Genomic DNA, 144179 nt, shown 5'->3' with positions numbered 1-144179 from the left:
GATGTTGCAGAAAGGCTCCAGGTTAAAACTAGGTGCATTAAGATGAGAGGTAGTCAGCCCCAGGACTAAATGAATAAGATTTTGTGAACTTGTTAACGAATGAGAGCCAGTCTGGGAGTGATTGACATTTTAAATCCTGAACCAAGGACTGCCTCAGCAACATTCCGAACCAATCATAACAACCCAATGAACTTTTTTGCTGTATAAACTCTTTGTGAAGGAGGGCTCTGGGCTCTTTCTGGCTCTTTGGTTGCAGCAACAGCTTGGCTCAAAGCCAGGATGACTCTGATTTCTGACCCCAGATAGAGTCCTTGGCCAAGAAGAATGTTCTTTGTTTTTTTTTAAGTAAACTTGGTCGACTTTAAGAAGTAGTCTGGTTTTCCTTCAGTAAAGAACACGACAATAGCATCAGAGCTGGTGGAGTTGTCTTATGCAAAAGATGCGATGTTAAATGTATCCCCTCCTTTAGCCTTGGAAACAATGGACAGTTAAGAAAGAAAAGAAGACATAGCCAGCAGACAGGAATATTCTCCAGGAGACAGGAAAATTCTCCAGGAATCGTCAATTCAGATTGCAAATGTTTACGTCCAAAAGATTTCAACTCAATTTGAGCTAAATTATTAATATTAAAAGGCTAAATCCATGATGAACATTGTGCTTTTATAGACATGAATGGTTACATTGGGCAATCTGCTAGGGAAGACATTATGGAAAGTATTCATCTTCTAATGAATTACTTTTTAAGCAGCCGAGCAAGCTAGGATACTGACAGCTAATGTTGTTAGTAGGGCTGTCAAAGTTAACGCAATAATAACACGTTAACACCAATTCCTCTTACAGCAACACATTCTTTTGACCATGCCAATAACAGAGCTCTACATCCAAATGCTTTGTAGCGCTGTCTGTGGGTTTTGTTTCTGTGACAATTTTAACATTAGCTAGACGGCTAGCTTAAAGATACACCAACAGAGGTTTTACTACACGGCTAACAGCAAGCTAACAACAAGCTAACAATGCTTATGGTGCAATGGAGACACATGGACAACTCAACAAGCAACAAACTTACAAAGCTGGTTAACAAGTGTTAAGTTGAACACTACATTGTGGTAGTATTACTAAGTCATTTGAGATTCAAACCTTTTGAGGTTATTCTTGAGAACATTCTGGGCAGTATTTGTCATTGTTTTACATTTAGAACAGATACAAAAGGTGTGATTAATCACGTGTTAACTATGGACCCTCATGCGACTGTCTATGATTTAATATTTTATTCGATTGACAGCCCTAGTTGTTAACTAGTGTTAATGTTAACCTATGTAGTCATTAAGAGAATAGCTGTGCGTAACAGTGAGTGTGTGTATGTGTATGTGTGTTTGTGTGTGTGTGTGTGTGTGTGCGTGTGTCTGTGTGTGTGTGTGTGTGTGTGTGTGTGTGTGTGTGTGTGTGTGTGTGGTTTGTTCTCATAATTACTACATCTCCTCAAGACCAACAGCTGTTTCCAAGCTACTGAGCAGAGTGAAGGGGTTTCCGGCGTCTCCCCTGTGGTTTTCGACCACGTTGGGAGTGAGAGATGCTTTGCTGAAACAACAGCGCAAAATACAACATTATAGATCTTTTATGTTATTATGACATGTGTAAACATTTCTTCCGTTCATTATGTAACTGCAGCGGTGACTATGGTGGGCTTCCACATGTGGCCTAGGTAATTAATGGCAAACATACACAACCATTTTTTTTCATTGGATTCATACTTCAGGGTTCTTCTGGGCCATATAACATGAAATGGCACAAAAATATTTTTACTCAATTGCTCATTTTTGTCATATATAAAATCGCTAAAAGTGACCAGCCTGCTCACTCAGTAGGAATCTATGAACTAAACTAAACAATTCACTAACCGATTTGTTATTTACACCTATAGAGACAGCATTAAATGACATGCAATTCCAAGAAGTGACAATGCTACGTTTAGCAAAGCTATCTTACCAATGTTGCATTGTGTCTCCTAATATCAGCTCAGTTAGATTGTATTTCTGACTTCTTTTGAAGGTTTTCAATTACATGGCGTTGAGATGGAAAACAGCAGTGTTTGAAGAACAGACTCACAGTGGTTCATAATACAGTGAGACAGGATTGTAATAACTCAGTGATAACTCATAAAGTTATTACAGTGACAATGATTTTCTCATTCAATGTGACAGTTTAAACAATGGAATTACACCGGTCACACCAGGACTGTACACTTGCAGGTATTTGACTGGCCAAAGTAGTGTGTTGCCAGGTAAACATGTATTGCTGTGTGATTTAACACAGTGCTGATGCTGGTCTGAGAATGACCTAAAGGTAAAAGAAAAGAGTTAGAAGACGAGAAAAGGTTATGTCTGGTCTGTCACCATCATGTGAGCATGTCTGTTATACCACAGATACTGTGACCATGGTAGATGACTGTTAGTGAGAGCTGTTTAGTCTGGGCTCTGTGGTGTCAGTTGTCCTTCATGTTTCAGAGCCCAGGGCTGTAGAGCAGGTGATAGAGATCAGAGAGCATGGCTATCACAGACCAGTCCACACTTATCATAATTAACTATCTCTCATTGCTCCTCTACCGCTTCACAGGCCAGCATCAATTCCTCTATGTTTCTGGGGCGAAGGTTGCAGCTAATATTGAAGGACGCTACTGGTGCACAGTAGACAGGTTGTTGATAATACTCCAATATTCCAGAATCTGATTGGAATTTGACAGTTTAAAAAAACTGAAATGCTTAGTGTCACACTTTCTAGATCACGCCGGTTTCCTTTAATTTCTTAAGAATGAATATTATTATTAGGGCTTTTACATTCAGCAACACTTACAGACAGCTATTCAGTGACAGGATTTATCTTTTTGAAATTTACATACCACCTTTTGCACATTTATGAAAGTTCACCCTGAAACATCAACGGGTAGAGCTCTCTCAGTTGGCATGTAACCGCAGAGATTGATCAACATCCATTTCATCTGAATTGATGTTGAATGTTCATTCTTCATCTTGTCAACAGCAGTTTTCAAATGTTTTTGTGTGTAAATGACCGGCATTCACACAGCATTTGGGGATTGTTTCTGTAGAGACATCTGCCCTCAGTGAAATACCTGGACAATGAAAAATCAACTCTTCTTCATCCTCATTTTAGTAACTCAAAAAAGCAGAGGAGTGGGGACAGAAAGGGCCTGTGACCTAGCGTCATTCTCTGGCAGAGCTCTTCATCCAAGTGCTTTGAAGTGCTGTCTGTGGGTTTTGTTTCTATGACAACTTTAACATTAGCTAGGTGGCTAGCTTAAAGAGGACCTACTATGCTTTCCATCTTTTCTGACCTTTAAATGTAGTTATAATGTTTTATAGTCATGTTAAATAAAACCAAAGCGTCAAATAATGAAGTCCTTGCATTTAGACATGAGCCCTGCTGACCGTCTGGGTTGACTGTGCTCAGCCCTAAACTCTAGGGTTTCCGTCGCTATTAGAGATTTATTAGAATTTCCAGAATTTGTCTCTGTAGAAGAATCCTGACCTCAGAATTCTTCTACGTCAGGATTCTTCTACGGAGTCATGCTGCTGCACACAGGCTCAAACTGTAAGTTCAGACACTTTTATGCTTTTTTGGTGTTTATTTTGAAAGTTGACCTGTTAAAGCTAACATTGGCATGTTGCGCAGCTAACGTGGCTAGCCTCCATATAGACGTGTTTTCAGCTGCATGGGTGCTGCAATGGACAATATGAGAAATATATTGTGTTTTTTAAAGATATAACCCTGAAAACAAGCATAATAGGGCATCTTTAACAATACACCAGCAGAGGTTTTACTATACAGCTATACTATACGTTGATAAAAACACAACATTCACCTGCAACATTCAGTGTGCAGCCGATCTGCTCCAACAAATGGGCTTTTCTGTCTTTGTTGGGATAGTTTCTTAGGACTGAGCTACTGCCACCCCTGAGCAGTAGCTCAGGGGCGGCAGTCCATAGGTGACTTGGCTGGGAACCGTAGGGTCGCTGGTTCAAGTCCCTGTGTGGACCATGTATGGAGCGTGGACTGGTGGCTGGAGAGGTGCCAGTTCATCTCCTGGGCACTGCCGAGGTGCTGTTGAGCAAGGCACCGAACTCCCAACTGCTCGGGCACTGGTCACTGGCAGCCCCCTCGCTCTAACATCTCTCCTTAATTGCATGTATAGGTCCTGGTTGTGCATGTGTGTAAAATGTATAATAATAAGAGTGAAAAAATTCAATTTCCCCGTGAAGGATAAATAAAGTAATTTTTCTTCAACTGAACTATGAGATAGTGGTTTAATCTCATAAATACTATGTTAACTAGCAGTCATTTCTAATCTGCAACTGGTATGTTAAAATTCATGTTTTAGGATTGTTACTTAGTCTGACAAAATCAGACAGAAAAGCTGTTTTGAAAAAGCTCTGTTAAAGAAAAGAAAAACAGCATTTTTGTAGGGACAGAGGTCTGAACAGTGATAAAAAGATGCATTCACAAATGTAACCGGCTTAGGGTCGGGGTATTCTCAATCAGAACTAGTTCTTATTTGTTGTTCTAGTTAATCTGATGTCTGTCACGCCGCGGTGAGGTTTGTCCTGTCTTTGGGTTTTTTGTCTTGTGAATTTCCTGTTGTATTTTGAAAGATAACTCTCCTCTGGTTCCAGGTCACTTGCCCTTCCTCTTGTGTCACCGGTCTGACATTATTCCCTGATTCCCGATTGTTTCCACCTGTGGTTCCCCTTCCCTTATGTGTATAAAGTCCGTGTCTTCCCCCCTGTTCCGTGCCAGATTATTTCGTACTTTGTGTCGAATGTATCCAGCGGTGTTTCCCCACAGTCTTGTTCATGCCTTCGAGTTCTTTGTTTCTACGTTCAGGTGTTTGTATCCCTTGTTTAGTCAAAGTAAGTTTTACGTTTTTCTCTTGTGTCCTTTGTTTTTCCTCCTGGTTGGAGAATCCTTGTTTAATTAATTATTTTGTTCACTTTGTTTTTTGTTATTCCTCCCGTGGGGAGCGACTTTATTTCGAGATTTATTTGTTAACTTTGCCTTTTGTTTTTTCCTCCTGGACGGAGCGACTTTATTTTGTACTTTGCTTTATTATTGGCAACTTTCATTTTGTTCTTCCTGTGCGGAGTGATTTTTTGTTTGTGGCTTTTGCTCTGTGCCACGTTCCTGTCGTCAAGCTAATAAATTCAGTGTTGATCCGCGAACCTCTGCATCTGAGTCCTCATTCCTGCCTGGGCCTGACAATGTCGGGCAGGTGTGGGGGAGGAGGTTTGCTCAGCTATTCAACCATGTGACAAGCATTCACTGATTAAGACCATGTTGTATTGTTGAATGCTCTGGGAGATGTTAGTTAATGGACCTCGAGTCGAGATGGTTTTATAGAAATAAGTTTATTTTAAGGGTTCAAAAGACAATCGTGCAAATGACAACAGTTGAGGTTTCAGTGAATATGTTAAGTCAGTAGGTTAAATAAAAGCCATTGAAATTCTTTTGAAGCTAGAACTGTAAATGGTTAGTGGCTGCACCAAGAAACAGAAACATATTAATAGAAGGTTGAATAAGCAGAACACCGCCATCTAGTGTCTCAAGATCATAGTTGCAACAACAACAAAAAACTCCAGCAGTCGGGTTGCCAGGTTGGTCAGACCTGGCCCAGTAGCCTACAGGAGACCATAGTCTGTTTGAACCCGTCCCCTCCAGAAAATCTCACCATTAAAAACAAGGATTAGAGGATTTGACTAACAGTTAGCGTTAGCCGTTAGCATTAGCCATTCCAGCTAAGTAAAGATGAAAGTGATCTTAGCAATCAAGGAGAAACGTAGCCATTTATGCGTGTGTTTTAATTGGCGTTTCTCTCCTTTCTCTGTCCATGGAGTGAATGCTTGTCCTATAATGACTTTGGTTTTTGCCCGTCTCCGCTCACTCAGCTGCTGGGACAAATAACACACCCTTCACTGAGGCTCCGAAGCAGCTGCAGGATTGGCAAACTCCATTTCACCCAGTGCCAGCCTACAGTAGCTGCACCCAACAACAGACAGCCCTGGCAACCAGCAACGCCCAACGCTATGGGCTGCCACCATGGAAAAAGAAAGGGACAGAAAGTCATGGTCAAACATGTCAAAAAAAATGTCAAATGTTTTATGGAAAAGCAATACTTTCATTCTGTACCCCTCAAAACACTGCATGGGTGTATTATTAAAATAAAATATAGCTTATAATTCACATTCTGTTCTACAAGTAAAGCTGTCACAACGCTGATCATTTCTATTTTGCTGATGTATAATATTTTAACATTCAGGGGTAGGGAGGGTTAATAGAGGATATTGTTTTTTGAGGGGAGTAAAGATTTTTTTGTTTAGTTCCCTATTTTTTTGTTCTCTTGATGACAAAGCAGTACTGAATATGAGACACTCTGTCCTTTGGGAGTTGCTTTGTATCTCATGTCAGGGTAGTTTCAGATCCTAATGTCTCATGTAGTAAAATTAGAGGTTCCTTCTTTGTATTTGTTTGTATATATGTTTCTTTATATTGTAAAGTTTCTTTAGACAATACAATGCAGTAATACTGTGTGACCTAATTTCTAAAAATACGAGGAACAAAACAAAATGTTGTCTGGTTTTAACCTAGAAGACTAAAATACCATGTGTTTCCAGACTGTTTCAGGAAGAAACCTCCATTATTATCAGACCTGGAAGATACTGACCCATCCACCATGGAAAATAAAAGGCCAAATATCAGCCTTATACAGTATAATGTTCTAACCTTGTTCAAGAAAACAACTTCTTGTAAGTGTGTGTGTGTGTGTATTATATTTCACAAACAGTATTGGCGCCTTTCCTCCTTATGTCAAAGTCCAAAATAGCTCCAAACCAAAGTGCACAGCAGCCAGATCCTGGCATTGGAGAGGAGGTGTAGGTGTCTCTGGCGTGAAAAGCAGCCCGGTTGGATCCCACTACAGTCCAATCAATACATCGTTATAGATCGTAATCACGTGAAGCGTATAATCGCCTAAAACCTATCAATTATATAGAGAGAGATAGCCGGGGCCTCCAAATCCTGGCCTGCAGCCCCCTTCCTCCTTGGATTAGGATCTGAGATTGGGTCAGGATCATAGGGGCTGTGCCCAGGCCGGCCAGATATCAGATTAATGACCACTCCAGGGGCACACATCTCAGGCAGCAGTTAGAGAGAGAGATCAGCAAGTTACTGCAAAATAAATAATACATCATTTGGTCTGGGAGCTGACATAATTAAAATAGCTCCAAATAGCTCACCTAAGACACAGGCTCTCTGGCCAGTGCATGGAATATCTCATAGAGTGATATCATTCTGCTGGAAAACACAGTTTAGATACATGTGACATAGAAATTTTTACGAGGCCATACGAGGAAAACAGAATGAAATAAGACAAGGTGTATTAAACATACCAGTAACTATCCCCAAAAGTGGACATGAGATATAATAATCAAGGGAATTGTAGTCTTATGGTTTGTACAGACTAAAAAATTAACACTGAATGACAGAATGTACTGTATGTCAAAGTGAAGTAAGACAAAACTATTTATATATATATATTTTTTTATTTTTTTATTTCTTATTTCTGGAAAACGCACATTAATGAACATATATAACAGTACATTTAATGTGGGGCTAATTTCTATCTGTAGTCCATTAGTCAGGTTGATGTTACAAAAGAAGAAAAAAAAAGACAAAAAATATACAATATTAAAATGTGCGAAAGGGAAAGGGAGAAGGGGTGGCACAGTGGTTAATGCAGCCATCCCATGTTAAGAGGCTGAAGGTCCTCGAGGCAGCGGCCGCGGGTTTGCAGCCCTTTGCTGCATGTCTCCCCCTCTCTCTCTCACCCCATTTCCTGTCTGTCCTGTATAATAAAGGCTTGGAAAACTGCCAAAATAATGATCTTTAAAAACAAAAAAGCAGGGAGAGAGAAAAAACAGAGCAGAACAAGTCATTAGTAAATGTTAAAACAAAGACACAATTCATTAATACGCTCCACTGGGCTAGTATGGTAGCATACAATTAGAGGTGATTGCACGTTTGGTTAGCTTTCAGCCACACTTTTACTTTGCTCTTAAAGCTGTCCAGAGTGGGACATTCCCTTATAGTTGGGGGGACACAACCTTGGAACACAACCTCGCTCAGCAGATGCGTTGTTCTCTCCATAATCAAGAATAGTGTATCTTAATAAAAATGAGCAGTGTCAGTGACATCTTTCCAATTGCATTTTCACACAATCCAGATTAATTATGGACTTCTTTCAAATCACGTTTGGGTCCTGCCACTGAGCAGGCGGATACCCAATTGTGGTTTAGGATAATGGGGTGGCCAATCAGATCTCAGGGGCCTGTGCCACTCCCTGGACCCACCCCTGTTGACACACTCTCCCTGGCAAAGCTGGTAAGCAATTGGCATTCCCCTCCTGAAACACCTTGTTGCCAACAGCAAGGCAATTAAAGTCACAGGAAGTAATTTCACATGCGTGTCTGTGCAGCTAAAATCTCCAATCAAGAGACTGCCTGTGAGGTGAGGCTCTCTTATTTCCTGCTCCTGCTATGTGTGTATGGGGAGGCCTCCTGTTTCCAGCTCCCCTCCACCCTCTGCTTTCACTAAAAAAATGAAAAACAGTCTGATGGTTATGGGAAATCCAACTACAAAAACAAATATGTATATTTTCAATTTATCTCACCTCCCATACCTGTCTGTTCTCCCCACAAGCCTTGGCATCTTTCCTAGCTGCCCCTCCAACTCACTATTTAAATTCAGAATTCCTAAGCGGATTTTCTCAATTTAGCCATACTTTTAATCTTTGGCAAAATGAGTGATGACTTCTTTCAATAAAAAAAAAAAAACCCTGACAGGCTTACAGCGCACACCGGCGGATTAGTTTCCCGTGGAGATGAGGTTTTCCTTTGTGCCGCCGTGTGTCTGTTTGATGGGGTTTAACAGGAAGCGTCGGTGCTGAAATTGGATGCAGCAGGGATCGTGGGTAGATGGCCTGGGTTCGATACAGACCCCCACGCTGCATCTTTGCCCTGTGCCTTTTCCACTATTTTTCTTTCCCTAGGGTCCATTGACTGAGCCTTTAAACACTCATAGACAGACTGACAAACACACACACACACACACACACACACACACACACACACACACACACACACACACACACACACACACACACACACACACACACACACACACACACACACACCTCAAAGCACCTGCTTTGAAATGTCCAGTCGAGTATTAAATCCCACCTGCTCCATAATGGTCCACACTTTGTTGTCCTGGATGCTAACCACCTTTTATTACACCAAAGTGGAGCACTAGTCTGTTCATCATCCATCCTGTTAAAACAATGTACATACTGCTGCTGCTATCACTGCCAAATAACAGTTTTTAACATCACATGCATGTTGAATAGTAACTGTGAAGGCAGTGGGATGAAGGTAGGAGCATTTCTTTCTTTAAATGAAAAAAAGGCAGGCTGATATCATTGATTGGATCTATAGATGACAGGATCCATGCCTGATTGGTTAGTCTGGAAAACATCCTCTGATAACTGACTGAGGCCAGTAGCTGGTCCAATGAGAGAATAGCGTGGAGAAATTAGAGGAGCTGAAGTGTTTTTCACCACAGTGAATTCCCATTTGAATGTTTTCTTAGAAAGGAACAGTTCTAAGAAATATTTTGGGAAATACTACTGACTTTTGTCTCAATAAGTATCTGAAGGATTGTTATGAAAAGCATATTCAAAGTGGCAAAAGGACAAATCCTTCTTACTTTGATGATCACCAGATTTATCACCATCATTGGCTAAACATATTTTTCAAAGCTTCAGTTGCTTAGTGCTGCTCAGCAGGTGTTAGCATGGTACGGGAGCATATCTATGTTCTCCACTTTGTATGTGACCGGGGAACATTAGACCCTTTTTATTTTTAAAAAAAGGTCAGATGTCGCCCACCTTTCCCAAAAAAGGTCCTGTGTTCCATGTCTGTTATTTCTTCCACAATCAGTTCTGAATTCCAAGGCAAATAGGTTGATGTAGACAAAATGCTAAATTAAATCAGTGGAAGGAGAGGCTTATGCGACCGGGGAACATGGGGAAGACCCCCATGCTAAAATGCTAAACTAAGGTGGTGATCAAAGAAAACATTATACCTGCTAAACATATAGCATGTCATAACATAACAATTGTATCGTCAGCCTTAAGCACATTAGTATTTAGCTTAGAGCACTGTTGTTTTTAAGCACAGTCTTACACAGCTACTAGCATGATCCGAGTGTAAAATGGGAAAAAATATATCCATATTATATTTGGAAATTAAAGTGCAACTTGCAGGTTAGAGACCCCTGTTAATCAATGTGTAGGAAAATTATGTAGAAACTATATTTTTAATTATATATATATATACATAAATAAACACTATATCGACATCTGGAGTCATTTTTGTAAAGATGTTTTACTTCTGCATCAAAAAATCTGGATGTGACGTAGGAGAAGGGAGTCCTTACATGGATCACAATGCTTATTTTTGATTTATTTTGACACTTAAGGGGCTGAAAATGAATAATCATAGGCATATCACGGATCACAGCCATATAAGTATGATCATGATTATGTATGATGATGGGCCAGTGACCACTGGTAGCTGACGATCGCTAACAGCAGCAGCTAACAGTCACGTCACAACACTTTAAAGTAAGGCTTTAACTAAACTAGTATTGGAAATAATAATATAGCACAGGCACGGGTATTAATACTTACCACTAACAGACACAAATGTGCATGTTATAAGTCATATCTGGAATTATATAACTCCACACTACGTTTATGTGCTGTAACAAACCACAGGAGAGCGAGCAGGGACCAAGAGAGCACAGACTGAGAGAAATCATTTATACTCTATTTACTTTCTTCATTTTCCACATGTTCAAGAACAAGTTTCCAGCAGCTTTTAAAACCCAGAACCTGATGTTTTATATGTAAGGTTGACTTAGTATCTCTTTGAACTTGCAAATACTGCAGCTAAATAGATAAATAGTACAATTTCAACCAGAGGTGACTGAGCCTTTGCAGCAGCTGTTCCTAGGCTTTGGAATAGCCTGCCCTTGCATATTAAATCTGCACAGACCTTAGAGGTTTCTAGTCCTTATTGAAGACTCAACCTTTTCCCCTGGCCTTCAATTCAGTCTGAGCAAGACACCCTTTTATTCTATTTCTATTGTACTTTTCTTATTGTATTGTATTGTTTATTGACCCTCGGCTCAGGGTGGGGTTACACCTTGATGATGTGCTGGTCCATTATCCCCTGGGTTCATGTCCAGCAGCCTCTTATGGTATTGCGTACTGTTGAGCTGCCATCACTCCCTATTGACAGAGGAGAGAGGTGAAGAACGGGGTCTGAGGCGAACAGGAGAGAGAGAGCGTAAGCCATATGTTTGTACTGCACAGGTGATTGTGTTGATGAGATTCAGGTTGTTTTCTTTCTGAGGCGTGGGTGGTAGAAGGGGGATGTGGCCCTTTTCCTGAACCTCAGTTATAATCGCTACATTTATAAATGAAGTTTTAGTTGAGTTGAGTTGAGGGTCGAATAGGCCGTTAACTGCGAATAGGACACTAGGTGAATGTGTCTGTGTTTTTTTCTGTGCATCCCTTAAACCCAAGCCCTCACCACAGCGACTTCCTGGTTGATCCAATCAGGAAGTGCCAAAAACTGCAGTTCTCTTAGTGTCCACTAGGTGCAGGTTTCATAATAAATCAATTTCTCATTTTATTGGAGGTTAAAGTTTATGAATAATTAGGGGCGTGGCCTCTTGAGTGACAGCTAGCCACTGGCCCTCCCTTCTCCTCGGAGGTATGTCAGCCGGATGGACGTATCTCCCTCCCCCCAACGTCACATACATGCCCTTTTTTGGTAAGAGGCAATGAGGTGGAGTCAAAGTCTGATGGAGACTCCCATAGGACCAAGTTAAGAGAACAGACCTCGATGGGGGGTGCAGCAGACTTTTTATAGGCCTATGGTTTAGGGCCTTTAAAAATTAAAATTAAAAATCTGAGAATATTATAATACTAATAACATTAGTGTAGCATCTTTATTTGCAAATGTGCCGAAATTCTGGTTTTAAACGTCAACTAGTGATATACTAATCAGTTAATTGGGCGGGTTGGTTAATAAAAACAGCACCGTCTCATGCACTAGATGTTAGGCCCCTTCAGCTGTCTCTGCTATTTATTTTGCAAGGGCACAATTGTCTTGAGGATGAGTGTGATTGGTTAAAAGGAATGCATATCCGGCTGTTAAGACATGACATAACGTGCTTTCAAAATATGATTTCAAGGTCCAAGCTGTTCCGAGACTTATTTCTACAACGTGCAGTGCTGCGTTCCTTGTAGTCTGAAACTGATCTGGGTTTTTAAAAAACAACGTCATTGTCATTTTACGTCTGTCTGAAAACTGACTGAACAGAGCATTTGGACCCGGAAATCATATTTTGAAAGGGTGTTACGTCAGACTGAACAGCCGGACAAGCCAGAACATTTTCCCCTATCCCAGAATGATAAGCCGGTTTAGCAATGCAAGACTATAGAAAAGTTGACATTTTTTACTAGGGACAGAGACAGGTCAGTGAGTGCGCTCATCCATTCAGGTGTAGGAAGAGTCCCTGTTAATATCAGTGTCTATCTGTCATTCGCTGTAAGGCCTTCTTGAAATTATGTCTGTCTCAAGTTGATACCTATGGACAAGACTGATGATGGTCAAAGTAACCACTGCATGTTGCCAAAGGTACAGGACCGTCATGACAGATGGGCTCAGCTAGGCTGGGCTCAGACAGTCTGAGATACTTGGCCCTGGTGTTGCTGGGTGCCTGGGGTTAGCCAACAGCAGCCATGCTCACTGAGTATCTATGACCATTATTCCTATAGCTCCTTAATCCAGTATATAGGGCTTAAGCTTCTTTGTTTGCTCATTTGACTGTGTGGGTGCCATATCCCAAAGCTGGGCGTAGGATTAGTCAGGCATTGTGTCAGTAGCTTGTGATGATGCTGGGGAGGGGGATAGGGTTGCTTGATTAAACAGAGGCAGCAGAAACAACAACATGAGCTTTCATTTGATGAGGGACTGCACTAAGGTAGGAGGGAACCACAAGGACACAGAGTCTAATTCTATAAAATCCATAAGATACTTTGGAGTTTCTATAAGATTTGTTGACTCATTTTGCTTTGACACAGTCCTGCTCACCAGTAGGAGAGGCATTTAAGTAATCTAACAATGCAGAGAGTGCTTTTGAAATAGCCGTTCTCATCATTTCCTTTGATGTGTACATACATTTAACGTGAGCCAGAGCTGGCTGAGAAGCATGACATATTGCTGGAGAGAGTTCCTCCTCTGCACGTACTTTCACGGGGTCGGGCTGGCAGTAGGGGTAGTGCAGGGGTGGGAGATCTTGGCATTCCTTTTGGAACTCTGCACTTGACCTACTTTTCATTAATGGGGATTCTGGGTGAATAAGATAGCTGTTTGGTCTGTGATGAAAAGCATAATGACATTTTGTTAATGGCAATGGACAGAGTGGATGCAGTCACATGCGCTGACCCCCGCGGGTAAATGCCTATTGTGATTGGGGGAGTCTGCGGGTTGGATGAACTGGCTGAGTGGAGAGCTAGATGAGCTCGGTGACACAAACACCTTTTGAAAAATGTTTGGTGAAAGCACTGCTGGGAGGTTTTCAATGCCCTCGCTCATGAATCCAAAAAAGGCAATTTCCAAGATGCTTGGAACTTAGAGTCTAAAGGGGATATATTGTATGAAGAGCATTCACATCCATCATACTGAGTGGAGATGAGCTAGCCTTAGGTGAGGAAACCTCCGAAGTTTGCCTCAGACTGAGTAGAGTGACAGCAGGTGAAAGAGAGACATGTGAACACTGTCCAGAGTGGAGTGGAGAGAGGAGAGAAACGCTACTGAGCCGTGGCAATTAGAGAGTCTCATTTCTGAGGTCCAACTGACATCAAAGAGAATAATTCAGGTCCCACCCTTTTTTCTTGATTTTATTTTGGCCATGCTGACCTCTCATTTCTACAGCCACAATGTGTTTCACCAATTAGCCTTGCTATGTGGATGCTGCTGCTATGTTGTCAGAGCATGAAAGGTGGCACAGCATACCTAACGTTGTGTCTCAATCTGCAAATTATTCAATCCAGCACATAAATATATGATGACTGTATCTCACAGCAATATATTGGATTTATCTCAACCCAAAGTCATGAGTCTATATATATATATACTGTATATATATCGTGGGACACGATTAAAACAAATCTAATTAATTAGAGGCTTTGTAATTAATTAATCGCAATAAATCGTATGTCAATATTTGACACAAGAAGCAACATTTTTCAATTTAAATGGATTTTAGGGTAACAACAAAATGTTTGGTTTTTTTTTGGCAGTGAGCACTAACCTTTTGTAAACTTTTACATTGAATATGGAGAATGAGCAGAACAGTGCCATCTAGTGTCTCAAGATCGTATTCGCAAGAACAAAAAATAACTCCAGCCGTCGGGTTGCCAGGTTGATCAGACCCAGCCCAGTAGCCTACAGGAGACCAGAATCTGTTTGAGTCTGTTTGAACCCATCCCCTCCAGCAAATCACACCATAAAAACAAGGATTAGAGGAGTCTGACTGACAGTTAGCGTTTTTTTTTTTTAAAAATAGCGAAGATTTAAAATGTAGCGAAGATTTTACATATTCAACCTTTAAACACATTTGTTTTTGTTTTTAAAAAATAAAACTGTACGGTATACTCAAGAAAAGTGGAAACCTAACATTGTAAAAATATTTAGAATAATATCCTTGGCATAAAATTGACAGTTAATCATAGAGTGCTTTTTCTCCATGTTTTCAAAAACACAGAAACAAAAATGATCCATCAACTAATGACAGTCCCTCCTGGGAGCGTTGTCTGTGCTAACGTTCGCTGCAACATGTTTGGCATTAAGTTGGTAGCGGAGGCTGGAAGTGCTTCGGTGGTAGGCAAATTCTTTCTTGTAATTTTTTGGAACTCAAATGTCCGCCCACTGAACCCAGCAACAGCTCATCTGCTTCTCATCGGTTTCAGTGTTGTGTCCTGTGCATCATTATTACGGGCCGGGCGGGCACTCGTGCAGTGAGCAATGTTCCGCACTTAGTACAAAAATAAATTGCGATTAATTGCGTTATTGTTTCTATAATTAATTAATTAATTAATCGTAATTAATGCATTAAAGTCCCAGCCCTAATATATATATAAATATATATATATATATAATGTTCAAATTGAAAATATAGATGTTTCCCAATAATATTTTTTGACCATCTTAACCATCTTCTCCTTTCCTTGCATCTCGTTTCCCTCCCTTTCTTATTCCCGTGCTCATGTTCCTTCGCTCTCATTTGCTATTTGAAGCCACTATTAGTGTTTTAACACCACAGGAAAGCGGCTTCATTGAAATGCAATGAAAACTGCACAGAGAAGGCAAAGTTAACTAATGGGCTCAAATTTTCAAACGAATGCAAGATTAAAGTCAATTGAATCTCCCATTGGGTTTTGACTGAAACCCTTTGAAAAGAAGCCCCACAGTGGGTTTGAGAAATGAAAAATAGGCCTTGTTCTAAAATATTAATAACATTTTATACCCTCATTACAGCAAGCAATAACATTTGTTCAAAAACTTACTTCTATCTTTACCTCAAGGTGGTTCATGTGCTGCAGATGGGATAGGAAGGTGGAGGCTGGGGTGAGCAGACACCACCTTCCTACGTGGCACTGCAGATGTTAATCATTGACACATCACAGGGCAGGATATCATGGCGGGGATGCTATATTCATATTTGATCTCTTAACTCTGCTGCCTTTTCTGATACTATTTCATTTGTGAGCTGTTTTTGAGCCATGATCCAGTTAAAATGAATAAGAGGGAAGACATTCCCAGACAATATTATGGTGTCTTGGCTGCCAAAAAAAGAAAAAAAAAAGAATCAGGGAGTGGAACTACAGAATAACCAAACAGAAGAAAGAGAGCTGAAGCAAAGGAGGGGGAAGAAAGGGAAAAGAAGGTGTTGTCTTACTCAAAACCTTAGAGAGAGAACTACACAGCGTCCTTGGAGGGCGTTTTTTTCCCTTCCTTTGCACTATTATTTAAGGAGCACACACAGCAGATCCTGCATCAACTATGATGGCCTAGTTTTTTAAACTTTATATACCATGAATTAAATATATTTTCCAATACGTGCCCACGTTCCAATAAATGAAGTGGGCATGATAAACGAACAACATAGAACACATTAGGGAAAGTTGCTCTTTTCCCCGTGACAACAGATTCAACAACTCTTTGTCTCCAGCTCTCATTTTTGCGTGCCTACACACACACACACAGACACAGACACAGACACACACACACACACACACACACACACACACACACACACACACACACACACACACACACACACACACACACACACACACACACAACACACACACACACACACACACACACACACACACACACACACACACACACACACACACACACACACACACACACACACAGTGCGTGTTCTCTCTCCCTGACTGTCTTCGGGGGATTTAAATGTGTCAAAACTCACATTCAAGCCTGAGACAAAGAGCAGCAGGCCCACAGGAGTGACAGGAGGAAGATCTGAAAACTCTTCCGTTGCCTGTAATGGGCTAGAAGTCATTAAAAACATCACTGCCGGCCTAATTAAGACGGGACATCTGGTCTTTCCTCACAGAATGGATCGCAGCAGAGTACAAATAACTCCTCTATGACAAGTTGAGAGGTGTCATACATCTCAGTGATCGTCAGTCAACATGGGAGTTATGGAGCTCTTTCATCATTAACGAGCAAATGCTTTGTTTTTTGCCGTATGAAAGAAAACAGTTAGATGAATTAAAAAATAGATTTGGAGGTTTTTCTGTGTCTTCCGATGTCTCTCAATCTCCCTTTTATGTTGCTGCCAATTAGTTGGAATAAACTTTACTGTGTCTTTGATGATACCAGTCTTTGCATGGAGAAAAAGTTGGCTTGAACATAATGATAAAAAAAAACACAATCCAAGTGTACAACATGTAATTCCACAAACTGTATAAAAAATGGACGTAGCCTCTCCGTCGAGGTCCATTCTCTCAACTAGATCCAATCGTCCTTGCCTACGGGAGTCTCCATCTTGTCAGACTTTGACTCCGCCTCATTTCCACTTACCAAAAAAGGGCATGTATGTGACGGTGGGACACACACACACACACACACACACACACATACACACACACACACACACACACACACACACACACACACACACACACACACACACACACCTCTTCCCCTCTTCGTCAATCCCCCTATCCATAACTCTGCACTTTGCAGAAGTGTGCTTGCTTCTGCTTCGCTGGCTTTTAAAAATGACGCGGGTTGTGTCATGAGTACGACCTCACATGCTGCTTTGCGTTATCCAATCGGCAATAGGGTAAGTCTCTCTATTCTCCGGCAGAGCCATTTTCTACCCGATCAAACGGCCTCCTGAGTGACTCACATGCAAATTAGGGGTGTTTTTGGCGAGATAGACCAGCCTCATTCAGGGTAGTCGACCATAATGGAAACGCATTTATTATGAAACCTGTCCCTACTGGACACTTGTGATACTGCAGTTATTGCCACTTCTTTATTGTGATCAACCAGGAAGTCGCTGTGTTGGGGCTTGTATAATACAAGATGAAAAAAGCTAATAGATTGTAAAAAAAAGGTGATTTATCTTAAGTTGGTAGGCCTTTGAAACCTAACCTAACTTTTCTGTTGCATATACATACATGATACAAGCATAGACTGTATGAAATATGGAGGTAGCCAGTCTCCGTGACCATGGGTTTCTGAAAAGCCAAAAGAAAAGCTGACAGTTGCCATCTTGGCAGATGAGGTGGAGATGAGGTGGGTTGAAATATGCCTGTCTCAAAGTTACCAAGCTCAAAATAACACCAGATCTGCAGTAGCATGATACGATTCCTTACATATAAAACCAAGTACCAACACCTTAGTTAGTGAATCCAGAGTTTATTAAGAGTGATTTGAAAGACTTACCTACTGGACCCTGTACCAGTGTAGGGAGTTCTGTTCTGTTTCTGTGTAGGGACTCTTCTCATGCTGCTGCAGAGGTTTGGTGTTATTTTGAGAAGTATTAGTGGTTAAAAAAGATGTTTTGATGTAGTGCCGAAGAAGACCATGGGAAGTTTTTACGCTGGAATTACACCTCAAGACTACTTTACTGGGAGGGGAGGAAAGCTGAGGGTGGCAGTCTGGAGACAGAGTAACTTACGGCCCGTCCACACAAAGACGCATTTTCCTGTAACTGCAAGGAAAATATAATAATAGCGGTTTGGCCAACCATCCACACTCAGCTTTTGTATCTTTTGTAACCAGGTCCCAGAGTGGGAAGATTTGAGAACGCCCCCCAATGGTGAAACCAAATACTTTGTTAACGATGCAGTAACTCAGTCCATAGGTGACTCAGCTGGGAACTGGAGGGTCGCTGGTCCGAGTCCCTGTATGGAGCGTGGACTGGTGGCTGGAGAAGTGCTGTTGAGCAAGGCACCGAACCCCTAACTGCTTGGGGCGCTGAGTTATTGGCAGCCCCCTCGCTCTGACATCTCTTTATTAATTGCATGTATATAGGTCCTGTTTGTGCATGTGTGTATTTCGGGCCTGTGTGTGTGTACCTGTATAATAATAACAGAGTGAAAAAATTGAATTTCCCTTGCGGGATAAATAAAAGGAATTCTTCTTCTTCTATACAGACCAAACATATATTAGAAAGGCTCAATTTTGAATTTACAGAATTTATTAAGAGGGGGTAACAGACTCTTTAAGGGATGCATTGTACAGTTTAATTACCACAGGCAGGAAAGATTTCCTGTGGCGCTATGTGGTACATATGGAAGCTCCTCTGCTGGGCCAGTGTTGTAGAGAAGGAGGGAGACATTGTCCAGGATAGACCAGAGCCTGGACAGCATCCTCCTCTCTTCCACGGTCGTCAGGGTGTCCATCTCCTTCCCCACGACATCACCGGCCCTCTTGATCTGTTTGTTCAGTCTGTTGGTGTCTGCGACCTTCAGCCCACTGCCCCAGCATGTGACAATGATGAAGATCACACTGGCCAAAACAGACTCATAAAACATCCTCAGCTTTGTCCGGCAGATGTTAAAGGACCTCAGCCTCTTACTTATACTCCTCTACAGTGTCCACAGGGACCCCCTGGTTGGACAGGGTTCACAAGTGTTTTCACCCTCCTCAGATCTACTACGAGCTCCTTTGTTTTAGACGCGATGAGCTGTAGATGATTCAGCTCACTCCAAGTGACAAAGTTGCCTACAACAGTCCTATTAGCTTTTTATAAATGAAGTTGCCAAGAAGGTCGCAAAAAGTAGCGAGACAGTGCCTGCCTGTAAGTGCTTTGGTACGGGGAAGGGGCTCAAAGCAGCACCCTCTGCTTGTTGAGGACACAAATGCAGAGTGATTGGGGCATCAGAGTGAAAAACAGCACAAAAGTCTCCACTAATACCAGAAACAGTGGACAGATTTCTCTCTAGGATGGAGAAGGATTTGGGAAGTCTCCAGATTTGGAGAGAAACTCTCCGGTGTCTGTATTCTCCACAGTGTCTCCCCGTCTCTTCTTCTCTCTCTCTTCTTGTTGTTGGTGTATTTCTGTGGCAGTTACAGCGCCACATTCAGGGCAGCACAGCCAGGATTGGTTTAGCATGTGCAGTATCCTTCCAGTCCAGTCAAACTAATTTACTTCACTTCCTGTCTTGCTTCATGTGGATGAAGTCATAAAGTCAGATACAGTGAGTACAGTAGGTATATCATGTCCATATCTTCAGGACCTAGCCTCATAATGTGTCATATAGCAGCTCGATTCTTATACAGAGGGTGGAAGAAAAACATTATTTTTTACCATTAAAAAAGAATCTAGTCAGACACTGAAGGAGCAAATGCATGAAAATAATTGGAGCCCTAGGGGTAATATTTGTTCTCCTGAAATGATAATTATTCTTATGGTCTTTGTGTGAAAATGCTGAGCCACAGAGGGAGAGCACAACCCACCTTTTTATTTTCATCAATAACCGTTTGTGGGTGTCTGTGGAGACAGCTGTATTTCATGCATGTTGTAAGCCTCACTTTTTACACAGATAACAAGATATTGTAACCCTAGTTCTGAATATGTACGGACCACACAGTATATAAGGCAGTACACACCACTGTCTGCTATCCAGCTGCCAGAATGACCGACAACTGCTCCGGTCTCCCCCTCTCCGATAGAGGAGGGATGAGATGAAGCGGTGGAAAGGTGTAAAGCAGGTTCTTTTGCCATGGTGTGTGTAGAAACACGTCCACTCCCAGAGGTGGATCGTCTCATGAAGCCAGGGAGAACCATAGAGGGCAGCAAACAGATCCTTATCCGCTTTCCCAAACCGGGTCCAAATCTACTCGTCAGATAGGGGTCTGCCTCTCTACGTGAGGTCGTCACCTTTGTTCTTCAGACCCGGAATGTGGAGAGCCTTCAGAGACAACAGGTGCTCTGAAGTCCATAACCACAGGCTCTCCACCATTTTCAACAGGGCAGCAAGTCCATCCTGCCTGTTAATGTAGGCCTCCGTGGTGCAGTTGTTGGACCAACAAATGCCTGCCCTGTTTTAGAGGTTGGACACGTTGGGGGACAAATATTGCCTGTAACTCGAAGAGGTTGACGTGACTGACTCCATCAGACGCCACACAAAACCAGCTGCACTCCCCAGGCAAGTCCCTACCCACCCATGCAAGGAGGTCACTCCTCATCCCGGTTCCCTTCAACAGGTGTTGTCAGGTCCCTCAGTATCGCAGGTCGTCCAGTACTGAAGTGGGAATGGTAACCACCGCTGCTTGTGCTTCTTGGCATCCAAGCAAAGGTTTGCATAACACCTCTGTAGGCGCCGTATGTGCAGTAGCCTCAGTGGTACCACCGGATGGAATGAATGCAATGAATCCTAGCACCTGCATTACAGTCAACGCTGCCACCGTTGCAGTTTGAAAACTGCTTGCTGTAGGTATGTCCATCCGTGTTCCGACAGAGTGGCATGCGGCCTGTATATGTCAAGCACAATCACCAAATACTCCACCTGTTGGTGTGGCAGTTCTTCTTCAAGTTGATTGCAAACCCCAACTTGGTTTAAGTGACATTCTGGCGTAAAATCATCACAGGGTCTTTTTCGGCAAATACACTAATCAAATAAGCCATTGAGACAATTTTTTTCGTGTAACAACTTTTGACAGAGAAATCCCCGACAGCTGAATGCAGCTAACATTGATTAACTCAAGCAGCAAGGTGAATGCATTAAAATTACTTTTTTAACCACTAATACTGCTCAAAATAACACCAAACCTCTGCAGTAGCATAGTTACCGAACCCGGAGTTTATTAAAAGAGTGTTTTGAAAGACTTACCAACTGGCCCCAATACCAGCTTCGCAGTCAATTACCAAAGGCAATCCAAAAGGAGCCCATTGATGCTTTGGTTAATGTGTAGGGACCTTTTTAATGCCTTCACTGTGCTGCCCCGAGCTAATCAGTATTAGCCACATTTGACTGTTAGCGCCAGTTAGCTACTGTTAGCCTCTGTCTGGGATATCTCCGTTAATAGTTGTTACATGAAAATAATTTTCTCGATGGCTTATTTGATGATTGAATTTGCCGAAAAATACCCTGGGAAGATTTTACGCTGGAATTACACTTTAAGTTGAAACAAATATAAACAAGGAAGTAGGGCTACCCCCCACCAAAGATTTTCTTGGTCAACGAGTGGTCATTTAGAGTTATTATTCCTACTATAAACTATAACGGCTGCATTCATGTTTCTGCGTGGGTCTAGTTCACTCTGCGTGATGTAAATGTCATCATTCGCCCAACTGTATGCATAGCAAGTGTGCCTACTGTGCATGCTCCAGTTGTTCCACACTCTAGTTTAATCGATGGTGTGTGCACTGGTACAGTTTACACCTCCAGTTGTTTTTTTGCCCATATAAATTTCAAAAGACATAAAAGAGGAAATCCGCCGTCTGTTAAGAAATACTAAGACCATGAGTACAATTACCACTATCTGGAATAGATTGTAAAATATGCATGGAACCCAGGATCGAGGGGACCTGTCTTGATGTGTCCGCAAGACCGATACAAGTCTGCACACTTAGGGTATAAATCATAGACAGTATCAATAAAACAGACGTAGCATAACCATCGAGGTCTGCTCTCACTTGATCCAATCTCCATCTTGTCAGACTTGACTCTGCCTCATTTTCTCTTACCAAAAAAGGGCATGTATGTGACGTTGGGGGGAGGGAGATAAGTCCATCTGGCTGACGTATACCTCAGGGGAGCTGTCACTCAAGAGGCCACGCCCCTAATTAGTTGTAAGCTTTAACCTCCAATAAAATAAAAACTAGCCTAGTACAAAAGAAATTCACCCCCTAGTCTAAACATACAGACTAGAATGTTTTTTGTCCCAGGCCATAAATAGGTTTAATTATGCTGTGAAAACGGCCTGTTTAACATGGGGGTCAATAAGAAACTGCTCTATTCTGCAACCTGCCCCTTGAGGCCACTCAGGGAACTGCATTTTTTTTCGCACTTCCTTATTGGATCAACTGGGAAGTTGTTGTGGTGGGGGCTTAAAGTATATATTACCCCAGGTCTACACACAACACATGTGATGACGTGGTTAGGAGGAGCTGGGTATTGAACCACCATACTTCCACCTCAGATACAGCTGCTCAACATATTTTTAAGGCCAACATACCTGGATTTAAAGTCCCACGCCAGACAAAGCCACTACCACAGCATATTCTGGGTTCATCCAATGCTTAAGTGTCCAAAAATGCAGTTCAGTTTCATAATAGAGCTGTTTCTCATTGACCCCCATGTTAAACATGCCGTTTTCACAGCATAATGAAACCTATTTAAGGCCTGGTACAAAAAAACATTCTAGTCTGTATGTTTAGGTCATATCTCCATGACAACACTGAGGGGGGTGAATTTTTTTTGTACCAGGCTAGTTTATTGAAGGTTAAAGTTTATAATGATTAAGGGGAGTGGCCTCATGTGTGACAGCTAACTACTAGCCCTCATTTCGCCTCAGAGGCCAGTTGTCAGGATTAGCATGCTAACTCGGTCATCTTGATCTGGACTGCAGTCATTCGTGGTGTTAACATAAGTGACAAGATCGCTTGTTCTTCTTGACATCCATTTTTTATACTATTTATGCCCCTGACACATGTTAAAGTATTTAAAAACTCATAAGATGGAGCTGGAAAGCACTTCAACTGTTTCTCCCCATTGAAGAATTCTGGATCTGGCCTCCCCCGCCCCCTGCTGCTTGTGCCCGTGTGTGCTTGTTAGCTTGAGATCTTCAGTAGCTTCTACCGGAGGTTTACAAAGAGGCCCCAAGGTATTGAACTGAGTGGTGTAAATGACTCATCTTGTTTGAGCCGGCTTCAGATAGGAGGCGATGGGGCAACGTAGACTCTTGGGTGAATCGTTCACTCGCGCTGTGGCGGGTTCAACTCCTAGAGCCGCACAGGTGGATGGATGAACACAGAGCCCAAGCTGCTCGCTCATAGAGCTAACGTTAGCGATCTGCAATTAAGTTTTAGTTTGTGCGTCTTTAGCCTGGCATCATTCAGACCCAGACTCAGCTGAGAAATATGTTGTTACTAAAAGGGTTTCAGAATATAAGTACAGTTAGCCTCTTTTATTAGTGTCTGTTATTTGTTAGCTTGGAACTGTCAGTGGAGGTTTCAGGTTTCTTTGCCGGTGATGCGTTGAAGTTTGTCCCCCGTTGAATAGTGTTTCACATATTACACAGTGATTGTTTTATTTACTAGTGACGTTCCAACTAAAGCTTCCTGAATATATTTGAATCTCACAACTCAGAGAAGTGCACACTTTTCAACTCTAGAACTGGACATACATACAATTTTCAAAATGTCGCTGTTTAGTAATTCCCATTCATACTGTACAAGTAAATCATCTCTGATGTAAAGCCAAAGTTCCCGATTTATGTATGGTCTGATCATCAAGCGACAACCTGCCCACACTGTACACGTAAAATAGAAAATAAAATGGCCCATCAGCCTCTGCAAAACCACTCTGGCTATTGACATTTGTCGGTAAAGATTTGTTTTAAAGGATAGCAAGGTCTGTGATGTGATGTTATACTAGTACAGTTCAGAACGATAATCACCTCTAACACCATGTATTATGAGACATTACTGCACCATAAAGATCTAACAGATGGGAGACACCAGTATTGGCTCTCAGCAATTTATTTTACTCTCTGTCCCTCTCCTATATCTTCCCCAGATTGTCACCTAGCATTGGTTCCCAGGTGTATACTATAGCTACAAGTAATACTTGTAGCTATACCGTTGTTCATCACTAATGACCAACATACCCCCCCCCCCCTCACACACACACACACATGATGAAAAAGTGTTTGTATGTCTAATCTGCAGATTAGTAACTCCAAGTAGTCAGAAAGATAGAGTCTGATAAACTGTACTGCTGTACTGTTCTTTAGTCTAGTAGTTGAGTACTGATGTTTCTTACTCCCTCCGATAAGCAACAATAATGGGAAGGCCATTGTTAAGTGTTGGAAATTGCTCAATCAGTGCAGTGCACTAGCTCAGGAACTCTCTCAATCAATACCATACCCCATCCCAGACCTCGGATAAAGAGCTATAATAAGAGAATGAAAGAAGTCCTTATTTAGTCTAAAATAAGGCAATTTCTATGTAAATCGGCAATAAAGCAGAACTTTTACAAATGCATAAGCTTTCCTATTATTGACATGTTGTAGTCGAAAATCGTTTAGCTGCTTGATAGCAGTCATCTTATCTCCACAAGTATTTGCTTATCCTCCTCTTATATTAATGTTTCCTACGATATTAAGCCATCCTCCCAGGAGATAAATATCTGCTGTGCAGCAGCTACTCACACTATAGCCTTTGATTATTTAGCCAGGTAATTCCTTCACAGACACAGAGCTGTAGCTGAGTAGCCACATTATATTAACTGCAAGAAGAATATCAATTTCAAATTGAACCTTGGATGCATTATTGATTGACCGCTGATATTGTTCTCTGAAAATAAGTGCCATTGGGTTATTGTTTAATATGAATGATAATACCAAGCCTCTATCTGGAAATAAGGTCCCTGTGTCCTACCCAAGCCTTTAGAATAAGCTCTGATTGACTCAATTGATACTGTTGGATTGCTAGTGAGGCAATACCAGTGGAGGCTAAGGTTCCTTCATTATTATAACCACAGAGACAGTGCAGCGGCACATATATGTTTGGACATTTTTACTTTGCTCTCTCTCTTTCATATGACTTTGATTGCATTTTGTTGTTTGTGTAAAACTTTTGTGCTTATCTTGCTGAGATCTTTTCAGCAGCATCAAGATAAACATAGTAGGGCCGGGCAATATGGCTGGAAACTGTATTACAATATAAGTGTTTCATGTCGGATGATATCGATAGTTATTGATATATTTTATTGCCTATTTAAAATAAGGCCCAGGAGAAAAATCTATTGAATTTAAACATTTTTATTTTTAAACTTAACCTTCCTCTGATTTTAATCACCTCAGTTATCAAGGCAGAGAAGAAGAAATGTCAACATGTGGAAAGCACTAAAATAAATAAATGGAAAAATAAATTAAAATTAAAATCATAATGAACACTTTTCCTGTTTTATCAAGTTCCTCACTCACTGCAGCACTCATTTTCCTCTTCTCACTCCACACCTGTTCTTTTATTCAAGAATTAAAATGAGACAACAAGAGAGTGCAACCAAACTTGATACTGTTACATGATTGGCTGTTAGCGCGTTAAGTTGCTAGGTTACCAGAGAGTGTGGGCCTTTGTTCATGCAACCAACCTATGGTTTCTTCCAATGAAGAAAACAAATTAACGAACATTCTATCAAATGCATTTTGTATTTATTAACTGTCTATCATAATAAATATAGTTAATCGCTCTATATCGTTTTATTGCTGGATGATGTTGTGTTGTCCTCCAGGACCACAGTAAGGAATCTGGGTGTTATTTTTGATCAGGATATGTCCTTCAATTCTCACATAAAACTAACGACAAGGACTGCATATTTTTTCACCTGCGTAATATTGCAAAAATTAGGAACATTGGGCATCATTTATCAATCTTGCGTGGAAACGGGCGCAAATCTGAGCGCAGAATTGGTCGTATGACAGGACCCACGTGTGATTTATAAAACATTCGTATCTGACCAATCTCAGCGTACGAATGAGCTGGCCTTGATAAATGCAGCGGCTGAATTAGATCGTCATTAACATGTTACGCCCTTAAATATTCCTGGTTCAGAGGCCTCGCCCACTGAGGTCAAACATATGGAGGAGAAACGCTGGTACGAAAAGAAACTTTTCCGACACACAGATCGGCATCCTGACATCCGAGATGGAGCAAAATAAAGATGTGCTTTTTGGCAGTCTTAAGAGCGGAATAAAAGGGGCCCATAAAAACGCTGTATGGAAAAAAATAATGGAGGCAGTCAACCCGAAGCAACGCTCCACTGACCCGTGTGCGCGTGTGCGCACTGTTGGACAGGTGTTGTGCCGTATTCAGCACCCTTGCCGTCAAATGCACCCCCTCGCATTATAGGTGATATTCTGGATCAGAAGGCTGTTGTTTCCACCTAGAGGAGTAGTTTATATACAGCTAACCCACAACGGTCAGAACATTGGTAACTTACAGTCTTTAAACTATTTTAAAGAGTTTAAAATCACAAACTCGGATAATAGCGAACACAAAACAACACCTTTTTGTATGTTCTGTGGAAATGTACTGCAGCCATAATTACAAAATGAATTAAATGGATCTTTTGAGCAAGTTGAATGTATTTGACTTAGCGTTTCCTAAATATAATCCCAGTTTTTCTTGCAATTAATAGGTTCAAAAGTGTGTGCCTTCTGATCCAGAATATCACCTATAATGCGAGGGGGTGCATTTCACGGCAGGGGTGCTAAATACGGCACAACACCGGCGCTCTTTCAGCCAGATTTTGCTGTGCTGCACCGCAAATACACAGGCTGAAATTTGTGTACACGATCTCAGACTAGATGTGGGATTTGATCGTAGCTCCCGCTCACGTCCAAATTGATAAATGCCGAAGTTTGCCAGGAAATGGTCGTACGCACGTTTTTCTGCCATACGTTCGTTTGATAAATGAGGGCCATTGTGTCTCAGAAAGATGCAGAAAAACTAGTTCATGCATTTGTTACTTCTAGGCTGGACTACTGCAACTCCTTATTATCAGGCTGCTCCAATAAGTTTAAGAGTCTTCAGTTGGTCCAAAATGCTGCAGCTCAAGTACTAACTAAAACAAATCGAAGAGAACATATTTCTCCTGTATTAGCTTCTTTGCACTGGCTACCTGTAAAATCTAGAATAGAATTTAAAATCCTTCTCCTTATCTTAAAGAGTTCATAGTACCGTAACACCGGACTAGATCGCTGCGCTCTGAGAATGCAGGGCTACTCGTCGTTCCTAGAGTCTCCAAAAGTAGAATGGGAGGCAGAGCCTTCAGCTACCAAGCTCCTCCCCTGTGGAACCGACTCCCAAGTGTTATTCGAGAGGCAGACACTGTCCCCATATTTAAGAGTAAACTTAAAACTTTCCTCTTTGATAAAGCTTACAGCTTGGGCTTACAAGCCCTTAGTCATTCTGCTTTAGGCCTAGTCTGTGGGGGGACACTATTGCATACAAATATTATCATTACTATTATTAAAGAAAAAGACTTGTTGTTGCTAATGGAGGAATATTTGGGTCTTTTAATCATAAATAAGTCATAGAGTGTGGTCTTGACCGTCTCAATTTGTAAAGTGTCTTGAGATTACTTTTGTTAAGATTTGGCACTATATATAAAATTTAATTGAATTGATTTGAATTGAAAAAAATGAACAACAAGGCAGCTCTGCAGATACTAAAGCATGTGTGATGTTTTCATTCCTAAAAAGTCCAGGCTCAGCATACACTGAAAGTATAGCAGCCATAATTAAATGCTAATAAAACAACTTATAAACTTATTATATCCGTTCCATAAGGTCAGGATTTCTGAAGAATATACAGTTTTTGAATCCCACTGTTATAAATCTAAACCAGAGGCTGTTTAGTCTGGCTCAGTTGTCTTTCACAAGCGTCAGCTACTGATAAGTATCTCCAGTTGTAGGGCATTGATTTATTCATGCTGTTTCCTTTAAATATTCACATTATGGCAATCTATGCAGACATGCATTCTGTTTCCAGAGCAATAGACGAGATGATGCAACAGCCAAAGGACGGAGGGCGGTTAATTATTAAGTAAGTCAAAAAATAACTAACAATATGTCTACACACAAGCATCCGCTCTTTATACCAGATCAATGATATGATATGTGTATAAGAGCATGTGCCAGTGTTTACACTGGGGGCAAGCATATATACATCTTCTGTAACTCAAAGGTATTGGAAACTCAAACCTGAGTTGTTGGTTATGAATGTTGTCTTACCATGAGCTCTTTGAAATGTCCAGCTGAGTTAGCCTTAGCCACTTGACTAAATAAAGGACATGAAAATGGTGTCCTTTGATTAGATTAGAAAACCCTTACTTTCCTAGTATATAAACTGCCATAACTATTGTTAGTCACATCCATATTATTACTAACAATATTATTATAAATAATGTTAATTCTGCAGCTCTATTTGTTTTTTATTTTTTATTTTACCTTTATTTTACCAGGCTATAATTGCTTGAGATCAAATGACCTCTATTTTGAACAAGGCCTGACCAAAATGGCAGCATTAACAAAATATAACAAATATAAGACAAACCTAAAAATAAAAAAATAAAAAAAGCACAGACATGAGAAAAGGAGACAAATACAGTCCAGAACTGTGGCTCCTGAAGAAGGAGCAGGCTGAGATCATGTTAAACAAAAACAAAACATAACACAGTAATGAATTCCTGGCAATTTTAGTGTTTTTTGAAGTCCGCTCAGGGCGGAGGGCTCAGAGTACATGGATAGAATAGAATAGAATAGAAATACTTTATTGATCCACAGCTGGGAAATTGTTAAAGGCCTTCTTCCCAAACTCAGTATGAGTTCTGTGGACTGAGAAAGATAGAAAGTCCAGAGAGCGCAAACTGTATGATGGATTTGATTCAAAAGTGAGGTAGGTGCAGAGGTATGAAGGGAGTAGTCCAGTAATTGCTTTATAAATCAAGTTGTGTGTTGTCTGTCTGTCTGTCTGTCTGTCTGTCTATCTGTCTGTCTGTCTGTCTGTCTGTCTGTCTGTTTGTCATTCTGTCTGTCTGTCTGCCCTTGTGTCTGTTCTCCTCCATCCAGTTGCTCATGGGGAAATTGTTGGGTCTCTGTAAATCATAAATAAATCATAGAGTGTGGTCTTGACCTACTCTATGTAAAAAGTCTTGAGATAACTTTTGTTATGATCAGGGATTTAAAGTTGTAATTTAAAGGTTGAATATGTTGAATCTTTATTAAAAGATAAATTGTTAAAAAAAAAAAATACAACCATGGGGTGTTTTGAAGGGTACAGAATGAAAGTATTGCTTTTCCATAAAAATATATTTAGTCTGAATGAATTTTTCAATTTTTTTTGACAATGACTTTCTTTCCCGTTTTGTTTCCATGGTAGCAGCCAATAGCGTTGGGCATTGCTGGTTGCCAGGGTTGACTATTGTTGGGTGCAGCTATGGTAGGCTGGCACTGGGTGAAATGGAGTTTGCCAATCCTGCAGCTGCTTCGGAGCCTCAGTGATAGGGGCGTTATTTGTCCCAGCAGTTGAGTGAGCGGAGACGGGCAAAAACCAGAGTCAATAAAGGCCGAGCATTCACTCCATGGACTGAGAGAAAGGAGAGAAACGCCATTCAAATGCACACCCAAATGGCTACGTTTCTCCTTGATCGCTAAGATCACTTCCAGTTGAAGACTGGCTAACGTTACATACTGCTGTAAAATGCATTGATTAGTAAAAATTAGTCGTATTAGACCCTGTATGATCCATCACTTGACAAGAACCAGGCTGATTGCTTGACAGACTCGGCACCGAACCTGGCAACCTGACTGCTGTAATTATTTTTTGTTGTTGAGACTACGATCTTAAGCGGGACAGTGGTGTGATTAGCACTGTTGCCTCACAGCAAGAGGGTCCTGGGGCCCTTCTGTGTGGAGTTTGCATGTTCTCCCTATGTTTGTGTGGGTTCTCTCCGGGTTCTCCGGCTTCCTCCCACAGTCCAAAAGACATGCACGTGTTCACGGGTTCAGTGATGACTCTAAATTGCCGGTAGGTGTGAGTGTGAATGGTTGTCTGTCTCTGTTTGTCTCTATGTGCCCTGTGATAGACTGGCATCCTGTCCAGGGTTAATCCCGCCTCATACCCGAGGTCAGCTGGGATCGGCTCTAGCCGATGACCCCCTGCCCCCCCACCACTACCACACACACACACGTGCAACCCTGTGGGGACAAGCGGTTCGAGATGGATGGACTACGATCTTGAAACACTCGATGGCGGTGTTCTGCTCATTCTACATATAAACCGTTAGGTCACTGAGTGAGTTGAAACAATGGTGATTGATCATGACCCACTAATGAAAGCTTCTTCCCTTTTATCCCCTATCCCATCAATACAAACAGTGACATGAACGTGACGATTGAGATGGAGGCTCTGAAAGAACAGACTCACCTGCACTTACATCTTACTGCCACAGAGGCCGCTAGAAACAATATATCTCAATTCTTAAGGATTATGACTTTAGTATATAAGAAAAATATATGATATTTACTAGGTCACATTTTCTTTACACACATTTTTATGTAGTTTCTGTTTTAGTCAGCGTGTACCACTGTAACATGCATTTGTGAATCATTATGTATATATCATAATGTCATTTGGGCAGATCTCATGTATAAATCTTAAATATATGATCAAATGACGGCAGACATTTCAGAATGTAGAAATTGTTGACTCTGTATATTCTTCAAAGAACAGAATGAAACCCAGAGATAGTCATCAGATTGTTGTTTCTAACTCAATGTCTGGTTTTAGTGCATCAATCTGAAGGCAAAACTAATGGAATTCGGTGGAGCAGACTGTCTGGCATATTCCGATCACTAGAAGATTGCAGTATTGACAAAATGTCAGCTATAGAGCAATGCAATAATTGATTAAAAGAGGATACATAATCAAAGCTGAGGCGTCTGCCAGGGCCAACCTTCTAACAGCATCCTCGGAAAATTTTCAGAACCTTCTCCAACCAACACAAACATCACCGGCCATTAGTAGAGCGTTTGTTTTTTCTTAAATTATCTTAAATTAAATTAATGTAGAGCAGTCATTCACTTGGCTGGACATATTTATTCTCTTACTATGAATGATCTGATAAAAAAAAAAATTTGGTGTCAGTCAGTTCAATACAAGGGCAGCCCCACCGTTCTGTGAAAGCTCAATGGTTGAACTGACAACACATAGAGTAAATGCTGCGATTGGCTGATGGACAGCAATATTTTATTGGCTGGAGTACAAAAAGATAAGAAATATTTCCAGAAACTATAAACCATACCATTTTAAGCAGGGGGTCTGTAGCCGCCATTGTATTTAACTCACATATCAGTCTGGTAACGTGCAACGAAGGAAATTTGGAGAAGTTTGCAGAGCGACCAAACCAATCAGCGTTAGATTGAGGCAGATTTATGTGTGACGAAACGAGAAGCGACGAAGCTTTGCCTCAACGCTGTTAGTACGTCATACGCTTTGTTGATCTGATAGGCTGATTTAGCCCGTATGTCGGTTTATCCAATCAGCAACCAGTATTTACGCCACTTTCCAAAAGATCTCCAAACCAGAGTTCCCAGATGGATATGCTGAGCAAATGAGAATCAATCCATCGGGCTGAGTCAGGTTAGGGGGACTGAGAGTCCTCCCCAAGAAATTTTGAGTGTCAAACACTTTATGTCCTCCACTCTGATAATTTTATATGCACCAATGTGTGCCGTTCTTGCATCGATTTATGTTGGAAAATGTCATTGTACCTCTTGGTTCCACCCTAATTTTATCTTAATCTCTTTATCTATCTCTTTCCATTCTACCTGACGACAATTTTTCCTGGTATGACGGCTAATATTTTGTGCTTTCCAGTGTAGCCAGTGGATATCAAGTCCGATTAGCAACTTGAGACATGAGAATTATGTTGAAGCTGAGAGACGGCATCTCTATAAACAAATATCTACAAATGAAATTCAGATAAATAATAACAAATGCTAATTAAAAGCTAAATCGTCCTCAGATAATGGCCGATGCATTCCGTGTTTGCATTTTGGCCATTCGTTCTACCTTGTTTGCTTTCCACAATGACGCACATTAACCTGCATTCAACCAAAGCCCATTCAAACATGATAAGTAAATACTTCTCAGACTACAAATGGAAACCAGACCTCTTCTACTACCCAAATATTGTCCTGTTGCCAACAGATTCTACATTCACTTGCAGAATCTGTTTATAAAGATTACTTATGGCAGATTGCAACTGTTGCATTAAGGTTACATAGTGCCACCACCTTCTTCACCAGAAAAATTCCTTGTTTTCTAGCAGTTTGTCGAAATAAACAGTCGTCTGCTACTTTCATGTTTTTATCAGGCCATTAGCTGAAATCAAAGAACTAGCGTGGAGAAAAGCCAACTGATGCCTCACCTCACCTCGTTTCACAGAAATAGTGGCATATAGTCGTAAAAAAGGTAAACTGAAAGACTGACAGGGCGGATTCAAGATGCCAGTTTACCAGCTAGCACAATAACAAAAAAAAACAAACGATATTATATGTGATATTTACTGTGCACGAGCAAAAAATAACAATTTTGGTTTTAACAATTTTGGCTCTTTTGGTCAAAGAGCTCAATGGCGGCAGCATTATTTAGCCCCCTTCTTGAAAAGCAAGCATGACATGGTGGTATCAATGGATTCTTTAGTTCATCTAGTTTCATCTCTACTCTGGTCTTAAAATGCTTGAGCCTCTGAAAGACAGCATGTCAGCCAAGATTGCCTGAACTTCCACGTTTTTGTTAGGGTTAAATATTTTGACAGTAAAAAACATACAAACAAATACAAACATTTGGGAAATTAAGAGAATTAATAAAATAAAGTATAATATAGAATAAAAGCCAGTTTGTATATCAAATACATTACCCATTATCTGCATCATACTGTAAATCGAAGAAGGGCTAATCTAACTAATTACTGTTTCCGCCATTACAACGCCATTAATGTTACTGAACGTTAAATGCGATGCGTAACTATAAAATTATTCAATCAAGTGCATTATCCAAAAGCAACCCTGGCTCCATGCTCCACACATAAACTGCTAGTGAGGAGACCGGATGGGTTAACAACCAGATAAGCGATTGGCTAAAGAAGGTCATGTTTCATGGTATCCAATCAGCAAGGGTAGGACAGTAGATGCTTGACGGCTACATGAATAGATTAGAGTTTTGGAAGGAGTGTATGGATGGGTAGATGCATATCTTGAAGCTAAAGTTCAATCTTTAAAAGCACTCCATGTTGTTTAACTATTTATTTTTTTAATGAAGATAATCCTTGAAATACAGTAGCCTATGTCTTCCAGACTATTTGTTTCAGGTTGTGAGAGCTTGATTTATTTAATTTTCTACAGTTACTGTTAACACACTTTATATTGTTTAACTGTTTACTTTTGTAGACTGGTCTACCAGACCAGTCGTCTGAGATTGGGAGTTTGATTTATTTAATTAAGACTCATCACACTCACTCATCTTCAACCGCTTATCAGGGGTCAGGTCGCGGGGGCAGCAGCTCTAGCAGGGGACCACAAACTTGCCTTTCCCGGGCCACATTAACCAGCTCTAACTGGGGGATCCTGAGGCGTTCCCAGGCCAGTGTGGAGATATAATCTCTCCACCTAGTCCTTGGTCTTCCCTGAGGCCTCCCAGCTGGACGTGCCTGGAACACCTCCCTAGGGAGGCGCCCAGGGGGCATACTTACTAGATGATGCTGAACACCCTCAACTGGCTCCTTTCAACGCAAAGACTACAGAGTGAAATGCACTTTTTTGGTTTAAATGTTGACTTTTGTTGTGAACAAAATACTTGGAAGTACAGGTTGTTTACTTGACCAGTTGTCTCTGGTTGTGAGAGTTTGATTTAATTTGCTATAGAGTTGAACACACTATATTGATTAATTATATTGTTTACATTTGTTTCAAAGATAATACTTTTACTTTTTAGTGCAGGATAAACCACTTAATATTGTTATGTACAAGTACCTGCCTGTTCTACTGATTTCAACTTTCTTGTGAATACTGCTCAGAAAAAAACAAATTCTTTGACATGTAGCAAAAGCATGATAACAGTCCATACACAGAAAATGAAGCACCAATGGGCTCCTTCCTTTTGGATTGACTTTGGTAATCCACTTGAATGGACTTTACTATGAGAGGAGCTGGTACAGGGACCAGTAGGTAAGTCTTTAAAACACTATTTTAATAAACTCTAGGTTCACTAACTATGTTTTTGGTGCTTTGTTTTCTGTGTAGGGACTCATCTCATGATACTGCAGAGGTTTGGTTTTATTTTGAGCAGTATTAGTGGTTAAAAAAGACGTTTGAATGCCTTCCCCATGCTGCCCCCAGTTAATCAGTGTTAGCTGCACTGGGCTGTTAGCGACTCTCTGGGTTTTCTCCATTAATAGTTGTTACTCGAAAAAAAACTGTCTTGATGGCTTACTTGATGAAAAATTGGCCGAAAAAGACCCTGGGACGATTTACATAAACAGTCATTTCCCTCGCAGAACACGGGAGCTGCTGGTCTACTGTTGCCTCAATCGATGTACGAACTGCCTTGGTATGTGCAGGCAGCCAGTGGAATAAAAAAGCCATAAGATTACCTAAATATTGTTCAACTATGACTTTTTCCATAATCCCAGTCATATATCTCTTGACAATCCAGCAGAAGATCCAGGACCCGTACATGAGACTGGAACAAATACTGATGTGTGTCTTTAAATTGAGGTAATCATACAGGCCTTGAATAGTGTTTGAAATCTCATTTGAAACGTGGACAACATGGCCACATCTGTTTCAAACAGGCCGTCTGAGCAACCCTCAGTATCACACACAGTTTGATGGGAACACTACTTGCCTAATGGCCCTTCAAAAGCTAATTTGTTTGAAGCAATTATTCCAATACGACTATTTCTGTGAGGTTTCCCCCTAAGACAGCAGAGATTATTTGCTCCTTGCTTTGGAGAATGACTGAAGGGCATCTGAAGACATGCCGTTTCTTTGCAGTTGTGCTGCTACCAATAAAGATAGAAAAGGTAAGACTCTGGGGACAGCCATCTGCCCACTCTGTGTACAGAGGTGGAGGGGATTGACCAATCAGCTCTCAGTGTGGGAAAACAATCTTAAAAAATGAAAGAGAAACAGGTCTGAGTCAGCAGCAGGCTTACTTTTGGTGGTCCAGGCCTTCACATCAAAAGGGAGGTTAAAAAGCTCAAAAAACCTGCAACACAAGGATCATATATTTTCCTCTTTGCAACAAGGGCATAATGACAGATGACCTAGCTCCTTTTAATACATTCTGACCACTGGCATGCATAGGGGGGGCATGCTAAAGTGCCCTCTTGAAACCAAAAACATGTGCTAAAGTGCCTTCTTGAAAGCCAAAACGTGTGCTAAAGTGCCCTCTAGGAGCCAAAATGTGCACCAAAGTGTCCTCTAGGAGCCAAAACGTAGTCTTTTCAGTGGCGATGACCAGTATATTTGCCCTTTTTTTCTTTTTTTTCCTTTTTGCCCCTGCCCTTCAAAAAGTCTGTGCACGCCTCTGATCCTGACACAGGGCTCGTCACTCAGCTTTGCCACACCCTTTTTCCATCCATATTATTCCAATTATCCTGCTTTCTCTCAGCCTTTCAACCACAGTTTCATCGGGTTTGGAGAATGAGCCAACATTTCAATGTGTACTTGAGTAGCAGCAGCAGCAACGGCGGCACAGTCAAAGCAACAATGATAGCTAAATGCCTATTAGGTGAGGCATCCACAGTATCGCGGAAATAAATTCTGATTCAAAGACAGAGAGCTACAGTGTTTGACAACTGACACCTGACGTGAGGACATTACATATCACATTCTGCTTTTTATCAACTCGACTATTTTGGATTTTCAAACCTCCCCTCGGCTTTATCCTCCCCCAGACTGATCAGTGGAGTGTATTTGAAAACAGCCCTTAGCCAATCTGAGAGAAGCCTAAGACGGGAGGAAATATCAAAATGGCTACAGAAGATGACAGGCCCAATGTGTAGTGAAGCCTGGATCTCTCAGTCTTATCCTTTGTGATTCCCTTCCTTCTTTTTTTCAGCATATCAATCCCCCCAATGGATAAGAGTGAGAAGAGACAGCTCCTCCTGTTTCTCCTGTCTCTATAACCTCCCTGGTGGATCTGCCTGATGTGAAGTGACTCCAGCTATAATCTCTCACTAAGTTTGTATGTTCTACAACTTGGTATGATTTAACTCAACTTCTCAGACTCTTTTCTTAGACTTTTTTTCCCTCCAGTTGAGCTGCGGTGCAGTGGTACTTCTGCATCAGACAATGAAGGAGCGATGCAATACTGCGGCCTAACACATACACAGGCTTGCTAATGCAGTCAACAGTGTACGAGCAGCTGCCGTTTCAAACTGCTTATCCAGGCTGAAACCAGGTGGGAAATCATTCCCTAACAGTTTCCTTTCATAAGCGCTGGTAGGGGCTTAGCTCTGCTGTGCTTATCCCAACGCACAAATCACTTTTCAGAATGGTCAAAAGAGCAAATAAATGATGGGAGTGACACCGAGGCTGGGGTCGACTTTCGAGATGGAGTTTCCTGTTATCGATATCACTTTGGGGTAAAAAAGGAAATGCTGCACTTGGTGATGTTGTGCCTGCCATGCATAAATACACTCTGCCACCTTCACTGTTTGAGTAATGTTTGGCTCCCTTCTCTCTAAGAATGAGAATAAGTCCACTTGACATAAAGAGCAGCATCCAATACCTCATGGAGAGTGATTCTGAAAAGGACTGAGGTGACTTGCTTCCTCCTGGATTCTAACTGTATATCAAGCTCGTCCTGTAGTGTATTAGGCAGTTGTTGCCAATGACGTACAGATATAAAGGAGCGGCATCCAAGTTTTGCCAGTCCCTCAGAGGCTGTGCTGGGGTGTAATGATCACAGGGGGATTGACAAACTGTTATGCAGGGTCCCCTGACACTCTGGGAGAGCAGTCAATTAAAACATGAAGGAGGAGGACGGGCGCTCTGTGAAAAGAAAAAAAGAAAAAGAAGACAACGGAGTGAGATGTAAAGACTTTGAGTTTTCTCGTACACATCCTCCACTGTGTGCTGCTTGGGAGTTAAAGCCCTCTCATCCTGAGGGGCTTTGAACCCCAAAGCAGCGTGAACTACACGCCTAATTTGTAGTTTGACGACACTATTCCTATCAAACCCTCACAGGTCTGTACATTGGAGGCCACAAAATGATGCAACCACGCTCACCATGACACTTTGTACTGTGTATTTGTCTACATGTAATTGTTATGTAATAAATTGTATTGTATTGTAATACATGAAATACATTTGTATTACATATGTATAAATATTCATATGTTGAATATGTATAATCTTTATTGAAAGTTATATTTAAAAAAATGATAATACACCTGTGTTTTGAATGGAGAGTATTGCTTTTCCATAAAAAAAAGATATTTAGTCTAAATTAATATTGACTTGACAATGACTTTCTGTGTTTCCATTGTAGCAGCCAATAGTGTTGGGCATTGCTGGTTGCCAGGGTTGTCTGTTGTTGGGTGCAGCTACTGTAGGCTGGCACTGGGTGAAATGGAGTTTGCCAATCCTGCAGCTGCTTCTGAGCCTCAGTGAAGGGGGCATTATTTGTCCAAGCAGCTGAGTGAGCGGAGACTGGCAAAAACCTGAGTCAATATAGGCCGAGCATTCACTCCATGGACTGAGAGAAAGGAGAGAAACGCCATTAAAATGCATGCCCAAATGGCTACGTTTCTCCTTGATCGCTAACATCATTTTCATCTTTACTTAGCTAGAACGGCTTACGCTAACCGCTAACGTTAACTGTCAGTCAGACTCCTCTAATACTTGTTTTTATGGTGTGATTTGCTGGAGGGGATGGGTTCAAACAGGCTCAAACAGACTCTGGTCTCCTGTAGGCTACTGGGCGGGGTCTGACCAAACTAGCAACCCGACTGCTGGAATTATTTTTTGTCGTTGTGACTACGATCTTGAGACACTAGATGGGGGTGTTCTGCTCAATCTCCATATTCAATCTTTAAATTTACTGTGGTAGGAAGCCGGAGAATGTGGTTCGATCCCCAGCTCCTCCAGTCCACATGTCGAAGTGTCCTTGGGCAAGACACTGAACCTTGAATTGCTCCCTGTGCTGCGCATGGGTGTGTAAATGTGATGTGAATGGTTAGATTAGATTGTAGATGTCCACTGCCATCAGTGTGAATGTCTGTCTGAATGGGTGAATGTGTCAAGTATCGTGAAAGCGCTTGGGTAGCTAGAAGACTAGAAAGGTGCTATATAAGTACAAGTCCATTTACCAATTATTCACCTCTTTCCCCTCACCTGGGCTTCCCCACTCTTCTCTCCACCTGCACTTCATACCTTTATCAGATTAGTTTGCAGTCCTGAGTTGCGAGGCCAGAGGCCTCAATGCAACAAGCTTTAAAAAAAGAGCTAGCTTGCCTCAGAGCCATCGTTTTAATGCAACGTCCATTAAGTATGACATGTGGCACACAAAGAAGACAACAAAGACTTTGAATTTTCTGGTACATCAACCATGTTATCCTCCACTGTGTGCTGCTCAGAAGAGGTTTTTTTCTTATCTGACACAACTGTCAGCAAGAAGACATAATTTGCTTCTATTGTCACTTATCAGCTGACACAATTTATCCTTAAGACTTGATTCTGGTGCAGTATTTTTAATTAGTTTTTTATTGTAAAGCCTCTAAATGTTCTTACTGTATAGGGGCTGCCTATAGTGACTTTGAAATTAATTAATGTTATTAATAAGTGAAATGTACTTAGGCACAGTTAGTCTTTGAGCTACACACTATTTGCTATGCTACCTGTTAGGGTTGTCAAAAAAATCCATACTTTGAAAATAATCGCCACAAAAGATTTGTATCAGATTAGAAACAAATTTGCAAAAGTATCGATATCGATCTTTTGCTGTCAGCAGTGCCATCTATGCCTCCTCCAGTTGTTCTGTAAGGTCACCCAGCAGCAATGCAGACAAAACAAGACAGCTACAGCTTGTCTCTGAGCACTTAAACACTGGTTCATCCCATTAACAACTCTAAACCCACTGAACACAGCTAGCACTGCTGCTGGAGGACCTTCAAGACCAGTTTCAGTGAAAAATGAACATTGCAAAAGTGCCATTTGGAAGTATGTAGCATATGAGGCTAACAACCAGGGAAAAGATAAGGATATAAACAAGTAGCACAACAAAGTTGGCAAAGCGTCTTAAAGACCGACACCCCTGTCTTTATGGTGGATTTAGAGAGTCATCTAGATTTCCTATTTCTACAACATTGAAGTATTAAACGGTTAAGTCTGTGAATTTATCATTAAGCTAGCTTCTAGTGTATCATAATAAACAGTAACGTTAACGGCGGACATAAGCAGCTAATGCCATCAGTCCTGTCCGTCTAACACTAAGACATGTTATTTTAAAAGGACGACACAATAACGTCTCTGAAAAGTCAACCAGAAATGAGACAGAAACAGTGACAGTCTGCTTTACCAACTCTATTTAATCAGCAACAATAACACAGAAGATAAACAGGACTGTAGCTGAATCCATTAGCATGGAGCAGATCCCTGTTTACTCTGTGGAGAAACCTGACTAACAACAACTGATTCACCAACTGAATCCCAGGTTTAACCTCCTTCATGGAATCAGTTAATGTACACACAAATCCCTGAGCTCTACTGTTTGTATTCACCATCTTATTTTAGAGTTTAAATATGCCAATCTTTGTGTATTAGTACTGAGCATGCAGTACAGCTGAGGCTGATGGGAACGCCATTATTTTTGCAGGTATTTGTATTTGTAAGTATTGAACACTTTTGAACAGTTTTTACTTCATGGTGGCGCTAAATGAAAATTTCAAGGATCACTAATGTTGTAAGGGTATATTGTCTGGTAACCATTATTGTCTGTACAAATATATTTCACAGACAAACTGAACAGGCATCTCCAGAGCCCAAAAAAAGCTAATCTCGATGGCCAACGGTCAGATTTAAACCACATGATTTGAATTCTTGCTATGACATCTAAACCTGGCAAAGCTTTGTACAAAAGGCACCACAGGTTTCATGTGAAATGAATTGTGTTTTATTTTGGCCTACCATAGCTTAGTAGGATCTGTGTCAGGTTCTAATCAGACAAGCTCTATCAGTGGCTGGATATTTTATCCCAGGACTGCAGAATTTAAAGGCTGTCTTAAGCCTTTTACCATTCTTCCAACCCTAATTTTCTCACCATTACTGCAGATCAGTAATGTTAGAAATTTCAAGTTTCTTCTTTTATCATGTCACTGATACCAAACAACAGGTGCTGAGAAGAAGAGTGACAGAGCCTGCAGCCGTTGTGAAATGAAGTGATTAGCCATCTTAATTAGCTGTCGTCTTTGGCCCTGGCCTTCTCTGCATGATGGAAAGTTGTGCTCCGAGGATCAATAGGGAGTAAAACAACAACCACCCACAAGCCTCCTCTTAATCAACCACTCCTCTGCTGAAGCTGAAAAACAGAGGGAAAGCAAGGTGGGCAGGCTGTTTAGGGTAGAGGACACTGTTTGCCCTCTCTACATGCATCTGTTCAGCTCCTTACTCATCCAGTCAATAGATGTTGCACTTGCTTTTTACATCAACTGTTGTTGATGCCAACACCTTTGACCTCTTCTATGAATCAATATTAAAGGTAGCCATACTGCAATGTTTAATTGGATAGTAAAGCAATAACCACTGCGGTCTTTCCGTTTCTCCAAACATTGGTATTCAATTCGATTACAGTTCCCTTTTCTGTCCTCATTCCAATTGGACTGGATCAGCATTTCCTTGCATTGTCGAGCACCTTCTGGCAGGATAAAACAGCTCCTTGAAATGATGGTTGTTTTTACATTATATCTGGTGGATTTTCATTGACCCCAGAGGATGATCCCTTCCTGCTGAACCAATGCAACCAGGCCAACGTTTCCCTTATACACAGGGTAATGTCACAATCTGATGGCCAAATTGCCTTGAAATGTATTAGCACGTTCATGCTCTACAGAGGATAAACCTTTCTATTTTTATTATTATGAGCTTGCCTCAATCTATCAGCTTTGCATACGAGATATCATCATTTATTTTATTATGTCTCATTCAATCTTCATATATATACTAACAAAATGTAATGCATTTGTGTGTAATCCACATATTTATTACTGTAGAAATTACATCCGGAGCAAAGAAGGAAATCAGGTGATGTAGTAGAAGAGCGCTAAAATCCTCCTAAGACACAGGACTTTCACCTGGGATATTCAAGAATAATTCTGGCGTAAAATCATCCCAGTAGTCTTTTTCGATATGTATGAACTATTAACGGAGAAATCATTATGGTAAATACAGATACGGACCCTTTTGTCCAGTCCCGGAGGTCTTTTTGTCCATCAATGGGTCTGTCGCCTCTGTGTTTACGAATCCGGAGTGCTCCAGACTGAAAGGAGCAATACCACCTGAAATCGAGGCGGCAGTATAGAGTCAGTCCAACCATTCGCGAAAATTGACGAAGAAGAGAGTAGTTACTGAGGATTTTTAAATCCCCAGTAACTACTAGCAAATCATCGAAAGTAGTGGCAGACGGACGCCAGAAAACTCAATGAAGAAGAAGTAGTAAAATTGATTAAAGTTTTATTTCTTTCTTTACAGATAGCAGGTTGGATCTCTCTGAAGCCACATATTGAATATACTTTTTGCTTTTTTTATTTTGGCTTTGAAATTGTTTTCTTGTCGTTCCTTGAGATTTTTAGAAATATGAATCCCCAGGTATTTATTACTATTTTTAACTGGTATGTCACACATTAATTTTTCGTTCGTGTTGTACAGACATAGTTTAAACATTAAGTCTTAAGCCTGATGCCAGAGAGAAGGAGTGTATTTCTTTGATAGAGTTTTCAATTTGTTGTTTATTCTTTAAAAAGAGAACTGTGTCATCCGCTAGCTGCAAGATTCAGATTTCTCTCTAGAAAATTATTAAACCTTGTATATTAATACAGTGTAACATATGTATTGAGAGCATTTCAACAACAATGAGAAATAAAAATGGAGAACTGGGGCAACCTTGGCGGACTGATCTGTAAACTGAAAAACTTTTAGTGGTATTTGGATATAACATGACACAGCTGCTAATGTCTACTAGAAATTATAGTTTTACCAAAACCAAACATTTGAATTGAACTAAATAAGAATTGATGTCCCACTGTGTCAAATGCTTTAGAAAAATCCAGCGATAAAATCATCGCATCAGATTCCACATAGTGCATGTTTCTCAGGTGTACTGTGCAGTCGTTTAGCTCAAACTTGCACAGTACACCTAGTAGTTGGACCACCTGCACCAGGTTCTGTGGAGTTTCTATTCAACCGAACTAAACAAGGCAGGTGTGAAAACGTCCTAGATTACCTAAATATTTTAATGTCATTTTAACAAGATCTAATAACTAACACTCCCAAGAACCCATGTCATTTGATAACTGCTTCAAATAAATGTGCAGTTGTTATTACTTTGATTCCAATTGTCCCCATATATTCACCAGTTATTAATACTTTCTACACTGCTAACTGCAGTCATAGAACTAGTTTGAGGGCCATCCCTATGCTAATCACACAGTTGAGTATTGGCTGTTGGAATCACTGGGTGAGCTGTTCCTGGCATGCTCTATCTTGTTCTACGTGGCGATGTTCTGCTTGACCGTGGCTCAGCTGTGCTTCCCTCCAGGGGGGCTCATTTATAAGACTCCCTCCCTGCGCGACTCTAAAGCAAGAGCTACTTGCTTACATATGGCCCTCAATTAGTTTGGTTACCGAGGGGCTCGGAGAGACTGCACTGGAAAATGTACTACAGAAAATGACTGACACGTTATTGTTCATAGCCAGAGGAGATTGTGACTGTTGTTACTGGCCTCTCATTAGTGCTACGAACATAGAGAAAATCACTGCATGATGATCTAGTGTGCTGCAGAGCTCAAACTGCTGGAGCTAATGCCGAACACAACTGCAGTGTTAGTTTCCTTGACTTGAAACATGTAATATGTTCTAATAAATTATACTGTTTTTATTTACTTATCTATTTATTTATTTTTGCAGTGGAGGTGGCAATGCTTTTTAACTCCAAGTATCTGCAGGATCCTCTCAAGTGCCAACAGACTTCAGTAATAACCACATTTAATCTCTTGCACTTAGCTCATTTGATTCCCAGCAATTTTTCCACTTTTGGTGACAATCCATTCTTAATTTTCTGAAAGACAGTGTAAGAGACATATGAGGCGCCCTTCTGAGTCCACTCACAGAGATTCATGCTGTCCTTATTCACTGTTCATACATATAACTATGAAAATGAATTTACTGTAATTTGTGTGTAATCCATGTGTTTATTAGTGTAGAAATTACATCCGTAACAAAGAAGGAAATCATCTGACATAGTATACAAGTTCTAAACTCTGCGTAGGGAGGCGGGTCGGGTGGTGATTGGGTCCAAAAACACGGGACTTTTACACAGGGGGTCAAGTGTTGGTGTCCCAGAAGTACCAACCCGTCACTAACCTGTCAACTTTTGTTTCCGTAAAATATCATATAAATCCACTTCTTAGTGTCAAATAGAATTTTTCTACATAACTTTTCATAATATTTATCATACAAACCTGTTGATGAGAATATGTTAATAGGTTACAATCAGTGTGTATACATGCAATTTAAAAACCCGATTATATTCGGGTTCAGGGCATACTCTGGTTTCTCAAACAGCATGTAAACACCGTACCCCAGGTAAAATCAGAGTTCTCATACCCCGGTCAACAGACCTAGAGGATCCTTCAGTACCCCGATTATGCCGCCATATAAACAGCCTTCCCAGGTTACTATCGGGTTTGGTGTTGCTGTGGCAGGGACTTTTGACCCGGAAAAATAATAAACCAGGAAGCAACGGCGCCAAAAACAACGTGAAAAAAACATGGGGAAGTCGTCCCTTTAAACCGAGGGACGACTTCACCATGGTGAACCGGAGAGTAAAGCCGTATTCAGACCAGCTATATGTTGGGGGAGTGCCACCTACTATATTATTTAAGTTTCCCACGTATATAGGGGCGGCTGTGGCTTGGTGGCAGAGTTGGTCGTCCTCTGTTCGAGAGATTGGTGGTTCGATCCCCATCTCCCCCCCACATGTCGAAGTGTCCTTGGGCAAGACACTGAACCCCGAATTGCTCCCCGTGCTGTGCATGGGTGTGTAAATGAGGTGTGAAAGGTTAGATCAAATTAGATGGTATGTAGATGTCCACTGCCATCTGTGTGAATGTCTGTGTGAATGGGTGAATGTGACAGACACTGTGAAGCGCCTTGAGTAGTCAGATGACTAGAAAGGCGCTATATAAGTACAAGTCCATTTACCATTTACCATAGATTATATAGATATATATAGATTATTCCCTTAACTGGGGTAAGGCCATTTTTGGGTTACTGATGTGCATGTAAACACACTGAATGGCTTTCTATTTTCCCGCTCCTGACAGAGGTAACCCCTGCTTTGACAGATGGAGTACAACACAAGCAATCCTTTTATACAGCACATGGCTTAATGTCAGAGGTACAATCAGTATTTACAAGAGTTGTGTTCATATTGAAATATTGAATCTACAGTGGGATTTGTTAAAACGTGAAAAGATGGTCTCTTTGCACATTTTGGCATTTTGCTCTCTAATTTCTCCAAACAGAATGCAACTCTTTTTCTTCAGGCTTGTGTGATGACCTTTTTTGTATTTTTTGCTACAGTGTATTGGAGGATGGAACAGGACATAGACTATTGGAAAAGATGACAGGGACAGCAATATCCCATCATCAGGGAGGGAGAAACTCTGCTTGCAGGTATTAAATTGACTATCCATTCATGTGTATGTAAAAATGGCAACCGCAAATCCAATATAAACATCCCATTCTAAGCGGCAGAGTTTGACTGTCAACTGATGCTCTGCACCGCAATCAGGGATTGTCGGCTAGAGATTAAAAGATATTTTCCTCTTCAGGCGGAGTAAATTGGTTTTGGATTAAGGCTGATTGATTGCTGCTGAGCTATACAGCAGTCTGTTTGAAATGCTCAGTTCTGGACACACAAGTAATTTCAGCCCAAGCTACTCAAGGAAATCACACCGGATGGAATCGATAGATATGATGTAGCAGTTACCAGCATTGCATTGTTCAAGGTTATCATTAAAGGCTTGGAGAAATAATATTTTATGATAGTGAATGAGTTTGCCAGTGTGAGACACAGACAGCAAGAGATTGTGTTAAGATACTGTGTGTGTGTGTGTGTGTGTGTGGGGGGGGGGGGGGGGGGGGTGAAATGGCATCGAACATGTATATATTACACATGTAATATCAATATGTATATCAGTGTTTATGAGACAATAAGCCTTGACAACAGTAATAAAAAGGACTTAAAATGAGACAGGCCCTCAGCTTGGTGCTTCCACTGTCTCCATGTTATACTTGAACATGGCCTGTGCTCCCTGGGCTGGATGTAGGATTTCAACACTCGGTTGATTCTCATCAACCAGACCAGTGTAAGTTTAGACCAAAAGGCCTCTGGATGCAATTGGATAGACCTACAACTAATCACAGCAATGAAACGGCAGGGCTTGGTCCGTTTGAAAGCAGGAAAAAAATGGCGGGGGATCACAAACTTTCTCATATTACAGCTAAACAGTACACTAAAATGTGTCTCTGAAAACATTTTATGAGAGAAATAGGCATCTCGGGATGTGTTTATTTTTGTCACAATATAATTGAAGTTTTGTTATTTCTCACTGTGCACGTATAGAAGTTAAATGATTTAGCATGCTTTCATATTAATAATTAAATCATAGATAAATAATATTTAAATTATGTTGAAGATAAGCTCCAGATTAAAACTAGGTGCATAAAATGAGAGGTGGTTAGCCCCATGAAGTGAAGTTACAGAGTAGGAAGTGTTCTTTCTACAGGAACTGGCGGTGCATTGAAGGAACCGTATGACAACGGGGCGGAGAACTCAACTTGTTAACGAATGAGAGCCAGTCTGGGAGTGATTGACATTTTAAAGCCTGAACCAGGGACTGCCTCAGCAACATTCTGAACCAATCACAACAACCCAATGAACTTTATTGCTGTATAAATTCTTTATGAAGGAGGGCTCTGGGCTCTTTCTGGCTCATTGGTTGCTGCAACAGCTTGGCTCAAAGCCAGGATGACTGTGATTTCTGAACCCAGAGAGAGTCCTTGGCCAAGAAGAATATTCTTTACCTTTTTTTATAATAAACTTGTTAAACTTGAAAGTAGTCTGGTTTCCCTTGAGTAAGAACAGGCAATACAGAATATCAAGTCCAATCCAATCAGCTCTGCCTCATTTAACAATTTAATCTGAGTTTGCCTGGTAAATTATGGTAAATGAACCTGCAGACTGGACAGTGAGGCTGTCAGTCATAATCTTAAACCCGTCACACATGAGACAAATGGTTGTGATTGGTCCATCAGATCTCAAGCTATTGGACATCTGTCTGATGGCAGAGGGACCTGCCTGAACAAATGAAGCATTAGCTTGCCAGATTTTCTTGGTTCCCAGGCTAGTGTCCTATGTGAACATGTCACTAGTCCATGCATTTTAGTCAAACAGAGCATACTTCCAGCTCAGACAGTGAATTTTAGCGTTAAGAGGTAGGTTCAGGTGGTGGATGGGTCCTGAAACACAAGACTTTCACCGGGGAAAGTGGGGTTTCCCGGGTTGTTGCCATTCATGTTCAGGGCCATTCATGTCACAAATGTACGAAACCAAACCACAATAATCTAATCCCAACCAAGTCGTTTTGATGCCTAACCCTGGCTGTCACCTATTGTAGGCTAAAACTGCTCATGAAATGGTAGTTTTGGTGCCTTGATGTTGCGGCCCACTTCCGGTCCATCACCCTCTCGCGTCCAAACTGGTACCGTTTCGTGCGATATCATAGGAATTTGTGTTCAGAACTTTCCGTTCAATATCCTACGAACCTGTTCATGAGAATATGTTGAAAATGGATGTTATAGAAAATAGAATAGGGGAATAGAAAAGAAAAGGGGGACATCAGACTCTCTCGATGTTCACTGGTCACATACAAAGTGGGGAACATAGGACCCAGGGAACATACGTACGCTCCTATAAATGCTCAGATCTTTAAAAGTAGCAACTCCAAAATCAAAACACAACTGAATACAAGTGCTCCTTTAGACTAGTTGCTCTATGGTCTGAAAACGTCCATTGTATATTTTGCACTACATTAGGCTAGCCAGTGGTATGTGTGCAGTTAACTGATAGCAGACTGAAACAACATCCAATGTAGCATCGCAGCTACAGTATATAAAAGGCTTTGCACAATTTAATACAGTTTTTATTCAATGTTGGACAGAGATACATAAATATACTTTGCATGTTGCCTGCTAAACAACACTTTGTTATCTTTATGTGAAAATGCCAACAATATGCCTAATGCAGCTAATTTGTGTGCAGGAATGAGTCATTTGTGTGCACAGTTTATTGATTCAAGAGCATGATGTATTCATTTGCATGCACCTCGTGTATGTTTTCAGATACTAATAGAATATAATCAATTTACTTTTTTGGTTGTGTGTTTTAAACCAGCACATACATAAGCTATCCATCAAAAATGTATAGTGCAGACATCTTTCATACCATTCCAACCATTGCTCATCTTTATTCTTCATAAGTTTTTTTTTTTCCTGAGCTGATTTTCAAACAGGCCTTTGCTTTATTTCCCTCCTCCCACAGTAAAGTCTGATGCCTTGACCTTGTTGGATCTGTTTCTCTTTAACATATTCACAAGTTTTAAGATCCATCCATTTTACAGGTACTGTTTTGATGTCCATCCTAGTTCAATAGTATGTACATAACTTTAATTTGCATTTCTGACTCAGAGGGCCAAAAGGAAAAAAGTTGTTATTGTGTTGTTCGAATCATTAAATCCCTGAATTTTAAATTTGTTAGAATGAAGGGATTCAAATATATTGCTTTTCCTTTTGAGAAACATGTTCACAAGAGATTTACCCAATATAATCCGAAAGGCATTTCATCATCTATGACATTGTTCATTTTCAAGCGTGAGCAGGTGGATTACAAATCCCCACATGATAACCACATGGAAACGTGTTATTATATAGCATTGATAAAGAGAGAATAATGATTTGTTTCTATTCAGAATAACCAACAGGATGGGCTCTGGGCAGTTGCTGAAAAACTGGAAGATTCCCAGACCTGCCTGTAAAAAGTTTTCTCCTGAAGAAAAGCCCCCCTGAAAACTGTTAATAGCATATTCTGCAAATTATCCAGACTATCAGGGACGCTGTTTATCAAAATACTTCAGTTTCTGAACTGTAATTTTTCAGTACAGTGAACACCACAAACTACAGTGGCAGTTTTAAACATGTGACCATAAGACTGACTGTTCTATTTAACATTGTGAAATGGTCACAGTTTTAAACACTACAAAGATACACAAAATGGAGGAGAGGCGGTATATTCTCTTCTCAAATAATGTCCTCATTTAGCTAGGGCTGACGAGCCTGTCTCTTTTCTCACTTTCTCTTTCCTTTTCTTCCTCCCCAATGGGTGCAGACAGATGTCCGTCCTCCATAGAGCTGGGTTTGTTCGTTCCTACCTGTTAAAGGAAAGGTTTTTGTTGCCACTGTGTGCACAAGATTGCTACTCAACGGGGGAATTGTTGGGTCTCTGTAAATCATAAATAGGTCATAGAGTGTGGTCTTTACCTACTCCATATGTAAAGTGTCTTGAGATAACTTTTGTTAGGAACTGGCACTGTAAATAGAATTGAACTGAATTTAATTGAATTGAACAGAGACAGACATGTGCCCTGCGATAGACTGGCGTCCTGTCCAGAGTGTACCCCACCTCACACCCGGTGTCAGCTGGGATTGGGATTGGCTCCAGCCCCCCGACAGAGACAAGCGGTTGAAGATGAATGAATGAATGAATTGAATTGAATTGAATTGGATTGAATTGAATTTAGAATTTCATTCCAGCAACACGTTAAAAAATATTTGGGATATGGTCGTGTTTACCACTCTGTTGCATTACCTCTTCTTTCAACAACACTCTGGAAGCGTTTGGGAACTGAGGAGACCAGTTGCTGTCATTTTGGTGGATTTAAGTAGGATATTAGCCCATTCTTAATTGATATAGGATTTCAGTTGCTCAACAGTCCGGGGTCTCCTTTATCATATTTATGTTTTTTAATGCACCAAACATTGTCAATGAGTGACTAGTCAGGACTGCAAGCAGGCCAAGTGAGCACCTGGACTCGGTTACTACAGAGCCACGCTGTTGTAACACGTACAGATTGTGGTTTAGCACTGTCTTGGTGAAATAAGCAAAGTCTTCCCTAAAAAAGACGTTGTCTACTTGGCATCTATAACACCTGTATATATGGTTCAGCATTAATGGAGTCTTCACAAATGGGCAAGTTACCCATGATGCCATGTGCACTAATGCTCCCCCATACCATCACAGATGCTGGCTTTTGAACATGGCTGATATCAAGCAGGATGGTCCCTCTCCCCTTTAGCCCAGAGGATGCAGCGTCCTGGTCAAACTATAGGACAGTTTTCCACTTGGCCTCAGTCCATCTGAAATGAGCTCAGGCCCAGAGAAGGCGGCAGCGTTTCTGGATCTGGTTTCTACATTGATCTACATTGGATGTGTACAAACATTATTGTTAAATTGTGCCACTATTTTCCAGCACAGTCTTTCACAGGGTGATGCCCCCCCCCCATTCATTGTGAGATGCTCCACCAACTGTTTTTTTTAAGCATTTCTCAACCTTTACAGTCTTTTTTGCCACTATCACAACTTGTTTGAAACCTGAAATAAAAAGGGGCGTATCATTTTGAAAGAACATTGACATTTCTCAGTTTCAACATTTGCTTTGTTGTCTTTGTGCTGTGTTTAATTAAATATGGGATTTCAATGTTTTGCAGATCATCACATTCTGATTCTAATAACATTTTGCACAGTATTTATTTGGAAACAGGGTTATACAGTGAGAGGAAGTGAAGACCTGTCATCCATCTGTATATAAAGTCTAGGATTCTAATTAATACATGTCAGGTAATAACATATACAGTAAGTGGTATATACGTACATGGTGACAGAGTAAGGCATGAGACAAGATTAACATGGCAGCTGGAAGTGGATAAAGATTTATCCTTTAAATACTATAATAGTATAATAAAAGACTCATTATTATTGCAGATTTTGTTCATATGGAGAACAAAACAGTTTAGAGTTTATAAAATTGGGGGTTCTGTTCCTCTGTTCTTGTGTCGTGCACTGCGAGGAGCTGAGCCCTCGTATCTTGGTGAATGTGCCCTTATGGGAGCAGAGGTGCAGAAGAGGATGTGATGTTGCAGTCTTGCTGCCAAGAATGAACGTGCCTTGCGCAGACTGCCGCCCACCTGCTCATAGCAGATCGACAGCTCAGTGCATCTGTGGTCTGTAATATTTTATATATTAGGTGAAGTCACACTCATAATCTTCTGTAATATCACACAAACACTTCTAGTTTTGTTAATCTGAAGTGACATGCAAAAAAATACAAATGTTTTATTATGATTATGCATTAATGCCACAGAATAAAGATTAATGAGCATTAACTATCTTTCTTTTACTCTGGTGACTCTCTTACAGCCATCTGCAGGCAGCAGGTATCTGTTCCATCTGCACTCTCTAATTGGAGTGATGTTACACACTGTCGAGCCACAATTACACACAACAGATCCACTGGTTGATTTTATTTGTAACAAGCACCAAAATGTGGTAGAATAAAAGCAGTGTAAATCAAAAGGCATGATGGATACTGATTAAAACTTAAAACTCCACATTTTCAATTACAATACAGTTAGACATGGGGCTGTGATCACCAACGTGACGTTATAGAGATCATTCAGGTTAGGTAAGTGCTGTTAACCTGACTCCTCCAGATAGATTGATTCTCCTTGTCTCAGCATATCCATCTGGGAACTCTCGTTTGGAGATCTTTTGGGAAGGGGCAAAAATACTGGTTGCTGATTGGATAAACCATCTGTCTATCACCAACATACGGGCCAAATCAACCAATCAGATCAATGAAGCGTATGACGTACTAACAGGTAGAGGCAAAGCTCAGAAAGTAAACACCATGTGGGTAAAGGATATTTTCTGTTTGTGTAACGTGAATTTATGGATCAAAGGCCCAATTTCAGGAGCCCGGTCCGTATTCAAGAGAAGGATCCAGAGAAAAAAGAGTTAGTGAGCGGCTTGCTCCATTGCTGCTCATCTCAGCCGTGAATCAGAGAAATAAAACGTTACTTTCTGATTATTTATCAGTGACATTATAAAGCACAAATAAATATCCCCACATCTCCGCACATCCCTGCTGGAAGGTGCCACATTGATGGATTTTGCCCTCTGCTCTGAGTACGTGTCTCGCCGACAGGACACAGCAGGGGAGAGCAACGAGATCAGGGGGAACACTAAAGAAAATGACTGCATTGATCCTGCAGATCACGCAGGACCCAACATAAATCTCGTAGGTGCAGGGGGATTTTAACATTGCTGGTGAAAAAATAAAAAGTGGATCCTGGCATTTAGGAGCGCTGCTTTAGAGCGGAAGGGACGGAGACTCAGACTCGGGGCAGACTTCTGCCAAGGAGGTCAACGTAACCGTGACCATGACATGGGACTGCTTTATTTTGGGTTTTGAAACTGTTGCAGTTTTTGGGCACACTCCCATTTGGCCCAGATGATCCGAGCCGTGCTTTAGCATGATCGCTTCTCGCTTATACATCATCGAGTTTTTGTTTTGTCCAACTGTTTCTGAATATTTTCAGCTGACAAAATCTGCAGTGAACACTCCTCCACATCAGACCACTGTAAACCCTTTGGCGGAATTTTTTTAATTGTCCATCGTGGGGAACAATTGTATATAAATAGTCTCAGGACCGCTGTCAATGCTCGCTTGTCCTTGTGCACGTGCACATGCTCTTGCTCGTACATGTGCATCTTTGCTTCACTAAAGCCCACCTCTCCCAACTGGGCCGGGGTCCAGAAGTGTGCCGCACTTAAACACGGAACAGTTGTACTCACACTGATCAAATGAACTAGACTCGAGACTAGAGATATGACCTAAACATACAGACAAGAATGTTTTTTGTCCCAGGCCTTAAATACGTTTAATTACTGTATGCTGTGAAAACGGCCTGTTTAACATGGAGGTCAATGAGAAACTGCTCTATTATTAAACCTGCCCCCAGTGGTCACTCAGAGAACTTGCAGTTTTGGGCACTTCCTGATTGGATCAACAAGTTGCTGGGGTGAGGGCTCGGTTGAAGTCCTGGTGTTTGTGCTCTTATATTTATTCAATTCAATTCAATTTTATTTACAGTGCCAATCATAACAAAAGTTATCTCAGGACACTTTACAGAGAAGGTATAGACCACACTCTATGACTTATTTATAATTTACATAAACCCAACAATTCCCCCGTAGAGTACGGTGGCAACGAAAACCTTATATGTCACCTGACTTCCTCCTTTCTTTCGCTATAATTAGAACGGCCTTTAGAGGTTGCCACCTAACAACAAACATAAATATGGGTCGCAACCAGAGGCGCTTCTTGCCAGCAGACAATGCAGGCACCTGCTTGGGGCCCCAGGGCAATAGGGAGCCCCCAATGGTGACAACTACAGCAGTGATAATGCACAAAGTTTGCAAATGACAGTAGGACACCTGACCTCCCTAAGGGAACCCACCTGACTCCACCCACTCCAATTGTGTTTTGTTTTTTTTCTCCTCTCATTGTAGGTGACATATATTATTCAGTTTAAACAAACCTATGATGGCGATGAACGCTGGTTCAAAGGGCCCCCTGTGATTTTTTGCCTAGGGCCCCAACAGCTGGTAGAATTGGCTCTGGTTGTAATAAGTTGCTTGCACAGTCGACCTGTACAGGCCCTTTTCTGGTGAGGACTGTCTGAACAGGAACATACCTTTTTGAATAGACAGAAGTCTATATAAGACACAGGTGTGGCTCCGTGTGTGGGTGTTTTTTTCTTAATATCGTCTTTGATTCACTTTTACTGATCTGTTTCAATGAACTTCCACAAATCATGTATGAATGTCCAACATTTCCAAAAGGTAAAGTTGTAGCTTCTCTTTGATTGCTGTTTCCATCTTCCACTTGCCACCGGGCCACTGCCTTTTATGTCCTGTTCAGAGTCAGAGAGAATGAGACTGCCTATTACCAAAGTCCCAGCTCTTTGACTGCTGCATTCTCGTTTTATATTCTGACTAAATGAATAGGCGCTTGAATTAAGTAATCTCCATTAACTCTCAGTGGAGTAATAAGAAGGGTCAATACTCTTTGGCCCAGCTATTCTTTAGACTTTGAGGACTCCCTTCTGACCTATTACCGAAGATGATTCTCCAGATTTTTTTGGTGGAAAGATGGCTCTGGAACTTAGCTCTGCCAATTCTCTTTCAGCCAAGAGACAAAATTGGCCTGCGGGGGAGAGGAAAAGTTGTCATTAAAATTACGTATCCCTTGACCCCACTTGAAGGTCGTATACTGGCAGCAATTACTGAGTGTGACTTTAAGGAGAGGCTCTGCTGGTCGTTAGTGTATACAGTCCCCTGGCTTATACCCCTGGGGGCGAAGAGGGTGTGTGTGTGTGTGTGTGTGTGTGTGTGTGTGTGTGTGTGTGTGTGTGTGTGATGGGCTGGAGGACCAGAGTGCAGTATCCAATCCTTAAGCTCCTGGTCGGCCTGTGAGGGCTCCTCTATAGGAAGGAAAATGACAGCAGAGAGGGGCTTGAGTGTCCTCTGGTAAATGTCAAAACCCTCAGTGAGAAGATTCTCTTAAAAGGGACAGACATCTGAAATGTTACTGACGGGACAAATCTGTCACATCTGGTAATCATGACAGCTTGATATCACTATACTGTACTTCCTCACCCTATAGTCAGCTCATGAAAACCTTTACGTCAGATGTCTGTGAGGTGTACCTCTGGTAAATTCTGTGAGTAACATGTCTTACATTTCCAGGGTATCTGGGACAGACTGGAGAAAAAGAGGTGGGTAGACAGGCTGAACAGCCTTCAAAGCGAACAGAAACTTAAAGCCTCTCTGTGTAATGTTGAGAAAACCCTTGGTATTAGCGACACTAGTGGATATTTAGTAAACTGCAGTCAGCATCCTGGTACTCATGCACTCAGTAGGTGAGTGAATATCCGCAAAACAGTGAGACTGAACATAAATGACCGGCATCATGTTGGTATAATGATGTAAAATGGATTACAATCTCATTTAGAATAATGCCAGCATGCTGCTTGTAAATTCATGTCCATGGTTACGGCAAAGAGGTTATAATACTAAGAGGCGACACTCGTGTTTTTGTGCAACCGCCACCAGAGGGCACACTGACAGTGCGTCCGCCATTTTGGGCTGAACTCTCTCCTACGGTGCATCAGTTACCGTACTGTAACATTACGTCAACACTGAAGAATACCAAGCAGTTAACTTGCAATTAACTGCTCAAAGCATCACCGATGTGACTTTAATAGAGTCATCCCACCGGAGTCCTTCGCTCTGTCAGCGCCTGTCAAAGCGGTCCGATCTCCAGTTGCTGGGTCACACCACCATTGGTGGCGCTTAGTCGGCTGTGTGGTCAGAGTTATTCTCAATGTCCGCTGAACTTAAGTCCCCAGTGTCCGCGCTTCCATCTCCAATCTTTACTGTTAAAGGTGAAAAGACAACAAATTATAATAAAAATATTGTAAAATGTAAAGATTTATAGTAGCTGCAGGCCATCGTAATAATAATAATAATAATAATAATAATAATAATAATAATTAAAAAAAATAATAATAATAATAATAATAATAATTATAATAATAATTATAATAATAATAATAAAAATAGAGAAGAGAAATTTAAAAACGAGCTAAAATAGAATAAGAACAAGGTTTATTGCCATTCATTTTTCACATAAAAGGCATTTTCCTTGGTGTTTGGTACACATAGGTCACTAGTAGGGCCTATGGCTACAAACAGGTAAGGAAATTAAGGGGGAAACTGTTTAGAATAAATGACTGCCATGGTCGTTGTTTATAAGAACTTTTAACCAGATTAACCCCCTCTTGTGAATAGGAATGGTATTTTTTACGTATCTCCGTTATTAATGCGAGACGTTCCTTCAGTCCAAAATGGCGGAGACTCGGCTACGCGACTGCATGAAAAAGTTGCATGGGCGGGTTAATGGAGTGTTGCCTCTTAGTATTATAACCTCTTTGGTTACGGTGAGCTAATGCTTGCAAACAAGCAGGCTAATTTATTCGGACCGAATAAAATGATTTGCAGAGCTTCCTGCCTGTCTTCCGTTGCAGCGTCCCTTCCAGTTGCCAACCGCAGTCACTGCGCCTGTCTGCAGAGCGGTAGAGCGGTCTGTGAGAAATAACAAGGAAAGGTGAGGAAGTGACAATGACTGACCAAGGCAAGCTGCCATTTCCACCCACAGCTGCTCCAACAAAGAAAACTATCAACAGAAAGAAGACTATTTCACAAGGCTGCGATAAAGAAAATACTTTATGCGCAAATGCAAGTGTTCATGGACTCTGCTTTCCAGTGATGGCAGAGGCTAGTGCAGATTCATCTGGAGCTAGAAAGAGACGAGATGGTCGGGGAGTTTCTGCTTTTAGTTTGCCTTATCCTAGAACGCAACACAGCATGTGATAACACAGCATCCAGATGCCATCAGTTATTAGTTACTATAGTTCTGTAATACTATGTTATTTGTGCAAGGAAAATTAGTGTTAGCGTTAGCAGGGAGCGTACCTATGTTCCCCGCTTTTCACAGAAAAGATCTTTTATTTTTTCCACAAATAGTGCCGAATTCAACGGCACATAGGTCTATGTACTGTGGACCAACCACCCATTTCACTTTCTGCTCACTTTCTCAGCGTACGCGTCAGGAGAGGAGGGAGCGTCAGAGGTCAGGCAGGGGGAAAAGGGTGGGACTTTGGAGGGTGGCGGAGTTGTTCATGTTTATTGGCCTTTGTCACATTAAAAAGCTGTGTCAATCATGCTGTGTGACATGTCAGAAAGGTAAGAATAACTTTAAATACCAGTGCACATCCATGTACTGACCTTGAAAAAGAATTGGTACAACAGATGAGTTTGTTCCTTTTTTACCAGCACCATTTGTTTGCAGATGCTACAAAACCTATGGTCAGTTTTTTAAATATTGTACATTATTAGAAATTAGACTACCCAATAAAGTGGCCTTACTTTGATAAACTACCATGTTAAAATGCTTTAAATAAAATAGTAATAATTGGATGATATTTGACAAACAAAACACAGACATGGCTCATTCTGCATAAGTCATTTTGAAACCTTCACTGCATTTTACTGATTGTATTTCAAAATTGTATTGTAAAATTGTGAATGCAGGATTTTTACTTTAAACTGAGTCATTTTGTGGTGTTGCTATTTTGTGTAGCTGCACTAATCAATATTTTAATATTGAGTCAGTGTGTTATGCAAAAGGTGTTGACATGCCCACAGAGAAATTCAGCAATAACCCTCAGCTCCACGGAAGGTTTTAGCCTTTTTAACATCATCACTGTTTCACTGTTGGTGTTGAAGCCTCTGCTCTCATCAGCTTCATGTTCAGCAGCAGCAGGTGTTGAGAAAGCTCTGTGAATCCACTGCACACTACCTGGCCAGCACCAAAGTGCACATAATGTAGTGGAGCATTTAGCAGCTAAAGAACCAGAAATGATTTCTCATCCCATGGAGCATTATTCAATCCATGGATGTATCTACACAATAATGCATAACTGACGCACACTTATATACCGTCACCATCGCACTTGAAGATGTGTCCTCCAGTCAGGAGCTGCAGGCCTCAAGTGCTACACTTTCACATGCCGATGTGTGCTGTTGTGGAAACACACACGCACACACACACACACACACACACACAAACACACACACACACACACACACACACACACACACACACACACACACACACACACACACACACACACACACACACACACACACACACACAGGAACATTTCAATCTGGGTCATGCATCCAGCCATCCAGAAAAATGATGTGCAGTACATCTGTGACAACATAAAGATGTGAGAACATTTGATATCTGACACTGCTTGCTCAGAAAATACTTGATTACACTCCGTCACAAATAGTTTTTTATATGTCAGTTTGAAAATTGTCTTCTTTTTAACATGCAAGAGCATGACATTACCATTTCCCCAAGTGCTTTCTGTTTTAGCACTCTGGCTAATTAGATGAGTGATAGGAGTGGCACTGATTGGCGTTATAAAAGCTGCACTATCACTCCTCAGGTCTGCTCCTCTCCTCCTCTCCTTCTCTCTCTCTCTAGCTATCTCTTTGCCATCAGAGGAATTATTTAAGATAAAAACAGTATGGAAAGGATATTCTCCCTCGACAGATATTATCATTACAACTCTTTATGGAAAGTGCTAACTTACTCCTTTTCCCCTTCCTCTCTCTTTCCTTTCCCATCTGTACCACTCACTCTGACTCTCTCTCTCTCTCTCTCTCTCTCCCTCTCTGTCTCCCAATGGGAAAAAGAAAGGCAAGGAGAGAGGAAGAGAAGAGTGAGTGAGCTCTGTCAATTGGAGTGAGTGCACTGCTAAGTCTGGCTACACTACAAAGGTTAGCAGATCTGACTGTCAATAGTGTCTTGTGGGGGGGTGGGGGGTGAAGGGAGGAGACACGGAGATGAGGTGGTGGTGGTGGGGGGCAGTCGCTTTGAGAGAAAGAGATACTTTGATATTTCGGAATGTTAGAAGGGTGAATGTGGAGAACTGGAGGTTGGGGATCTAATTACCGGGCCATAATTGGGGGCTGGGGAATAGGTTGCCGTCCTCTCAACTCGCTGCAGATCAATTATGTTAAGAGAACATCTGTAAGTAGAGCTTAATGAGGTCCATTAGAGCAACATGCGCTGCCTTCCCTAACGGTGCTTGTCAGCTTCTTGGATGAGCTGGAGTGTGCTGCTGACTGGGGACCTGGTGGAGGGGCTTAAATAGGAGACGAGCCTCGACTCCCCGACGCTTTTTTTCCTAACCAGAGAACCAGAAACACACGCAGATACAGAGACGAGCGGGAGAAGGTGAGGAAGCAGCAAAGGATAGGGGGGACAGAGACGCCCTGCGAGCCGGGTCTGGGACGCGCAAAGTAGCTGGAGAATCGAGTTTTCGGGGGTGACATCCCAACAACTTTTAACAGAGAGCAACTGTTCTCAAACTGCTGTCGACCAGGTTTTCTTGAGACAATCTGGAGTTGTCTGAGAAAGTTTTCTTGTGGAAGTCAAGAGGACAGAGAAGACAAACACCGCTGCAGCAACCCTGAGGATCTGTTCCGAGCATCCCTGGCTGTACTTTAAAGGTACGTGTTCAAGTCCTCAGGGTGTTTCTGCGACTTTTACGCGGCTTTCCGTAGACTGAGCGGGAGTTGCGCGTAAAGTGTTGGCGAACTCCGCGAGAAGACGCAAACACAAGCAGCACGCGGCTGGAGAGGGCGTCAAATAGAGTTTGGCTTCTCCCCCAGCAGGCTTCAGACTACTGGTGAAATGAAGCAGCAGCGGGTGATTGATGTGGTGGATGTGGTGCAGGCCCCCGCTGTCTGTTTTTTAAATTCTCCATGAGACAGAGGGGGCGGAGGTTGGGGTCAGGCTCTGTCCGTGTGCGCATATACTGTGGGTCCATGCAGGTGCGTGTTTCGGCTGGATAAAGAGACTCGATCTGAGCCGTGCGCCGGTTCCCTCCATCCTCCACCTTCCCCACCGCCTTCTGTCTCCATCTTCCATTCATACGGAGGAGGATGAATAACCGGCGGAAAGGCACACCGGGAGAGAGGTGGCAGCCTCACACACTCTGCACACACACTCTGCACAAAATTGCATGATTACCGAGATAGGCCGCCTTGAAATAATTCAATCCATGACAAAACCTAATTACTGGCAGGTAATACCCTGTCAGCTTTAATGCATCTCATCACTCATAATGGCGCAGAGAGCATTTTATGACCCATCTCATTATCGCTGCATTTTAGACTGGAGCTGCATGCCAACTATTGACTTGTATCTCCTCCTCCTCCTCCCACTGCCCCCCCCACACACACACACACACACACAAACGCACCAGAATATTTAAAGCATAACTTGTCAGGCTGTGCGTTGGAACACTGTGAGGTGTGTGTCTGCGATAGGGAGGCGTGAAGTGGTGTTGGTGGTGATGTGGGGGCACCGTGCCCTAAACATGTGGGCCTCACCTCGGGTCTCATCCAGTCCAAAAGTGGGCCGCCCAATTGATGCAGACTGGTGCAATAACAGGGCAAAGAATAATTCCGTGGTGTAATGAGCCTGCAGGACTGATTTAAATAAAGACCGTGGAGAGGCGATAATCAGTCCGGGCTGCACCGTGGAGCCCCGGACCTCACATGACGCTTCCGTGTGTGTGCGCGTGGAGAAAAGAATGCCAGAGGAAGAAGAATCAATGACCGCGGGGAAGATTAATTAATTATCCATGTTTGATCTGCTTCCTCTTTATTCACACTCTATGTTTATTTTCTCAGACTGTTTTTATTGAATGGAGGGGAAAAGGCGGCGGATGGAGTTGTTTTAAAGTGCATTAATTATGACTCCTAATAAACATGTCAGTCCCACAGACCTTTTGAGGGGCAGGGGTGAAAAGGAAAAAAGGGCACCTATAGCACGTCCTCACCACTTTAACACATTTTGGCTCCTATAGGACATTTTAACACACGTTTTTCAACAACACACACACACACACACACACACACACACACACACACACACACACACACACACACACACACACACACACACACACACACACACACACACACACACACACACACGCCAGTAGTCAGTCCTTAGGTTTTGTGTGCTGGTCCTACTGTGTGCATGTGTCTGTACCTCAGTGTAACACTTTTTACACTGCTGTTGTCAAACTCTCCATCTTAATAATCTCTTGCTTTGTGGAGGACAGATGTCTGAAGGAACAGCTGTTTTCCCCCGGCCCAATAACGTGCCCCTGAACGCAGCCAGTCCACCTTAAATAAAAGACATGTGGATTAGTACTTGTCCACCCAGACAAACCCACCTGTTTCTGTCTCTATAATATAATGAGCGCCATGCGTCTGCGCGCACCCGTGGCTTTGATATTGGAGGACGTTGGGAAAAAATGGGCGTTCCGGGGGCGCGCACGCGATACATGCTCTCCGTCATATAGCAGAGCGGCTGGTAATACGTGAATGACCTTATCTCGGCGGTGTAATGTCTCACCGGTGAGGGATTTGGGGGTTCGGAGATAATAAAGCTTGACTCCCCCCCACCGTCTCTCGCCACTCTTGCTATTGCATTTGGGGGACGCCGGCCCGAGCCCCGCACTCTCCGCATGCTGAACACCTGTAGCTGTGTAAGTCACCTCGCCGTGGTCCACGTGGAGCTCATTATTTTCCATCCCGAAGATCAGCGCTGTGCGACGCGCGATGTCAGTTTGGTGAACTTTTTGCGCTCAGAGGGGATCTGCAGCTGGAGTTCAGGCTTCTGCTTAACTTGTTGAGAAAGGTGAGAGAGCCGGACACGGGCTGTATGTTATTATTTTTTGTTATTTGAAACAATAACGTGCGCTTGATGCTTTATATGTTCTTCATATTTCAAACCAAAGCTGAAATAAATGTCCTATCTCGCGAGTTCAGACCTGTGAAACAAAAATACATGAGAGGGGAAGGAGAGTTCTGGAAGAGCGGGTTCAGTGTTCGGCGGTGGTGCTGCTGCTGGGGGAGCGGACCGAGCTAACCGGCCCCTCTCTCTGTCGTGCTGTGTGCGCGGTGCCCGGTGGTGTACGTCAAAGCGCTGATTAGCGCAGCAGCAGGAGCCGCTGTGTTGTGTGGCCACTAGGATTAGATGGTCTCTGCGCCGCGGAGGGGAAGGGAAGCATCTCTTTGTCGTTCTGTCATTCGCTGCCTGCAACTCTCCGCGCGTACATCTCCGGTGGGCGATAAACGTGCTCACACACACACACACACACAGACACACACACACACACACACACACACACACACAGACCGCGTGACGACCGACAGCGGCGAACAGCTCGCTCCTGCTCCTCCGCCTGCCTTTTTGTTCCCCCCTTTTTCTTTCCATTCCTCGCTGGTCGCTGTTGTTGGATTGTTCCCTCTCTAACAAAGCCCGACCCCAGCCTGCCTGCAGACAGACAGCTGCTCTCCGGACCAGGCGGCTCCGGGTTGCACGGTGGTGCTTCGGCTGCTTCAGCGGGTTCAACAAATGCAGAAAAGGGAGAAAAGTTTCGGTAAGACGCTTACTTTTTGCGCCTGTATGAACGTGTGTTTAGTGTGCTCTGCGACGAGGAGTTAGCGCATCTCTCTGCGTCGATGTGACGTGTCCAGACCTGACCTGCTGCCGCTCTATAACCTGCTCTATTTCTCTGTTCCTCCGCTGCTCATCTTCCATTAACACACATGCTGTTAGGTGCCTGATCCTGGAGCTCATGTGTGCCCGCGTTCTGGAGCTGTTACTTGTCATCGCCGCGTGGCAAATGGAGGCTGTGTGTTCAACCCATTATTGGCCTTTACCGGCACTCCGCTGCCATGGCAACAATAATTAAACTGATAGGGTGAAATGTCAGCATCTCGTTCTCCGAACAGCTGGGACGGAAATAGCAGCATCCATCCCCTCCATCATCCTCCATCCGCTCCGGGCTCAGATGATGATACATTCGGCCGAGGACGCGCAGCGGCGGCAGCCTTTAAGTCCACAATGAGAGAGTGGGGAAGGGAGGATGAGTGCCAGCGCGCAAACAAAACAGATATCATTAGGGCTCCGGAGCAGCTGTGATTTCCTTTCCTTAATGGAAAATGAAGCTTTTGTTCAGCACCCCCCCTCCCCGGGCAATCGGAAGAGCGAAGTGGTCAAATTCCTGCCATGCTTCTCCCCTCTTCCCTCACAGTAAAAAAAGGGGGAGTCGAAACTCTGGTTTTCTTTTGGTTTGGAAATGAGTAGCGGGGGACTTTGTAGTGTTAACGAGGCCGGACGGATCAGTGCTGCTGAACAGAGCAGCCGGTCGAGCAGCCGTGCGCCCCGCTCTCCAAAAATCCAGCCAATTAACAAATCAACAGCCCCAGCGCACTGGAACAAACGAGCCGAGCTGCTCACACAGCAACCTGTTTGATGCTGTCTTTGCAAATGATCCCTCACTAAAACAATGTATTAGTTTGTATAGAATGTATGGCAGGTGAGGAGAAATGATGTGTGTGTGTGCGCGCGTGTGTGTGTAGGTGTTTCTCGGGTAGCGCAGGTTTCTTCTCAGTTGGTGAAACAAGTGATTTTTCTCCTTAAAGGTTGTCATAGTTTATCCACTTACAACACTAAATTATATATCCCTGTGAACTGGAGATAGTGTTGAAGTTCAGATCGCTCTGCACAGAGACAGGACAGAAGTGGCAGATGGCACCATTTCTACTGGGTTGGCATAACTTTTACTTTTACATCTTTGAAAATGCTTACATTTTAATGTGGTGTTTTCAAGGTTTGAAAAGTGCTTGAATTTTGGATCATTTCTTGAAAATGTTTGAAATTGTATCAGCATTTCGTTCACAACAAATTGCTATAGAATAGAGATACAATTGAATTTCTTATCCGTCTGGTGTTACTACAGAATGGTGTTTATAACGTAAAACCATCTCTGATAACGTGATTTTAATGGGGGCAAAAGAAATCATTTTCAATATCTATGTATTGATAGAAATATGTAAACTACTGCAACTGTAAGGGGTTGGAAAAGCTAGAAAATGGACCTTGAAAGTGCTTAGAAAGTGCTTGAATTTGACCTCTGAAAAGGTGTACGAACCCTGTTTTAACTTCTGTTTGTGAGCCGAATTGTCTCTAAAAATCTCTGGCTTCCAGGAAGAAAGAGAAACATCCAAAAAAGTAACACTTACACTACAGCATCCTGTACTAAAGGTCAGCTGGTTTTGCTTAGTAGTGAAACATTTTTAACCCTTGTATGGTCTTCACTTCTGTGACCCTCTCGTATCCCTCAGGTCAGATATAGTTGGGGTTTAAAAAGTCTGAAATTTTACTTCATAAACCATTAACATATATTGTCTTTATCTCAACATCAAACAATAGCGAGGACATATGGTATATGTTTAATGATTGCAATCAGTTTCTATTAACAAAGGGAGAGTGTGATTCGTTTTTTGTGGTGGAGTTTATGTGTGTGTGTGTATGTGGGTGGGGGGGGGGGGGGGGGCATTTTTCTGTGTTTCTCTGTGTATGCGGGTCAAACAGACCACATGAAGGATGTAAATGCGTGAGGAATAGTAGCATGTGTGCTCTAGTATTTTTTCGTTTGTACATTGTTGATCATAAAATAAGCTAAGGCCTTTGAATTTGAGGTAAAAGAACATTATACTTGTACCGTTTTTGTTCTTGCAAAAACTTGAAACTGAATGAGAATTCACGTTTGAACTAAAATGGTAAAAAGGAAGTTTCACTTCAAAATGACTGAAGTTAAAACTAAGAAATATGGTGTGTGTTTTGTGTGTGTGTGTGTGTGTGTGTGTGTGTGTGTGTGTGTGTGTGTGTGTGTGTGGTGAATGGGGGACAAAGGGGAGTGGGGGGTGTGCCTCTCCTCAGGGGAATGGTAGGAGAATACTAATTCCAGCCCGGTGCGAAGCCACATTGTCGTCCCCCCCTCCTCGCCCCCAACGGGCCAACAAAGGCTCTCCACAGTCAGCTCGGGCCAAACAATACAGGCCGCCGCAAAGCTCCTCGCCTGGAGCCACGCCCCCTTTAAACACAGAGGAGGTCAATGTAGAAAAAAAAAGAAGAAGAAAAGTGTCCTGGAAGAAATGTGAAACTGTGGCTTTGTGTCTGTGTGGGCTGCTTGTTTGTCCCAACACTTAAACAGGGCCGCGGAAGGGCCGGTCTGTGGTGAGCTCACTGCTCCGAGCATTCACACACTCTTTCAGTCTTTTACAGGGACTAGAACGTACTTTTAATCATATTTTTGTTCAGTATCGTTCGAATGATACTGAATTCAAATGGCATTTTTTGAGTGGTATCTTCCATAACTGTTTTCTTTGTGGAACAATGTAATGGCCTTCACACCTGTTTTGCCAGATCAATGCAGAGGTCTGCTCAAACTTTTGTCCATAGTAAGTAGTACTGTTTGTGTGTGTGTGTGTGTGTGTGTGTGTGTGTGTGTGTGTGTGTGTGTGTGTGTGTGTGTGTGTGTGTGTGTGTGTGTGTGTGTGTGTGTGTGTGTGTGTGTGTGTGTGTGTGTGTGTGTGTGTGTGTGAGTATGTGTGTGTGTGTGTGTGTGTCACTATTGTGCTAATCAGTGAAAGTTTTTTTTAGATTTCTTTATTTTGAAAGGGACAACACACATTAATTAACAAGAGCAACAAAGTCACACATGTAAACGTGCCAGATTTACCCATAAAGGCTCATTTTGATCTGCAGTCCCTGGCAGGTTGATGACATTTAAGAAAAGATTAAAAAACGTAAAGGAAAATGAAGCACGAAAACATAATCACAAAAACACATAAGCATAACAAATAAAACAACACAAGTGTTAGTTAAACATTTAACAATTTAACAAACATTTAAATACACGAGCATTTAAACAGAGACAAAAGCCCCTCACACAGACTACAGTAAAGACAAAGTAAAATACATTCATCCAGATTATGGCAGCATGACTGATTTTTTAATAGACATTGTTTTATAGATTTGGAAAAGGATTTCAAGGATGTGATGTTCCTTAGGATAGTATTCTATGTGCTGCTCGATAGGAAAAGTATGCTTGACTTTGACTTTTACAATCTCTTCCTCAGATGCTCTGGTAGATGTGTTTAGATTTTGTGTAATGAACTCATTGAGTGGAGGGGGAGACGTACGATGAAAGATTTTTATATATACACATATATATATATATATATAGTATATATATATATATATTATAAGTAAAATTGAATTTGGATGTGTTTAATGTGATGGAGTGAAGCTCACACTGGTGTGTGTTTTTGTCTCAAAGTTAGAAATATTCTTTGTATTTAAGGCAAATCCTCACTACACACTAACTGTCACTATATTCCTTGTGCATTGCATTGTGGGGTAACAGCACACCAAATAAAATCAACTGATTTTTCACATGCATACTGACATTTTGTTTTTACTATACTTAATTTTGGTGGACTGAGATAAGTACAAACTTCATTTACGTCCACTTTAGCACGCTTAGCCTCATTTTAAGCATACTTAGTGTGAACACTAGCTGCTTTGAATGAAGACGCAAACCAGCACTTGTGTAACTTCAATTAAAAAGAAAAGAATTCAAAGTCATTTTTAAAATTTGTTTCCACAGCTGTCTCATCACTTTCAAATGTGAATTTATCTGCAACTCAGTGTACAGGAACGCCTGCAAAATCTGCATCCTAACTTTTTGAGTATACTTCATTTTGTCCTTCAAAACCGTGTACAATTGCGTTATCTGGAACCGACCCACAACTCTTGGCCCTTCAGGTAGCGTGGCTTTAGATCCACAGCTCCAGATTTGAAGCAGTGTTTTTGTTCACACGAGTGACAAAAAGATTACATTAATTTTACTCTTATCGTGCTGAAAATGTCAACTTCTGACATCCAGTGTATGGCGCCTTATTTCCTGTATAGCATTACATTTTTTTTTACAAAGAGTGGAATGTAAAACTCTACGGCATACGTATTTTCACTTGTGTCTTATTTCATTATAGTGTTATTTGATGTTTGTTTTATACACATGAATATTATAACTTTAGTACCACTGCTGTTTAAAAATGGAGGAGCGCAATAAGACACTTTATTGACTCCCCTTATCTACCATCATGCCACTTGTCGACTATATATTTTTTAATGCCGTACATGTTACACAGTATTTATAAAGGATTACACTCCTTGCTTTCTTTTTCTTACTTTCTTTCTTTGACCGTAACAGTAACGGTGCTGGTGTTAGATGAGTGTTTGAAGCCTCTCTCTGTGCTTCTCCCAGGTATACAAATGCTCTCCGTCCAGCCGGACACCAAGCCAAAAGGCTGTGCCGGCTGCAACCGGAAGATCAAGGACCGCTACCTGCTGAAGGCCCTCGATAAGTACTGGCACGAGGACTGCCTCAAGTGTGCCTGCTGTGACTGCAGGCTGGGCGAGGTTGGCTCCACGCTCTACACCAAAGCCAACCTCATCCTGTGCCGGAGAGACTACCTACGGTAAGAGAGACAGCGTCTGCGTGAACGTTTAACAAACACTGCATATGGTCCAGAAAAAGCACATCAGTGTGTACAGAGGCGTAAGAGAGTTAACCCGCTGAAATCCCCTTTACACACATTTACAGTTCAGCTTGAGCTTCCTGTTATTTTGGGGAGTAGAGCACAGCCGAACGTTATTTACAGGAAGGTTTTTTTGTGTTTTTTGTGTTTTGTGTTTTTTGGCCCGTGACTTTGTTTTAAGTCCTCAAAATCTGTCACCAGTTTGAGCTGTTAATTATAATATGGCATATAACTTTTTATGGGATTATTTTATCAAGTTTTTAGTTTGTATCTATTGTGTTGCTATCTTTTTAAAATTTTTAATATTGTTTTTTTTTTTTTTCCTGTTCAGCAGCAAATTATAATTGTCTTAGCAGTCAAACATGACTCCAATCCCATAAGTTGCAAAAAAATGTCTCAAATTAGCATCCAATACGGTTGGTATGGCACCTTTTCTTCAAGATAAGCAGGCTGTTGGTGTGAACAGTTGCAGTTGCAATATATGTATATATATATATATACATATCATGAAGTTTAAACAGAATCATTAGTAGTAAATAACACAGGTGGAAAAGTGCAGCATTTAGGCCCTGTATAGACTAAGACGATCTAGAAAGGAAAAGCAAAAGTGCCGTTGCGTTCTCACTTTTTATTACATCAGGTGTGTAGGTGGAGCTGTGAAGCACTGCCACACAACAGCACCCAGAGCTGGTGCATGTGTAGAAACGTCCTTCTCCTTCTCTCCCTAACAGCGGAGAAGCAGGACGCCGTACAGTGTGACAGGGATCTGCAGCACGGTCTGCAGCCTCCCACCGCCTCGGCTCCACCCAGGACACTTGAATGTTTCACTAATGGAAACAGTCCCACATGTTTGTTGTTGTTGATCTGAACTCTGCACACGGATGTTACGGAAACACGTACGCGGCGTGAGCCAGCGTAAGCAGATCTGAGCACACTTTAGTGTTTTTACCCCTTTACACGCAAACACAACGCTGGAGCCTTTTTAACATTTCAACTCTGGAGGGGAGACCTTTTTTTGGCGTTTTAATAAACTAATAAACATCAGTGTACTTTTAATTAATTTAGAGTTTTATGTGACTTGTAGGTACTTTATTTCCAAATTGATTATTTGAACATGTTTTGAAGTAAAGATGGAGATTTTTCAGTGTCAGTAAGTACAAGATGAATGTTCTCCCCAGATCCGCCAGCGTTTTGGTCAGACTGAGACCAGCTGAGAGACAAACAGCCGCTGGCTTTAAAGTTGTTGCCATAAGAACGTGGAGATCATGGGGGCCTGACACATGCAGACATGGGGCACAAATACAATGATTTCTGTGTTTACCTTGAGCTGGAGAAGGTTGGAGACACTGGGAATGTAATTTCTGTCATTTCTAAGAGGAGAGATTATAGATGATTACAGTTGGCTTCTTCACTGTTTTTTTTAATGGGACTTAGTGTGCGTATCATTTTACAGCATCCACCACAGAAAAAATTTTTTTCCTTGGGCAAGACACTGAACCCCGAATTGCTCCCTGTGCTGCGCATGGGTGTGTGAATGTGGTGTGCATTGTTAGATTAGATGATACGTAGATGTCCACTGCCATCTGTGTGAATTTCTGTGTGAATGGGTGAATGTGACAAGTAGTGTGAAAGTGCCTTGAGTAGTCAGAAGACTAGAAAGGCGCATTTACCATTTATAGACGGTAGGATGGTAGGTATTTGGCTACGGTGTGGATTTTGACTCTACTGCATAACCGGCAGAGCAGCTCTGATGTAACCACACAATTTGTGCGGATCCCATGAGGGAATATTTCCTGACCTTTTGAGTAGAAGCCTATCTGAAAAAGTAATTCATGTAGTGGCCGATGTTGACTGCTGTCCTCTCTCGCATCTCAACACAAGTGTCTCAGCGCGTTAAATACTGGCGCGCTGGGAGACTTGATCCACGCACTCCTGCTACCTTCATCTTCGCGTGCTTTTGCATGGCTACTCTCTGCACCTGTTGTTGTTCTTGTAATCGTTTCAGTAAATAAAAAAACAAAACGTTGACACAGAAAACCGACAATTCACCAGTGAATGGACTGAGAAGTATATACATTTTAGTCCATACCGTATAGCCCTAGTTTCTACATATGTATAAAATATAGCTGTGACACCACAACTGTACAGACGTCCTGACGGCTTGCTTAAAGACACAGTTTGTGAATCGGGGCTTTGTGCATTTTTCGGTGGATTGAGGGAATCTCATTTCAGTGTGGGACCGAAAGTAAAGTGTGTTTTCATCTATCTGTTTTATGCACCTTTTACATTTCCACATAGAAAAACATGAAGGAAAGTAGTGAGGTGAGCAGCGACTGTAGCTCAGGTGGTAGGGTGTCGGGATATCCATTCATTGGATGGTTGTAAAGATGACCCCATCACTCCTGGTATCCTGTCCTGGTATCCTGCTTATCTGTCCATCCTGAGTGCAATCCAACATTTATTCATCCTGGCCCGCATTTATCAATCTTGCGTGAAAACGGGCACAGATCTGAGCGCAGAATTGGTCGTAGGACAGGACACACGTGTGATTTATGAAACATTCGTATCTGACCAATCTCAGCGTATAAATTAGCGGGCCTTGATAAATGCGGCAGCTGAATTCGATCGTCATTAACATGTTACGCCCTTAAATATTCCTGGTTCGGAGGCCTCGCCCACTGAGGTCAAACATGGAGAGAAGAAACACTGGTAAGAAAAGAAACTTTTCCGACACACAGATCGGCATCCTGACATCCGAGATGGAGCCAAATAAAGATGTGCTTTTTGGCAGTCTTAAGAGTTGAATAAAAGGGGCCCATCAAAACGCTGTATGGAAAAGAATAACGGAGGCAGTCAACCCGAAGCAGCGCTCCACTGTGACCCGTGTGCGTGTGTGTGCACTGCTGAACCTGCGCTCCTGCTCTGTAGCGGGGTTTGCCAGCGGGGTTATTAGGTATTCCGTCAGAGGATAACCTTTGTCCCCTAGAAGAACCATAGCAAAATGATAATCATCTGATACCTTGTTTGATTTAATGAAATTTATCGAGGGTAGCCACTAACCGAGGAGATGACTTTGGCTCTGCAGTGCGCTTTCCTGCAGCCGCGCGCCAATACATTCATTCATTCATTCATCTTCAACCGCTTGTCCCTGTCGGGGTCGCGGGGGGCTGGAGCCGAGCTGTTTTGAAATATAAAAGAATCATGTGTGTCCCCCTGGTCACCTGGCCACCACGTTTAAAAGCGATAGCTTGGCATCACAAATCACCTGTACATTTATCGAGTGGTAGTTTTTGCGATTGGTGAATGCGTAATCATTCATGGATGGTGCCTTCAGACGCACATGAGTACAATCAATTGCTCCAACCACAATTTTTTTTTTTAATTTGTTGTAAGAATCCGTTTTGAACTGTTCTTAATATGTGACTGCTTATACTTAATGACAGCTGAGGTTTGTTAATTATTTTCAGCCAGATTTTGCTGCCGGTAAATCCACAGGCTCAAAAGTACGTACACGATCTCAGACCTGACGTGAGATTTGATCGTAGCTCCCGCTCATGTCCAAATTGATAAATGCCGAAGTTTGCCAGGAAATGGTCGAACGCACGTTTTTCTGCCGTACGTTCGTTTGATAAATGAGGGCCATTATGTTTCCTGTGTAATGCAGCTTCACTGTGCATACTTTGGCTTTAGTAAGCCTGCGGAGAAATGAATCACTCTGCAATCTCCTTCAGTGAAAATATCTTGTAATAATTGTGAGTGACAGTGTGAATCTTTATGTTGAAGATTGTGTTGAGTTGTTCAGTTTCAACAAGACACTCAACAAGGTGGCTACTTGAAACGTCTTGTAAAGTACAGAAGCTTCAGTCGCCACCACAGCTCACGGTAAAGTGTAATAATGTTTATTGATACTGTATTGATTCTCAGAATCACTGTATTGATGATCAGTAAATAGTTTACATGCATAGATTCAGACAGACAGTGTGTGTTATGTGTTGTTTAAATCCCGACCTCTAAATAGCATGTAATGTATCTTTAGCAACATATGCATATGTTGGTGGGTTCTATATACTATTACAGTTTTACTGAAATCAGATTTTAAAATATCTAAGTAAATCGTATTGCTTATAGTTTTGTAAAACACTACAGTTTCTTAACTCGTAACCCCGGCACAGTGATACGCATCGTATGGACAGAACCTTTTAAAACAGCCCTACCACAGCTGCTCCAGGTGTTCAGTTTGATGAGACAGATGTTTAATGTTGTGTTCCCAGTGCTCATTGTACTGATAACTATAGACAATCTGTTCTATTGCACATTAGTCTGGTATTTTTGATCTTGTATGTATTTCTTAAAATTATTATAATATATGTTTTCGGCTGTATAATACTTGTTGTTGGTATATCTTGAGTTTCATAGCAAAAAAATAATTTTTAAAATAATTATTAAAGTATTTCTGACTCTGATTCTGATATTAAGCATCCTGCTATACAGTAAAGGAGGTGCTAGAGTACTGCTTGTTTTCCTAAAGTTGCAGTGCTGTGTTTTTGTTCTGCACACATGTTCATACCAGATCTGAACCTACACCCAGTGGCAAAGCTCACCTTGGCATGTCCATGTAGTGCATTGTAAGCAATGTTGTGTAAAGGTGTATTAATCCGCCACAAGTTCCTTACAAATGCACTCTACCTGTAACATTTGCTAAGACCTAAAGTGCCCAGCTGTTTGAGGAAGTTACTGAACTTTATGCCTTTAGTAAAGTAACAAGTTGGCTTATTAAGAGACAAACTAAAACCCAGCTGGCAGGGCTGCACAGCTGTGGACAAAATGCTAATTAAGATCATTCTGATCAATAGGGTTAGGGTGAAATATGATCACGACAATCATATTTTTTAGGGACAAATGGTTGATATCGAAGATATCCTGGAGAGTCGCTAACATGCTAAAAGCCCCTACACGTAAAACGAAGCACCAACACGTAGTTAGTGAACCCAGAGTTTATTAAAAGAGTGTTTTAAAGACTTACCTACTGGCCCCTGTACCAGCTCCTCTCATAGTAAAGTCCATTCCAGTGGATTACCAAAGTCAATCCAAAAGGAGGAAGCCCATTGGTGCTTCGTCAGAAACAAAACTGTAAATGTTAACATTGTTTTCCCAACACTGACGCCTTCAGCAGCAGTGAGGCGAGCGTCTGTGAACAGGCGTGCAGGCTAAGAGGAAGACCAATTCCAACATGTTATTCTTTCATCTTCTAACTTCAAGGTGACTGAATTGATTTGACGCTCGCTATCACGTAAGTGGCCTGCCTGTGAATGTGCCCTGACATCTCCTCACTGCTGGCTAATGAATGACAAATATAGCAAACCGTACTACTCCACATCTGATCTGCAGAGCAACAAAGAAAGCCAGGCTCCATCACTGAGGCAATCAATGGCTGCAGCATCACAAAGCAATACAATTTTACACACACACACACACACACACACACACACACACACACACACACACACACACACACACACACACACACACACACACACACACGCTCCCTTACTCAAACAGCAACCTCAAATATATTATTTGAGGTTACTACTTATGTTTATCTCCGTCAGCCCAGGTTAGCAACAGGAGAGGAGAAAATAAGGATGACTACACGTTTGGTCCATTTTTATATTCCGTGGGCATTAACATTAAATTATTTGGGACTTCGTTATACGACCCCACCCCTTCCCCAAGTCAATCCTTTTCTGCTTAGCAGGGTGGCATGTTATTAGGCCTGACATAACCAGGGTTAATAGAATTCTCCAGGGGTCTACAACCATGAGCGATGTGATTCCACCAGCAGAAAATAATAATCCTTTATCGCAACACATGCACAAATAACTGAGGAAAAAACAAATGCAGGGAGAAAAAAACTTAGTTTCAGCAGTCCCTGTGTGATCAAATATGATATACAGAAAGGAATGTGTGTGTGTGTGTGTGTGTGTGTGTGTGTGTGTGTGTGTGTGTGTGTGTGTGTGTGTGTGTGTGTGTGTGTGTGTGTGTGTGTGTGTGTGTGTAAGCAAGCCATCCCTTCGTAAACCTGCAACTGCAAACATAATTACAGGTATTATCTCCTAGAGCTTGATTTGTGCATTCCTCTCTCTGAATATGGAGAAATGCAGCGAGAACATTTTATCAACAAATGATCCCTTTGAAACCAAAGCTTCCATTGATGATACTGGTAATAGCGCGACACCACTGTTTATGCTGATGTGTGATTTTCACAGTACAGAGCGATAATATTTGAAAGCCCAGAGGAGGGAGGAGAGCAGACAGACTGACACATTTAAGCTAAAAAACGCTGAGAAAATGAAGACTGCGGCACAGCGGCCTGTCGAGTTCCCCCGCATGCGTTGCACAACACACACACACACACACACACACACACACACACACACACACACACACACACACACACACACACACACACACACACACACACACACACATACACACACACACACACACACACACACACACAAACAACCCTGGCTGGCTCCAAGGCCGGGTGCAGGCGTGAAAAAGCTGTTGGGCATCAGTTAATGGAAAACTGTAAATTCCAGGCATCCATTTTAAAGACAGCACCAGGAGAACACTTATTTATTTATCTATCTATTCATTCATTTTTTTAATCCAACTTCAATTTTCCTCTACAGTGGTTTTTACTAAGATTGTAAATGCAAGCAAACTCACAGAGCCGTCAACATGGCTGGATTTATTAACGTTTTGGAAAGCTGGCTATCAGTGAGAGATAACCAACATGTAGAGCATGGTTCAGTGTAATAACTTACATTTTTTCCTCCTTCAGAATCAACTTTGCAGTCTACAGCCACCTTGTATAACCACGTATGTAAATGTAAATGAAAAATATATCTTTTTTTCATCTCACATCGAGCTTATGACGCTTTGTCAGTTTGTATGTCGGTGTCAGGCGTGACTGTGACATCAAGTCAAGCTTTATCTCCAGGGAGCGGCGGGGAGTGAGGAGAAAAGGCTCAGGCTGTCTGAAGCTCATCTATTCTTTTCAGAAATCTCATTTAGATACATTCTTACTTATGAGTTATGTGTCACACCTTTTAATGCAAAAACTGCTCAGTCTGTGATTACTCACAAAGAAGCAAAATATAGTTTCCTTTGCTCAGACACGCACGTTCAAGTGAAGTGTTTATGTCAGATTGGGATCCTCTCTATACGTCCATCCATACCTTGTCTGCGTCTGTTTTTTTTTTTGGGACTGTGGCAACATTGACCTGGCCTAGTCTCTTTAATGTCGGCTCATACAGCTTCATACAGCGATGTTAGTCTTAAAACAGTCATCGGGTCGAGTCCTCATATCACCCAAAATCAAAATAAATAAATAAAAGACACAGCAACAGACATGAAATGCAGAATTCAGGCTAAAAACATAAAGGACGCTAAAAAACAAAACAAAAGCAAGTCTGGGTTGTTGACAAATGGGTTGTAAGCTGCTTTTTAATGTGTCCACACTGTCCACACATCTGGAGTCCAATTAGAGAGAGTTCCAAAGTTTAGCAGCTTCAAAAGCTCAGTGTCCTTTTGATTGGAGGCCGGAGTGAGGACAAACCAACAAACCCTGGTCCTCAGAGACCTGCTGTTGTCGGGCTGCAGTCTTTAATGTAGACAGGTGTTGGACCTTGCAGTGCTCTGAATGTGATTACAAGAATCTTGAACTGGATTCTAAATTTGATGGGAAGCCAGTGCATTGGAGTAACATGCAACCTTTTGGAGGACCTTTTGGACCACTTGTACGATTGAGAGGAGTCATGCTAAGGCAGGTGAAAAGAGAAAAAGAGTAGTCAAGATAATCATTTCAACTCAGCGGGGGTCACAATGAGTATCAGAGACTCACTTGTCTTGCACTGACAGACCTATCTCCGCAGATCTGTGTCAGCACAGCACAACTTCATATTCTGGTATATGGGGGAAAACGTTCTGGCTTGTTTGTATTTCTTTAAACCAACTACAATCTGGATGCAGCGACAGTGCCGGTGCAAAATAGATAGCAGAGAAAGGGGAAGGGGCGGAAAATTCTGTCAGAAACCGGCAGCCAACGGCAGACTACATCCAAAGTCGGAGCAGACACTCACTCACTGTGGACTTTAAAGACGGCTGTAAAAAGTTAGTATTTTAGCCTTCATGAAGGACATCGGTAACCTGACTCCTCCAGATGGATTGAGTCTCATGACCCTTATTTTCTCAGCATATCCATCTGGGAACTCTGGTTTGGAGATTTTTTGGGAAGGGGTGAAAATACTGGTTGCTGATTAGACAAACCATCTGTCTATCACCAACAAACTTGGCAAACTTCTCCAAATTCTCTTCATCGAATGTTACCAGACTGATCTGAGAGTAAAACACAGCGAGCTCAGAGATCAGGATGGTCTCACGAGGCTAGGACATCGGTCCAAGTCATTCAGATACAAAGTTGGTTACATGTTTTCACAGCAGAAATGTCCATAGGCACTTTTCAAACTCCTGCAGCAAGACATCAATTGCATGACATAGAAGCAGCATATGTAACTTTTTGGAAAAATACTGAGCGTATAGCCACAATTAATTGACATGAATCTAAATAGAACAAAGCCACTATCAAGGACTAAGCTACAAGTTTTATACATGTTCCTGTTAGGCCAACAGAAAGGGGTGTTGCTAAATATACACTGGCTAATGTAGCTCTGCTGATAATGATGTAAGCGGGACACATCACTGAGTAGTGATTGGTTATGAAAAATAAAATCTCCCACCACAAAAGAGATAGAGAAAGCAGCAAAAGAATAGTCATTGTCAGACTGAATAATGGAGTGGTAATTTAATGGCCGTTCAGCGTGGATATTAGGCTGAAGATACAGCTTAGTTCTACCCAAATCACACACTCTCTTTCCACTGAGCACACTGTACTCCCGGCAAGATCAGTCATTGTTATGGCAGCAATGGATGGCAAACAGCTCCAGAAAAATCTGAAAGGCCATGCTTTCAGAGTAGCCACTGCACATCATCCCGCTCACTTAACGCAAGCCGTGCTCCTGGGAGATTTGGAGGAAGCAGGGTGTAGTTTGTCATCAGCTCTCTCCTCCCTGATTCTCTGCAGGCTGAAAGATTCAGGCCAGATCCTCTTTCTCTAATGACTAGCGCAGATGTTCAGCAGTTCTCTCAACTAACACTGAAGGGCACAAGGACATCCTCAGCCAGGCCGCTGGTCAGTGACATCAGGGCTTACTTGACTTCAGCAACTCTATTCTAGCTGCAAGGTAGGGTCTGCTGAGAAAGTAGAAATATAGGAGTGTTGAATCTTTTAGTAGAGGGGTTCCCAACCTTTTTGGTCTGATGAACTCACGTACCCCTTCATTAGTTTTTAATCTATTTTCCAAATGTATAACATATACAAAAATTGTTCATTTTTCTCATACATTTGAACTGTCAATATTTAGGTTGGTTTGGTCAGCAATTGTACTACTGCTAGCACTACTACTCAGAGTAAAGCTGAAACATTCGTTTATCCATTAGTTACTTTTAGCTAACCATTTCAACTATTTGTCCATTAGCTACTTTTAGCTAACTATTCCAGTTATTTATCTATTATGTTTGGCTAATTATTTTAACTGTGTATCCATTACTTTAGGTTAAATATTTCAACCTTTCATCCATTACTTTAAGCTAATTACTTATAGCTACCTACTAATACCATTTATTACTTTATCATTTTCTTTATTAATTAGTTTAACTGTTCACTCTACTTTTAGCTAAGTACTTATGGCTTGATTTGAACTACTTCAACCGTTTATCCATTAGCCTACTTTAAGCTATTTATTTTTTACATTTCATTTAAATCAAGTTTATAATGTTTTGATGATTTTATTATAAAAAATATCCCTCATCCTCCCTTTGCGGGAAAAGGTCACAATTACAAATCGGTCTGCTTCTTCAGCATCACGGACAGCTACATGGATTTATCAATACACAGTTAGGCTACTGTTATTCCCGAGCCATTGTTGGGGCCACAGATTCTATGTCAGATCAGTCAGATAACGGATTGATATGTCAGGCAGACTAGACAACATATTAAACTAAAAAAAACTGCCCTGCACTCTCTGTTATGGGGGGAAGACAGGTTAACAAGGGGCATCACCTCCCCTTAACCCCCACTCCAACGACCTAATGAGTGTACTCGCTGGTACGCCATTAACCACTTAAAATCAGGTACATTTTAGTTGAGTAGAAGTCAAGACTGTTTTGGGATTGAGTCAATAGTCACAATACCATGTTGACAACTTGCACGCACACAAAAAAACGTGTCACATTTGTGTATAAAACTAGACATCTAAAATGTGGATGATTGGTTAATACATGGCATTTGTTAATAAACAAGTGCAATTTACAAAACTTGACTGGACTCAACATACCACAATGAGCAAGATAGCAATAAACAGGAGTAAGTATTCAGTTATTGATATTAAATCATGGGAAACCAACAGAATGACCCGTTTAGCTTGATGCATAATGTATGGTCAACTGCAGCGAGTGTGTGGGACATCAACAATAATGTTTCCTGTCTTTCTCTTCCATGTCTGCACCTGTGCTATAATTGTTTTTTAGGGGAGAATGAGGAGGGTTTGTTTTTTTGAAGGATGTGGTTCTCTAAAAGGTTACAGTGCCTGCTGTGTCAGTGAATGCCACCATCATTACTTTACTCTGTCCTTGTGCCTCACCGCATTTTAGTTTTTCTTTTGGCATGACAGCAGCAGTTAAATCTAAAAGTCAAGTCAGTCACATACGGACAGACCAACAGGCTTTAGTTCCTCCACTCATTTGATTTCTCAAATGAAGTGCATTTTCCCATTCATTGAAGTCAGTATCATCTTAAAAGACAAAAAACCCTAAGGTTACATTTTAAACTGCTATGTAGAGGTTTGTCTTTAACGCTGATAATATTCCTCTTAAGACAAAATCATTTTTGAGGCCTCAAAAGAAGCAGCCTTCAGTTTTTTTTTAATCACTTGAGCACTTCAGAAAGAGAATTTGCCCGGAATGCGTCAGTTCATTCAGGCCCCAGATTGAATCCTGTCTCCGCTGCTTGTTATTACAATAGAACACTCAGCATGCAGTAAGGGCCTCTACTGCTCGAGCTCTTAATGGGACTCATAGGTGGAGAATGCAGCACTCGGTCTGTCAGCCTTGCCCCTTTACCTTCGTATTCCTTCATCTTTCTCAAACACATACCGTACCTCTCCATCTCCCTCTTAAGTCTCAGCCCTCTTGGCCTGCTTTGATGCTGCTAATCAGGCTCTCCATCACTTTAGAGGGGCCATAGACGATTACCTGATTCTAATTACATACAAGAGGGAAACTTTGTTTGATGTCTTTTGTGTTTCTCGATCTTGCTTCCTATAGCTCCCCCCTCTACACACCCTCATCTACCCACCTCATCCCTCTTCCCCTTCTCCCCTGGAGACTCCTCTGTATGAGGCTAGACATACAAGCAGCAGCGAGGCGGCCTCAGCGCTACAAGGTGAACTATTCCCCGGCACGTGTTATTATTAATAACTGCCAGAGAGAGGGGTCACCCAAGACAACTCCTTGAAAAGAACCGCGGGCAAGGCAAGTAGGCCGCAGCTGGGTGTGTTGTAAAACAATACCCCCCTTCCCCCCGAGGAGACGCGCTGCTTAAAGCAAGAATAATGCATAGGGGAGAGAGGGGAGGGCAGCACAGGCACATTTTTCGGCCGTGAAAAATTAAGATGTCACCACCTGGCGCTTTTAAGCATACCTTTAGCACTGAGCCGAAGGTATTAGAATATGAATAGGTCGGGACTATAACTTTCAACAGCCTTTCTCCCTGTCTCTTTCTCCGCACCCCTGCTTTGTCGTTAAACTTCTGATGGCAGCGTTAATTCAAAAGGCTTGTGAGTGCAGAGCCACCGGGGGGAGAGCAGAGATGAAAGTGGGAGAAATGCTAATCACCAGTCAAATTATGGGACATCTCTGGTTAGCAGAATTCATGGGGATTTTATGGCCAATTCAGCTGTGCAGCACAACAGTGTAGTTTCAGTGAAAATACAGTGGGTGTGATTAAGGTCTGAAAGCCTTGTCTAAATGTCGCAAGTTATAAGTAAATACAGTTCAGTATTTTGCACTTTGAAATTGCTTTATTCATACCGAAATACAGTATATCAGAACCCCACATGTTTCTGTTTCTTTTAGATTTCTTTCAACTGAGGGAAATCAGTGACTGCAATTTCTTCCCTCTGACCTTTTCCTGAGGTTTCTTTAAGCCTCGCTCAGTTTGCATGCATCACAAATTCAGCTCCAACGTCCTCGACACTGCGGTGCCATTCACCCCTCCATCTCTCCAAATGAAAATGTTTTTGTTGGGGGTCAAGGTTCACAGAGTGGGCTATGTCAAAATTTGATCTGATCTGTTCTGAGGAATAGGATTGAGTGATTCTCCCCCATGCAGCTATCTAGCTTTGTATTTGCATGCCTCAACGTGAAGGTCTACAATTGTTGCATCATTTTCTCCTGTTTGTTTTGGGGATTTGAGATGAGTCCTCCTGCATTGATTCCTCCCACACGGTCAGCGAGAGTAGGGAGAGATGATCTCAACGATTGTCTGAGATGAAAACTCCTACATTATTTATTCTGTTAACGCTTAGATCCCTTACAATGACACTTCCTCTCTATGGAATCTATTTGAGCTTGTGTTTTCTACCACTGATAATGCAGCCTGGCATGTACACAGAGCAGTGATGTAACCACATACTGTAGGTCATGAATCAGTCCAGTGTGCAAGAGATGCTCCACTTATATTGGAGCATTATATACTAAGGTATAGTTTAGGATATTATATTATAATATTTTTATTATTCAATTATCTTTTCACTATTTATTTTTTTGTGCATTTATCTCACTACAGGGTTCACCTTCACATTGATAGTGGCTCTTAAAATATCACAAGCAGCTCAGAAAGTTCTAACTTCTTCAAGTTAACTCTTATTATGACTCCTCTTTTTTGACTGATTAATTTGCATGTCCACATTTTTGTTTGAACTGTTGTACTTTCACACAGAATGTGACTATTACACAGCAACAAAGTTGCATTTTTTTCAGAGTTTTCACATCATGAAATACAGGCATGAGGAAGAAAGATTTGGTACATTTCACAATAAAAGCTTTAGACTGCATAACTGTTCAATCATGACTGGAAATCAGTGAGAAAGAAGGCTGCATCTAAAGATCTGTGCACAGTCATAAGACTCAACCTGTCCTGCAGATGTTTCACAATAAAAGCTCACCAAAGGAAGGCATTGTGCCCACTGACCTTCTGGAAGGTTTTGAATGGTTTCACTGAGCAGCATCGATAGTGTCAAACACCAATCTAAAAAAAATCCAAAGTGTCATGATTTGAGAATTTATGCTCATTTTAATTTAAGTCGATCTTGTCTGTGTCTTGTACAAGCCCCCACCACAGGGACTTCCTGGTTGATTCAATCAGGAAGTGCCAAAAACTGCAGTTTCATAATAGAGCAGTTTCTCATTGACCCCATGTTAAACAGGCCGTTTTCACAGCATAATTAAACCTGTTTAAGGTCTGGGACAGAAAAAAATTCTAGTCTATGTTTAGGTCATATCTCCATGACAACACAGAGGGGGGGGGGTGTTTTGTACCAGGCTAGTTTTTATTTTATTGGAGGTTAAAGTTGAATAATTAGGGGCGTGGCCTCTTGAGTGACAGCTAGCCTCTGGCCCTCACTTCTCCTCGGAGGTAAACGTCAGCCAGATGGTCAAAGTCTGACGAGATGCAGACTCCGGTAGGCGGGTACAATTGGATAAAGTTAAGAGAACGGACCTCAACGGAGAGGCTACTTCCATTTCTTATGCAGTCTATGGTCTTCACTGTGTCATATTTTATGATGCTTTTATTGATATATAAGGTGATTGTGACAAATGTTCATGGCTTTCATCTATCATCCAACAGCACCAACAACTGACTGTAATATCAGGTGTGCATGATGTTTATCTGTCACCTGTGAGTTTGCCTCTTGATAAACCTCAGCACCTCCTATGTTTGTTTTAGACAACATTATTGTAGGTTTGGATTAGGCATCAAGGTCGATGTGACTAAAAAGTTACTCTCACATGAATCAGTTTTGGTTCTCCTGATGGTGAGTGTAAGCAGTGTAAGGATGATCACTCAGTGGTGAACAGAGTGGGCTGTGCTTATGCAGCCTTCACTTGGTGCTTGTTGTTGATTTCTCGCTGCCACAAATTCCTGCTAGAGCTATTTAATTCTCACACGACTTCTTCAGAGGTGCCACCAGGTTCTTCTTTCTTCTGAAACAGTATCAGAATGAAATGTATCGCCAAGTCGATTCTCACTTTCAAGGAATTGCCCTTGGTGTTTGGTGTGTAAAATAAACATGTAAGAAGAATACAAATAGTAAGTAAAGATGACGAGACACAGGTAATTGTCAGGACAAATCTTCCTCAAAATGTTCCTCTTATAAGAAAGCTCTCGGGCTCTCAGAGCAACTGCTCGACCACAGCACAGTGAGATGACAGTACAAACTGTGTCCACGTAGAAAGGTGGGGTGGGGGGTGTGACTTGCGCATGGAAGGGTGGTGTCCGTGTCCCAGAAGAAAACCAAAAGTCAATGTAACGTTGACTTTTTTTAAAGTTATGTAGGCTAAATAAGTCACCTTTCCTATGTAATGGTTTAAAAATATGTAGGACCTTTCAAAATTTCTGAGTAAATGGAGACAGGTCTGACTGCTGGTGTCACTGTCACAGCACCAAAACAGATTTTTGTGAGAGTACATTTTTAGTCACATCGACCTTGACAGTGCTAAAAGTGCCGAATTAGGGGTAATCCACAGAGAGATATTAGCTAAAAAGCATCAAAGCCTGCCACACAATGTTTTATTTGAAATTAATGCCGTTTATTGGGCATCGAGTAAGTCATTAATTTCAGGCTAAGAATCAGATGCTAATTTTAGCTTCTTTTGCATTGCTTCTTATGCTCTTCCTCCATTCTGACTTATTGTATGTTATATAGGGCGGTTTTATCTCTGTCCCTGATGTCGACATACTTGATTCAGTCTGGTTTCACCATGTGCAAGTCCTCATACACAATGTAGTAAGACTGTCACATCGAGGACCGTCACACAGCACGTAAAGTTCCCAGTAACGTTAGTTTCTAATGCCATGAACCTAAGTCACAAAACAAATGTAGTTATTTAACTACCCTCACTTTTTAATTGTTGTACTTAGTTACAAATTCACAGACAGAGTGACATGAGAGACTTTTACCATGTCATGGTCAGATGACAAAATTACCAGTTTAAACCAAGTCTTATCTTGGTATTTTAGTATCAGTAATAACTGTACTGTAAAGACTGTTCTGACCCAGTTTAACAGTGAAACTGGGAACAGCTGGAAGAAACACACAGTCAGACAGGTTGTTAACAAACCGCCAGTTAAGTCAAACTGTCTGTTGTAAACATCCAGCACAGTTTACAGACCCAATTCCTGCTTCAACTTTCACATACTCTACTCACTGTGGTTGTTTGTTCACAGTTTTCCTGTGCACTGAGGCATAAGTGCCGACAGTTCAGGTGTACTCACTTTCACTTTGACTCCTAAAGTGGTTTAGATCATCTGGATAAACTGTCGGTGTGATTCCATCCTGTCTGATCATCTGACTTCTTCTATCTCACACAGGCTTTACCCTCTAACGGCCTCTATGGGTTATACTCTTCTCCAATATCAAGCACACATTTTTGCATACACGCAGCTGGCCAATCAGGACATGGGAACAGCGATTTGCCCACTGATCTAGCCTTTAACTAGTCAGTGTGCTAGGGTGTTGTTTCACCGGGTTCCACCCACTGTACGCAGAGAGTGCAGTAGATAGATAGAACGAAGGTTATTGTAACCCTAGTTCTATGAGCACAGGCGGATCCTTCTATCTACGGACACTGCCGCTCCTACACTCTCACTGGAGTATAAACGGGTCTTCACATGATAAGCATTTTGCGCTGTGCTCACCACGAGGTTGGGCACAGTAAACTTCTTATTCACAAACCTGGTAATCCGATGTGACTGCTTATAAACCTCCATCATTACGTTTTCACCCGAGATTGTGAAATTACTTTAATGTCACGTTAAATAGTTCAGGAAACTTGGACAAACAAACAATACGTTTTTCCTCCATCTTTCTAGCCGGCTTAATTATGCTTTCTGGTTGCCTAGGAAACTTTCACACTCAAAGCTTCTATCTCATTGGTTGCGCTTTTGAAAGGTCAGTGGCAACTAGGTCAAAGTTCAACTGATTTCCTCCATAGGAAACAAAGTTCAACTGATTTGAACTTTGAGAGCAGCTGCAGAGAGTAAAATCTGAGCGGTGCGCTGCCGCTACCTTGGGTGCTGCCGCCTCCTCCATAGGAAATAAATGGAACGGCCAGCCCAAAGCGCTTTTACAGCGTATAACGTGTATGGGGCGTTATATACTGTGGGTTTCACACATATTCAGGTCAATGTGTCCTGATTGGCCGGCTGCGTTTATGCAAAAATTCAATGGGTGAATGCTATTACCCATTCAGTCCAGTAGTGAGCTCCACATGTGTTACAATATCGTAACCTCTGTTTCCTGACCCATCAGACTTCTTTTAATAGAAATATCCCTAAAGCATTCTGCTGCCCACCATCTTTACTTGCTGTAGAAAAATAGCCCTTATTTTTGTTGACATAAGGCTAATGGACCATTATTTCATTGTTACCATTGAGCCTTGTATCAGTCATTATATTGTAGGTCATGCTTAACCGTACACCTATACCTGATGATATTTCTGTGTGCTGAGATCCTGTGAGTGTGCTGCCTCCTGTATGGCCCTGAGGGCCGGCTGATACACAGCCTCGGCTCCGTGTTTCATCAGTGGGCTTATCTAATTCAGTGTCCCAAACACATCAACCAGGGTAATGAAAAATTCATTGAATCAGTTACTTTGTACAATGGAACACATCCATCATCTCCTGATGCTTTGTAATATTGTAAATCATGTGACCATCCCAGTCATGAACCCATATATGACCAGACAGACCTCTTTGTAATGAATATTGACTCGTATTGCGTTAGATTCATTCAAGCAAATCAAGCCTTTGAAATGTCTGAAACCCACCGTGCCCCACTCTGGTCACGGCCGCCAAAGTGTCAGCATTCAATTTTTTTCCCCAAGGTTTTCGTTTAATTTTCAAACTGTGTAGAAGTTGATGTTGGTAACTCCATTACCTGCTGACTGGACTCAGGCTAAATTAAACCTCCCTCCACAGCTGTAGCTCGTGTGGATTTCTCTCCTCTTCCCAACTATTTGATATCCTCTCTCCTTCCAGATTAACCTTTATGGCCCTAATAAATGGTCTATGTTGACATCAAAGGGATGGGAAGATGGCGCTATGCCTTATGGGAAAGAGACCACGGGCCTCCTGAAAGAGCCTGAGCCCAGCTCCCCCTCTCACCGAACAGTAATTGTGCCTGTCCTCTCCAAAATTATGCTCTTCTTTGTCTTTTTAATTAAACTCAAGTGCAGTTTGGAGGCTATTTGACCTTTGCTGGCCCCTCTTTATGGGGAGTGCCGCAGGTCATTTCCATGCATATATTAATGGCTCACCCTCCTCCCTTTTCCTCTTAGGCAATGATCCACGAGGCTTTACAGATTAAGGAGAGGTTTAGGTCTCGAGTATTGCCCGTTTTTAATCTGTTCTGCGGGAAGTTCTTTGATAGAGAAGAAGCAAAAAATGTTTTAGACTTTAGTAAAAATGGTGAAGTGAACGTGTGTTCTAAGTGATTGTGTTTTGTCTGGAGCCATAGTTAACCTCCTCAACCCTGATTTTCCCCTTGAATGTCCTCTGAAATCGCTTCAAAATTGAGATTTTTATATACAGTATATACTTTAAATAATATTATTTTGCAGAGTATAGAAACATAGTTTAATCAATTTTTAACATTTGTACAAGGAATTTCTTTTCAGTAAGTAAAGACATGTGAAAAGAGGTTTTGAGTGTCCAGTATGTGCAGAGTACATGGAATTGAAGTAATGAAGCCATACTTGGGAAAAATAGGGACATTTATTTTCATCGGTGTATTGGCCCAAGGTGTAATTTGTAATTTCTTGCTATTTTAAACCTGATAAAGGAACCTTGTTCTGAAAGTGTTGTTTCTTTGATATTCAATAAATGATTTGTAAGGACAATGAAAAACAGTTTTCAACAGTTTTAATTGTTGAAATGAGAACCAGAAGGCTTAATAATATGTTTTTTATTTAACCAGATCTTTTTTTCCACCGCTCTGAACACAAAAATCAACATTACACACCTTACTAAAGGCATGATGGGCACCTAAGCAGCTGGCTTTAGCCCAGGAAAACGTCTCGGCTTTTTTCTTCAATGTTTCTTTTCTTTTTCGATGTGTCAGGTGTCCCTTCATCCATCTCTGTCCAGTGTAGTCGGTCTGAATGCCTTCTTTTTCTTCTTCTTCTTCTTCTTCTTCTTCTTCTTCTTCTTCTTCTTCTTCTTCTTCTTTTTGAAGTTGAATTGTTTTGCCTTGAAACAAGCAAAAAACCTACCTACATATTTAGTCTATTTTAAACCAAGAGTGTAGGTTTCATATCCACATTAGTAGGGACACATATTAAGCAGGGATCGTCCCTCTGACCATTGTGAGTGTTAAAAAATGTATTTTCTGCATTCAGGTGAATCTTTTCTGCAAAACATCAAATGCAGGCCCCAGGTGATGATTCAAGCATTCTGGCATTCTTTATTGCTTTCTAATATTTATCCTTTATTTATTTCATTGTAATTAATTTAAGAACCCCATATGTGTTTCAACAACACTCATACTCAAAACTTTCTGCACATTTCCCAGCGGTGTTCTCTTAGATTTGCAAGGTAAATAGTTGTATTATTTTGCAGAAGGCTAATATTACAAGAAATAATCTGTAGGCCCTGTGTGCTGTGCATGATATTTCTCTGCTGACATGGTCTCATTCAGACAGACACAGAACCCTGTCTGGAATCATTTGAATGAGACTAAAGTTTATAAACCCAGCTTGGACAAAGATTTGCAGCGAGACGAGTTGAAACTTGCAACAACTTGCAATGTGCAGGTCTACAACATTCTGAAACCTGCCAGTTCACACCAGTGAGACGTGGGGAGACGGTGAATCATCTCCATAGCAACGACTCTCTGTCCTTCTGTTCTTACTTCTGACTTTTCAGGCTTTTTTTCGTAGCAGGATTTAATTTGTAGGAGGACAGAGACAGTGAGATACTTGCTGCATTTCTAGTTGTGATAAAACAGCAAAAATACTGTTTTATTTCCCTGATTCACTACTTTGTTCTGGATTACTGCGCTCCCTCTCCTTATTCATTGTATAGCTCGCTCGACCCTCTCTCTCTCTCACACACACTCGCTGAGCCTCCGTCCAAAACAGCCTTTTCAACTAGCTGACAGTCTGTAAGTGACCTGACCAGCTGACTTTACTAAGATTTAATTGGCTGTTGAAACAGGTGATGTGTGTCACGTTCTAAAGCCAGCTGCTGGAGATTTGACGAGCTGAGTCGCAGGCAACAGCATTGGCTGGGTTTGAGTCCAGACGAGACGGGTCAGTTCACACCACTGCAACTTTCGCCTGTAACGTTCTAAAACAGTTTTGTTGGGTTGTGAATCTTTGGTCTGAACTGGGCTTAAGAAAGTGGCCAAACAGTGCGCTGCTCTTCATCGGAGATGGAAAATCAGAACTACGACCGTGGGATACCACACAACCGTCCAAACTTTAACTTTTTCCATTCAAAATAAGTGGAGCGCATGTATCGCAATACGATAATGTGAACGAGTTTTCTCAAATATTGGTTGGGACAATTCTGTGAGATGTCCCTAGTGTCCATCTGCAAACCTAAGCCCTTTGTTTTAAACCCAGCCAAACCCCAAGGTTGGTGACCTTGGTAGCTACAGCAGTTTTGTGAGATCACACTTACTTGCCCAAAATGTATCCTGACATATTTGGTACCTTTTGAAACACAGGCATTTGGATTTGATGTTGACTTGAAAATGTTGGTGTTGCAGTGCCAGACCTGGCATTGAGGGCTGGATGTTCATAATCTGAATGTGTGGAGGGAAATGAAGGCCTTATTTTAATTTTATAGTTGCATCACTGCTGCAACTGTGATTTGTTGTCATGTCTAATGTTGTGTGTGTGTGTGTGTGTAAAAGGCCCTCTGCGGTCACTGCCTCTGCAGCCCCGGTCCCGTGCCTCGTCTGGAACACACAGCAGCCACATATTTGGCTGCCACCTCTCTTCTGCAGGCATGTGAGAGTATGATAACGCCCCTGCTGTTTGACACAGTGATATGCAGCACCCCCTCCCCTCATCAATCCCACAGGCTTTGGCATTGCTTTTGTTTTGTTTCAGGGCTATGTGTTTGGGACTCGTCCACAGTTTTCAGCCTGTATACAATCACACTCTCATAGTCAGTCCCAGAAAAACATCCACCTCACCTCCGGAAAGTTGAGTGCGGTGGAGGGAACCTGTGTGATGCCTGAAAGGGAAGACAGCTCTCTCTCCCCTGTGAACCCGCACTTCTCTCTGTTTTCAACTATTGATGCTAAATCGCTCCAAGTGACAAAAGCAGATGTGTTGTGGCGGGCTGGATCAAATGCGGCCATGCATGATTAATGTGGCCTGCAGACAAGGGTCTGGCTTTTTGCCTGCTGACGGGAGAGGATGGAGTGAGAAGACGGAGCAGAGGAGGTAGATAGATGGAGTGGTTGAGGACAGAGAGAGAGAGAGAGAGAGAGAGAGAGAGAGAGAGAGAGAGAGAGAGAGAGAGAGAGAGAGAGAGAGAGAGAGAGAGAGAGAGAGAGAGAGAGAGAGAGAGAGAGAGAGAGAGAGAGAGAGAGAGAGAGAGAGAGAGAGAGAGAGAGAGAGAGAGAGAGAGAGAGAGAGAGAGAGAGAGAGAGAGAGAGAGAGAGAGAGAGAGAGAGAGAGAGAGAGAGCACCTGTTGTGTAGCTGGGAGCAGCTCAGAGACCAGCACTCCGTTCTGGCTAAGGGTGCTGAGGGCTGCTGCAGGTTCAGGGAGCCAGTAATCATGGCTGGAGAGCTCCATGGCTTCCCTCTGTCCTCTCTGCTCAGGGCTCAGCCTCCACACACTCAAGTCCTGTGCACACCAAAAACTTATTTTTTTGTGCAATTGTATAGAATAAAAAAATAATAATACACCCACGCGTACAGAGGGGTACAGAGTGAAAGTATTGCTTTTCCATAAAAAAATCAGTTTAGTCTGAATTAATATTTTAAACATTTTTTTGACCAGTTTAACAAAGACTTTCTGTCCCGTTCTGTTTCCATTGTAGCAGCAAATAGCGTTGGGCGTTGCTGGTTGCCAGGTTTGTCTGTTGTTGGGTGCAGCTACTGTAGGCTGGCACTGGGTGAAATGGAGTTTGCCAATCAGGCAGCTGCTTCGGAGCCTCAGTGAAGGGGCCGTTATTTGTCCCAGGAGCTGAGTGATCGGAGACGGGCAACAACCAGAGTCAATATAGGCCAAGCATTCACTCCATGGACTGAGAGAAAGGAGAGAAACGCCATTCAAATGCACGCCCAAGTGGCTACGTTTCTCCTTGATCGCTAACATCACTTTCATCATTACTTAGCTGGAACAGCTAACTCTAACAGCTAACGCTAACGCTAACTGTCAGTCAAACTCCTGGAGTGCTAGAATTATTTTTTGTTGTTGCAACTACGATCTTGAGTTGTGTGTGTTCTGTGTGTGTTCTGCTCATTCTCCATATTCAACCTTTAAAATGTGCCAATCACATTTGTACACCAAGCCCGTCGGTCGTTAAAGTTTTCAAAACAAGTTCTATTAAGATTTTCGGACGTTTCTGAGCAAATGCAAACATCATCATCCAAAGCATCTGTTAAGTTCAGTCACTTCGTCCCCCAGCACAAAGCACTTCATGACAAAAAGTAGCAGAATATAAAGTACAATTTCATAACTCAGACTATAGCCTGCTTTCCACAGGTCAGATAGTATTATTCAGGTGGATGATGATGAGGAGGATGAGGATGAAAGACAGGATGAAGACAGTGTATAGAGCGAGAGACAGAGAAACAGCATTTTGTCCACATGAGCCTTTTCACCACTGTCAACACTGAAGGTCAGAACAGAGGAAAACATACCTGTTTTATTTTAACAACGCTTGACAAAACAGTGCAACATCTGCATCCTCTGATGACATATTAATAAATGTCTCTGGGACAAGAGACGAGGATCAGACTAAATGTGGGAACTTATTTGAAAAAAGACACAAACAGTTTATAGATCCACTCCCTGCTTCTACTCTGACCGACTGTACTCACTGTAGGTTTACACACTTTTCCGCTGATGGTCTGACTGCTCATATTCTTTGACCCTTTTCTTCCACCTGTGTACACTTCTACTTTCTGACTGATTTCTATTTCTAGTTTTTGAATTTTTCACATTCAAATTTTGTTGAAACAGTCTGGACACTGTCTACAGCTTCATCCACACTCCTACATTATCATTCAATAGCATTTCAACGATCTCCATGTTTTCGCTCTGTATGGGAAATAATCTGCATCCATATTACCACAACTGAAAACACTGATCACATGACCATTCACGTACACTGGGCATGTGCATGTGAGGGTGTAAACAGGAAGCAGATTGTCTAGTGTTACTCTGTGGTTGAAAAGAAAACACAACAGCGGTAACGAGTCAGAGCAGAGATTTCTTCTCTTGGACTGTTGACTCTGGTGGAAGTGTTAGTGAAAGTAACTCATGAGTATAAGGTGGTCACAGCGGTGGGAAACTTTAAATATGGGGCCATATTAGAGCAGGACAGGAGGCATTCTCCATCAGTGGAGGAAGTGATGACAAAGAGAAAGGAGCAGCCACAGAGTCAGGATGAAATCACAGTCAGGTCTGTCAGCCTACCTAATTGGTAAGAGTGACTGACATGGGAGTCTGCGTCATCCTTTACAAACATCTCTGTTTCTGCCCGTCCACACGATCAAAAGCGACCTTTTTTTTCTCTGTTGTTCTTAGAAAGTTTTCCGTCCACACGGCCTTGGCTCAAGAAATATCTGCGTCCACAGGAAACCAGTGAAACCGGCTAAAACCACTGTAATACACATCAGGCCTGAATGTGGCGCTGTAACTTTCACAGAAATAAAAATTGTCTTCAACAAGGAGAAGAAGAGGCGGGGAGACGCTGTGGAGATACCAAACACTGGAGAGATTCTCTCCAAATCTGGAGACTTCCCAAATCCTCCTCCATCCTAGAGAGAAATGTGTCCACTGTTTCTGGTGTAAGTTGAGACTTTTGTGCTGTTTTGGACTCTGATGCACCGATCACTCTGCAGTTGGTGTCCTCAACGAGCAGAGGGTGCTGATGTGAGCCCCTTCTCTGTCCCAAAGCACTCACAGGCGCCACTTTCTCACTAGATTTAGAGACTTTTCACACCTTCTTAGCAACTTTATTTATAAAGAGAGACTAGCGACCAATTGAGCGACTTATTCAGAGCATCAGGGAAAAGGGAGAAATCTGTGGTCGGCCTAATTCATTCCCATGCATGTTGCTCAGAGTCCAGATCAGTAAACAGTCTATGGGTCCGTCTCTCTCCTCTCACACAGCAGCACTGTTGTTGTTATGTGCGCCGAGGGGTTAGAGGTTGGAGGTGGGGCGATGACAGCATTCTTTAACAAATTATGAGGTTTCACTGTCCAGACGACAACGCCATGGGGGGGCATTTTCAAATATTCCCACTCTGGGACCCGGTTTCAAAAGATCCCGTTTTCAGGCTGCGATTAAGCCGTGTGGATGTTCCCTAAAACCTTGAGTTTCCAAACCAAAACCGAACAGCAGTGTTTCCGAAATGTCTCCGTTTTAGGGGAACGCCAGAGCAGTGTTGACACCAGCTGTACATAGCAAAGGTTGAGTTTTTAAAGAAGAACATGTAGGTGATGTAGCCTATGATGGTGGTGGTCCTGCAGCCCACTTGTGTTGGACGTGGTGTTTCACATTAAGGAGGTCACCTCTTATTGTTAACATAAGTATGTGAGATGGAGTCAAGCTCTGTCACGGAAGCATGGAAGCAGCACGTCTGCATGCATGAACCTGAGCTGCTCAGCTTGCTAGCAATTTGTGTGTGTGTGTGTGCGTGTGTGTGTGTGTGTGTGTGGTTGGCTTCAGCCAGGCCTTCTGTGCCACCCCTGGTTAATGAGGCCTTTATGGAGATGAAGTGGGGGTGTAGGAGAGGAGGACCTGGAGACGAGCGCTAGCCAGGGAGACTGTAGCTGGCTGCAGCTGTTAGAACAGTGACTGGTGGAGGGAGTGGGGGAGGGGGTGTAGGGGCAGCACTGTGAAAAACAGGATTTCAAAATGCTGATTGGTTGGTGTCAGCCCCACTTACAGGCGTTATTTGGATGGTATAGGCAGAGCTGTGAGGCCTGTGCTGAACCCCTGAGCGACTTCTCAATTAGTGGGCGGCCTAGCGGAACTGCCAGACACACTATTGTGCGCCCCCTACACCTCCCTCCCTCCCAACCAACCCTGATCCAGCCACTGCCTCCCAGGCCGCACAGCACCCAGATCTCTACACTGATCAGCGCTGGTCAGGTTATTCTGTGCTGACTTGGTTGGAACATGGCTACGATAGAATCCTTTTGCAAAGCAGCTTTGGGTAAAAACTTTATGTGGGAGAGCACTGTAAATAACTTCTCAGACTCTTGTTGTTTTTAGAGTGCAAAAGCTTGGCAACATAATGTTTCTGATGTGTGCTCTCCTTCATGATAACTACAGTGCTCAGAACGGAGGAGCCAGATGCTTTGTGATGCGTCGGACCTGAATCTCTGTGATAATGCTTGCCACAATGAGGAAGGAAAGAACCCGGCTTGCGTAACCAAGCTGAGCCGGTCGGAGTCACCGCGCCACGCTTGTGTAAAATGAGATGTAAATGCGGCAATTTTTAACAGCCTGAGTTATTCATGAGGAAGCCAAAAAGACAGAGAGGAATGCTAATGCTACACACTGCTTTGCCCTTGGCCAGGGCACATCAACAAACAAGTTACTCAGCAAAAGAATTAACAACTTCATTAAGTTACCGGACAGCGTTGGCACAGCCCTGCATCACTTGGTGCTGGCTGATGCAAGAGCTATCTTCTTCTACAGATGGTGCCAAACATACATTTTCACACTTAATCTGAGGACATTGTTAGCTTAAACTGTTTTAATATATCATCTCGGGTTATTTTTCCAAGACAAGACCCTGAAAACTGAAAGAAATTTGTCGAGTCAAATCCATAAAAAGACTCATTATTGTGAAGACATTCGATCCATAAGTGGTTTTCGAGGTATAAAAGAATCAATGTGTTGCTGAGGTCACACCTGCCTCTTATATATCTGATGTGTATCTGAGTACAGGTGCTGAGTGGCTGGAGGACACAGCAGTGACTGCAGAGGGGCTGCCGCTGCATTGATTGCACCTTCCACCCGTTTTCCATATGATTTTAATCTGCGAAATGCTAAAGAGGCAATCAAAGGGATTTGCAGCCGTGCTGTCAGAGCAGTGTCCATGTGTCAGTCTGGTGATTTCTCAGCCACCTCAGCTGCATTAAGAAGGCCCGATCAATGGGTGGGAGAGCCGGGCCTTCTGCTGCACACAGACAGAAGTGGTGAGCTGCAGAAATTATCCTGCCACATCACAATGGCCCAAAATAATCTTTGCTTCATTTTCTCTATGGTGTGAGGGTCTGACAATGTGCAATTTTGTCTCGTCATGTTGATCGTCATTTGATCCGATTTTGCAGCTGTATTGTTAGGTTTCTTGGAATTTTTTTTTTTTGAGGTTTTCCAATTTAATGAAGCTCTTGAAAAGATCAAGTAGTACTTACTATTTAAGAGCATGGAAATATGGACAAATCCAAAACACAACTGCATTAACCTGGAGATACAGTATACTTGTTTTTGACCACACATTCACATTTACCCAGGTAAATACTCGATACTCAATACCATTTTCAATACCACAATGAGAAAATTACAAAAAATGAAGATTAAAACATTACAAACAACATAAATAACAACACTTAGAAAAGAAGTAGGGTGTATATATTACAAATATGTTCAAATTATTATTTTTTGGTTTTCTTGTGTTGTAGAGCTCAGGGATTTCTTTGGACATTAACTGATTCCATGAAGGAGGTTAAACCTTGGATTCAGTTGGTGAAACAGTTCTTGTTAGTCAGGTTTCTCCACAGTGTAAACAGGGATCTGCTCCATGCTAAAGTATTCAGCTACAGTCCTGTTTATCTTCTGTGTTAACGTTTCTGATTAAATAGAGTTGGTAAAGCAGACTGTCACTGTTTCTGTCTCATTGCTGGTGGACTTCAGACACGTTATTGTGTCATCCTGTTAAAATAACATGTCCTAGTGTTAGATGGACAGGACTGATGACATTAGCTGCTTAGCTCCGCCGTTAACGTTACTGTTTATTATTAGACTAGCCGCTAGCTCAATGATAACTTAACAGAAGTAACTGTAAAATACATCAATGTTGTCAAAGGTTCGCCATAAAGACCAGGGTGTTGGTCTTTAAGACACTTTCCTAACTTTGTTGTGCTACTGCCACCACGTTAGCTTTATTAGCATATCGGCTTGTTTACATCATTAGCCTTTTCCTTGTCGTTAACACCTGGCTGTAGCTTTAGTCTGCAGCCTGCTGGGTGACGTTATGTGTAAACTGGAGGAGGCTGCTGCGGCACTGTTGACGGCAAAAGTATCAATACCTTTGCAAGCTATTATCTAATCCGATACTCATTTTCAGTATTGATTATTTTCTGAGTATTGATTTTTTTTTTTAAATCCTAATTCACATAGAGCAGTCTTTCCCAAAGTTAGAGGCAGGACCCATTTTTACTGGGTCACCAATCAGAAGAGTAAAATGCATAACTATGCTATGATATGTGAAATCTTTTTCCTGATTAAAATAGATGAAGAGCGTTTGTACGTTTTGTTCATGGGGAGACATCAAATTTCTCTTTTGGGTCTCGAGCTGAAAAAGCTTGGGAACCCGTCATAGAGAATCACATTAATTGCTGAGGACAACCAGTGGACCAGGATACATGAGGCAGCCGTCGTGTGTTCGCCTACAGTTAAAAGCTCAAATCGAGCAATCTGATTGGTTCATAGCCATGGTATGGTAACTGTTTACAATGATAGTATTACACAGTTAGCATTGACATCAAGAGAGATCAAGGTCACTGCTAATTTAGAAAGTGATATAATATAGTATATAGTAGTGAAAGGGCATTCTCAGCATTGAGTTGTTTTTATTATATTTCAATTTTTGATTATTACAGCTAGGGATGCACAATATATCGACAGTCATAAAGATATCTGACAAAGTTAGTCATTTTTTATACATCAGCATTGGTCCAATGCACAAATCTGGTCCGATTTATTAACATTCGATGATTATTTCCATTGTGCGTGTCAGGGCAGTGCTGGTGTGTATGTCTGTGGTTTTTTAAAAAAGAAATATCGACAATATCGGCCATAACATAGCAATGCTAATATATAAAATATGTTATCAGTATTGGCCAAAGTATCAGTTCATATCAGTTGAATAAATCAAATCACTTGATTGTCAGCATGGTGTGAATGCATGTAAATGGGATGTATTGCATACTGAGATCAGAAGTGGAGAAGCATCAAGGTAATAAGTACTTTTTCAGCCTTTGAAAACGCATTTGTTCTTAACTTGATTCACACAAAGCACAGTTGTCCTTGTGGTTTGACATGACAAGTGGTCTTACTGATGCTTTCTTGCTCATGGTGTAGCAGCTCTCCTCCAGCTGCTCCTAACACGAACTGTTAAAAGTTGCTCTACATCAGTGCTATAGAAAGCCTCTCAGACTTTAATGGTTTTCCATATTTGGCTTTGGCCAGACCTGAGGCTTTTGTAGGCTCTCATTAAATTAATTGGCTGCACTTGGTCCATTCATTATCACGATCCCCTTTGTTCTGCAGCTTGCTTGGCTTCACTTTTACACATTTTTTTGCCTCATCACCACATTTTTTGAACAATGAAGAGCCATTATACCCCAGGAAATGTCGGTGTTTCACACTTATACATTTGTAAATGATATGAATAGTTAGATTTTCTAAGATTTGGATGAAAAAATGTGTTGAGAGTTCATCTCCTTTCATCATTATTCAATGAATGACACTGACTAGCATCACTGTATCAGTGACTAAATGTATTTCAGGACATAATTTCCACTAAAAATCCTATTTTTCCCCTCCCCTTTGTAATTTTTCCCTAAATGTTCCCTAATCAGTATCCTCTTACTGTCCAGCCACCCTAATCCAGCAGCCATGTTAGTACATGGCCTTTAGTCCTCATTACTTTGAGGATCATCTGGAGTTTATTGGGACAATGACGAGTCAGAGGAGGCAAAGATGAAAAATGATCTGTGATTAGATAATTATTTGGTAATTAATAAGGAAAAAATGTCAAATGTATTTCATTTCAGATTTTTGATTTCAAAACGATTATCGATTTAATATAATTTTTTGAATTATTACATGTTTCAGGATCTACTCCAGTTCTAATTATGAATGAAAATTATAGATTATACATTATTTTTATGAAAAATGTATCAACTGATTGCTATAATGCTAACACACAAAGGCAAATCTACTGTATGATCAAATGTCATTTATTCATGCTTAACTTCCACAATTGTTAAGTATATATCAATTCTCAGTGACTTCAAAAAATAAAAGTGAAATTAACATAGATACAATTATACAAGTAGGCTAGTAGATGCCTTATTTTTCAGAATCCTGGCCATTTACAAAAGTAATTTTGTAGTTTTTTTTCAATATAATATTCTAGCAGATTATATATTTACCAGATAATATTGGCAGAATGAGACAGAATGCAAGTAAAGCGTTTACCTTCATGTCATCTCCTCTGAGCAGTTTCAATGCATTTACCATAAATGTCAGAATATAGGCGCATTACAAATATAGAGCCGACTGGTTTGATTACAGAGACGCGAATGACGGCTCACTTGACCACAGTGGGCGTTCGTAGTGTTGCCAAAGTACTTGACTTTCATTTTGCAATCCTTGCATGTTGAATGAGTCATGTCCAGCTCCACCTTCCCTTGAGGTTGTCAAATCCAAAGTGCGCCCAAAAACTTTCCTTCAATGACGTTCAGCCTTGGAAGTTATGAATCGATCATGAATCGATTTTTTTGCCCACCCCTATTGAACTCGCAGTGTTCTTATATATATACGGTATATATATATATATATACACACACACACACACACACTTTTCCTTTTTGTACTTTCCATGAAAGACAGAAAAAGCCACAGCATTTTTTTTATTCTTTCCAAGAATGTCTGTTGGGAGAAAATGTTGACCTTTTTTTGATGGTTGATGATTTTTCAATTGTTCAGATATTTCCTCTGATACATAGTAAAAGGGAAAATAATAAAATACAATAAATATGAAAATGTATTGCTGACGACATGTTTTCACAGTTTGGGGATGGGGGGTGCTGTTAATTCAACAATGTGTCAATCAGGCAGATTTAACCCGATGGGCCATGTGCCATGCCCACATCTTCCAGATGCTGATTTGGAGGTGTAACAACATGCTTCAGCGCTGGCTGTGTGGGTTCTCTGTTGTTCAGCAGCACTCCATTCCATTTTCTCTTATTAAACTCTTGAAAGGGAACCAGTTCTTCAGCTGAAGTGGAGTACATGTAATGTTTGTGAACATGTCCCTCGTTTCTAAATTTTCAATCATTTGTTGTGTATTTATGTATCTCTTAAAGATTCAAATGGCAGAAAAATATTACAAACTGCAGCCTCCACCTTAGTTTGTAGTTTAATGAAATGACACATTGATGTTAAAAGCTCTGAAAGCACCCTATAATTGTCATGTTGTGCTTCGGAAAGCTTGGCAGCCATTAACCTCCCCAACACCACAATTCACTTCACACGTCAAGCAATTACCTTGGCAATAATGCCCGAGCTCGCAAATGCATGTGTTCTGAAGTTCCTGTAATTAAATTGGGCTTTTCACATGTAATGTGAAAATGCTAGGGGGTCAAACTAGACACTGCTAATCACAAGCGATTGAGTCTGAAGGAGGGTCACACCTACTGGAGGGTCTGTTTCCATCCCTTGCCTAATTGTCCTGATGAGAGGGGTCACATTTCCTTAAGGAGAGGTCAAGAGTGTGTGTGTGTGTGTGTGTGTGTGTGTGGGGGGGGGGGGGGGGTCTTTGTTTTGTTTCCCAAAAGCACAGAAGGAATGTAATTTGATGGAATAAATCACAGGCCTTCAATGACAATATAATTTAGCCTTCATTTTAAATATGACGTGGGGAGAAAGCTATTAACCAAAGCTCTTAGCAGTCTCGTCATTTTCAATTTCCAAATAAAGCAGCTCTAACATTGATAAACAGAATGAAATCCACTCAAGGCGATGGACATGGCCAACTTATCCCAAACAAGAGTTTTTACATGACCTTTACTAAAACCTCACACGGGAAAAATATAATTAGTATCAAGTTGCTGTAATTGAGTCCTTTAAGGTTCACCCTGTTTCAAGTCTTAAATAACAGCCATATTTCCAATTAAATCACTTTTATGTCCTGTATTTAAGTGCAAGTGTGTTTGTGTGTGTGTGTGTGTTTGTGTGTGTGTGTGTGTGTGTGGGGGGGGGGTGTCAGTTGTTCACTCTGCCACTGCCCATAAATGTACACGGAGAGCGCATGTTGCACTAAAACAGCACAATTTTTAATTATTACCTTGTTTTAGTGAGTTTACACACAGGACAGACAGTCCACAGACAGGTTTTTCTTTTAATTTTATCCACAGGGAGTGACATTTGTTTTGAAACACGCTGAAAACATCAGGTTTAAACATGAACCCATCATTTTTCATTAGACCAATTTAAAAATACAAAGGAACGACACCGTAGTTTCACTTTTTTCCGTGTTAACATAGGATGAGACCAATACAGATTTTAGATGGAAAACTTCACTCATAACCGATATGGCGCCCGATATAGTGTATTTCTGAGTTAGACTGAAAATAGACCATTTCTGTGTAGATTTAACACTGATATGATATGATAGGTACTCTTTTAAATAATATTTACCATTATTATACATTATATATACAATGAATTACATTGTCAACTAATTCTAGAAATGAACAGAAAAAATACAGAATAAATAAGAATTAAATAAATAAATAAATGTTGAGGATCAGTCAATTGCTGACCATTTAAATAAAAAATGGCTTTATGACACCAATTATAAATCACCCCATGCATTGTTTTCTGCACTACATATATTGTTTAAAAAAGTTTTCATATTGGCGCATATCACAGATATAGCGAGATACAGATATGTCTGTGATAGGCCATTATGAGTAATATTGGCTGACTGATATAACGGTCTGGCTCTACTTTTAACTATCATGTTTTGCCAACTGGCAAATACTGCACCGGTTCTGTTCTATTCTATTATTTTCAAAATAGTATACACATTGTTAGGGAACACTTTATACTTGTTTCTCACTTTCCCTGTAAAATAAGGCCACCAATTTTTCTCCATGCAGGACACAACACTGGTATTTTCATTTGAACTAAAATGCTTCAGTTCAGTTGCCCGGACACATCGTTTTTTTGGACCGTCCCCTCCAGTTGAGATTAGCTAAATTAGCTGTGAAGAGCAATGACTCATGGGACTGTGCATGTTTGGTGCAGATAATTGCAGGGCTGGTGTGCCACAGCCTGGCACCCAGCTTGGGATTGCAGGTGGGTTGGTGCAGGGAAGTGCCAATCAAACTGCACATCTGGCCCCTGCAGGGCTCAAAATCATTACACCCTCTTCAAAATGGACCCAAACACAGCACTGCCAACAACTGTGCTGAAAGCCTTTTCATGGTTACTTAGTTTGAAGCACACTTTTTAAAAAGAGTTGTTTCTTGTTTAAGGACAGAGAAACTTAAAAACTAACTTTAACTTTCGGTAAATGTTGTTAAAGATGTCATATTATGCTAGTTTTCAGGGTCATATTTGTATTTTTCGGTTCATCTACAATACTTTTACATGCTTTTATCTTTAAAAAACACATTCTATTTCTCAATTTGTCCATTGCTGCAGCAAGTTTGAGTGTGTGTGTAGCAGCATGACCAATAGGGAAGTCAGGATTCTTCTACGGAGACAAATTCTGGAAATTCTAATAAATCTGACATCGACCGACACCCTAGAGTTCAGAGCTGAGCACAGCCAACCCAGACGGTCGGCAGGGCTCGCGTCTAAATGCAACGACTTCATTATTTGACGCTTTCGTTTTATTTAACATGACTATAAAACATTATAACTACATTTATAGGTCAGAAAAGATGGAAAGGCATAATAGATCCTGTCTAAGGGTTAAATGTAAGGGATGATCTCTTAATGGGTTAGGGTTTGCTTTTGAAAAAAATAAATCTGATGATAGTAACTTAGGACAGGACTGCCACCAGTAGTTTATCTCCTCACGGTTCCAGAGAAGCATGGAATGGTTGATTGTGGGTTGGTTAGTGCTTCAACCTTTTCGAGGAGTTTCTATAGGAGCTAATTGGGTAGCACTCTGCAGTTGCTCTTCAGGCTGACAGTTCAGGGGAACATTCCTCTGTATGGTCGGCAGTCTCTCAGAAAGCAGGCCATAATTCATCATTAGGATATCAGAGTCCAGGTGCAGATGAGAACTGATAGAGCCAGCAGCCCGGCAAGTCGGGGCACTCAAGGAGGAAAATCTTATCCCATGAACAATTCCCAGGTCATGCCCATGGTAATTGAAATAATTTTGCCCCCAGAGTTGTTTAATCACTGACAATCACACGCGCAGGGTGGACAAAATTGAGTAACGCACAAGTGTGATTACATCTGCCACCCTTAACTGTCTCCCCTCCCCGACCGCCACAGTTCACATATCACGCCCCTCAGAGTTTCTGTTTGGGTTCTCCCTATTTGCTCAGGTCAAGAATGTCTGGAGATGAAGCATTGATGGAGAAACCATATCAATTATTTCTTGCCTCTCGTCTCTTTCTTTGGACAAACTTAAGCACCTCACTGTGATTAAATTCAAAGTGGGGCACCAGCGTGGCTCCAGCCAGTGTGGATCATCAAATGGACAAAGCATGGTCCCATTAAAAAAGCCTGTGTTGAGATGCAACCAATCATTTGTCTGTTATTAACCCTGAGCCTGTGATTATGCAGATTGCCATAGATTTTCCCTGGTTGCCTGGAAGTGAGATCCAGGGGTTGTTCTCAGCGTGGCAGGCGGACGAGGGAACGGCCGTGCATTACTGAACTTGCCACATTCATCATGTTGACTGATGGCACAGGGAATCGGTCCCCGGGTCCCGGTGGTTAATGTAGTGGGTAATTAACTGTCATTTGCCTAGTAATAGGCCGATGATCAATGGTTTGTGAGGAAACAAATTCTAATCCCGCAGCTGATGAATGCATGCCGAGGCTGGAGCAATTGAAGTGGTGGGAGGGATGGAAGAGGTGGGGGTTGGGGGGAGGTTGGAGGAGAGCAAAGCCGCCACCGGAATTTGAAAACGGCGACTGGATGTGCTAGGGCTATCCGCTGCTCAGAAAAATGGATTAACCCAAAAAAAGGTGAATGATGGAGGAGTCGATTGATCTTCCTTCCAGACTAGAGTTTGTTCAGTGCCCAGCGTTCAACAACTACTGTAGTTCTGAAAGGTTCAGTTCACCCAAATAAAAAAAACAAACAAACACATTTACTCTCTTCTCTCATATCTATCCATGCAGACTGTTTTGGTTTTGTCTGTTCAGGTTTTGAGATATCTATCTCTAAGATTTCTGCCTCCACCCCAGTTCAAAAGGGGTTTAGGAAATGTATTTTGCGGTGCTCACAGCATTGAAAAATCACATTTAAAACATTCAACAGTAACATTTCTCTCCAGAAACAGTGTTACTCTCCACAGAATAATAACATGTTAATTGAGACTATTTTTTTGGTACAAAATTGTTCACAGTTGGAGATATAAAGTGCTCCATGTTTACACTGGAGATCAAAATTAGAGAACAAATTATAAATACTTGATTTATTCTGAAATATTGTTAGTTTTCCACTGCTGTACTAAGATGTTTTTTTAAATAACCAAGGCACTTCAACAAAAACCTTTATTTAGTGAAAAAAACAGTGATCAGAATTAGAGAACAGTAACCATTCTGTCAGAAGAGAAGTTTTCAACAATGTTTTCTTATAGGATTCAAAAATGAACAGGAAGTGTAGAGGCCACAGCTTTGAATGACTTCAGCACATCTGCACCCACAGGACATCACTAGTTTCTCACACTGCTCTGGTTTGATCTGCGTCCATTCTGACTAAGTCTCTAACACAGTTCAGTTAGACATTACTTTGTTGCCAAGGATTTTCCAGAGATTCTCTATGGGGTTTAGATCTGGTCTATTTCATTGTTTCAGTATTCTTCAAGGACCTGCTTCACCTGTTTTACAGTGTAACAGGGGACATTGTCTTCATGAAAATTGCAGATGATTGGAGACAGTTGCAGTGAAGGTATTGCATGTTGCTGAAGGAGGTTCACATAAACATTTGCATTCACCCTGGTATGTAGCTGTACAAGAGGCCCAACTCCTGCTGCAGAAAACATCCTAAAAACCATGAAATGACATTAAAGTTCGATTTATTTGGGTCTGATGGGAAACATTATGTTCTGCGTCAGACTGGGAACGACTGAACGAAAGTGTGTGAATCTCTGGAAAAGCCTCTGCAACAAAGTAATGTCTAAGAAACCCACTACAGTTAGGGAGCTGTGTTAGAGACTGACGCAGATCAAACCAGAGCAGTGTGAGAAACTAGTGATGTCCTATGGGCGCAGATGTGCTGAAGTCATTCAAAGCTGTGGCCTCTACACTTCCTGTTCATTTTTGAATCCTAGAGAAGAAAACGTTGTTGAAATATTCTCTTCTGACAGAGTGGTTACTGTTCTCTCATTTTGCTCACTGTTTTTTTTTTTTTTTTCACAAAACAAAGGTTTTTGTTGAACTGCCTTGGTTATTTAAAAAAAACATGCTAGGACAGCAGTGGTATAGACACAGAGGACATTCTATCAATTACTGATCAATAACAAATAACAATATTTTACAAGTATTTATAATGTGTTCTTTAATTTTGATCTCCAGTGTATATATTTCAGGATAATGCATTTTACTTACACCCCAGTTAATGAGCAGTCATTGTATTTTTGGATTTAACTTGACAAAGCTGAGAGGAAGCATTGGCATGACACCACTCTATTTGCTGTAGTCTCCAAAAGGGGCGGGGGCCTGCACACTCACATTTGGGGTCGGCTGGGCTAAAGCCTTGTGGAATAATTTAATTGGTGTCTGTTTTTCTCTCATCAAATAGGTACCACTGAGCCGTACCAGGCTGTAATGCACAGTGAATGCCTTTTGACTAAAACAAGGTATTGGGCACGGACTGCCTCTATTCTCTTTCAAATTCAGATTTGAGCAAAGCATGAATTTTAATTTCATGTTGTATCTTCAAACTCTTTAAATATACATGCTGTCTTGTCAGCCATGGATATGAAGTGTATGTCAAGCCTGCTATTCTACATATGTTATTCTGTTTTCTTTTTTTAAGCAAACCCACAGTTAGAAGCATTCTAGATATGGTGGACGGCTGTACCATTGTCAGCCTGAGAGAGATGCATTAGACATGTATATATTTATAACCAACTATAATATTTTAATCCAGTGGTGAAAGCATTGAGTCCCACGCCCTGGGTCTTGTGCACAAGGCTAAACTGTCATCCTCTGATTGTGTTGGAGCCTATGCCTTTGAATTCATTGCAACCAAACCACGCTTAATTTGCCTCCTCCCATGAGAGCCATTAGCGTCTGCGGCATCAAACTGGCGGAGCAGCGAAAGACAAGTGGCAGGTACGCTCCATCCATCTTCCCTCCCCACAGGGTGAGCCGGGGCTTCCTGCGCACTGACGGTTTGAAGAGTATTTGCCACACAAGAGCCCAGCGAGCCGGCTGGCTACATGCTGGCGCCGCCACAGATACAGTTTGGGTAAACGTGTGAAGACTGATGCCAGCAGCTCCAATTCTTTGGCTCAGTTTGTCAGCAACACTAAAAAGACTGTTTGAGTGGACGTAGTGAATGAATGTATTGTTCCCATGAGGTGGTGTTTGATCATTTAAAGTAGTGGTTAAAGTAGCACAGGAAGGTGCAGGATCAATTATGTGGCAAGACAAGTGGATGAGATGAAGAAAGGAGTTTGGATGTTGTAATTTTTTATTTATTTGTATTCATTTTTCTTCTTTCAGATGGATTCAATTTCCTTAGTAAAGAAAATCAATGCTTGCATCGGCTGAAAGATGTTCTTAAAAATAGAATTTCCCATCCAGTGGAATTGACTTCTAACAGATCTGTGTCACCATTGGGACATTTTTTGGTTAAATTCTATCACACTTTCTGTTGAACCTACAAATATTAATGATGGTGTAATGTTTAGAGTTCATTTAATGGTGTTAAACTAAAGTCTAACTTCTTATCTTTGTAACCAAATATCGTTTTAACGGCCTGATTTATCTTTGTGTTAACCAGAGTGGTCAAAAGGACGCTAACACCAGTGAATTAGCCGTGTGCTCCTCTCTTGTTGGACGCCCGATCTCCTTCAGTCCTTCACAATAAAATGACATGCTTTAACAGCTCCAAAATATACCGTAAAGTCTTCTTAATGTCCATTTTTAATGTAAACCACCACCTGAGCCACTCAGATTTAGCGTTGCCCAAACGTTCTTACTACTTTCTCTCACCAAGATCACTTTCATATACAGTACTAATTTGACATGCAAATGTTCATGTAGAAATATGAAAGGTCACTTGTAGATTCTCAGAAGTGTGTTAAAAAAATTATATACGCACTTTTGTGGCGATCAGCCAGTAAAAGCACCATGAAAAGACTGGAAACTGCGGCGAACCAGATCCGTCCATATTGAGATAATACCAGCGAACGGTGTCTGACTGGTGATACAGCTGTGTTATAACTCTCAGTTAATGACACAGAGGCTAATCTACACCTACACACAGTGTCACTGTTAAGATTTGAAGTCTATTTCAGATACACTGCTCCTTAAACGACTCCCTGCAGATGAGCTGATGTTGATGTTATTTTATGATAACTCTGAGTTATCCCATATTGTTTATTTTGTCCACTGTTCTAACTTACATATTTATTGATGTTTCTATGCATTTTTTTCATATAGTTAGTTTTTTGACATATATTTAATAGGTCCACCCAATATGGGATTTTTGAGGCTGATACTGATTTGAGAAGAAAGATTACCGATATTGTGGCCGATTTGAGTTGGAATGAAAATAGACCTTTTCCCTATTGAATTTAGGACAGATATAACTCTAAATGTACTCAGAAGGCTGCTTTTCTAAACAACTTTATTAAAGAATATTAATAATTATTATAGATAACATTATACATACGAGAAGAACTGCAACGATTAATCGATTAGTTGTCAACTATTTAATTAATCACCATCTATTTTGATAATTGATTTTTAAAGAAAATAAGTCAAAATTCTTTGATTGCAGCTGCTTAATATTAATTTTCCCTGGTTTCTTTCCTCCTCTGTGACAGTAAACTACTGAATATCTTTGAGTTGTGGACAAAACAAGACATTTGAGGACGTCATCTTTGGCCACATTTATCATCATTTTATCACATTTTATCGACCAAACAACCGATGGATTCATTGAGAAAATGATTGACTCATCAATAATGAAAATAATCATTAGTTGCATCCCTACATACAATGTATTATATTGTCAACCAATTACATAAATTAACATAAAAAATACATAAATTAACATAAAGAATAAAAAATAAATACAAAAATAGATAATATATAAAAATAAAATAAATAGATATTCATGTTCAGTATCAGTCAAATAACCTTACTCCTCCAGATGGAGTGATTCTCATTTTATCAGCAGATCCATCTGAACTCTGGTTTGGAGATATTTGGGAAGAGGTGAAAATACTGGTTGGTGATTGGATAAACCAAATCAACCAATCAGATCCCTGAGGCGTATGACGTACTAACAGCGTAGAGGCAAAGCTCAGAAAGTAAACAACATGTGGGTAAAGGATATTTTCCCTTTGTGTTTAACTGAATTTATGGATCAAAGGCCCAATTTCAGGAGCCCGGTCCATATTCAACAGAAGGATCCAGAGAAAAAAGAGTTTGTGAGTGGCTTGCTCCATAGCTGCGCTCATCTCATCCATGGAAGCCTCCATGTTGTTTACACTGAAAAGTCGCTGATTGGTTCGGTCGCTGGTCAAACTTCTCCAAATTTTCTCGGCCGCAAGTTACCAGACTGATCTGAGAGTAAAATACAATGGAGCTCAGAGATCAGGATGGACTCACAAGGCTATCAGTTAGTTGCTGAACAATTAAATAAAGCCACACCTATAGAATAATAATTAAAAGAAAATAAATAGCTATATGACAATTTCTAAATTGTTTTCTGCATTATATGTTCTGTTTATAAAGGTTTTCATATCGTCACATGTCAGAAAACATACACCAATACAGATAGATCTGTGATAGGCCAATATTTTCCGATAATATCGGTCTGGCTCTATTTTTTACTGGCATAAGAAGCCATACTGACATTTATATTGTGAGTTTAGAATACATGGTCTACGAGCTGGACTATGACTTTTTCTTACTTGATGTTTCAGCCATAGAGAATGAGATTATACGATATATACCATATTCTGTTGGTCTCATTCTGGCTTTTGACTCTTTTGCTTTATTTATTAATTCAAGTGCCGACTGGATGGAAGACACACATATACACAACATTGGTTGTTCACAGGTCTTCCATCCAGAATTTCTCACACCAAAGTAGTGTGACAGTCCTTTTCAACTGTGCAGGCCACCTTAAATTTGCAAGAGATGAGAGAAGAGCATGTATAGGCACGGTGAACAGTGAAACAGAATACCATTTTGATTCAAGCTGGCAGGCAGAAAGCTTAAAACATCAAATTTTTACACGAAAACCTTCCATCATTTATAATAAAGAGCCTTGAGTGCATGCTATCTGAAAATGACTCCTATTACTGAAAGACAAGGACGCACAGCCCTGCACCAAGAGAGGTGGCTGCATTGTGACTCTTTGTCGTAAGATGCCATACAAAGTGCTGCTGTTATGCTCAAACACTCATGCTCATTATCTTGCACTAAATCTATCATTTCTTGTTCTTTTTTTTTGTTTTTTTTAGATCAATTACTCGGCTTTGTAAGGAGTGAAATAGATGAAATATCTATTTCATGTGAAGGCCTTCTGGCGATGCGCATTTGTGCAGAAAATAGAAAGGACAAAGAGATACCACATATGTATCTAAATTTAGATTGCTCAAAGGAAAAGGCATAATTCTTTTAATTAAGTCAGCACTAATCCATCCAATTGGCCCTCTTTGTTTTCTACCACCTACCATGTTACAAGAGATATCCTTCATTGTCTCAAGGTGTGTTGACAGTGGCTCTTAATTCTGTAGATATTCATGAGGGCACAATCTATCTGCTTCCTTTGCCTCTGGGAAACATACTTTCTGAAGGTTAATAAACAACCCTGCATTTCCCAAGCCCTGAGATCATTTATCAGATTGCGATCTCTTACAGACTCTGAGAGTGGCATGCCGTTTTATCATTTTAACAACGACGGCTAAAAGTGCCTCAAGAAGTCTGCCTAATAGGTTATTTTGTTATATGATTTCGTTATCAGATATTTTTCCCTTGCTAGTCTGGTCTAGGTCGCTGTGTAGTAACAGCCCTGAATCCCTAATGAATACTCACATTAATGTCCCTGGAGCAGGCAAAGAAATAATAGGGTCCTCCCTGGGCAGTAGCGCTAGCCAATGTCCCATCTATTTCTATCGCACAAGCTGCGCCCCTGCTATTTTTTACTGTGCTACTGTAGCGCGGCTCTGTCCAACCTATTTCTGTGACTGATTCTGTCTCAGCAGCTCATGTAAGTGTGTTTACCACAATCTGTTTGACAGCTGTCGCTCTTATTCTCAGAGGCACCGAGAAGAAGCACAAGCACTCCGTCTCTTGTAATTCTGTTGGTGTATTTCAAGTTATAATGGGATGTCAGGGTGAGACGCAGATGTGGGTGGAGTCAAGTTCACAAATTCTGGACTCAAAATTAGGGCCAAACCAATATAGGATTCATTAAGACCAACACCAATTTTAGTGACAAAATGCACAGATTACAGATATGGCAGTCGATATAGTACATTTTTGAATAGACCTTAGTTTTGTACTGATATGACTCTGTAAAGGTACTCAGAAGGCTGCTTTCTTGAACTCTATGTGATTGGTTAGTTAAAGGTTCGATATGTAGAATCTTTATTAAAATCTATCTATATATATTTTTAAATAATACACCCACGGGGCGTTTTGAGGGGTACAGAATTAAATTATTGCTTTTCCCCAAAAAATATTTAAAAAGTAGTCTGAATTAACATTTTTTTTAAATTTGACGGGTTTGACAATGACTTTCTGTCACCTTCTGTTTCCATTGTAGCAGCCAATAACGTTGGGCGTTGCTGGTTGCCAGGGTTATCTGTTGTAGCTACAGAAACAAGGAATCATTTAGAGTTGAGAGCTAGCTAATGGATTCCACAGCACTCAAAGAAAGACTTCCAGTTGAAGACTGACTAACATTAAATACTGTTGTCAAATTAATGGATTAATCCAAATAAGTCGTTACCCTGTATGATTCATCACTGACATGGTACTGTATGTTAGTAAGTGCATTAAAGTAACATTAAAAATAAAATACATAGCCATATAAACCTTTCTAAGTCACAGTTTTCTGCATCGTATGTTCTATAAACATGTTTTCATATCAGCCGACTGATATATGTCTGGCTCTACTCAGCATAATGTAACATAAATCTGTTCCATCCATCGGGGTGTAGTGTCTTGGAAAAAGAAATGGTGTTTAACTTGTGCCCCAATGGAACAGAAAAGTCACCTCATGTCTTGATTATATTTAGGGGTTTTATTTAAAACTAATGAACTAACAAATCCCCTGATGTTTTTTATTCGGAAGCTTTCAACAGAGCACCTTTGACAGCGATGAGCTCTCTTATAAGTTATCATATCATGCAGACAACAGTCAGTGGGACCAACAACTGAAAAACAAGTAAAATAGAATTAAAGTAGGAAAATATAAAGTAATAAGGTTGTCAGTATGTTACTTTGCCCTTAGCTAACCTACACAGCTCCCAGCCTTACTCTTGTGTACTGAGGCTTGGGGGAATGTCTTACGTCATGTGTCTTTTTGTGTGTGTCTCAGGTTGTTTGGTGTAACGGGGAACTGCGCAGCCTGCAGCAAGCTAATTCCAGCCTTCGAGATGGTTATGAGGGCCAAGGAGAACGTCTACCACCTGGACTGCTTTGCGTGCCAGCTCTGCAATCAGAGGTGAGTGATTGGACCACACTCCCGCTCCTCTCCTGTACCTGCGTGTAGGCAGATGGCTGGTCAGGGAAGTAAGATTGCAGCACAGTGATTCTCAAGTGCTGCTGAAAGTTGAAGAAAGATCCCACATCATAGATTTATCACTCTAACCAGTGACCGAGAAGACACATCCGGGGCCTTGGGGGACACCTGCCGGACCTAGCACAGTGATTATAATCCTGCACTACTATTTTACAGTGTCAGCCTAGAGCTACAGGTGCAGTTACATGTTCATACACGTGCTTCCCATCAGTCTTCATTACTTGTCCCCCTGCATCCTGTAGACAGGATGTGGTCAGAGATTTCCGGGCACTGCTTCCTCCACAGCAGAAGAGGAGAGGGAGCAGCTAGGAGGCACTGAGCTCGTTGATAGAAAAACTCTTGTTTTAGGACTGCAGCTATGGAATCCTTTTGTAATAGAGTATTCTACCGATTATTCATCAATTAATCAAGTAATTGGATAGAAAAAAACTTGCAAAAAATATATAATTTTTGTGTAAAAATGTATTAAAATTTGCGTTATTTTGTAGAGAAAATATATATATAATTTGCGTAAACATGTATTATAATTTGCGTTATTTTGCAAGAAAAAAATATATATAATTTTGCGTCAAAATGTATTTTAATTCCGTTATTTTGCAAGAAATATATATATATATATATATAATATTACGTAAAAATGTATTAGCATTTGTTTGTTTGTGTCCAAGTGTGCACGTGTGCGTGAGGGGGGGAGGGAGAGAAAAACGAGATGTGTGTGTGTGTTGAAGTAAAATACACTCGCAATTTACCATGAATAAGTTTATTATTTAATCAATTCAAAGAGGTGCATAATATTCTCTGTGACACATGTTTTTACCAAAACAGGTTTCAGAGATAAATATATTAAGTCATAAAATCGAGAGATGACATCAATGTCAGGCCGTTGTGGTGGAACAGTTCTTGAAACTGTTACAATTTATTGCAGTCTAATACAACAGCCCTGCAATATGTCCTATGTCTGTGAAGTGTATTATATCTACTGTCTGAGTTCATAATTAGTGGTGGTGGATTGAACTGTAGCAGTGATGTTGTCCCCCCTTATTTACATACATGAAGGGACTATTCAAAGCAATAAACACACAGAGGCACAAAAACACAGGCTTGTTTATTGAGTATTTTTCTCTTAAATGTCTTTTTTGGAATGGCCAGTAGTCTCACAATCACACTTCCCTCACAGGAGAATATGGAAAGCCACTGTGAGAGCAGATTCTTAAAGTGCCCCAAGTTGCTAATACAACAACAAGACACAATCCCTTATGGACTTCCCTGCCGCAAACATCCTGACAGTTGTGTTTGATGGACCATTTGATAAAGCACTGCTGCCAATTTAAACATTGGTCTTCATAGCAGTATGCAGTGCCTCCTTCAACTTAACTAGTACATGTGACACTTTGTGACAGCCATTTCTAAAGGCAGCAGTGTCTATACTATGCTGAATGGCCACACTCAAAGGTCAAAAAGCCTGCCTTCATACTGGCTGCATCCCACTGCCTCCCAGTCTCTCCCCAAGAATTATGGCTGTTTTGCGTGTATCTGTAGTCTTGTTATGAACAACTGTACAAATGGAAATGACCGAGTGCACTTTTGGACACTCTCCCATCAAAAGCATTCATGGTGATGCAAGAAGATGTTAAAGGTGAGTGGTTGTGTGAATACCACATCGCTAATCCCTTTAAAACACATTCTGGAAGGAGGGTTCAGACACTATTAGACAATCCCACAAATTCTTTGTGGAAAACATAGACTATATGATAAAAAAGTGAAGCCAATAGGTGTGTTTCCATTAGGGTCAAATACCCTCTATCTTGCCGAAACGCCCCTAGCTGGTTCATGAAGCTTCATTTGGACATCACTACCATTCAGAGAGATACAGTATGTCATCCCCGGATTCTCCTAAATCCCTCTGGGGCCTTTTTTTGTAATGGAAACATGGTGAGTGAACAGTCATTTGAGAGACTTTCCGAGCGGCCACATTTTACCCTAATGAAAACATGCCTAATGGTGAAGTGCCTTAAACCTGGCTTTTTTCTAATTTCCGGCAGGGGGCGACTCCACTGGCTCTGTGTCTCAGCAGTGGACTACCCCAGCAACTGGAGCTCCTTGTTCACCTGCCAGCAATATTTTTACGTATCATCACTGCATCAGTTGGTTAAAAAATCAGCAGTTTCCTTTTTTAGTCTTTAACTTAACGCATCACCATGTAAACATATAAACAACAGCAGCCTGAAGCTGCTTAGCGTTCCTCCTCTCCTGCCCTCTTGTCTATATATGGTCTCTCCCAGTTTAAAAAAACAAGATGGTGACGGCCAAAATGCCAATCTCCTGTCTTCAAAACGGCACCCCAAACCAATGGGTGATACCACGCTTGCTACGTCCATCTCTTATATACAGTATATGGTGGAAAACATACCGCAGCCTGAAACCTTGCACACACCTGGTCCCCCAAATTTTTTTCAGGCATATGTAAAACATTCCTGTGCATAGTCATGGGAACCTTAGAGGGGCCTCAAAGGATCCATGTCCCCATGTTACTGTGATGGAATGCTGTCTGGGAACATTCTTGGAGCTAATGAACTAACCAGAATTTTATCAAAGGTTTTATGAAGGTTACAAGAAACCCTATCAAACAGACAAGCTCAGGGGAACGTTAGGAAGGTTACGTGTTGGCAGGGTTCCCATGTTTCTCTTACCTCTTTTTCCGAACTTGGCTTTGTTGCAGACAGACACAAGCGCCCGCATGCAACCACATACACACACATGAACCAGACACATTGTGCATGCTAAAGGCAAAAGACCTGGTTACGCATAATTAGCACTCGGTTATTGTCTTGCCACTTCAGCCGGCTGCACCAGACAGCCTCTCTTAATGGAAGAAGTCAGCTAATCTTCATCAGCCAGGCCCAGGCAGGCCAACTGTGCTCTCTCACATTAAAACCCATTATAGCGCGAGCAAATCTTTCTTTTTACATTAGGCCAGTTGATGAACTGTTGAATAAAATCGACGTCAGTGTGTTTCACATGGTCTGCTGTGGCCTCGCAAGCCCCGTTCAGATGCCCATCACAATTTCACCGGAGCCAAGCCTAGATTTATGGTGTGGCACTGGCTTTAATTGAAGCTTTTCCTCAGCTCCAACTTTTTGTTTTCCATTTTGTTTCTTTACGTCGATAGAGCAATTGGGGGAGAAATACCTGTGCAATAATATGAATTTAAAGGATTGTGTTTGAGTTCAGATTCTGGAGACAACATATGTCTGTAACTCTGTTTGCAAACAGGAGATTACAATTCAATTCAATTTTAGTTTCAGTGCCAAATCATAACAAAAGTTATCTCAGGACACTTTACAGATTAGGTAAAGACCACACTCTATTAGTACACAGCTAAGGTGATAGGATGTGACAATGATAATAACAATTATGGTGGTAAATGTGATCAATGATGAGTAGTGGTAATAACAGCTGTGATACAATGAGATTTATCACTGATGATTGTTTCATCCATCCATCCATCCATCTTCAACCAGAGAGGACGCCAGTCTATCGCAGGACACACGGAGACAAACAGAGGCAGACAACCATTCACACTCACATTCACACCTACGGGCAATTTAGAGTCATCACTTAACCTAACACCTGCATGTCTTTGGACTGTGGGAGGAAGCCGGAGAAAAATCACATAGACACGGGGAGAACATGCAAACTCCACAAAGAAGGGCCCCAGACGGGATTCGAACCAGGAACCCTCTTGCTGTGAGGTGACAGTGCTAACCAAGATCACCATGCCGCCTGCTCGACTAATTAGACAAAGACTAATGATAGTATATATGAGTAATAGTAATAATATCAGCAGGAAGCATCATGCAGGACCCCGGCAGCAGGCACCACCACGATCAGCAGAGACCTGAGAGACGACAAAGCACAAACACCCCCTAAAAGTGGCCTAAAGTTTAGAGTAGCGAGCTTGTGACCGGAGGATCATTCATTACATCATAACTACCACTGAGGTGCCCTTGAGCAAGGTCCATAACCCCCAAACTGCTCCAGTGCAGCGGCTCAGTGGGCAGCAGTTTAGGCTAGGCAGTTTCCAGGTGTGAATGTGTAACTGTGTGAATATGATCAGGGTGTTCCTGAAAAAGAGAGCATTGTTCTCAGTATTCTCCCTCTGAATAAATAAAGCTAAATAATAATGACAAAAAAAGAAGAAGTTGAATTAGTAACATGCATTGATGAGACATGAATGATACAAACAGAGAGGAGAGAAGCTCAGAGTATCAGGAACAGGCAACTACAGTCAACAGTCTACTAGTAAGCTCCTATTCTAAGAAGATCTGTTTTGTGCTACTGTAAAATAATCTCTGAAGTCATAAATGTAACATAAATGTAACATTTGTAAATACATTGATGTCGGTCTTTCAGAAGATTTGGGATTGAGAGCAGGTTTAACTCATTCTCAAAGATGACCACAACATTACTAAATACGCCTAGTCTGAGTTTCTCAACATTTATATCCAGATTAATAGAATGACCTTTTACAAATTTTCCCAGCCTCAGACTAAGATCTATCTGGAGATCTAAGATTTCCTGAATAGTTTCTCAGCACCCAGTTGCCTGGGAATGGGCTTCTGGTCTTTGTCTGGCATACCGATCTGCCGTCTTGTTCATCTACACCGGCTCTGTCCCCTCTCGTTTTCCAGCATCAAACAAACATGAAAGCCCCCATCGACCCCCTTTCCCCCACGGGCCCTTCAATAAAGCAATCTAATCCATCTCACAAATGGCCAAGAGATTTCTCTGCGGAACATCATCAGAAAATGTGAAATCTGATAAACAGAGCAGGCGATTGCAGGGTCAGCAGGGGTCACACGGTGTAATTATCCGTCGCTCCTGCAGGTCAGCCGCAGCCCATGTTGGTGTTTGAAGGTTGAATTGCTACAATCAAGTAGGAAAACACAGCCCACCCCCACCACACAAACACACTCACTCATGCATCTATCCACGCCATCAGTTGCTTTGTGGGTGCATCCACCCTACTGTATCCCACAGAGCAAGGATGGGGAACTGGAAGCCGGTGATTATTCTGATTTCATCAGAGACTTACTGCAGAACTCTAATGGTCATTGCCATGCTCAGCTATTAAGGGACTTGCTTAAGTTATAGGCCAGTTAGTGCAGGGCAGGGATAGAAAGACTGGCCTGTTAGCTGAGAGTGAACATGTCACTGCAATCATGACCTGCAACCGCTTCCTTCTTCTTTGTCATCATCACCATCAAATTGGCAGCAATCTCGTGCTTGCCACGAAAGAAGCATTGAGAGCTGAACCTGCTTTAGGAATAAGATAAATGGGAAAGCCTCAGCAGTTATCTTACGTGTGTATCTGCCAGAGAGAAAAAGCCCCTCCTCCTTTCTTCGCTCTGTGCATGACTTTGAAATGGTATCAAGCTGAGGGGAGTGAATCGCTCCTGTCCCTGGCCTATCAGAGAAAATATAGGATCTTACATTGGCTCTGATTGCTCATGTCTGCACCCAATGTGGCCTTACTCTGTTAAACTGGACATAAATCTACCTCCGTGACCTTCCCACCAGCCAGACCTGTTATTTTTCCCACCAGGGCTGGGGAAAGGAAGCACCACCGTGGTCTTAGAGCCAAAGGGACGGGCTGGTTCTGAGAAAAGATAGGGTGTTGGTGAGGGTGAGGGTGTTGGGAATAAGGACAGAGATATGAGACTCCATCCAGCAAGCAGTTAGCCACAGATCAGCCCTGGGGGACAGCTAATCGATGGGGCTGTCGTCCAGCCTCATCATCTAGCCACTGCTGGCCCAATTTCCCCCTGATGAGCTGGAGGCCACAGTCTAGGGAGGCTGAAGGAAGGTTAGAGTAGAGGGGAGCCGAGGGGAGCCGAGGAGAGCGGGATGGGTGACAGTGCAAGGGAAGGTCAATGCTGATAAGGGAGGATGTTCCATACTGGAGCTTTGGAAGAAGAGACTGACACCAATTGGGTTCAGCAAAGCTAAGCTCAGCCACTGGTGCCTTGTATGTCATGAGTTAGGCTTGTTAGACAGAAGCCTAATAGCCAATAAGGGACACAGTTGTCACTTTGTGTATGATTGGTGTTGAGAACTCAGAGCCTGTGCAGCCAGCCTGCTAGAGAACACAATTTCACGATGTAATCCTGGACAATTTAAAGTAAAAGTGACAAATTTCATACAAATAAATGTCAGTTTTTCTCTGCTCATGGAGATGATAGAATAGTGTTTCAACCAATAACCAGTTTGTAGATTTTTCAGCATTTTAAAGACCCTAGCTGTGTAACGTCAGAGGCCACCTCCTTCAAGGTCAGCATTTTTGACTGAACTCGTCAAAATGAATTGACTAGTAATCCACTACACTAAACTAGTTTAGTTTCGATCCCATTTAAGGACTACCTAAAGCACACAATAGGGGAATTTGGAAGAACCTTTGGAATGGGATAGACTTGCAGAATTCTTATTGAAGCTGTCTGAATATAACATGTGGATGTGACATGTGAGGCATCATTTAAAATTATGGCACCAGAAACTGGCACAACAAAATGTTTTCATGCAACCTCGTAAAATAGGTGGGGTTGGCTATTGGTCTGACACAGATTAACCCCTTGGGGTAAGAGCTAATATTTCATTGTTCACTGTCCGATTGACAACTTTAAAAGCGAGACTGGAGTTTGAGTTGAGAGACAGCGTCTTTATAAACAGATATCCGTGTATGAATGCAGATAAATAACAACAAAAAGTGAAATTGTCCCCATACAAAAGCCAATGGGTCCAGAGTTTGCATTTCGGTGCGTTCTGCCTCTATTGAGCTTTACAGGGACTGTTTACCTGAATGCGACTGCTCAGATGTGATTGGTCAATACTACTCAAGCTACAAACGGAAACCAGACTGCATTCATATGCAGAATGCTGATGTAGTGATTACTTAGTTAATTAGCTATGGTCTAAATTATGAAAAGATGAGATTCCAACCAAACCCCTCCCCTCAGTGTTCAACGATTCCTTCCCACGTATCCCCTCCCTCGCCTCCTAATGGGGGGGGCATTCACAGTGCTGAGCCAGTATTAGCACAGACTAATGGAGGCTATTTATGTAACATCTACCACAATAAAAGGCAAAAATGTCTCAGCATAGCCTTCTCCACCGCTCAAAGGAATCCCTGATGTTGACTCATCTTTGGTTCCTATGTAGATCACATTTCATCTTGGTTTCTACCTTTGAACTTGCTCCACTTCCGTTTTCTCTAACCTTCTCCGTTGGGGCGAGCAGAGGCCTCTTGTTGGGATCGGTCTTTTCCTTCTCCATGGTAACAGAATCTCCGGTAGCTGAGTTGCTAAGCTTCTCCCTAGCTGCTCAGAGTTTACAGAGAGGGATGGGGAGTGGGAGGGGACGAGGAGCAGAGGACACGAAGGGACTGGATGGAGGGTACGAGCCAGTGGTAGCCTTCCGTGACGGAGGGCTCCCATTGGTCAATTTCTATGCAGGCCTAGGGCTGATAGACTGAATGGGTTTTTGGGTTCTTTTTACCATTTATAATGTGTAGATCGGACTACAGGACCATAATCGCTGTATGAATGATGTTGATAATAATTACCAATATCCCAAATCGCAGACCATAGCTTTAAAATCACTAACTTCATTCATTCAAGGTAGTACATGTCTGACTGCAGAATGTGTTGCCTGTATTTTGTGGCCTTCATACTCTGGAAGAGCAGGGTCATATTAAATTGGATGGTGCAACACTGATATGATGGCTTCCTCCAGTTGCGGCCACATTGTTTGATTAACAATTGATTTTTTTGGTAGTACAGTACAGAAACCTGACATCTGTGAGTGCTGAGCTTCTTATACAGAGACAGAATGAGTAAAACGCAAGAGCGCTTGGAGACAAAGTAAAAAATATATGTCAATCTCCTCGTTTCCAGATGTGAAATTATGTTCTCTACATTACACTCCCCAAAGAAAATCTCATCTTCAGTGTGTCCTTGTGCTACTGTCTGATTGCCCAGAAGCTATCTGCCAGAGAAGATTTACAACATGCTGTTACAATTAAGCATCAGTGTCACAGGGCCAAGTGTTTCTCAACCTGTATGCATCCCAACAGTAATTAGATTTGGTGCAGTTAAGACTGTTTTCTCTCTTTGACAATCTCCCCGTTTCTTCATTTGAGTGGAAAGTGAATACTCTAGTTAACACGGGCCTTCGAGGCAAATTGCTGGCATTGCAATACATCTTTTAAGTGTGTGCCTGTGGAAGCCATTCTTTTTCTTCCTCCTACAACAAGAGGTCTCTAAAGACTCATTAGTCACAGTCACCTCTAAGTAAAGGAAGGAAGATAGAGGGAGGAAAGTGAAGGCAGTACAGGGAGAGAGAAAGACAGCACCAGCAGAAGCTGACTGACTATAAAGTTAGAAACGGTGATGTAATTGTGTAACTATATAGATACTAACACATGTGGTGTTAAGGGAGACCTTTAATGAAGGTTGAGCTATAGCTAGCTCATATCAGGCTGTCCTCATCCACTGTTCGTACATTTACCTATAAAATGTAGTGCACCTTAATTCGTAAATAATCCACATATTTGTTACTGTAGAAATTACATCTGGAGCAAAGAAGGAAATCAGGTGACGTAGTATTAAAGCGCCAAAATCCAAGTAGGGAGGAGGGTCAGGGTGGTGGATGGGTCCCTGATTTACTAAGCCAAACCAACAACCTTTTTTTCTGATCTTAACCAAGTTGTTTTGTTGCTTTAATTTAACCATCACCTTTGCAATTCAGTTCAATTTTATTCATATTGTCCAACAGCAGCAAACCGTGGGATCTGGTACTCAGCCTTCAACATCGCAAAGTCATAAAGTCAAACTTAAAAAAGTTCTGGCGCAACAGCACCGACAGCAGCCAACACAGTCATTGCAAGATTTGAGCTATACAATGCCTTTTAACACTTTTCCCCTTTTCTGTTAATTCCAGTGCTGAAGTTGGTCTTTATCTTCAAAAGCATGCCATGAAAAAGTCAATGCTATCAAGCTAACCACAGTGTTGTTATCTTTCTGTAGCAGCTGTAGCCGTACTGATTTAACTCTTCATGTTCACTGACCCGGCTACATGTCAGTGGCAATTCAGGAAGAAGAGAAGCGTTTTATTTTTTTTTGTCACACCCACTAATAGTAACATTTGATTGGCTGATTTCCCTGTCACTTACTACTCTTGAGGTCCAAACCACTGAGTTAGCAGAGAGCTGGACAACAACTACATCTGATCGGATAACTCTATTTTCAAGGTTTTAGGACACTTACATTTCTGAAGCAAACATGATAGAAAATGAGGCTAAATTAGAATTAAAAGATAATAATATTATTATTATTATTAATTGAAATAAATTGAATATGACATTTAAAATGCTGATATGTTGGGCCTTCTCTGAAGTCCTAGAAGTCCCTAAACGTTATCTCAGGGCACTTTCAATATAGATTAGGTTTAGACCACATTCTTTGATATACAGAGACCTAACAATTCCCCCATGAGCAAACAGCAAGTCAAAACCGCAACGACAGAAACAGCAATTTGGAAAAAGTGGTGACAAAAACCTTCCTGTAGCAGGAACCTCTGACAGATAACCATTTGTTTTCTAAACTTAATCATCACCTTTTGTCATTTAAACTTAACAGTCATCTTTTGTTGCCTAAACTTAACTGCCTCCTTTTGTCGTCTAAACTAAACCATCGCCTTTTTTCATCTACACTTAACTGTCACATTTTGTTGCCTAAACTTAACTGTCACATTTTGTTGCCTAAACTTCACCATCTCCTTTTGTTGCCTAAACTAAACTGTCGCCTTTTGTCGTCTAAACTTAACCATCTACTTTAGTCGTCTAAACTTAACCGTATCCTTTTGTTGTCTAAACTTAACCGTCTCCTTCTGTTGTCTAAACTTAACCATCTCCTTTTGTCGTCTAAACTTAATCGTCTCCTTTTGTCGTCTAAACTCAACCATCACCTTTGTTGACTAAACTTAACCTTCAACTTTTGTCACCTAAACTTAACGATCGCCTTTTGTTGCCTAAACTTAACCGTCTCCTTTAGTCGTCTAAACTTAACTCTCGCCTTATGGTGTCTAAACTTAACCGCCACCTTTTGTCATCTAAACTTAACCATCTGGACTCTGTTTCACGGTGTTAAATAAAAAAACATATCTCTTAAGATATCATAAGAACCTGTTTCCGTATATTTTGTAATACAAATTGTTATTAATATCATACATACCCTTTAATGAGAACATGTTGCTCATATGAGTGGCTCGTACAGTTTATGTGCTTCCATACGTGCTTCAGGGCTCACTGAATACTTTGATGAGTGTGAAAATGAAATGAACCATATGCTGTGGTCTTGACAGTCACCAGATCTCAACCTAATTAAACACCAATTTCAGATTTTGGCGCAGCGTGGTGATGTGTCGTGTGCTTCAAATGAAGTAGTTAATACGATGTGTCAAGGGGTCTTAAGGGCAAAACTGTATACATGCTTCAAACGGGGTCAGATGAAAAGCCTGACCCCATAGACAAGGCTGAGGCATCTTACTATAGAAAATAACAGCACACATAAAAATTGCTGTTATTATATAAGAATTACAGTATTCTTATACGCATATTAGCCAATGGCAGACTCTCAAATAATAATCCTTATGTTGGACTGGTTCATATATAGCTAAGAGGGGGGGGGGGGGGGGTATTTTGAGCTAACTTTACCATAACTCTGTGAATGATCCAGATTCGCATCATGAAACATGGAGAAAAAAAAACATAAATGGAGTGTCCAGGTACACATACTTTACTCTTTTACTTCTATAATAAAGTAAATGATTGCACTTCCTGAAAATGGTGCTTACCACAATCTCAATGCTGATTAGATGTTACGGCGCGATGCCGCCTGGAAAGTTCAATATTTTCAACTCTATTCGTGTCACTTCAGACGCTAGAAGCTCCATTCGTGCCGCCGCCGCCGCCTGATGTCAATGTAGAGTTGCAGCTCAATTCGAACATCCCTAAATACTGCTGAAGCTAATACAGTAAAATCATTTCATTATTTATATCATCAGCAGTAAGCAACACAAACTAGCTTTAAATCTGTACTCAGTCCAGCAGCAGCAAACCAATATATCCCCAGCTGTATAGACGATTTCCCCTGCAATTGTTTTTAAGAAAGTGGAAAAACTAGGGCAACACAAGGTCCTTTATTAGACACGCCTGTGATGGGCCCAGTGTAATATCCTCATCATAATTGGTGCACAGATGTCACATATGCTGTTTACATTTCACCGAACAGAAACAATTTGGCCGTGTGAAATAAGTGCAGGGCAGGGATAAGAGCTGTGAGTAGAGGGAGGAGGATGAGAAGAAGATGGAAGAGACAGCAGTGCCAGTGGAGAGAGGTTGTAAAAAATAAAGGGAGATAAAGTTAAAGTGGGAATGGGCTCAGCGTCAATAAAGACAGACACGAATAGTTTCTATGAGAGCGTGTGTCGTTTTAACAGGACATTTTTATTATGGATGACACCATTACATGAAACACACCTCTGTCTCTGCCTAATCGCTGTGTCCAACAGCCCAGATGAATGGATATTAGTCGTCCGCGTTTAGTTCGCTAATAAAGGTGTGCAAGCATCCTGGCATTAACCACAATAGATATGTAAGAAAACAACCGTATTGCAGGCTAAACATTTCTGTCTGCTGAAAAATCTTGAGTTGTTGGCTAACAGGATAATCTTGAACAGTTTAGAAAAGAAAACCACAAGCTCAGAACTCCAATCCAATTTCATGATTCATCAGTGTTTGGACAAAAGCAACTGCTCATCTGGTCTCAGTCAAAGCTATCTCAATGCAAATAGAGAAATGGACAGTCTATAACATTCCCTTAACCTATCTACACCCATCGGGTTGCCATGCAATCTGGTCAAGCTAGTTCAGTGCGGCTTCACATTGTGCATTATAATATAAAATAGTTCAAACTGTGAATATGGACATGGTGCACAAAGACAGTATAATAGAGATGGACGTAGCTTCCAAGTCTGAAAAGTGAAGCCAACCTGAAACCTGCATTCTCACAGGTGACGACTTTACTGGTTGCAAAAAGAAGTCTGATTGTATAGAAATCAATGAGAAAAAGAGTCTACTTTTCACTTGGTTTATTACCTAAACTATAAGAACTTATGGTCTCATGTGGCGCTCCCATTTAACGTCAAAGTAGTTGCTACCGTAGTTGCTACCTTGTGATTGACAGGTCACCATGCTAGCAACAGGATAGAGGTGTAGTAATGTGTATCCATGGCACTGTGTACATTAAAATAGCTGTGAACTTGTTTTTGGGTGTGGTCTGTGTTAAAGTTTCAGGACTTTGACCCTTTCGAAGTGTGTTTTCACTTCATCACATCTAACTGTAACATTGTATTATTCATTCATTCATCTTCAACCACTTGTCCCTATCGGGGTCGCGGGGGGGCTGGTGCGGATCCCAGCTGACCTCGGGCTAGAACACCAGGCTTTCACAGGGCACAAAGAGACAAACAGACAGACAACCATTTACACTCACATTCACACCTACGGGCAATTTATAGTCACCAATTAACCTAAGAACCCGGAGAAAACCCACGCAGACACGGGTCAAACATGCAAACTCCACACAGACCAGGAACACTCTCGCTGTGAGGCGACAGTGCTAACCACCACACCACTGTGTCATGTAACATTGTAGTTGCCTAAAAATGTTTTACAACTCCCTATCTGTTTGGTGATCGTGACATAAATCCATTCCTAAATTATTTCTATTCCTTTTAGTCCGAAGTGTCCAGCAATCAAAAGAATCAAAAGAATCAAAAGAGTTTGAATATTGTCGTAGTCCACTGCTATCTCTCTACTAACTGCTTTCATAAAAACAGAAACCACAAGTAGCTGACATTTCTTCTTCTTCCTGCACAGGCCTACATGTTTTTGTTAGGTTTCCTGCATAAAAAATGACAGTCTTATCACCATTTAGTTTTCACCATGGGAGAGCTCCTTAAGTACAGCAACTGTCCCAATGTGGAACGACAATATGACTGCATCATGTCTTGTGCATTTGTGGTAGAATGAGCTGTCATTGTCTATCAACACGTCACTCGTGGTTATTGTGATAATTAATTTCTCCTTCCCAACGGTGTATTGCATGGGAAGTGACACTGCATGGGAGCCGAGCTGCATCAACACAACCTGCGTGTGACGGAGTCAAGTCTTCCCTTTCAGTGCCAGCGACCACATGATGGTCAACAACATTTGAATGAATGTTAAATGGTATATAGTTATACCGTCTTTAGTTTGTATTTTCCAGTGTCCCAGAATTCAGTAAAAGCAATTGGCTCAATGTAGACACTTGGAGAGGTTTTGGTGAGGTTCTGTGACACCAGTGACACCAAATTTAAATTATTTTAAGAGTTTATTTCCCAGTGTTTGTATTTACTAATTCTATAATTCTGGCTACACTCCTAATACCACATATTGAGGTTACGGGGTGCCTTTTATTTCTATTATTTTTAGTGTATATTTTGAAGAAAAGCCGTGACTGGACAAGGCTTTCAAGAAGGAGTCAACAACACTCGATGCATTTCCTATAATGATGGGAAGGTTGGAAGGATCAGCTAGGACTCACCTGCTGTATGTATTGCATAGATGACTGACAGACGATAATGTTCATGTCATATATCACTGAAATGTTCATGACTTAAAAAAAACACATCAGAGTGTGCAGTTTAACACAATTTTTTTTCATAATAAATGTCAGCTCTTCCTCAGAGCATTTGGCTCTATTTCCAGAAACACACAATTCTCACACTTTTTGGTATTTTGTGCCAACACCTACGGTGTATTTGAATCCTGCTAATTGGTCCCAAATGGATGTAACAAATCATGCTCTCAATCTGCCCTGCAGCCCTGAATAAATGCTGCGAACAGCCCGAGCTCGTCAGGTACCTTAGCTCCATCCGCTGCGTGCAGCTCCCAGCCCTGAACTCGGCAGTCTTAACATCCAAGGAAGTGAAAAGGAGGCGAGGCTCGCTGTCCCCAACCCCTTCCCCCCACACACCCCGGCTCACCCCCCCAGTAAACACTGGCACCGCTGCTTGCCGACCTTGTCTAACCTGCACGTTCAGGAAGATAAGCAGCCCTCAGGACAATACAGAGAGAGTTACTGCTCTTATGCGTTCAACATAATCTCCACTTGGCACTGGGTTGAAAGGTCAAGCGTAACTGTGCCCCCCCCCCCCCCCCCCGGCTGGAGCAGGACAGGTCGGTGGGGTTTCTGTAAGAGCTGCAGGTGGAAAGGACCCCCTCCCCCCTTTGTAATTGAGATGACTGTTTCCTAGAGGAGAACTTTACTTGCACAATGCAGCGGGGGGGGGGGGGGGGGGGGGGGGGTTGCACCGAGGCTACGCTTGCTACAATAGATATTTTGCATTACAGTCAAAAAGCTAGTGCTGCAGCTGGCTAGGCCTGCTAGCCTACAGCTCCATGCTAATGATGAGATTCTTGCTTTGATGCTCGTGTTAACTCCCCCTTCTCCTCCCTCTGTCTCTTTGTGCGATGCAGATTTTGTGTGGGAGACAAGTTTTTCCTGAAGAACAACATGATCCTGTGCCAGACAGACTACGAGGAGGGGCTGATGAAGGAGGGCTACGCTCCCCAGGTCCGCTGACCCTCGTAGACCCAACGAGAAGGAAGAGGAGGAGGAAGAGGAGTGGGAGAAAGAGAGACTGAAGGAGAGCTTGCAATCACACAACAAAAAGCACTATTGCCTCCTGTCCAGCTCCTGTCCCCCACATGTACATAACTAAGCAAGCTTCCCTGGGAGGGGATGGGACACACACTGCTGTACAGAATAGCCATAGAGATGCCAATGTGGCAGGGAAAGGCCCTGGAAGCCTACAACAAACTACAAGTTTAAAAAAAAATTGTTTGGCCTTTTCTTTGTTTGTGACGGATGCTGCCTCTTTACTCCCGGCCAACAAACACCGGCCTCAGAGCAGTTTCTAAATAGCTGATCCCCGTTGTTGGAAAGCAAAAACAAAAAAATTTAACCCACTCAAAAGCCGTCTTGTCTCATTTTATCTGACAAGGACACACAACTTCTACTTGAATCTAAAATACACTGAGGTATTGTCAATCAATGTGGTTTTGAGATAAAGACTAAAGACCTTTTTACTGTATGATATCAGATTTGAAAACAATGAATGTAAACAGAAGAGTGGCAAAAATTTCACTGATGTCTAATTTGTTGCTGTGTGTGTGTGTGTGTGTGTGTGTGTGTGTGTGTGTGTGTGTGTGTGTGTGTGTGTGTGTGTGTGTGTGTGTGTGTGTGTGTGTGTGTGTGTGTGTGTGTGAGTATCTTGGGGACTTGTCTGTCTTTCAAGGCCCGGTCTGGTCCATATAGTTCTCTCAGAATGATTCCAAATCGATCAAAAGAGTATTGACATGCACCAAGAGTTTGTGACATAATCAGTGCATTTCTCTGGATGGATGGAATCTCTCAAACCAATATCAATAGATTTTAAAAAACTATGTTACCAGTAGACAACTGACCCTTGAAGATGAGTGTCCCATAAGTCTACTCCTCTGGTAGGACAAAGTAAACATGTGATTGGCTCTTTGGAATGTCAACAAAAAGCCCTTTCCTGGTCAAAGTAAGCAGCTTCTGACATCTTAAAAGCTTCACTGATGACCACTTGTCTTTGTATTCACAACAAATACAAATACTTCTTTTCATTATGTTCTCTGTAGTGATGAAGGCCCTGAAAAGTATCACCTGACTTTCTTACTCTTGTGTGCTCAGCACCAAACGATAGTCATAAGTTAGCAACTAAGTAAGCTAAATAAGTTAGCAAAGTGGAGCATTTAGCGGCTGAAGAAGCAGGCATTTTTCACAGTAATTGGTGGAGACCAAAACAATGCTAAAAGGAGAATGAACATGGAACTTACATTCATTCAATACAAACTCACTATAATAAGATGCTAGAGCTGCCCTGTGTGAATAGGCAACAGGTTAAGGCCGGGACACATCAAGCCAATTTCAAAGAACTAGTGACGACGAAAGCCGACTGTTGTGTCACCTCAGGTCACCTGTGTCTCTCCCACTGAGTGGCACATGAACACACCACAAACACTACAACCGATGACCAACTAGTGCAAGTACATTCTGTGCCTGCATGGAAGACCGATGGGACAGATTCAAGATGCTAGTTAGCCAGTTAGCACATTAAAACACAACCTTATGTTGAAAGAACAAATTATATTTACCGTGCATCAGTGAACGATCACAAACAATTAAGAAGTGTTTCGAAAGAGCTAAACAGCAAAAAACACAATCTTACCTGATATAACAGGTCTGTTTTCGCACAGCCTTTTGACTTTTACTTTTACTTCCCTCACTTCTGTTTCTCTTCTCGTGCACTGACTGGACTGCCAATCACAGTGATTTCTTTCACGTACGGTAGATTAAACATGCTGAACTGTCCTAAAAACAGCCGACAAGGGCTGACAATTGGCGATGAAGACCAGAGCTTACCATCAGCCCAACCGTCAGCCCAACCATTGGCCCACCTATCGGCCCAACCGTTGGCCAACAGGGTGCGTCTCTGCCTTTAGGAAACAATTTTAGAAGGAATACATTATTTTCAGATGTTGTATTTTCACCTTGTGGTAAAAAAAACAACAAAAACAATGAAAGCAGTTTAAACGTTATGGACCAGACTTAATGCCTGTTGATAAACATATGGTTGTGTGAGACTATCTGTCATAGGGGGACAAGAGTCATTGTTCCATTCCTGAAATGCATTCCGTCAAAGCTTCTTTCAGCAGTATTTGGCAGCCTGGGTTTGGACTGTGACTCCAGGCTCTGTTCTGAAAGAAAGCTGTGTATTTTTTTGCTGGGGACAGTCTTTCTATTTATGAAAACCTTGCTTTCACACTGGTAAAATGGAAATGTGGGGAAAAACTCTTAGAGGCAGGTTGTCGTAGCGGTGGTAGGGGTGTAGACATTGATCGGGGATGGTGGGGGTTGGTTACTTTTTTATACACTATTTATTTGATAAGCATTCAGTGCATCACTTGTTGTCCAAAATTTGGCATTGTTTGACATGCTGATACTTGAATCCAATTGATGATTCCTCAATCACTGTTCATGTTGAAGGGAGGCTGTGTCATCTTCAACACAGCTTTGGGTTCAGTCAACTGCACTCTGCAGCATGTCAGTCACCTTAAGACCCAAACATCTCGGTCACGGTGGCTCCCTGCCGCAGAGGAGTTATGTATCTAAAAAAAAAATCAGCATCTGAGCGTGTGCAATAGCGCTCAGCACCATTTTTTAGCTGGAAAAAAACCTTTCTTTAATTTGTAAATTGTGGGTGTACATAAAAGAAATATTCATTTTTGCTTGCTATTGTACAATGATTTCTTTTTATGTGTCATCCAGCATGAGATGTTTATTTTTAGGACAACGCTTGTAAATACTGTAATTGTAATAATTTTAAGCACAAATGTAATACAGTTTTATTGTGTTACCAGTGAGTGTGGTTTCTTTTTTCTCTGTGTTATTTCAATGGTAATCAGACTGCGATTTACATCTGAGGAAGTTTAGACTTTCATGCTTTATAAATCCATTTCGAAGTCACTCTGTTTGCTGAAACAACTAAGGTCAAGTATCCAGCTCAAGGTCACAGCCTTAAATTCAAACCAGCCGCCAGAAAGAGCCTGTTCCCTGTCCATTACCCTAACCAGCAGAGCATGTTGCACTCTATGATATATGATTGATCTAAAGTGCAATCTTTTCCTGAGTTTGTTGTCTCTGCTGCTTGTAAAACGACCTTTTCATTTCTGTCCTGATGATAGGGAGCTCACAAAACCTCAGAGAGAAAAAAACCTTGGTTGCAGGGTTTAAATTTCCCATTCAAATAAGGTTCATTTCTCAAATCCATTCTTTGTTCAGCTCTAAAAACACAATGGGTTTCCATCTTGTCGGAGGAAAATGTGGATCTTTCTATTTTGGCACTGTCATGTGTCAAACAAGAGACAAAACCAGCACTTCAATTGTACTTTGCCATCAGCAGCTTTCAAGGAAGGGCGGCAGCTATCTCCTTGTGGGTTGTTACAACTAATTACCTGGAATTCAATTTAGAATCATCTGGAATGTCGAAGTAAAACATTTGGATTAAAGTTATTGCTCTAATTAGCGAGGTGCTTCTAAAGTGCCCTGTGAAGTTTGTCGACACTGATGCTTACATCACATTACAGAGCATAATATCCAGGCCAATTAAGCTAATTGAATTTCCTTATCCGGAGACACAAAGAAGAGAGGGAGACTCTTTGATTAGGCTCAAGCTGTTGAAAGTTCTTTAGTAGATGATAACACTCAGAGTAGATGGAGATTACAGCCTAGTCAAATTATAAGAAAGTGTGGCAACCATGGGGAGAATTCTCACTAATGGCAGACATGTGTCATGTGTTATTATGGCTCAGCTGCTCTGGAGTCAGATGTTAACCACTGAATCCTGCTGCTGATATCGGAGCATCATTACCGCTGTGTTGTCTGGTGTCCCAGGGATGATGCAATCTGATGGCTGTGTGCACCATAACAAGAGCAGTCTACTGTAGAACATTACAACCACTTAGCCATATATAACAGATGGCGTTAAGATCACTGTGGTAGGAATAATGTTTTCGTATGATAGAGGTAAACAGAGCCCAGAAGCCCATGCTCAATGAAGACCACATCTAGTGCATTATAAGGGAATTCATAGTGAATTATAATACATTCATAATGCTTCATGACTTCACTCATGTGACTCACTCACCACATATAATGTTTTCTGATGCACCATATCAACAGCTAAACGACATTATAGATGTGACAGACTATAGATATATCGTATTTTCCCGACTATAAGTCTAAAAAATGCATAATGGAGAAGAAAAAATCATATATAAGTCACACTGGACTATAAGTCGCCAAAAAAAAAAAAAATCAGAGACCCAGAACATTAAATCAAAAGATCGCCTTTGCAACTACCTGGGCATGGAGACGTAGCTGCACCGTTGACAAGCCTCTCCCGGCAGCACGTTGTTCAAGCACCCATTTGTGAACTGTTTCCTCTGTGGCATCTACACTGTAAAAAAAAAACAACAGTAAAACGACTGGCAGCAAAGTCTCCAGACGGATACTGTGAAATAATAGTAAATAACCGTATCACAGAATTACATGTAATAAACTGTAAAGAAAAACAGAGCACATTTAAAAGTCAAAATCAGTTAAATTTCATTAAATATACTGTCATTTATTTTGTTTATTTACTTTAATTTCATGGTATCCATCTGGAAACTTTGCTGCCAGTTGTTTTACTGTTTTTTTTTTTTTTACAGTTCATGCTCTTACAGTGTAGCTTTTAGCCCGCAATTAGCTTTTTTTTGTTTTCTTCATTGCAGTTAGAGTATCCTCCGCTTTTCGCCAGTCCCTCACAAGTTTCTCGCTCACTCCAAACTTTTTTTCTGCTGCTCCATTACCGTTTTAATCTTCAGTGGTACAGGAGTAATAGGAGTAGCAGATACTGGCACACAAGCCTACAGCGCCCTCTCGTGGCTGTCTGTTCAAAATAACAAACATGTGATATTATTGATTTTAATATATAAGTCAGACCTGAGTATAAGTCGCAGGACCAGGCAAACCATGAAAAAAAGTGTGACTTATAGTCCGGAAAATACAGTAATGGATTATTATTTATGTATGCATGCTTTTTCTTGGTGACTTTGAATGCAACACACTGACACAGCAGTGCACAGTTGGGTCTGTTAGCAGATTTTTGTCAATGCTACCGTTAAATTAAAACAGACAACAACGGCCGAACATGTGAACAATTACGATCATCTCTTTGGTCAGTTAGACTCTTTTTCATCGATAAGAAAGAGGTCAAATGATAATTGTCTTTTAAAAACTCAGATCGGTTCAAACAAAAAGGAACATGGCACTGGGGCGTTGGAGAAATACGAGGCTTGGACCGGCTTGGACCCAAAATCATATTTTGAAATGATGTTACGGCACGTCTTAACAGCCGGATTGTTAGTATAGCTGTTAAACATCTGGATGAGCCAAAATAGAAAATATTGATAAGAATCTTCGACTTTGTTAAGAATCTAAAGCATATTAAGCCCTTAGTCAACAAAAAATATGTATATATATGTATAATATCACTATTTCAATAGTGAAGTGAACCACATTGAACATTTCTTCTTTCTGTCTACAGTAGTGGACTTTTGAAAGTTACTTGTGTGTGTGAGCCTCCTCTTGGTTCCTTGAGTCTGTCTCAAATTTTGAGTAGTCCTTCAAATAAACATTCACCGTTACCAAAGGGAAGGCTAGACTGCAAGACTCTGTTTTACTCAAGAGTCGTTAATACAATCAGCCACTCACAGGTCAATAGGGCCTTCAGTGAGATGTGCACTCCCCTCCCTCTACCCAAAAAGACGGTAAAAAAAGTTGAAGAAACCCTGATATAAGTAAAGAAAAGGGGGGAAAGCAACAACTAGGCCATGTTCCTGTCAGCTACAGGGAGCTGACAAAGCACAAAGAAAAACAGAGATCCCGAAGTCTCCCACATTAGAGTTCACAGTCATTAAGAGCATTTAGAAAAGGCATTAGCTGCCAGGCTGCATATCGTTAGTGTCTTCATCCCTGTGTTACAGCTGACCCTGGAGTTAGCGCTGGGTGTGCAGTTAGCCCTGCTCTCTTTGCCAAACGGCTCCAGGGGCAAAAATAATGATCTTTACAGACATGCCAATGCTATCTGAACCAGATAACACTGCTTTAATGACTCCTTATCCTTTGGTCCTTTCAAGGAGATGGGTGCCCTGGCAAATATATTCCCGTTGTTGGGTCATTAGCTCTTTATTGCAGGGATAATGGACTTTTGTATTTTTGGACTGATCTGAGTGTACTTCCCAACTGAGTACATTCTTACGAAAGATTAGTCCGCCATTAGGGACAATGCATAACACTCAGGTCACTAATACTGATTCACCAATCAGAGGCTGGTAGCAAAAACAAATTATGACATTTGTTCTAAAAAAAGAGGAAAACATCTAACAAATATATAATTGCCTGGACAATGATTGTTTGTACCAAAGTCATGTCCCTCTGAAGTTGTTTTTGAAGAACTATCTCACCAGTAATTATGTAGATGTTCCATCTGTGCTGGTAATCTGTTTTGACCCACTGTGGCACTATTCCGGGCCAGTCGAGGTCGTTTTGGGGCCTTATTTGACATCTCCCATATCCCATTGCCGTCGCAACAGAGGGAGGGAGCAGGGGGCAAGGATCAGTAAACTAATTCAATACAATGTTCTTTAATTCCATAAGCAATACTTAGAAACAACAGCTGTATTGTTAGGAATGCAGCTGCTGCTACACCTCAGTCATGGCTGTCAAAGCAGCTGTTTTGACTTTGACAGTTGATGGAACGCAGCAGCTTTGACATCCCTGACTGAAGTGCAGAGGGATTCCACGCTGAATTCAATATAGATGTTTGTGGTACCCACAGAGTGTCACTGATGATGTCTACCTGCGTTTGACAACGTACCTGAGGCTCTGTCCTAAATTGACTCTTGAGACTCATACTACATAAAGACAATATGTTTTAACCGGATAATGGATTCATGTCATCGAACGCAATTATAGCTGACTATGGCTCAGGAGGTAGAGCAGGTTGTCCTCTAATCGGCAAGACTCTGAACCCCAAATTGCTCCAGAAGGCTGTGCAATCGGTGTGTGAATGTGCATTTAAGTACATCCAGAGTGATGACCTGAATATGATATAGATATGATATAGACTGACTTTTAATCAAACTTTTGTGATACACTTTTTAGGTTAATGAAGGTGGCCTAGGGCAGTCCAAACAGATTGCCTCTCTTAGCGTATCTATTAAGGACACACTTTTGTAGAATCCAACAACTTGTTCTTGGCCTTCCTCCTGCCCAACACCTAACCATCAGCCGTCGTGGTCTGAGGTGGTGGTCCACGGTCACAAGGGCCATACCATCTCGCCTAAGCCTCTCCAACCGTTATGCTGCCCTGTCTAATGACACTCAAGTCCAGCCAGCTGATGCTCCGGCAGCCCTGACCTGGACCACCGTCTGAAAATGGCCCCTACTGAGTGTAGAAGTGACAGTGCTTTCCACACAACTGTGATCCAAAATCAACGACTCTCATCTCGTCTAACTACTTCTTTCGTTCTGGAAGTTTTCCTTGCTTTTTGTGGCAAAAATCATCTCCCAACTCTACTGTCACTGCCTCAGCGCAACACTCGCCAGCTTGGCCACCCCCGTCCTCAATTACTGTCATCTCCTTGTGCCCTCCTCTTCCTAACCACAAATTGGGGACTCCATAACAAGAAACATCTGCTTCTTCAGTGCAGCCTCACTGTTTCCTTGGAACCACTGGTCATCCTGGATAAGCCCCCACAATCAACTTAGTGATTGTTCATGTGGGGTCTAATGATGCATCTCAACAGCAGTCTGAGCTGACCAAAATCTACCACGTCTCTGGTGGCACCTCAGAGTACTGTCCCGCCTCACTAGCTCCCCCCACTGGCCTCCACTGTCACTTACACAATCACAGAAAATGTTGCAGGAAAACACCCATGACTCACATGACTGTAATCGCACTGTATCAACCCTCAGTGGGTTGACATGCACATCAGTAACCCGAAAATGGCCTTACCTCGGTTAAGGCAATAATCAGATTGTTGAAGTTCCCCACGTATACATGGGAAATTGACGAAGAAACTCTTCCTCCTGTACAGTAGGTGGCGCACCGCAAACAAACAGCTGGACTGAATGCAACCTTTTTTTCTGGTTTACCTTTGTCAAAAATCACAAGTGGGGAAAAATGGCCGACTTTTGAACAGAATTAAGACAGAAACGGGTCTTCTTGGTAGTAAAGTTACTTGTCATGGCAAAGTCCTCCCCCAGGTTTAAACCTTCTATTGTTGTTGTTTTTTTCATATTGTTTCATGCTGTGTTGGTCTGTTAACCAGGGTATGAGAACTCCGATTTTACCCGGGGTACGGTGTTTACATGGTGTTTGAGAAACTGGAGGATGCTCTTAACCCGGATATAATCTGGTTTTTAAACTGTCCTCTTCCTCACCTCCTTCGTTTAACTGCCCTTCTCTGCCCCTAACAGCATCACCAGATTGTCTCCCTAATAAAACTGTTATAACCAATAGGGGACTCATGTACTCAAGCAGACTAACAGCGATCTTGACCAAATAAGCCTCAGGAGGCAACGACTTAAATTTCAGGTTTTCTGGTGGAGCCAGCGGATAGACTTCCTCAAATGAATAATGACAAAAAGCTGATGAAAAGCCAAATTTATAGAGAAATTTGTCAGAAAATAGCCGATAGATTCTAAGGTTGCAATAACCAATGTGTCCCATCTCTTTTGCTCTCCACACGGACTGTTCACCTGCATACAACCAAAGCAGACCACTACCACTACCCAAATATGGTTCCATTGCCTACAGCCTCTACATTCATATGCAGAATCTGTTTATAGAGATTTGGCAAACAGAAACAGTTTCCAGTACATACACATTTCATCCACTGGAACAACCTTAACAGTCACAACAACTGGTCTTTCGCTTTAAGACCAAATTTACCCCGGTCACCGCCAGATCTGTCTAATAAGACATTCATTTAAATAACTTTTTCATCTCCAATAACTTGGATTTTCAATTTTTTTAACAGACATAACTGGTGATAGTGAGTCAGCTGTGTCCAGCAAAATGCTTCTTCATTAGCACCCCTCGGTGTAAGGCGCAGACTGGCTGCTGTTATCAAGGATGGTTTAAATTGCGGATGCTTTTTTTGGGAGCTTCATTTGAGTCTCAGACTGTAAAAAAAACAGAGACCATGCAAACATTGAGATATTTACATTCACCAGCCACTTCATTAGATGCTCTTGTAAACACATATCCAAAACAAAAGACATAAAGTCTGTCTTTGGAGGCCTGAAAAAATGTAATTCTGAGCTGTGACAGACTGAGCTCGTCCCAAAGCAAAGGCTGTGACTTCTTATTTGGATGAAGAGTCTTTATATGTAAGTAACTTTAATCTGAATGCATTTTCTGTTTGGCGATGTTTTTTTTTTTTACTTAGTCTCTTTTTTTCTAGCGCCATGTAAGACTTATTATGAGACACTCCAGACAGCTACAGCTACAGATAAAGTCGGCCAGACCTTGCGCCCCAAGCTGAAGCCATGAGAGGTTCAGCACAGAGAAGGAAGAGAGTAAGGGTGCACTCACACTGTCCCTTTGTACCGTGCCCAAGTCTAGTTTGCTTGACCAGTGTGAGTACAACTCTTCCACACCCAGGAACGGCACACTTGCGGGCCATGGGAGAGGTGGGCGGATGCACATGTACAGGCACCCATGTGTATCACTTGTGTTTGCAGCTCCTGAAAGCGAGGATCCAGGAGCTATCTGAACTGTGTTGAGACAACCCACCACAGAAGGCTGCATATTGGGCCACCCTCAGAGAGACCAGCTCCGCCATCATATGACCCAAAAGCAGCCAAGTGATCCTTCATTCAAATGTAATAGTGTGTGACCCAGACCAGGGGAACACTGTGGTTTGTGTGTTTGTTTTTATTCATTTATTTTAATAAAGCTTTACTTTTTCAACATATTCCTTCCTGTGTCTCTTTTATTCTCAATAAACTGTTACTGTGACAGGTCTAGTTAATAATTGCAATAATGATAATTAGTAGTAGCAGTATTCTTATTAGTTGTTTTATTATTAGTATTATTATTATTAGTAGTGGTAGTATCATTATTATTTTTATATTATTATTATTATTATTATAATCATTATTAATATTAATAGTACTACTGTTGTTATTATTGAAATCATTATTAATAATAATAATAATAATAACAATAATACTACTATTAATATTAATAATGATTATAATAATAATAATAATAATAATGATAATAATAATGATACTACTATTATTATTATTATTTTAAAAATGGGAGCAAATAACCACATGTCCCAAAGCTGACCAATGAGTGAGGGATTTGCTGTCCAATCACAGGTGACTTTACTTGTCTGTTTGTGGTTTCATCCAGTGGTTGTTTGTGTCATTCAGGCAAGTCAGCCGAGTGTGACATTGAAATGCTAATTAGAGCCATTCGAACTAATGCCCCTGCCCCCCTCCGCTGCAAGTCTGGTTTTGGCAGTTATCGACATGGGCAAACTTCCCAGTGTACTACTGATAACTGACAGGAATCTTGCAGGTTTGCCTGATGATCGGGAATTCATGGGCCCGATTATCTGAGTTTTCGTGCAGTGTCTGTGACTAATCATCCAGTCTGTGTCTTGGTATTTAGGGGTCCTTCAGGGTTCCATCCTGGTTCCACTTCTAGATGTCTGCGCATGTTTCCTCTTGGACACATTATTAGAAAGTATAACCTCTCCTGTCACTTCTATGCTGATGACTCACAGCTGTACCTCACACTAATGGAACAGCCTCACTGGACTGTCTCAAGGAAATTAAAGGCTGGATGGCAAATAATTGAATTCAGTCAAACAATAACAATACTGAAGTAATTATCTTTAGTCATTTATTATTCCAGAAGTCATCTCACCTGTAAATTCACCCCATGTATGTCACATCCCATTCAATATTTAGTCTTAGTTAACTTGCCTACAGATGGTTCTAAATACAGCTGCAAGGATGTCTACTGACTTAAAAGTGTGAGCACATCCCGCCAGTACTAGTTCGTCTTCACTGGCTTCCCGTTCACTCTAGAATTCAATTTAAGACCTTGCTGATCGCTTCCAAAGCTCTTAATGGCCAGGTCTCATCTTATATCACAGACCTTATTCACTCAGTCCCTAGGTCTCTTAGTTCTGATGGCAAATCTCTCTTGTATGTGACAGATACTTTGCAGTTGCTGCTCCACAACCGTGGAACCAGTTGTCATTAGATCAGTTGTGCTCCCTCACACACCTCAGACACACTTTTATTCACTGGCCTTTTTAGCCCACTAATTAGAAGCATTCATAATTTGACTCATTTCTTAAATTCTGTATTTGTGCATTGTTGTTCATTGTTGTCCTTGTTTTGTTCTTTGTGTTTTTACTTTCATTTGTATGTTCTTTTATACAGCACCTTGTGCTGTTTTTATGTGTACAGCAGTTTGGTCTACTTAACCTGTGCTTTTTACTTACTAAATCTAGTGGTCCCAATTGACCCTTACTGTTTTACCAACACTTGGCAAGGTCCATTATAAGGTATCTCTAAAACTCCTGACTGAATTTATTCGACCCCCATTGCATGAAACAGTGGGAACCCCCATCATGTGATTAAAATATTGTCATGACCTTGTACAATGAAATACTTATTCAGAAACAATATAGCTTGTTTTTCTTGTGATAATACCGCAGAGACTAAACCCTTTATGTCACCATCAGGTACAAAATGTCAAAAACAAGATGCACATGGGATGTTTCATAATTCAGTTGTTAGATAGCCTTCAAAGTTATTGAGTTACCTATGCATTTGAGGTTACTGACCGTGCTGTTTTCTGTGGTGGACAGTCTTTGTACCACCTATCACACCAGAAAGTGGTTAAAGCAACAAGCATTTGCACATTCTTGCTCGTTAGGAATGTTATATAAAATTGTGTATTACAATACAGCTAATATGATAGCTTCCTCCATTCTTGCTAAGTGGTGTGAATTTGCATCTCAGAGTTAACCAGAGTTGAATCAAATCCAATCAGTCACAGGGGGAGGAATCATGGTCCATGACTACAGGAGGCTCCACACCACGGTGTAGAGCTCTTTAGCCACCCAGGCCAGAACAGCACCCCCATCAGTGGACCAGAGACAACTCCCGGTGTGTTAAGCCACCAGGAGGAAACACTGGAAATCAAATCAAATCCATTTTATTTATAGTGCCAAATCATAAAAAAAGTTATCTGAGGACACTTTACAGAGTAGATAAAGACCACACTCTATGACTTATTTATGATTTACATAGACCCAACAATTCCCCTGTTGAGTACACAGTGGTGTTAAAAACCTTCCCTTTAACAGGCAGGAACGTGGAACAGACCCTGCTCTATGGAGGACGGACATCTGTCTGCACCAGTTGGGGAGGAAGAAAAGGAGAGAGAAAGAGAGAAAAGACAGACAGATGGACAGAGAGAGAAAAAGACAGACATAGAGACACTTCCAGAGATGCAAGCAACCACAAAAGTAAAAGTTACTATAATATTATCTATAGTAATGTGAGTATGACTTATATGTTATGGCAGTTAATATAGCAGAATAGTAAGAAACAAGCACAGCTAAGGTGATAGAATATGACAATGATAACAATTATGGTGACAAACAGCTGCGATACAGCGAGACATACCACTGATGAAGTTTTTATGTTATAATTTATAAGACTAGTGATAGTATATATGAGTAATAGTAATAATAGCAGCAGGAAGCGTCACACAGGACCACGGCAGCAGGCACCACCACGATCAGCAGAGACCTGAGAGATGACAAGGCAGAAAAAACTCGGGGAAGAAGTTAAATTAGTAACATGCATTGATGAGACATGAATAATACAGACAGACAGGAGGGAAGCTCAGAGTATCAGGAACAGGATTATCCCCTGGCAGACTAGGTCCATTGCAGCAGAACTAAATCAGCCCGTACATGCAGGCTCTAAGAGAAATTGAATGCCAATAACAACAAAGCTAAGGGCTTGTAACCCCTTGCTATAAGCTTTATCAAAAAGGAAAGTTTTAAGTTTACTCTTAAATATCAGGACAGTGTCTGTCTCCCGAACAACACTAGAGAGTTGGTTCGCCCTGCATTCTCAGAGCGCAGCGATCTAGTTGGGTAATACGGTACTATGAGCTCTTAAAGATACGACGGAGCCTGACCAATAAGAGCTTTGTACGTAAGAAGAAGGATTTTAAATTATATTCTAGATTTTACAGGTAGCCAGTGCAAGGAAGCTAATTCTGGAGAAATATGTTCTCTTTGATTTGTTTTAGTTAGTACTCGAGCTGCAGCATTTTGGACCAACTGGAGACTCTTAACAGACTTATTGGAGCAGCCTGATAATAAGGAGTTGCAATAGTCCAGCCTAGAAGTAACAAATGCATGGACTAGATTTTCTGCATCTTTCTGAGACACAATGTTCCTAATATTCACAATATTACGCAGGTGAAAATATGCAGTCCTTGTTGTTAATTTTATGTGAGAATCGAAGGACATATCCTGGTGCTGGAGGACAACACAACATCATCCAGAGTAACAATATATTTAGCTATTGAGTTTTGGAGGCCTTTGGGGCCAAGTACAATGACTTCAGTTTTATCTGAGTTTAACATCAGAAAATTGCAGGTCATCCAGCTTTTTATTTCCTTAATGCAAATTTGAAGTTTATCTAACTGATCGGTTTCTTCTGGTTTGATCGACAAATATAATTGTGTATCATCAGCATAACAATGAAAATTTATGGAGTGCTTCTTCATAATATTTCCTGAGGGAAGCATATATAAGGTGAATAGAATCGGTCCAAGGACAAAACCCCTGTTGTACTCCGAGGATTTGTCGTTAACATGTACAAACGGAGATCTATCTATCACTAATTTCAGGAAATTCCACTTGAATGAACTGAGTTCAGTCCAAAATATGTTTGCTATAAATTCGGACTGAGCTCTAAGAATAGCAAACTCAATATGTTGTTGTCAAACACATATGTCTTGTAGGCTGTAGTGTATTATGAACACAGCCTTCCACAGTCACTAGTGGGGCCTCATGTTTTTGATTTAGTGTTGAAATGTTACAATATATTCTACACAGCTTTTGCAGTAGATTAGATGCTATGTTTTCTAATTATAAGGCTAACCTTTATTGTAAAGCTTTCTGGTATCATGTTGCCTCTTCAGTAAAGAAAAAGCATTTGATGCAATCACAACCTAACCTGGTTGATAATTGACATTCTAGATAGCAAAACATGTCAATCTCCCTGAGATACACAATTAGCACCGCATTGATTGTGTATTTGCATCTAAAACACATGTTCCAGCGCTAATCTGACCCAGTCAACTGATCCTCTATTCAGAGATTGCATTAAAAGCAAGTTATCGTGGCTGAGGAATGTGCCTGTGTGCAGTCACGATGTGTAGCAACAGGCTAATGGTCAGTGAGGTGCAGGATTCTGCAGGCATTCAGCTTACTGGCTCTCATAAATCTTTCTTTTGATGTAGCAGGGTAACATCTACCAGATGCCCATTTAGGTCTCAGTCTACCAGCTTAACCATGCAAGGACAATTACTGCAATCCACCTCCCATACACACAGATGACCAACAGAAGCCATGCACTGCATTGTTGTTTAAAGCATTTTAGTGATAAAATAGGGCTAAGAGAAATATTAATGCTCTTCTGTGATGGCAGTGTTGATGTCAATACTGTCGTATCTCAAACACTGAGAACTCGTTTGTTTGTTCAGATATGATTTATGTTGAATCAAAAGAAACAGCCAAAGCCGTAGTGTGTTTACTGATCCAGCCGCAAATCAAACATCCAATCTGGTCATGCTGCTTCGGGAGAAGGGTGGGGGGTCGGCTTCTCTCTTTCTCCCAGTTAGTAACAGAGATCTGTGGATTTCTGTTTGTTTGTTGCCCTGGTTTCTCCTACTGCCAGTGTCATGGCAATCAAGGCTGGATGCACCCAGAACAGGGGGAAACGGTGCCACCCTCCCCATCCTCCATCGCCAGCATTCCGACCCTGTGTGTTTACGATGCGCTGTTTCCATATGACCTAATCTCAAACAAATTGGAAAGATGATTGTCATCTGCAGGGGGGCAGGAGCTGCATTATTCTCAAGAATAACCTTCAGAAAACCTTTCAGCAGGAAAAAAGAAAAAAAAAATCAAGAAGTGGATTATTCAAAAGGCAATTTTCTCTCAGTTTCCAACCCACCCAGCTCGTTTGGGGGAGAAGCATTGTGCGATGAAACGTCTTATTTTGTTGTGTGAAATGACGGAGGAGACTCAAAGGCACTGCTCCCTCACTTTCCTCCTCCTCTCTCTCTGGAGGATGAGTGTAATCAAACAGGGCAGATGGGGGATCTGAGGAGAACTGTGTATCAGTGATAAACAGAGGTTCAGTTTTAGAAAATACAGACAGCATTAGGGCTCCTACCTACACACGGCACACAATAACAAACTTTCAGTTAAAAGTATAGCAGGCAATGGAAATAAAAAGGAATTATGTGCAAGACACAATATATGACCAAAATATGTGGACACCTGCTGGTGTAGGCCCCTGACTTCCCTTGACTGGAAAAAGGAAAGCTTCACAATAACATACTTCAATCAGTTTGGGGAAGACCCTTTCTTTCATTTCAGAGCAATGGTGGCCCCATACACAAAGACCCAGAAAGAAAAAAATGTTTTCCCAGTTTGGTGTGCAAGAGCTTGACTGGCCTGCTCCGAGCCCTGGGGCCTGTTTCACAAAGCAGGTTTAGTGAAAACTCTGAGTCTGTTAACCCTGAAATGAGGGAAACTCTGAGTTTTCCGTTTCACAAAGGGAGGTAACTCAAACCAGAGACAGAGGGGTAACTCTAGCCTGTTTCACAAAGAGAGGTAACTTAACCTCTCAGTCAGTTACCATGGTAACATGCTCTCTGAAACTAACCTGGTCGGGACCAGGTTTTTCTCAGAAAACCTTGAGTTTCTCTCTGTCTCCGCCCTCTTTCAGCCACACACGGTGTTTGATTTCCTCATTCATTCAGTCAGCGGGCGAGTTTTGGCGTAATATAGTTCTGCTATAGTTCCATCTGTTTTCTGAGAAAATCATTGCAAAAATCAGACATTAGAAGTTATATTAGGTCGCAACTATTTCACTACCATGGCGTGTCCTTTTGATAACGATCCCGTGGATGAAGGTGCAGAATTAAATATTCGTCGGGAGATGATTATCAAACTATTGATTATAGATTTTCTTGCATTTCCAGGCAATTCTCTTTTTGAGCGGTACTGTTTCATATCACAGCAGATATTGTGTGTTGCGCTGCGTTTTTTTGCAAAAGGGAGTTTATTTTATACAACGTATGAAAATCAGTCAGTAGGCCTATATAGAAGTTATATTAGGTGGTGACTATTTCACTACCATGGCATGTCCTTTTGATAACGATCCCGTGGATTTAGGTGCAGCATTACTGCGCAGAGAATTAAATATTCGTCGGGAGATGATTATCAGACCGCGCATAGACATCCTTAATATACTGCAGCCATAATTACAAAATGAATGAAATGGATCTTTTGAGCAAGTTGAATGTATTTGACTCAGCGTTTCCTAAATATAATCCCAGCTTTTCTTGCAATTCATAGGTTCAAAAGTGTGTGCTTTTAATTGGGTTACCGTTATATAAACTACTCCTATAGGTGGAAACAACAGCCTTTTGATCCAGAATATCACCTATAATGCGAGGGGGTCCATTTCATGGCAGGGAAACACTGTTTCATGTCACAGTCCATCTCATCCCTCCTTACATTTCCAACATTAACAACCAGTAATGCTCTTATATCACAGCAGATATTGTGTGTTGCGCTGCGTTTTTTTGCAAATGGGAGTTTTTTAATCAACATATAAAACAGCCACTTACGGTAATATTTACTTTACAATGTAAAACATGCTCAAAATGAGGCGTCACCATGAGACAGTGCTGAGGTTTTACCTGTTTGAACAATGTTTTTATGTTTCATCTTAAGCTGCTGCCAAGTGCGCTTCTCTCCCGTGGGAATGCACTTAAATTAAATAAATTAATAGGCTCCCACTCAAGCAGTTTCCCCTGTGATATTACTGTGATTGCAACAGGACTACAGTTAAACTTAAGCACTGACCCGAGCCGCTATGTTCTCCCGCACCGTCTCCCTCTCTTTTGCTGCTGCAGTGGTGTAAACCTGCTCAAACTCACCGTATGAGTGCATTAATATTAATTCCAATTCCAGTTGTAGCGTAGCCCTCCGCTTCCCCGTTGCCATGGTGACTCGTCGAATCAGGGCTCCATTGATGCTGCCTTTTTTTACTTGTGGTGCACGCGCTTAACTCCAGGTCAAACTACTCTGAGTTGATCAACGCAAATCTGCTGTTCTGGAACCGAAAACTCAGAGTTTCCTATCTCAGAGAAGATCAACTCAGAGTTCAGGGTTAGACTCAGAGTTTTTTGAACCTGCTTTGTGAAACAGACCCCTGACCTCAACCCCATCCAATAGTTTGAGATTAACCAGAACACCAAGTGCGAGCAAAGACTAAGAACCATCTCAGATCAGTAAAGTGTATCATTAGCAAAATATACTTTAATCTGTACTATTGTTATATCAACCCTTAAGATGCCTGATTTTATATTGTAATGACAGTGAGATTAAAAAATGTGGGGAAGTCAATGGGTACCAGAGTCAGTATCTTGAACTGCATAAAAACAACTAATGACTAACTTACTAACTAATAATAATCTTTGACATATCCAAGACTCTAATCACTTGCAAATTTTCATCAGTTAACTATTAATTATATGGAAAATAATACATTTTTGTGTTTTTTTTTCTTTAATAAATAATTAAAACTTTAAATAATAAAACTTTCATTCAAAAGGTCAAAATCCTGAAAATGATTGAATGTTTGGTAGTTTTGAGCAGGTTTGAAGTTGTTAAAGAGAAAAAAAATCAGAAAAAAGTATTGATATATGATGATTTTTATAGCAGTGTTTTGTGCGTGGACATTTTCAGCCAGGGTTAATAATGAGATTATTGTGTGTACTTTGTTTAATGTGAAAGGTGTCACTCATATTAATACCCCGACACTACAGTTCCCCTCAACTCTACAGAGCGTTACAGGGTCTTTCAGACCATAGACTAACTGTTGAACATTTGAACACTTATAGAACAATATATTTATTATAAGCAGATGATGGAGAACAAACTGGAGCTTAAAAGGAGATTGAAAATTGGACTTACATTCATCATGTCAGGATCCCTGTTCTGCCAGCCTCTCCCTTTCCTTTTGTGCTTGTGTTTGTCTCCCTCTGTCTGTTGTTCCCTGCATGTGTCTCCCTTTTTGGTCTTTGTCTGTCTGGAGCTGGTAGGCGTGGTTCCTCCCAGCTGTATCCAGTTCCACTGATGACCGGCCATGCTGTGCAAAAAGCCGGATGGGGGACACATTCGGTGCCAGACCGTTGTCCTCATTTAAGTGGTAACTTCTTGTCGGTTGGCTCCCGTACTTTGTCTGTTTGATTCCTCGTGCTTATTTGTTTGTTTGGTAACGATTGTTTCTTTATTCCCTTTTGTTATAGTTTCCCGAGATCCTGTTCCTGTCTTCCATCTACCGTCTCGTCACGTTTTGTTTGGTCTCTTTCCCCTGTTTTTGGTTTCCCTTGTTTTCTGTGTTATTAAATATTCGTTTAAACTGTTCACTGTGTCCTTGTCTGCATTTGGGTCCGATTTATCGAGTTATTCCCCGCACCGTTCATGACACATCTAACACAAACATGTGTCATGGCTACTTAATAATCTTCTTTTCTGACCAGGTAGACTTGGGACTTGATAAAACATTAGTACATTTATTACATGTTTACCAGGCCTTCAATAGGTTTAATTATGCTGTGAAAACGGACTGTTTAACATTGAGAAACTGCTCTATTGTGAAATCTGCCCCTAGTGGACACTTGACGAATTTCTATTTTCTGCACTTGCGTATTGGATCAACCAGGAAGTCACTGTGGATGGGGCTTGGTTCAAAAAACAATGGGGGCTCCTAAAGAGGTTAGCTTAGATGCTGCAATAGCATCATTGCTATCCGAACTGGAGAGTTTTTCTTCAATGAGAGATTTCTCTCTCCCTTCTGATTGACCTCAGCAAGGGTTTGATAGACAGATGTTTCATCCAATCACATTTTTTTCCTTCAGACTGCTAACTAGCAAAACTGGTACTTAGTGGAGTGTGTATTCAAATAAACCAATAGACCAAATAAGTGTTCTCAGTGGTTAATAGTAACCTCCCAGAAAAAAGGTGTGTATACCCTGTATACTGTACCTGCATATAACCTGTGCAAAACCAACCTGAAAACTATAGTTATATCAGAAATGCCTTTGATAAGTAGTATATAAATGTTATTTTTCAATTATGACCGACTGTCATTAAAAGAAAGATCTATGGCATTCATTCTCTGTATGTAAAAACCTAAGCCAGACCAGTTCAAGTGTCCACACGGACCAAATCGAGGAGCCTTTACTAGCAAACTGCTGGGGGGTGCCCTTTCATGGGCAGCCCCCTCGCTCTGACATCTCTCCATTAATGCATGTGTAGGGGTCCTGTTGGTGCATGTGTGTGTGTGTGTATGTCAGGCCTATGTGTGTGTGGAAATAATAACAGAGTGAAAATTGAGTTTCCTCTCAGGTTTTAATTCTTGTTCTTCTGTTTAGATTATTTGCGTAGGTGTCTATATACTTTCAGACACATAGATTATGCACTAATAAACAAACTGAAAGTCTGTAAGCAAACAAAAAGAAAATACTTCTAACACTAGAAACCTGTTGTGTCTTTATTTCAGTAGTAGGACATCCAGAATGTTGTCTGAATAGAATATTAACTCAAACTATCCTTACAGTTCCGGAGCAATTACAAAGCCTGCTGCCTGCTTTTTCAATAATAGGTCCAGTGCACCACAAGGTCAGGATCTCTCTACCAATCAGATCTCATGTAACATCACACGGAAGCTGTAACCCCCATCATTAACTCAACCTGCACGTCTCACCCTGCTGACTGCTGGTCTGCAAGCTCTCACTACTGAGTGCGTTATTAAAGAGGCTGTGGTCTGAGGTGACGCTAACAACAACAGTGAGCTCCACAACTGAGCAGGCCTAGCTGTAATTGTGCAGTGGAAGTGCACAGGGGTTGGCTTGATCAGGACACTGAGCCTCCGTTCTAATGGGTCCTCTGGAGACTCCAGAGGTGGTTCTCCTCCTGCCAATCCAGTGCTGTCCTCCTGACACCAGGGGATCTTGACGGGGGCCGGGGCCTCGCTGTAATTACTGTTCACCATCCCGTCATAGAACCTGACACCCCTAATACCCCGGCAAGCCCCAGCCTGAAAGGCCAAGGTGGCCCGCAGAGACTGAGGGAGCTTCATTTCTGGGC

At 41.4% G+C, this 144179-nt stretch overlaps 1 protein-coding gene across 1 annotated transcript; it reads left to right on the top strand.

Annotated features, from left to right (window-relative positions):
• Positions 1–62023: 62023 nt before the first annotated feature.
• Positions 62024–123615, top strand: lmo3 (LIM domain only 3; the record flags this gene model as incomplete). The annotated part of the gene is made up of 4 exons (XM_083934735.1): positions 62024–62048; positions 66789–67002; positions 108671–108796; positions 123510–123615. 4 exons carry the CDS (start codon positions 62024–62026, stop codon positions 123613–123615), a joined length of 471 nt encoding a protein of 156 aa, XP_083790861.1.
• Between the last annotated feature and the right edge of the window lie 20564 nt (positions 123616–144179).

This window comes from Echiichthys vipera (genome assembly GCF_963691815.1).
Source record: "Echiichthys vipera genome assembly, chromosome: 20".
In the NCBI taxonomy this organism is placed as follows: domain Eukaryota; kingdom Metazoa; phylum Chordata; class Actinopteri; order Perciformes; family Trachinidae; genus Echiichthys; species Echiichthys vipera.
Note: the sequence above shows the minus strand (reverse complement) of the source record. Positions and strands in the feature narration are given on the sequence as shown.